Here is a 122,486-nt window from a genome sequence, read left to right as displayed (position 1 = left end):
AAAGACTACATGCACACACATATATTGTCTTTGACTCTCAATTCAGATTTCACATGGATTTGGAAAGCTAAAATGGTGTACTCACATATTAGTGAGAATTAGGAGAATCTGCACAAGTTTATACATTTTCCAAGTGTTTTATTGTTCTATTTTGAAATTTACCTCCCCTAGTTTGCACCCATTGGCAAGCGGACCCTAAATGTATTTGAACAACTTTAAAACTGACTTTTCTGTTTCTCAGCAGTGTTTTGGCCCTTCTAATTTCATTTTTACTTGGACCATGACAATGCAGAAGCTAGATACTGTATGTAAATGTTAAGTCCAAATTTTATCTCATGCCAGATGAAGTCTAGCAGTATTTATATCCATTTGGAACAATAAGTATTGCCTTTTCTTCTTCTTCCCCAAAGATAGTAAAGTATTTTGCAGATTGTAATAAATTAATCATTTACACTGCTGGCATCAGTCCAACTTTATTCAGTGGGGTTTCCCCCACAAAGTTGCAGCCGTGGCCTCTCGCACCAGTAGTAACAGGAGGGCTGGGACAGGTGTTCTGGAGCTGCCAGGCTGAGTAGATTTCAGGGTCTCCTTGGACTTAAGAACTGCGCAAAGGGAGAGTTTCTACAGGTGCTGTTTCCCACATCCCTGCGACATTAATAAAGTTACCTGTTGAAAACCTTCTAAAAACAGCAACAGCACATAACACCTATTCCACATTAATTTTGGCACTCCTAGATTTACTTAAGAGTTGTAAAATACATACATAGTAAACCAAAGTACAACACAAGGATCCTTAAATTGCTTACATAAATGAGGCTCTCATGCTATTTATGTGAACATGTGATTGTTAATGACTCAGTTTTCTTCACAGGTATTGTTTTCATTTGTACATTAAACTCATTGGAGAGTTAGCAAGGGACCTCCTTAGAGAGTTCAACGTTGATATAGGCATCTCAAATATGAGGAAGACACTTAACCTTATCTCACCTACTCAGGTAAGCCACCAGCTAAAGCAGTTCCTGCCTGTGTTAACAGACTGGAGCTGAGGGTGTGACTACACTGTTGAAATAAATTGGGAGGTGTTTTGGGTTTTTAGAAGTCAAGTTAACATCACATGGTCTTTGTGTTGATGTGTGTGGGGCAGCTTTTAGCCCAGTTGTAAGCTGTGGGACTTCAAATCCTTGTGTGTATACAAGAATTGGCACTTTGGTGCTCCAGGTCCCAATCTTAGCTCTGTTCTTTTAAGAATCATCATGTCTAAAACCCATTATTGTTTTTCAGCATGGCCATTGTGTTGTGTTGTGTTCTTCTGTAGAGGATTTTTTATTGCTGGTCTAAATCATCTTTTAAAATATTACATTATATATATATTACTTATTTCATGTTTCTTGTCTCTTTGAAAATCAAGTTGCAATACGGTATTACATTATATTATACATATACATATACATATACATATACATATACATATACATACATACATACATACATACATACATACATACATACATACATATATATATATATGTATATATATGTGTGTGTGTGTGTGTGTATATATATATATATATATATATATATATATATATATATATATATATATATATATATATATATATATATATATATATATATATATATATATATATATATATATATATATATATATATATATATATATATATATATATATATATATATATATATATATATATATATATATATATATATATATATATATATATATATATATATATATAATGTAATATATAATATCATGTAATATATATAATATAATGTAATATTGCAACTTGGTTTTCAAAGAGACAAGAAACATGAAATAAGTAATAATGTCTTGCCAATTTTTTCCTTTTTCTTTTTTAAAATCTATTTTATTATTATTCATACATACAGAACATACAAAACAACAAGGTAAGACATAACAAAAACAACAAAAGACACAAAAACCAAAACATCCATACCACATATATAGATCAGAGATTTCACCATCGACTCTAGGTCATCTGTCAACGGGTTCTTGTAAGTACTGGTTCGCCACGATCATTTCTTCTCCTAAGTTCCTGTCTCTTTCTGGGCCCAATTGTACATCAGCTGCCAGCTTTCCTTTACAAAGTGTCTCGGTTGATCCCATATTACCTCTGAAAGCATATCTAGTTCTGCAATATCCACTAGCTTCTTTAGTAGCTCCTCCACTGTTGGTATTTCTCCATTCTTCCATTTTTGGGCCCAAAGTAACCTGGCTGCTGTGTATATATACAATAGACTATATTTTATTTATTTATTATCAATGATCTCTGGCATTATATTCAATAACAACATTTCAGGTTTCAAACTTAGTTTTTGCTGGACAATTTCTTGTCATACATTTGTCCCTGGATTTTTTTTTAATATTTGGCCTTCCAGACAAATTTCGAAATCAGGCTGCCAAGGTCCTTAAAGTATTTATAATTTAATAAAATTGGTAAGTTTTGAAATAGAAATAGCAATTTTGGTAAAATATTCATCTTTATTATTGAGATTCGTCCCATCATTGAAATTTGTAGCTTCTTCCAATCTTCCAAATCTCTCTGTATTTGTTTCTGGATTGAAAGATAATTTTCTTTAATCAAATTACTTGTCTTTTTTGTAATAATGACTCCTAAATATTTAACCTTTTGTACCTCCCCAAAACCAGTTTTCATTGCCAATTTTTCCACATCCTCTCGATTCATATTTTCAGTCAGAAATTTCATTTTTTGGTAGTTTATTTTAAATCCTGCAACAGCTCCAAACTCTTCTATTGTTCCCAATAGTTCTTCCATGCTGTCCAGGGGATTTTCTAGTATCAATGTTAAGTCACCAGTGTATGCTTGTAACTTATATTCTTCTCCCCTGATTCTAAGGCCTCTAAATCCATTATTTCCTCTTATTTATTCAGAATTTCTAAGGTTAGAATAAATAGCAATGGAGATAGAGGGCAGCCCTGCCTCCTGCCTCGTTTGATTTGGATATCTTCAGTTATTTGACCATTGAGTTTGATCTTAGCCTTCTGTTTGGTGTATATTGCTTTAATTGCTTGTAAAAAATTTCCTTCTGCCCCCATCTTCTTTAATTGCAATAACATAAACTCCCAGTTCACATTATTAAAGGCCTTTTTGCGTCTAGGAAGATCAGCATCATTTGTTTTTCTGGATGTTTTTCATAATATTCAAAATGTCTATTATTGAGCTTATATTTGACATACCATATTTTTCCATGTATAAAATGACACTTTTTCCTTAAATAATTAGACAAAAAATGAGGGTTGTTTTATAACAGAAGGCAGCTACTTTTCCCTGCCTTTTGCGAAGCCACGGGGCTTAGCAAAAAGGGGAAGGCTCCCTTCGGCTAAAGCAGCCATGAAAGAGCTGCATGATGGCAGCCCTGTAATCCTGAAGCCCTTTCATGGCTGCTTTGCCCACTTCCTAAGCCCTGAAGGGCTTGAAAGGGCTTCAAGATCAAAGGGCTGCCATTGTGCAGCCCTTTCATTGCTGCTTTAGCTGAAGGGAGCCTTCCCTTCCTTTTTGCTAAGCCCTGTGGCTTTGCAAAAGGCAGAGAAAAGTAGCTGTCAAAGGGAACCCTTTGATCCCTGCTTTTCCCTTCCTTTTGCTAAGCTCCATGGCTTAGGAAAAGGAAGGGAAAAGCAGGGATCAAATTTTCTAATTTGGGGTTAGAAAAGGGGGAGGTCGTCTTATACATTGGGTCATCTTATAAACAGAAGAATACAGTATGTTTCTGTTTGGGGTTGAAGCTTGTTTGGTCCTTATGTATAATTTCAGTAAGTACCTTCCTTAATCTAGTTGCCCAGATGGTCGCATATATCTTATAATCAACATTCAATTTTTTTTTCATCACTTGGTCAGAAAGAGAAGCACATTGATTGTAATTTGGAAGCTAAGTGGTCTGGCAGGGCACAAGAAGCTAAACCTCCTGCAAGGCAGCTGCCTCCAGTTTCCAGCACTTAAGTGATGCAGTGCTAAAATAGAAACATATGGGGGGAAAGGGAAGAGTTCGGATTGCAGGGTACCCTTCAGTCCAAAACCTGTTGAACGTGACACCACAAATGTGGTTAACCTCACAGAAACAATTTGCTCCAGTATAGGCTATCACACATGCCAAAACAAGTCAACAGAACTGATTCAAAATACACAACCTCCACATGGGTGTTTTTAAAAACATGTTTTGCAGCCCTGCAAAGGAGGTGGCCAATGAGGCAGTAGGGAAAGAAGCAGGGACTTCCATTCTCCAGGGAAGAATGGCACTTCAGCAGTGGCATCCATTCTCTGTCCAGTAACAGAAGAACCCAGTGGTTGATTGTCTGTCAAGAAATACACAATGATGGCAGCTTGGATGCATGCATGCAAAGCTGCTGAAAAGAGTGGCAGTCATGGTGGCCTGTGCAAGGAGGTAATCACAGTTAGGAAGAACAGGATCCCACCATCACCACCACATGCTACTTCCATAAACTGGCTGTAGAACATTGCATGGAGCATGACAACTCTGCAGACAACAGGGACCTTCATAATGGCAGGGTTCACTCTGATTGTTCTTCTGGATGTTTCAGTGATGGGTGAGGGACGTGTCTTCCTCCAGGTGCTAGGATGCAATTCCTATCATCCCTGCACAACATAGCCATTAGTGAAGTAGGATAACAAGTTGCAGTCCACCAACATCTGAAGCGCCAATGTTCCCAACATCTGCATGAAGTTCCCTACGTTTTGGAGGGAGTTGCACTCTTCCAAAAGAACTGGATCCAAAGCTTTGGGTCTAGTGGCATTTCTTGATAAATAGTTCATCTGATCCAAATAGGACTGTGACATTTCAGTGATTGCTGATGCAGTATTTCTAGAAGTGTGACAGAACGACAGAAAGGAGTGTTCTGCTAGAAACCCATGCTGTTATAAAACACCAGGGCAAGCAAGTTTGACCATTATCAGAGATTTGGAATTAACATGGATGGGTCTCGGTATTTCTGATTTTTGCACCATCTTCCTTGTAAAAACAAATGGAATGCTGAAGGAGGTATACACCATTCAGCCCCATCTTATGGAAGTAAGACACACCATATTTAACATATAGGGATATACAGTAGTCCTGGAAGTTCTGTTCTGTCCTGCTGTCCTGCTGGGGAAAGCTGACCAGCCAGTCATTGTACTGACTGGTTTTTCAGCACCAAGCCAGTCCTAGGCAACAGAGTTCTTTACATGCTATTGTCTTGCACAGCCATTGGCACCAATGCAGGTAGTACATAAAATGACATTTGTATGAAAGAGAGAAGAACAAAAGAGAGCACCCATGGAGCGGGTCAAATGGATGCTTGGCATCAAGGAGAATCATAGAACTTAATAATTAAGTTTAAAGGGGACTATAAGGCCATTGAGTCCAACCCCTTGCTCCATGCAGGAATGCAAAACCACAAGGAGATCTGACAGATGGTTGTCCAACTGACCAAAGAAATTGCGGGACACTCCTGGAATTGCTGCTGGAATTTATTTTTATTTATTTATTTATTTGATTTTTACCCCGCCCCTCTAGACCATGTCTACTCGGGGCGGCTTACAAAATAAAACAGAACAGTATAAAAATATATAAAATCATAAAATTACAATTACAATTTCAATTTAAAACAATTAATTTAAAGAGAGGAATTTTTTCCACTTGATTGACATCATTCATGATCAATACATTTTTCTCCTCCAAAAGATAAATGGGGGTCGGGGAGCCCTAGTGCATTCTTTGGGATGGAAAAAATCTTTTGCAGACAGGAGGAGGTGGTTAGTAGGAAAATATTCCAGGCAATTAGGTCTGTTGCCTTAAAAGATAAATAAATATCCCACTCTGTTGGCAAGGGATCAGCTCCATCAGTCAGCAGAAGTACAGCAGGGAGTAATTTAGTTTTGTGGTTGCTCTTCCAGCTCCCCAGGAGAAAAAGAGCAGAACTGACGTGGACCCTATTAGAAGCATAGACAGACACCCTTGTTTCCTTCTTGGGGACCCAGGAGCGGACGCCTGAGGCGCCGGCAGGATTGGGCCTCTCTCCGTTCTTCTCCCTCCTGCCTTCCTCCCCCCCCAACCACCCCCCCCACAACAGCACCCCCCCCCGCCGTTCCCGCCCCGGCTCTGGGTCTGTGGCAATCCGTTCTCAAGAAGCTGGGTGGAGCCCCGCCTGTATAAAACCGCGCCGGAGATTCGCGCCCAGCGGAGTTCCTCGGGGGGCAAGCGGCGTTTCTTAACCCCGAACGAGCCGGCTCGACCCTCGGGCAGCTGGAAGGGAGGGATCCTTGGAACATACTGGCGAGGCAAGGGGTCCGTCGGGGCACCTGAGCACGCGGGGCGGCGGGGCAGGGCAGAAAGGGGGAGCCGGACCTGAGCGTGGAGGGCGAGCGAAGGCACCATGAGGCGCGTCTCCGCTGGCCTGGCCGCCTGGTGGGGGCTGTTCGCGGGGAGCCTCTTCGCCGACGGCGAGGCCGGGAAGGGCGGCGTGCCCCGACTTCGCCTCTCCTATAAAGGTAAGCATTGCCGGTGTGAGCAGCGCTTTCCTGCCTCTTTATTCAGGTGGCGCCGATCCTCCTCTTGTTTAGCCTGGCTGCCCTGCAGCCCCGAGTTGTTCCCATTATACAGATGGGAAACTGAGGCTGAGCGGGTGCCCCCCCACCCCCACCCCGAGGGCGAGCAAGTCTAAGACTGGGATCGGAAGCCTTCCCGCCCTCTCCCCTGCCCGCCCCCCCCCTCAGGCCAGGCTTGAAACTCGCGTGTGAAACTGGTGTTGTTTCCACTCCCCTGTTGCTGAAACCCCTCTATAAGGAGACTGTTAATCTACTCTGGCCAGTGCCTCTCATTTTTGATCCGATGTTGGTTGTTCTCCTTTCTATTGTTCACTGATGATTCACCTATGGCATACATACATAGGTGCAGGAGAAACTCAGATCTATTGGCTTTATTATCGTCCAGGACACCAGCCTAACTCTGTTCACTGAACAGACTCACTCACAGTTGCTGGATCTTATAGATCGCAGCGGTGGCTCATGAACTGAAGGGAAAGGAGGTGCTTCTCACCTTCCACTTTGCGGTGGGGAGGGGGGGCATCCCCTGCTCAACTCGGAGGCTTCCTATGCTAACCCTTTGTACCTGTCACGCTGGGATGTCTTCACTCTCTCTCTCTCTTTTTGTGGTGGCTTGCTGGGTTCGTTGTTGGCCCCCAAATCTGACAGACCAATTGTTGGGATGAAATTCTGAGTTCTTAAGAAAACATTGGTAGCTCCGATTCTGCCTAATTGCCTGAGTTGAGCTAAGAAAAAGCAGAGCAACTGAAATGGTAAAGGAATGACCATGATACTGGGTGGGAAGCAATGCTCCGGAGAATTTTAAGGGTGTGAAGGGACCAAGAGCACAAGTTGTGCAAATGAAGTGGGGATGGAGTGGGGATCCGGCGAGGCGGAGGAGCTGCATGTAGTTTTCACATGTCAGAATTCACATTTTTCATGATGAACTAGCACATTTTTCATGATGCATTAGCACATTTTCCATTATGGGATAATTATAGTCTGATCGCTCTGCGCTAAACCCAAACAATATTTCTTGTATAATTTATTGCAATAACCAAACAATAACTGCTTGTGTTTGATTGATCGATCTGTCGCCATGCTTACAAGAACACATCTGAAGAGTTTGCCTGCAGGGACAAGAGATGTAGAAAGCAGGAGACGTAAGGAGAAAAGCATGTAAAAGCGTATGTAGCCATTTGATGTTTAGAAAATAACCTGAAGCTTTTAAAAAGATGATAGATAGATAAAACGTTATTATGGTGAAAGACCAGCCACTTTAGAACATGGAAAAGAGAGAGCTTGCTTATATCTGGGTGTCAGAAGTCTGTAAAGATATGACCACAGAAAGCAATTTCTAGCAATTCTTGACCTACCTTGAAACCTATGTAAGCATTTCTGGCTGATTTTCATTTGTCTTCTCCCTTTCTCTTGTGCAGCAAGGCTGCAATGGCAGTACTAAAAGTTTACCTTCACTTTTAATGTTACAACATATTGCTCTTAGTCTCAAGACGTTTTAACAACCCCCCCCCCCAATGATTCTGTCAGTTCTTTAGCTCGAGGAGTTGCACTAAACATCAGGCTAGGTCAGGCTTAATGTCAGTACCCCAGAAGCAGTGTTTTGGAAGTTCCTTCTTGGACTACAAATTCCAGAATCCCCCAGCCACCATGAATTCCAGTAGCTGCTGGCCATTCTGACAAGGAAAGTTTGGGGCTTGTGGTTCCCAAAATATAATTTTCTAAGCTCTGCTCAGGAACATGCAGACCCGGTAGTGGCCCTGTGGCTGGCAGTAGCCCCACAGAGGTCCCTTTATGTGGTGCTTCTGTAGAGGGTCTGGCTATCTTTGCAGCTGTTGCTGTTTTGCAACCTTTATTTTGGAAGTACAGGAGAGTGCAATGATCAAGGCATAGGGATGGCTGCACACAGATTTCCAATCTGGGCATGTCGGCATTAGTTTAAAAAAGAAAAGAAAAAAGAAATGAAAAGCCAAACTAAAATAAAGTTCAGATCACATGGCTAAGTTACTTCTGACATAATAGCAACCCTATGAATTAGTCACTTCCAGAAGGAAACGCCTGCTTAGGTCTTGAGAACTAAAGGGTTGGCTTCCTTTACTTCTCCAGTTTACAGTATTTCATATTAGGTCTTCTGCCTTCCCTACTCTTTCAAAGCAAGTGTCTGATAAATCAGATTTGCAAATGAAGTTATGCATATATCCCAGTGATCCATGATGAAACAAAAAACACATAATTATCAGATAAAAGCATTAAAATGTGTTTAAATAAGCAGGCAGTCTTTTAGGTCTTAGAGGATGCCTTTGGCTAATGATAAGTTAACTGTATGTTCTAGTTTAGCCTTCTAAACTAATACATTGGCCAAAATCCTGTTGTTTAGCATAGTAAATCATACTAGGGTACACTTATTAAATCAATGACAATTTAGTAGGTTGATTCCTCCATAGATTTCATTGATTTGAAGGGTCCATTCTAACTGCAATGAAAAATAAACCATAATTAGAGTAGACCCATATGAATCAATGGAACTTGTGAGGTCGATGCACCAAATCCTCACTGATTTAATGGGCCTACTCTAGTGCAATTTACCACACTAAGCAACAGGATTTTGGCCATTGAATTCTTGAGCCGCTGTGCAAAATCTGAGCTCTTTCTACAGTTTTTCATACCATTTTCCCTTCTGTGTAATTTTTTAAGAAGGCCTTCTAGCTGTGGTGCTTCATATTAAGTTGTGATTTTACCAGTTTACTAATTATATGATGTTTCAATTGCTTTTGAAATTTGTAAGCTACCTTGTAATTTATTTATTTCAAATATTTCTATCCTGCATTTCTCCTCAAAGGGACCCACCTTGTAAAGTGTCATCCTGAAAGTTGGGGTAAGAGTAAATATAACTAAAAAATAATAAGAGTCCCCATACAGAAGTTGTCATCTGCACAAGTCGCCCCTTGTCACTAAGAGAGCTTTAAAACCACTCATGGGGAATTAAACCAACAGTTCTGTTACTTAATCTATGGCCAATTTTGGCTGCTGTAATGGTCAATGGTGCTCTCCAAAGCTTTGGACAGGGGTCCTTTCCAGCCCAAAGACCTGAGAAGTTTCTTACCTGGTAATACTAGGAAAGGAACATAAAACCTTCTGTATGCAAACCAGTTGGTGCTCTGAAGTTCAGCCATCTGCCTCACCTCCAGATCTTGTAGGAGTTACTTTTTTGAACTGCAGTTCCCAAAACCCCCTAGCCACCATGGCAACTGGCCAGGTTCCCTGGTGTGGAGGGGGTCACATCTGGGAATTGAAATCAACAACAACAAATGTCTAAGCTTTCCCTTCTCTCCTTTCCTTCACACCTACCTGCATTCCCTCAAGAACAACGTACAATGGTAGTCTGTTTAGTTTTAGAAGTCCGGGGTCTCTTTTATTCTAGTAGCGGGGAGTACATAATATGCTTATTGCAGAACAGGTGGCATGAAGGGGCATAAGAGGAGAAACTCCAGCTATCCAGATAGTTTCAGAGGTCTTTCAAAAGTGGCTCAGCCAGAGTTTGTACTTCCAAGATATGGAATAGATTGCTTTCTTCTCCCTCATAGCCTTATTATGAATAATGAGGTCAGTTCTAACTGTCAGGGCAGCCGAGACCCAGCTGGTGAGTTTAGGAGAGGCTAAGGCAACACACATATTTGGAATGCCTGCTCTGCAATTTTGTGTATTGTTTCCTCAGTATTCCTTCATTGGAATGTTGCATGAATTTGGATGGATTGGATGTTAGACCTATCCTCCCACCTTATCCTTTACCTACTGACTCCATTCCCCAAAATGCTGATTATCCTGCCAGGTCTGTAGTATAGCGGGCTTACAGTACTATGAAGGGTATTGACTAACTGAAACAAGTTGCCTGCCTGCCTAGCTGTAATGAAAATGTTGCATTTTCTGACTTTGGGGTGGATTTTCATTCTGTTTCTTCTACAAGGCAAAGGGCAGGGATATCTGTGAATGGTGATAGGTGCCAACCAAGTGTATCAGCAGGATTCAAAATGCAACTGCACTTTTCAGGTCGGGACATTATATGCTGTGCTGCCATGAGCTCTCCTGCTGATTTTTAGTATTTCACTCTGGAAACTGTCAAACTTTGCTGCTTCCTTTGAGTGGAATAATAGGTGAGGGACGATCTCTAAACACATGTAGAGAACAGGCGTGCCCTCCATTTCTTGAAATCTGTTTTTCATATGTGTAATAATATTGCCGTAGATTTGAAGGGCTGGATTGAATGATCTCAAAGGGTTCCTTCATGCACTTGTTATTAGGAGTGGTGTTTGATCAGAAAAAGTTTAAGGGAATCAGCTTCCTCCCTTTCTCTTCCCCTCACAGCCTCTGCTCCACAAGAAGTCCTTCAAGTTGTATGTTTGAAGAAACAGCAGGGCTTTCTTAGACAAGAGTGAGCTGAAGTAGCAGAGTTGCATTCTTGTTCTGGAAACATCATCTTTGGGATACAGATCTGTACCCCCCACGACATACTTATTTGTCAAAGCGTTAATGTGCTAAATCTTCATTTATAAATACATTCAGATATTGTAGAATGCTGTGTATCCTATCTGAATTATTTTAGAGGAAACCAAAGCCTAGGTAAAACTCTTGGATCGCTTGAGTTTTGTCGCTCGGAGAACTGAGGAGCAAGGGCATAAAAATACGTTACACTTTATATCCATCTTGTGTTTTCAGTTCTACAGTATGTCATGGAATGATGGACTTTAATAACAAAAGGTTTTAATTTTTAATTGTGGATTTGTTACAGTATGCTAAGAATTTCTTAGATTGGGAGAGTGACCAATATGGAAATACTAAAGAAAGGAATAAATAGGGGGGAAATGTTAAAAAGTTTTCCTACGGAAAGCTAGAATACTTTGGCCATGTAATGAGGAAAACAAAATACAGATTATTACAGCTTATCATTCGAGGTAAAATAAATATGGAAAAAATGTTTAAGAAGGAGGAGAACATATTGGTCAAAGACCATGGGAGACTGGTTTGGGTATAATGTCACTGTTCAGCACTGCTGTAGCTAAATAGCTGTGATGAAGCTCCAGGGCAAGAGAAACAATACAAGAGGAGAAATCCATCTTAGACTTTAATTTATTTATTTATGTATTTATTTTATTAGATTTCTACCTCGCCCATCTAAACGAAAGGTTTACTCTGGGTGGCATTACAAATTTAAAAACAGTTAGACCAATAAACATATATATAAATCCAAGATGGCAAAAATATAGAATTTAAAATACAGCAGGAGGGAAAGCCTGCCCAAATAACCAGGTCTTAAGTTTACTCTGGAAGACACCCAGAGAGGGAGCCAAGCACATCTCCACTGGCAAGTCATTCCACAGGCGAGGGGCCACTGCTGAGAAGGCCCAGTTCCTTGTTCTTTCCTTCTGGACCTCCCTTGGCGTTAGGCCCCCTCAGCTGCCCGACCTGGCTGGAATGAGTGACTCTGGCAGAGCTGGGTGGGAGGAGATGCTTTGCCAGATATTGAGGTCCTAAACCATTTAGGGCTTTATATGTTATTGTTAGGACTTTGAAATCAACACGGGAAAATATGGTGGTATCTTTTCACCCCTGTAAGAAATCTTGCTACTGTATTCTGCACTATCTGGAGTTTCCGTGTCAGTTTCAAAGGCAGCCCCATGTAGAGCGCATTACAGTAGTCTAATCTTGAGATTGCAAGCACATGGACCAAAGTGGTGATTGATCCCACATCAAGATAGGGACGCAGCTGGGCAATCCACTGAAGATGGAGGTGTATGGAATGGACCACTGATGCCACCTGAGTTTCCATGGTGAGCGCCGGGGTCCAGATGTACACTCAAACTGTGAACCTTACTCTTGGTGGTAAGAGTCACCCCCCCCAAGAGAGGGAGTTTCCCAGACCACCAGTGTCTTGGCCACCCACCCGAAGGACCTCCGTCTTGCCCGGATTCAGCCTCAGTCCATTCTCCTGCATCCTTTGCTGAACAGCCCCCAGGCAGTGCTCAAGGGATGAAACAGCATCCACTGTTGTTGGAAAAAAGGAGATGTAGAGCTGAGTATCATTAGCGTACTGATGACACAAAGCCCCACACCCCCTGATGACTTCTCCCAGCGGCCTCATAGAGATGTTAAACAGCATTGGAGAGATGATCGAGCCCTGCGGAAGCCCACAATTGAGGCTCCACTGGGCCAAAAAGCTCTCTCCAATCTGCACTCTCTAGGGATGGTCCTTCAAGATGGAACGGAGCCGGGCAAGAGCCAGACCACCAGTTCCCAACTTGGAGAGCCTCTGCAGGAAGATACCGTGGTCGACGGTATCAAAGGCGGCTGAGATATCGAGGAGGACCTGCAGAGACATTTTGCCCCTGTTGGCCTCCCTCAGTAGGTCATCAAACAGGGCGACCAATGCCGTCTCTGTGCCCTGGCGTGGCCTGAAGCCCGACTGGAATGGATCCAGGGCATTTAAGGGTGAGTAGTGTCCTCTGACATCACAAGTAAGAGAGTCCTCTTACGTCTGGGCAGTCTGTGACTGATGGAAATCCCTTGAGCTTAAGAGGCCTCCAGGAGGGCTTTCAGGCTTTCAAAAGACTTGCAGAAGCAGAGTGGTTCCCTTAGTCTTGGGTCCCAATATCTTGAGCTATGATGCCTGGAAGCTCTGCCCATTGACCATGATGGTTAGAGCTTCTGGGAGTTATAGTCCAACAGATACCTATGGAGCCAGATTTTGAAGCTGCTGCCATAGGGTTTTAGTCTCTCGGTTTCCTGAAGGACAAATGGGGAGGTGGTAAGAAAGAAGTACAGAAGGGAAGAACTGGTAGCTGTAACTGGGAAAGTGATACTGTGCTTATCTTGTTGGCTAGCTCCTGCAAAAGCCAGTGGCAGAACACACAGTTGCTATTCATGGGAATAGTTAAAGGAGCCTGTATGTGTGAGCATTGCTGAAGCTAAAGCAGCATCTGCACATGTTTAGACAAAAATTTCACTTTCTGACTGGATAGTCTTCATTGTTGCATGATCCATCTGAATGCAAAATGAGAGTCTGTGGCCAGCAAAGCAAAGTCTCCTTAACCTCAAACAGGCTAAAGGAAATTGGGGAAATTCTGCTTTTAGGAGCAGCTGGAGGCATGCAGGAAATGTGAAACAGAAGAGTTGGGTTTGCTCTGGCTTTAAGTCATGCACACTTTTGCCAAAGGACAGATGTGGTACTGGCTGAAACCCAAGCTGACATGAAGGATGCAGCAAATGAATAAAACTGGGGAAAATAATAAATCTTCAGCAGACTGACATTCTAAGAGGACGCTGTGGTTGTGGCTATTTGCTTTAACATGGAACTGAAGTGAAATGCATCTATAAAACACTCATGTGAGCATTAACTTGCTATAGTCTATATATGACATCTTGGTTTTCTAAAATCTTTTATTAGACAGCATTGGAGTGCCATAAAACAACGAAGGTATAAACCTGAAAATGTTTGAACATACTCAAGCTTAGAAGTTGGAAATAATGAATTATATCTGTGATACTTACTGTAATGATTTAGTTACTGTGAAAGTTACTTTTAAAAGGAATGTTAAGGCAAATTTAGAGGCACTTTTCAAGTTTTATGTCATTTCCAAATGTATCCTATTTTAGAAGCAATGCTCCAAGTAACATAAAAAGGTTTCTTTTTGGTAAGCAAACAAACAAACAAAAAGATTTAGGACAGTGGATTAATTTTTAAAGTAACTTTCCAAGCTCTGTTCTAATCAGAGAACAGAAACTTCTTTTTTTCCACCTCTCAGACAGTTTTTGTGAGTATCTCTAAATTTATGCAGCAACATATTGATGCTCACAAAAACAGTAATAGGAATTATTACAGCACATGAGGCCACAAATTATTCCAATGACAAAACTTGGAGAGTTGCCAAAGAATGTGAATGAGTAGCTGGAGATAACAATGGGCATGGGAATCCTAAGGGGCAGCTCCAGTCCGTTTGTTCGTGCCAGCGCACAAAAGAGCCTTGTGTTTAAGAGGCTGGAAGTCTTCGTAACGGGGATGGAACACACAACCGCAAACTTCCACTCCAGAATAAATCTGCTGGGGTCTGTGGGAATTCCAATGAGAGGAGATTCCATAACAAACAATAGTACCCGCAACTGTACTGGCACTGATTCATGCCCTGCATGTGCTGAAAATGTCATCCAAATAGTCCATGTCTGCATTTCTGGAACAGGAAACAGAGAGGAGGCAGCTACCGGTCACATTGCACCCAGGTGTGCTGTGATATGGGAGAATCTTGCTTCTTCCCCTGCCTGCCCCATTGCTAAAGGATGTTGCTCTGGGACTCAGATCCAAAGGACAGTAAAAATTGCCCGGGTAGTAGCAATTTAAGCTGCAACATGGTACTTTTTACCCTAGAAGATCTTTTAATTTATTTATTCCCCGTCCCACTGATTCCAGAGGGGGTGGTGGCAGAATTAGCTATGTCAGCTCCAAGCTATTGTGGTTGAGGGACCCAGCCGTGAAGCATTTCGGAGGAAGGGAGGAACTTGGGTCCAGCAAACCTGTGGATCTGAAGCTACGTACTTCTACCATGTCTTTGGAACTTTCCCAGGTGTGCCTCCCATTACTGCTTGCTGGGGAATATGAGCTGGAGAGTGCTAATGTGCTGGTGTTGTGCTTGTGGGTTCACATGTTCTCCTTGGTTTAGTCCTATGACTAGTGAATATGTACGTACACTGGTAGCAGTAGATTTATATATGTGAGGATCACTGCGGGCAAGAAGGACCTCCAGGGTGAATATTGTTACTGTTATTGTCATGTGCCTTCAAGGTTCCTCCAATGTATGGTTAGCCTATAAATGAATGGCCTCCAAAATCTCCTATCATAAACAGCTGTGCTCAGCTCTTGCACAATGAAGTCTGTGATTCCTTTATGCCATCTGTCTCACATTTGGTTTTCCTCTCTTCCTGCTGCTTTCTACTTTTTCTAGTATTATTGTCTTTCCCAGTGAGTCTTGTCTTCTCATGATGTCCCCAAAATACAACAGCTTGTGTGCTGTATCTATACTTGTGTTGTGTCTCAGGTTGATTTGGCTGGTTCTTCTTTGTGGCCTCTGTGAATCACACTCTGGATGGTCCACGCATGTGCGGAGCCTTGTCAGAATATTCTAGAGCTTCTGCAATCGGAAAAAATACATTAGTCCAAGTCCCTCCCCCTAGTATACGTACCTTGGTGCCAAGTTTCTCCCTTCAATTTCTTTTCAACTGACTGGTTGAAAGCCTTGCTTGTAGATTTTGTGAGTTTTCTCACCCCACTAAGAAGCCTGGCTGCCGCATTTTGCACCATTTGAAGTTTCCGCATCAATCTCAAAGGCAGCCCTACGTAGAGTGCATTACAGTGGTCTAACCTCAAGATTACGAGCGCATGACCAAGAGTAGTGAGGGCCCCCCCGTCAAGATATGGTCGCAGCTGGGCAATCCGCCATAGATAAAAGTAGGCAGAATGGACCATGGACGCCACCTGGGTTTCCATGGTAAGCACCAGGTCCAGATGTATCCCCAAGCTGCGAACCCCGTTCTTGGCGGTGAGGGTCATGCCCCCAAAAGAAAGGGAGTCACCCAGACTGCTGACGGGAGGACCACCCACCCTCAAGACCTCCGTCTTTTCCAGTTCAGCCTCAACCTATTCGACTGCATCCATTCCAGTACAGTGGGGTCTTGACTTAAGAACGGCTTGAGTTAAGAACATTTTGACTTAAGAACCACTCTCATAGGAAAATATTGACTTGACTTAAGTACTTAGATTTGAGTTAAGAACTGAAAAAACCCACGTGGAAGGCAGGGAAAGTGCAAAATGTGAACTTTTAGTTAACTGTTGGCCAGTGAAAAGGGTGCCTGTCTGCTTCCTCACTCCTCCCAGCGTTTAGAGAGTGGATTGGGAGACAGTCTTCAGACTGCCTGGTACTGCCTGGACTGTCTTTTCCCTGCCTTCCTTGAACCTTTCTTGACCTAAGAAAAAAAGAAACAAAATATCCCCCCTCTAGTGGTCGAAGGCTGAATAGCAGCTTCCCATTAGTTTCTATGGTCGGAAAAGAGCAGATACGGATCAAATGGTTTTCAATGCATTCCTATGGGAAATGCAGATTTGACCTGAGAACTTTTTGACTTGAGAACCGCCTTCCAATACGGATTAAGTTCTCAAGTCAAGACCCCACTGTACAGTCTCCAGGCAGCGCTGGAGGGACAGAACGGCATCCACTGAAGTAGATGAAAAGGAGATGTAGAGCTGCATGTCATCAACATACTGATGGCACGATGCCCCACATCCCCTGCTGACCTCACCCAGCGGCCTCATGTAGATGTTAAACAGCATTGAGGGTCCATGGGGTCGAGACATTCTCGTCGAGCTGTACTCTCTGGGGACGGTCCTCCAAGAAGGATCGGAACCAGGCAAGTGCCAGGCCACTGATTCCTAGCTCAGAGAGCCTCCCCAGGAGGATACCATGGTCGACGGTATCGAAGGCGGCTGAGATGTCAAGGAGGACCAACAAGGACATATTGCCCCCATCGGCCTCCCTCATTAGGTCATCCAACAGCGCGACCAGTGCCGTTTCCATACCATAGTGCGGCCTGAAGCCCGACTGAAACAAGTCCAGGGCACTGGTTTCGTCCAAGAGCGTCTGAAGCTGGTCTGCCACCACCCTCTCCACCACTTTACTAAGGAAGGAAACATTGGCGACAGGTCTGTAATTTCCAATGTCGTCCGCCACCAAGTTTAGTTTCTTCCTAATGGGCCTAATGAGTGTTTCCTTGAGGGCAAGGGGAACCTTGCCCTCTTGGAGAGACCCATTAATTACTGCAGTGGCCAATTCTGTTGTTATTGGCCTGGCTGCTTTGATTAGCCAGGCCGGGCAAGGGTCAAGGGAGGAGGAAATGACCCAACAGTGATCAAGTGCCTTGTCCACCAGATCTGGCGTCACAGGCTGAAGGAGTCGAGAATTACAGGGCAAGGCGGAGCGCTGGACATCTCTGCTCGATCCATTGTGTTTAATAAAGGAGAACGGTCACGGCGGATGGTCTCCACTTTTGATTTTTAAAATGCTGCAAATTGGTCAGGCGATATATTAGTGGGAGGTCTATCTATCATCCAGACCAATTCCAGATAGATCGCGAACTATACGGAAGAGCTCCTCCTGCTGATTAGAAGCTTCGCTTATCCAGTCAGCGAAGTGAGATCATCTAGTAGCCCTTACCTTAGCTAGGTAACGGTTAGTTGCGATCCTGACAGCTATCTTGTTATAACCCGTCGGTTCCTCCCTCCAAATGCACTCTAGCCATCTCCTAATTTGCTTCATTGCTCGTAGGTCCCGGTTATACCAGGGCCCTGGCTGAGCTCTTACCATGGAGGTGCATTTGACACCAACAACTCGTCATCAAGAGTCCTCCCACTCCCAATATCAGAGAGAGCAACCTTTTGAGACTGATGTTGATCGACAGTCGATTGTTCTGCTTCACAGTGCTGATCCTTCTGACCAAGGCTTGAGAGCTCAAACGCCATTGGTGCTCATAATGTCACCTGACTCAGACCTTACAGATCCGGACCCACTGTCTCCGTCTGAGGACTTTCAGACTTATGCCCAGTTAATGGTTCGCATGGCTAAGTCTCTTGAGCTCCAGATTCATAGACCTACTGCTGAACCATCCAACCATCTTTACAATCCAATTTCTAAGGACACGACCACACCAGTCCACATCTCTATGCTTCCCTCTCTTCTTAGCACAGCTAAACATGCTTGGACTAAGCCAGCCTCATCACATGCTATCTCCCCACGTATTGACAACCTCTGTCATGTTCACAATCCCTATGTCATTTTTCTACAAAAACAGCCTGCCGACTATTCTCCAAATGTATGGCCCCTGTAGCAGCATATTTTTGTCGAAGCTTCCTAATCCCGCTCTCCATATCGACAAAACCTGATTCCACCTAACAAGGACAGTCGGTGCATAGACTCAATGGGCTGATGGCTCTATTTCTTGGCTGCCTTTACCGTGAGAGTTGCCAACTATCAAGGGACTATGGGTGCCTACCAATGCTTCTTATGGGACAATATGTCTACCCTGATTGAAGCACTGCTTGATGATAAAAGAGTTCTAGCACGAACCATTCAGCAAGAAGGACTCTCATTGGCTAAACAACAAATGTTGGCAGCACGCCACACTGTCGATGCCACATTAAAGTCAATGAATACCTCTGTAGCACTTGGCTGTTTCTCCTGGCTTAGGACAGCTGGCCTTGCAAAGGTTGCTCGCACCCGTATCGAAGATGATGTCGGCCTTTTCAATGCCAAAACAGATGACATTCTTGAGAATGTACAAAAGAAACGAACAGCTGTCAGGCGCTGCGGAGCTCGCCCCACATACCAGTGGCACCCACAATGCACACAGTGGTGTCATCCCTAAACCTCCAGTCAGAGGTTTCAAGACGAACCTCAAAGGCAAACAACTACTGCTCCTTACTGCAAACAGCAGTATTACTGCACCAAGACATGGTAGCAAACTACACTCATACGCTACGATCGTAAACATCAAATCAGTTGAGACCTTGCTACTCCGTCCCACTCCCCACCCGCCTCCCCCTGCCCGCAAAGCCTTCAGAAACCACCTCTGTAGCAAAATGGTCCTGATAGCCACAGACAATACCATGGCAATGTACTACATCCTCAAGCAGGGTGGGACTCACTCCCCAAGCCTCCTATATCTCACCGTTGACCTGTGGGAGTGGTGCCTCTCTCACCACATTTGTCTCACAGCGGTATATGTAGCTGGCCAAGACAACAACCTCACAGATTTACTCAGCCATGAATGGGAACTAGACCAAATGATTTTCCTGTCCTTCTGCACTTATTTTTTTTTTTTGGGGGGGTCACCCACAATCAACCTGTTTGTGTCCAGAAGGAACAAAAAATGCAAACACTATTGTTCCTACACAGGAGTTGGCGAGAACTCCCTCGGCGACGCCTTCTTCAGATGTTGGCCCAAAACACTGACCTACCTATTTCCACTGTTCCCACTCTTCCACAAAGTGGTTGACCATCTCTGGCAAGACAAACCCAATGCCATTCTGGTAACCCCATGCTGGCCATGACCGCCCTGGTTTCTCACTCTCCGCCAGCTGTCTTCTGAGGATTACCGTCTTCCCCATCACCTTCTCACCCAAAACAGGGCTCAGATCCTCCACCCAGATCTCCCAGTGCTTCATCTTGCAGCATGGAGGATTCTGCCTCCTTGATGAATGTTATTCACCATGCAAAGAAACCCTCGACCAGGCGAGTCTGCATGTATAAATGAAAAAAATTCCAATCCTTCACTTCCTCAACAGCATATTCACCAATTAACCCTTCTCTCCACACTGTTCTACATTTTCTTCTACACCTTACGTGCACAGGATTTTCTCATCAACTGTGCAGCTTATTTTTTTAAAATTTTTGTTGTTGTTCATTTCCAATGGGAATAGGAATTGGGATGGGGGTGCAGGGGGCAGGGGGGGGAATGGGTGAGGATCGTGAAGAGGTAAAATTCCAGAGATCGAAAAAATATTCTTACATCCACTTACACAAATTATGCTAAAAAGATCACAAAAAGAAACAATTCAGCAGTTTTTGCCAGAGTATCTATAGGTATTAATCTCTCCTTTCCCTTGGACCTTCACATTCTTCTTTTATCTATACTTTCCAATTCCAAGACTGTGCAGCTTGTTCATGGCTGTACATGCTGGCTCTTCATTTTGTTGTTTTTGCCTCTAGAAAGAGATTAGGCTTGATTTTATCTAGGATCCACTTGTTTATCTTTCTTGCTGTCTGTGCCATTTGCAAAGCTCTCCTCCAACATCATATTTAAGGCAAATTGGTTCCCCCGTTGGCTATCTTCACTGTCCAGGATAGAGATAGTGCACATGAATATAGCTCTCTTACTGACAGAAGGGCCTGTCCAAACTATCCTAAACTCCATCAGCAGTGTGAATGCTATAACTGAGCATTCAGCATTTTTCTTTTTCTTTTTTCCTAAGAAAGCAGACTCATATAATTATGTAGGAATATTATACCTGCCATTTTGAGGAAAGCCACAAGCAGAGCCATGAGTTCTAAAGTCAAGGTAGTTCATTAGATGCCTGTAAAGAAGGCGAAGTGAGAAGATATCGCCAAGGTTTCTGGGCCTCTTTCTCACTTCATGTGGTGATGAGATTGAATACTGCCTTACATTTGAATGTGTGTGATGTTTACTTTCAGAGAGGTGTTTCAGCTCTCTTGTAGAGCTTTGATAGAAACATATCTGTGACCTATATTCGATGTAACATAGTTGTTGTTCCTTGGATGGTTCTCTGAAGATATCAGAGCTACTCCTTAAGATGAAATAAGCAACATAGGCAGCACCTATCACATGGAGCAAACAATTGCCCAACGAAGGCTGTGCAGAAGTTGAGGGGCATCAGGTCTTGGGCACAAATCCAGCTGAATATTGAATTTCTTCCGTCCTGTGCTATGGGAAATCCTGTGTCTGGAGACTGTGCTTTGTGCACCTCTGTTTATCCTAACTTACATTCAACATCACCTTCCCCCCACCCCAATGTTTACATCAAAGAAACAGGACCAAAATATTCTTTTTGCTCCCTTGACACAGTGAAGTGTCTTGCTTACCTCTCATCCTCTCTGTTTCCTTTTCTTTGTAGTTTTTTTTTAAAACAGTTAGTCCCTTCATACTGTGTTTTGTTTGTCAAGCTGGAGATTCCCACAGTCAGGCTCCCAGGCTGCCAACGCATTCCCTCCCCCCCCCCGCTACCAATAGCCCCAACAAGCTGACACAGGATGCCCAGGCCTGCTGCAGATGTAACCACTGCTTCTTCATATCTCTCTTGCGTGCCCTTAGCTTAGCAATGCAATCTTCCCACATATTGGCAGATTTAAAAACCAACTTGCCTCCCTTCTGATTGTAGGGTTTGAAAGCTTCTGGCCTCTTTAACCACCCTGAGCTTTTCTGGTGTAAAGGAAAACACCATGTTGTACACTATGTTGCAACCTGCAAAGATTCAAAACACAAATACAATGAAAGAATTGTATTAAAACTAATTTTTTTAAAAAAATCTTCAGGTTTGCAAGCTGAGCATTTTACAGTTTGCAGTTCAGTTGTGTCATCTGAGGAGCTGACTCATTATTTTCACACATTCAGGGTTGCCCATCCTTATTCCATAATGGAGTTTTACGTTATCATTTTAATTTTGTGTATGAGTCAGCAGGCATTCCGCAGCAGCTTGAATAGAAAGGGAACCGGGCATAGAGGATATAAATATCTGGTATGTTTTAAGTAAGTGGAAGAGAATTTAAAAATGGGTTAGGAATTCCCTTTTGGGAGGCTGTTAGTGGGTAAGGTAAGAGGGATATAGAATCCAGCCTTCAAGAGAAATAGCTGGCAACATGAAAATTGGAAGAGATGCCAAGTGGGCCGTTATGTGTGAATAAGCAAGAATAACTGGAAACAGGCAAGCTTCTGCCCCACCCTTTGGCATTCATGTGAGCATTTGCAGATATTGTTCTCTGCTTCCAGAAAACAGTTCAGCTGCTTCACAGTTTTATAACTTCCTTCATAGTGTAGGTACACATTAGGGAATTATACATTTATTCGGATAAGGGCAGCTGCTTTTGTGTGGTGGGGATATCTTGATTTGTTTATTTGCACATGGTAAACAAACGCCAGCACGCTGTGCTTGTTGGGAAAAACACTTATCGGCTGAGGGAAATCCTGCTTTAGTTGAAAACTGCTAAAGCGCCATCTTGTTCCGTACTGTTCTTAGAAGGTGGGGATGGACCAGGCAAGTACTGTAGTTAGAGCCAGTCAAATTGTTTCAACACCTGAGGCTGAAATGGCCTGGCTGAATAGCTGATCTGTGGTTTGGCACCCGACCCCTTCCATCAGGCACCGACTTGAAGGCAGCACCCCATCCTGCCTCCTCCAGGCCCTGCCACCAAGTGGGGGGTGCCCATTGGAGGGGGTGAGGTGCTGAACCACAGATCAGCTGTTTGGGTGGGAAATGAACTGTGCTGAAGCACCAAACCAGTGTATCTGGAAGTGGAGTCATGGAAACTGGACTTCTTATTAGGTTGCAACATTTAGCTACTCATTGAAATGTTTCGCTACTCACTGAGAATCTTCACAGATACACCGAAGAAGTGATTTGTGCCCGTCTCTACTCCGAAGCATTCCTGTTCTCCAGCAGTAGACATACAGCAGTAACTGAGTAACTGACACCTGCTATCTGAGGTGGCTAACGGACATCTCACTCTGCCTAATGGTGGAGCCGGCCCTTTCATCTAGTAACAAGGTAGGATGACCTTGTTACTAGATGAAAGGCAAATGGTGTTTTCTCTTTGAATGACTCACACTGATAGCCACAAAGTCAGAGCTGGGACATTTTTTTTATAATCAGCATTAAAATATGGCAAACATACCAGTATGTCTGCAAACAAACATAAAAGAGAGAGAGAGAGAGAGAGAGAAATTTGAAACCAGAGTAGGGCAACTGAAGTAATAAGTATGAGGGGAGGAATTGCCCATTGAGATAAATATATTGAGTACCAGCATGCAGTCTCAAGCTGTCTGGAGAATTCCTGTTTTAAAGCAGATAGAGAGTTGGATTAGGTCTCAGGAGAGATCAGTTCAAATCCTTGTTCAGCCAGAGAAACTCGCTGGGTATGTGTGGCAATGCTGAACAACCCCTGCTTGTAGATTGCATGTACAGTGGTGCCTCGCTTAACGAGCGCACCGTACAATGACGAATCCGCATAGCGATCCCCTTTTCGGGATCGCTAATGCGGAGGCATACTGATCGTTCCAATGGGCAAAACTCGCATAGCGACGATCGGTAAGCGTTTCGCTTACCGATCTTTGCTTTGCGATGCCCGCGGATCAGCTGTTCGGCATTCCTAAAATGGCTGCCGGACGCCCAAAATGGCCACGCGCAGCGTTTTTGCGACCTCCCCTCGCTTACCGAGGGCGCGAAAATGGCTGCCGCTATGGAGGAAACTTCGCTGAACGGTAAGTTTAGGGCCCACTGGAACACATTAAACGATGTTTAATGCGTTCCAATGGGTTTTTATGTTCCGTTTAGCGATATTTTCACATAGTGAGGGTTAATCCGGAACGGATTAACCTCGCTATGAGAGGCACCACTGTATCTTGAAAAACCTATTAGGGTTGCCAAAATTTGGAAGTGGCCTGATGGCACATAACAACAATTAGGCCTATAATTCTGTGAACCCCTTATATTCCTGATTATTTAATGGAAACTTCTGCTTTGGGAGACTACTAGCTACAAGTTGGGAAACTGTCTGGAATCAATTTCCCCTTGTTTTGAAAGCATCTCAGATCACACTGATTTCTATCTTTGCAACATTTATTAGCAGGGCAAGTTAGCATTACGTTTCAGGTGCTTACAAGTTTGCACTTATTTCCCCAATGTTGACAGCGAAGGTGGGAGAAGGGCTGGGACAAGCCCATACAGTCTGTGTGCAAAGCAGCTGAGCATTCCCCCCCCCCAGGGGGATCAAAGTGTGTTCTTTGGCTGGTTGTGAATGTTGTTGTTTAGTCATTAAGTTGTGTCCAACTCTTCATGACCCCATGGACCAGAGCACGCCAGGCCCTCCTGTCTTCCACTGCCTCCCAGAGTTTGGTCAAATTCATGCTGGTCGCTTCGGTGACACTGTCCAACCATCTCATCCTCTGCTGTCCCCTTCTTCTCTTGCCTTCATGCTTTCCTAACATCACGGTCTTTACCAAGGAGTCTTCCCTTCTCATGAGATGGCCAGAGTATTGGAGCCTCAGTTTCAGGATCTGTCCTTCAAGTGAACTCTCAGGGTTGATTTCCTTCAAAATGGATAGGTTTGTTCTCCTTGCAATCCAGGGGACTCTCAAGAGACTCCTCCAACGCCACAATTCAAAAGCATCAGTTTTTCGGCAGTCGGCCGTCTTTATGGTTCAGCTCTCACTTCCATACATTGCTACTGGAAAAACCACAGTTTTGTCTATACGGACCTTTGTCGGCAAGGTGATGTCTCTGCTTTTCAAGAAGCTGTCTAGGTTTGTCATCGCTTTCTTCCCAAGAAGCAGGCAATTTTTAATTTTGTGGCTGCTGTCACCATCTGCAGTGATCATGGAGCCCAAGAAAGTAAAATCTGTCACTGACTCCATATCTTCCCCTTCTATTTGCCAGGAGGTGATGGGACCAGTGGCCATGATCTTTGTTTTTTGATGTTGAGTTTCAGAACATTTTTGGCACTCTCCTCTTTCACCCTCATCAAGAGGTTCCTTAATTCCTGTTCACTTCCTGCCATCACAGTGGTATCATCTGCATATCTGAGGTTGTTGATGTTTCTTCCAGCAATCTTAATTCTGTTTTGGGATTCCTCAAGTCCAGCCTTTCGCTTGATGTATTCTGCATAGAAGTTAAATAAGCTGGGGACAATATACAGCCTTGTCGTACTCCTTTCCAAATTTTGAACCAATCAGTTGTTTCATATCCAGTTCTGTTTCTTCCTGTCTCACATATAGATTTCTCAGGAGATAGATAAGGTGGTCAGACACTCCCATTTCTTTACAGACTTGCCATAGTTTGCTGTGGTCTACACAGTCAAAGGCTTTTGCGTAGTCAATGAAGCAGAAGTAGAACTGGAAGTCTCTGGCTTTCTCCATAATCCAGCGCATATTAGCAATTTGGTCTCTAATTCCTCTGCCCCTTTGAAATCCAGCTTGTACTTCTGGGAGTTCTCGGTCCATATACTGCTGAAGCCTACCTTATAGGATTTTGAGCATAGCCTTGCTAGCATGTGAAATGAATGCAACTGTACGGTAGTTGGAGGATTCTTTGACACTGCCCTTCTTTGGGATTAGGATGTAGACTGATCTTTTCCAATCCTCTGGTCACTGCTGAGTTTTCCAAACTTGCTGGCATATTGAGTGTAGCACCTTAACAGCATCATCTTTTAAGATATTAAATAGTTTGACTGGAATTCCATCACTTCCACTGGTCTTGCTGTTAGCCATGCTTTCTAAGGCCCACTTGACTTCACTCTCCAGGTGTCTGGCTCAAGGTCAGCAACCACACTATATGAATTGTTCGGAATATCCAGGTATTTCTGGTATAATTCCTCTTGCCACCTTTTCTTGATGTCTTCTGCTTGGTCCCATTTTTGTCCTTTATCATGTCCATCTTTGCACAAAATGTTCCTTTCATATATCCAATTTTCTTGAACAGATCTCTGGTTTTTCCATTTCTTTTCTTTTCCTTTATTTCTTTGCACTGTTCATGTAAGACGGCCCTCTTGTCCCTCCTTGCTATTCTTTGGAAGTCTGCATTCAATTTTCTGTAACTTTCCCTATCTCACTTGCATTTTGTTTCCCTTCTCTGCTGTTTGTAAGGCTTTGTTGGACGGCCACTTTGCTTTCTTGCATTTCTTTTTCTTTAGGATGGTTTTTGTTGCTGCCTCCTGTACAATGTTATGAGCCTCCATCCATAGTTCTTCTGGCACTTTGTCCACCAAATCTAGTTCCTTAAATCTGTTCTTCACTTCCACTGTGTATTCATAAGGGATTTGGTTTAGATTATACCTGACTAGCCCAGTGGTTTTTTTCCTTCTCTCTTCAGTTTAAGCTTGAGTTTTGCTATAAGAAGCTGATGATCAGAGCCACAATCAGCTCCAGGTCTTGTTTTTGCTGACTGTATAGAGCTTCTCCATCTTTGGCTGCGGAGAATATAATCAATCTGATTTCGATGTTGCCCATCTGGTGATGTCCATGTGTAGTCGCCTCTTGTGTTGTTGAAAAAAAGTGTTTGTGATGACCAGCTTGTTCTCTTGACAAAACTCTATTAGCCTTTGCCCTGCTTTGTTTTGAACTCCAAGGCCAAATTTACCTGTTCTTCCTTTTATCTCTTGGCTCCCTACTTTAGCATTCCAGTTCCCTATAATGAGAAGAACATCTTTCTTTGGTGTCACTTCTAAAAGGTGTTCTAAGTCTTCATAGAATAGTCAGTTTCAGCCTGTTCCGCATCAGTGGTTGGTGCATACACTTGGATTACAGTGATGTCGAAAGGGCTGCCTTGGATTTGTATTGAAATCATTCTATCATTTTTGAGATTGTATTCCAATACAGCTTTTCCCACTCTTTTGTTGACTATTATGGCTGCTCCATTCCTTCTACGGGATTCTTGCCCACAGTAATAGATATGATAATTGTCTGAATTGAATTCTCCCATTCCCGTCCATTTTAGTCCACTGATGCCCAGGATGTCAATTTTTATTCTTGCCATCTCCTGTTTGACCACCTCCAGCTTCCCAAGGTTCATAGATCTTACATTCCAGATTCCTATGCAGTATTTTTTTTCTTTGCAGCATCGGACTTTCCTTTCACTTCCAGGAGCGTCTGCAGCTGAACGTTCTTCCAGCTTTGGCCCAACCACTTCATTAGCTCTGGAGCTACTTGTACTTGTCCTTCGCTGTTCCTCAGTAGCATGTTGGATGCCTTCTAAACTGAGGGGCTCATCTTCTAGCGTCATATCATTTAGCCTTTTGTTTTTGTCAATGGAGTTTTCTTGGCAAAGATACTGGAGTGGCTTGCCAGTTCCTGCTCCAGGTGGATCGCGTTTAGTCAGAACTCCCCACTATGACCGATTCCATCTTGGGTGTCCCTGCACGGCATAGCCCATAGCTTCTCTGAATTACTCAAGCCCCTTTGCCATGACAAGGCAGTAATCCGTGAAAGGGATGTGGATAGTCCTCTAATAAAAAAAGACAAAAGAAGCGCTGGCACTTAACTGCCATGGAGGAAACAGCTGCTTGCAGCAGGCACTGCCAAGATTTTCCCTGTAGAAAAGGAGAGGCAAACATGACATATGCAAGTTGTCATCACATGTTGGAAACTGAAAATGGGTTTTTCAAAATGTTCTCCCCAAGAGGCTAAAATTAAAAATAGTCTTCTATATGCATTTCTCTACTAATTCTCTTCTGTATGTATTTTAAAATTAATTCTAAACTCCCAAGCTAGAAAAAAAGATACTTCCTTCAAAGGTCTCCTTGGATGACTGCAAATTTAAACATATGTTGTCTGGGTGTACTGAGGTACCTCTTGGGGAGCTGTGGGCACTGTCTTGACCCAGCATGAAAACCATTTGCTGTGAAAACTCTGGGAGGGCACTTGTACAGCCTAGTCTTGATATGACTGCCATGTGCAGTGCCCTCAGAACCCCAAGGCTTATGAAGGATGTAGAGCACAGTGAGCAATTTCTAGAAGTCCAAGGGCCCCACACAGCTGTCCCTAGACTTTGGAGGATGTGGGGTGTTTGTGAGGGACCACAGGGGCGTTGGGGGCTGCTTGTAAGCCTCTGGGAGCCATATCTGTTCTCAGCCTACACTTTATCCACTGATGGATCTTTCCCAGAACTCCTTTTGCTTGAGCCTGATGCATGAATGTCAAACTTCACATGCACACTGGTGTCTAGTGTCTTCTCTTCCACTCTACTACTCACTGCTTTGCTACTGCTTGTAGATTTCTGCTATGATAGTTTGCTAATCCTGATATAAAAATATATCTTAAATATGTGTAGTTGTTTATTTTAAATCTATATAAATGGCAACACCATGCAAGAGGCTCCATGTTTAGTCCATTAGACCTGCATTCTCTATGAGGAACCCTGATTGTTGCTAGTTTGAGGTCTCCTTGTGGGTGAGTATTAGCTTAGACTAGTTAGACTTCTGTTGTTTTCTCCTAATGTGTTGTTCCCAAACTTCCTGTAATTTGGCTTTGATTGTCTGGTTTAAACAATTCTCTTTTCAGGCTGGCTTTTTCCTGTTCATTAAATAAATATAAAACCTTCTTTACAACTTGTGTTTCTGTTCAGCATGGATTGGAGATCTGGTACTAAAATCTACCTTCGGCTCCTTCTCCTGCTACTGAGTTATCTAGTTTTGTGGCAGTTCCACCTTGCCAAGCTGAGTTTAGCTCTGTGATCAAGTTCCTTGAGTTGTTGACTCCAGCTGTGCTGCCAGGCTGGTCCAGATGGCAAGCATAGTTTGGATGGCAATAGCAAGGGAATTTCAGAATCTCTTATGGATCCGACTTAATTTCTATTTGCTCAGGCAATAGAAGAAAGGTTCTTCCTTCCTTCTAGAAAGAAACCACTGGCTGGGGAAACTGGTCTTCCACAGATGTCTCTCCCTGGGTTGTGACAGACACAAATATAAACTAGTGATAACTACATTTGCTAGTTCAGGCAAGAAGGCAACACCTGTTTCTGATCATGTTCAGTTTTATAGGAAGGCACAAGAACAATCTTGAGAAAGTACAGAGACCGACAAAAAGGATCTTGCCGTTTTGCACCAAGGAAGCATAAATATCTGTGTTTCCTTGTTTAACATCCAAGAACAAAGCAAGGCAGGATTTACATCCCTAGGAATAGCTTCTGACCCAGCTAGTTTGCAATAATCCCAATTTGAACTAGGGTTATAAATTTTGCAGGCGTGTAGCTTGCACAGCTTAATTGTTTTGCTCAAGGATGCTTTGATGTTTGCTGGTTTCCTCCCATTTTTTACTTCTCTAAAATTACTTGTTCTCTGCAGTCCAGCTTTAAGTGCTCAATCTGTGCTTCTGCTGCCTGAATCCCTGTACTTTATCTAGCATGTCCATAACTGTGTTCCAGGGTCTGAATGTGTTTCTAGTGATAGAAAGATTACAATGACCTTCTATAAATTGTTGGATTTCAGGCACTGCCAGCACAGTCAGTACATTCACTGAACTTGGAAACATGGCTTTTTTGGACTACAACTTCTAGAATTCCCTAGCTAGCATTAGCCTGGGGATTCTGGAAGTAGTAATCCAAAAGTAACTTCCCAAGCTTTCAAGTTCTCCATCCCTGTTGTTATTATGTGTTGTCAAACTGCCCATGATTCATGGCAAATCTATGAATGAGCGCTCTCCAAAATGTCCCATTGCCAGCCGCCCGCTCAGCAGTTGCAGACTCAAGTCTATGTGCTCTTTTAGTGAGTCAGACTATCTCATATTTGTTCTTCCTCTTTCCCTGCTGTCTTCAACTGTTCCCAACATTATTGTCTCTTTTTTTTGCCTCCATAGTTAGTTCAGGCTTGATTTGATCTTGGACCCATATTGTTTTCTTTCTGGGAATCCACAAAGTTCTGCTCATGAGCCACATTTCAAATGAATCCATTGTTTTCCTGTCAAGTTTCTTAACTGTCTAGTTTTCACACCTGTACATGTTGACTGGAAATACAAGAGTATTTGGTTTTGGTCTCCATTGACACATTGTCAATTATGGGCTTTGGAAAAATATATGGCAGGAAAAAATTAAGATGTTTAAATGGGGAACACAGAAATTGTAAAAAAGCATGAAATCAAAATATATTGTACTATCCAAATATGGTATTAAGGAAATTACCGGTACATCACCTAGATGCTTACAGCTTACAGCTCAGCTAACCTAATTGGTAGGTTACTCCTGGTCCTCATTACCCAAGAACATTGCTTGTCTACGAGAAAGCTAAAGTTCTACATCACATTGTTATGGCTAATACAAAACATCAAAAGATATTTAAACAGAGATTTCTATCATGTTATGGAACATCTCCCAAAGGATACGAACACCTGTTTGTGCAAACGAGAGAAATCTCTGCTTGGAGCTTGGGTGAGAATTACTTGATATGATGTGAATTATTTACTGTGCTTATGCTACAGTATGCTCAGTTTATAAATAATATGTATTGCAATAAAAATTTTTAAGTGGCTTATATGAGAGTTTATCTAATTGATCGATTTTTGTTAAAACAATAGTTTTCTTTATTGTACCCTTTGAATTACTAGAAGTTTTAAATAGCTTAAACAGAAGTTGATACTTTGTTAAAAGTTTTTATAGAAGAGGTGCTTTCTACATATATGAACTAGAAAGTTTTATATTAGAAGATTGAGATTTTTACAATATACATTCAGGTAGTTTTTATATAGATTCCAAGTGTACGTATTTTACATTTTGGGCTCTTATTTACTTAACTGCTTTCTTGTTAAATATTTTTTTAAAAGAAGAAAAGGGTTCATTTTTGAACTTTTAAGTAAAAATACAGAAGGGTATCCAAGAGAAAAGAATTAACTGAATATAAACAAGGTACAATATCTTCTGAGTCTTCCTAACCATTAGAGCAGCACAGCAATAGAACCAGTTATCTTGAGAGATGGTGACTGCTCCAAAACTGGAGGCATTCAAGAGAAATTTAGACAACCACCTGGCAGATATCCGTTGATTTGTATTCCTGCATTGAGCAGGGGGTTGGACTCGATGGCCTTGTAGGCTCCTTTGAACTTCATGATTCTATGATTCTAAATTTCTTGTTGGATGTGTAAAAGGCACAAATCTGTAAGTCTCTCATAGGGAGTCTGTAGATCAGGAGCCCTGTGAGGACATTCAGAAAGTTCTACCTGGATTCTGACAACATCCTTGCACTTGATGATCTTTTCTAATTCTATTTTCCATTACATTTAAAAAAAAACTAAATTAGGAGAGGGGAAATACCTACTCCCAACCCACCAGTTCTGTTTCTTTGTAACCCAGTAACCCAAACCCTGAATGGGTTCATTGTGCTTTTTTTTCTACAATGGCAGTAAACAGAGGGAGAGGCTTCAACTGGTGGAGTACTTGGTTTGGATGGGTTTCCACGCTCTGGCTGTGGTTCTCCAGACCTTGTGGGGCCCTTGTTCTGGCAATCTTCCATACATCATGCTAGCAGCAGAGTGCGGTCAGTTTATAGTCATGTTTCAGATTGGGGGGGGGGGGAAGCTTGTCAAGCAGAGCCAGTTTTCTGTCATTTTCCAAAGCACCATGTTGACATAATAATGTGGCAGAAAGAGAAGCAGCATGAGGCCTTGTCAAAAGCCAGGCAGAGATTTTGCACAGAAGGGTTTTTTTTTAAAAGCATTACCAATGAAATGGAAGAAGCAGCTCAGGTTTTTCTTTAGCTGCTGAGGTAGACACTACTAAGAGGTGGCAGCAGCAGGTTTGGAAGGAGTGGACAAGGGAATATGGTTTGTTAGCATGAAGGAGATGGCGGCACAGATCTGATTGCCTATGAGTAAATTAGGTGATGAAGAAAGGTACCATTATTTTATTTCTCTGTAAACAAGGCAGAACTCAATTTTGAAACCTCAGGCCCTATATGGAAAAGGTAGTTTTTGTACTATGGATCTCTCAGTGTTTAGCCTTACAGTGCTGCTTTATATTTTGTCCTGTGTGCATCTCTGGGCTGAAAGATATGTTATAGATAATCCCTTTCTTGAAGAGTTGATTGTGTGTGATGGTCAGAGCAGGATCTTTTCTCACCTCTTATGATCTGCAAGTCAGCTTGCTTTGATTTGGACTTGGTCTTAGGATGTAACAACAGTTCTTTCTTTGCATTTCCACTTGCAACATGTCTCTTCGGCGCCAATATGATTTCAGCTGGAATGATGGGTTATCCGTAATGTATGATGCTGCCATCAGTTGAGAAGGCTAACACTGCAATGGCCAGGGGATGGTCTACTCTACAGGAAAATACAGCAGGAGAGCAGCCTGTTCTATTGCTGTTCCCCATCTTTGGAGCCATATAGTCAGTAAGACTCCCCCCTTACAGCCCACCCCACCTTCCAATAAATTTGATTTTTTAAAATTTATTGCACCTTTAGACTAATGTTAACCAGAGCTTTCTAAGTAGTTCAGTAATAGAACATATCAGTGATAGAACCCCTGCTCCCAATCCCATTTATTTAAGATCATAGTTAAATTAGCAATGACTTGGAGTGTGGCACTTGTACTGTAGTTATGTTTCCTAGCACTAATGTGATTGATGATGGTTCCAGTAATTAGAAATGACACAGTAAGTTTGAAAGAATATACTGTACCCATTTCATGGATTTTAAGAGGCATCTGAATCAGTTCATCCTGGCAGTGTGGGTGTGAGGAATGTACTGATTTTGAACAGAAGTGTTCAAATGTTAGGATTGTTTTCCTTAATTACGGTATTTATAATATAGTAAATTTATAGACTATTGCTTCTTTTCTCATATAATGTGCTCACAAAGGACTTTCATAAAATATGATGTTGGACAATTGAACTAATAAACTTCATGTTGCAAAATAATGTTGTGGGTGGATTTTGTTTGAAGGAAAGAATTAGAGTACTGAAATAGAGTGCTTAACCCTTTATAATCCCTTTTTTCCTGTTGAAATACCATATTGACATGTTCTATGTCCACCCAACATCTTACATTCCAAAGCACTAGGGAGGAGTCTTTCAACTTCCATGCTGGTGGAAAATATCTCAGTATAGTAAGGGGTGAATTTTTTTTTGTCACATCTTCAAACCAAATATCTCCGCTTCTAAGGTACTGTATTCCTGGAGAGCTTGTAGCTTGCCTTCTGGTAGAAAGCTGGATAAAGTGCAAATTACGGTAATTGCTACACGAAAAGGAGCATAATGTTAGTGAAGGGTGTGACCCTTGTCTTGTGGCTGAATCTATCTACAGATGTAGTCGACAAGCAGTCTTGGGTCAACTCACAGAAGAATTCTTCTAGCAATACAGTAAACATTAAATGGGAATAGAGACAGGAGATGGATAGCCAGGGTGGGGGAATGGAATGAAGAGCAAGAGCGAGAGCGAGAGAGAGTAAACCAGATCAGTTTTTAAAATCATATTCCTCAGCCTGGCTGACATACAGAGATGGTACAAAATGCCTGATATTTCTCTGTTCTCACAGTGCATACCATATCCTGATATAACATGTATGAAGTTCCATGAGGTAACAGTAATTTTCTGCCCATCCCAATCAACAATTCAAAAATAAAATGGGTTGTTATTCTACAATATTTTAAAGATGTTTTATTTTATGTGTTGTCAAGTCAGAACTGACTTATAACAACCTTCATAGGGCTTTCAAGGTAATTAAGACATGGCTCCACATCCCCAGTGAGTTTCCCTAGCTAAGTGGGGATTCAGACCCAGGCCTGCCGAATCCTAGTCAATCCACTACAACATACTAGTTATCTTAAAAACATTTAAATATCAGTTATTGAGAGTTGCAGGACAGTGGTGAGTGTATTCTAATTTGTGACCATTCAGGGCAGTGATTGCTTTGTCCCTTCATTTTATTGTGACCATTGTTGTTGTTTAGTTGTTAAGTCGTGTCCGACTTTTCGGGACCCCATGGACCAGAGCGCGCAAGGCCCTCCTATCTTCCACTGCCTCCAGGAGTTTGGTCAAATTCATGTTGGTAGCTTCGATGACACTGTCCAACCATCTCGTACTCTGTCATCCCCTTCTCCTCTTGCCTTCACGCTTTCCTAACATCAGGGTCTTTTCCAGGGAGTCTTCTCTTCCCCAGGGAATCTTCTCTTCTCATGAGATGGCCAAAGTACTGAAGCCTCAGCTTCAAGTTCTGTCCTTCCAGTGAGCACTCAGGGTTGATTTCCTTTAGAATGGATAGGTTTGTTCTCCTTGCAGTCCAGGGGACTCTCAAGAGACTCCTCCAGCACCACAATTCAAAAGCAACATTTCTTCGGCAGTCAGCCTTCCTTATGGTCCAGCTCTCACTTCCATACATCGCTACTGGAAAAACCATCACTTTAACTTGACACTCGATTGATTTTGTATTGTTGTTTATAATGTTGTGGAATTTGTAAACTGCCCAGAGTGGCCTTAGTAGACAGGTGGGCAGTATAAAAATCAAATCAAATAAATAAATAAAATAAAATCTTTGTCAGCAAGGTGATATCTCTGCTTTTTAAGATGCTGTCTAGGTTTGTCATCTCTTTCCTCCCTTATTCCTTCCTTATTGTGAGCATACTTCCCTTTAAATGTTTATATTTGTATTTCTTACACCCACTGTGATACAAAGGGAAGCAAGGCAGAAGTGGTAATCAATTTGGAAGCAAAATGTGAGAAGATGCATCACAAGATGTTATGATAATGGAAAGATTGACAATAAATATCAGCTAAATGCAACAGGATAAAAAGCGCTCTCTGGATTCCCCCACTGAAGGAAAAGTTAGCTAGTTGGAAAATGGAATTAGAACTTTTCACACCACAGCTGCAACATGCTGTTTACTTTCATTTGCCTTTCCTCTGATCAGGTGGATGTGACATGTCCTGTCTGTAAATTTGTAGAGTTGCTATATTCTGAATATGAATTTCCACAGAAAGAACTATCTTGTCTAGGATTATTACTGATGGACCTGTAGAAGTATAGGAATTTTAACAAACAGTAGCAGACAGTAAAGCTCTTGAGAGGAATCCAAATGTTAGGATTGTTTTCCGTGAAGACTTTGCTGCCCCAGAAGCTGAGGGAATTTTCAGTAACTTGGCAGCAAGGGGATTTAGGCATGACAAGTCCTCTCTGAATGTGACCCAGGCAACGAAGTTCAAGGAGCTCTCAAGAATGCCTTGTTGCGCTGATTATAAATGGATCCCTTTGCTGACGATTGTGTGATAGAAGGGTTACAGCACTCCATGATGTTGCTCAAATCCATCATTCTTTTCCCCTCGGGGAGAATGTATACTGGTGAATTAATCTGACTCTGGAAAAGGGGCCGGGTATGATGCGTGAACCTCACTCTGGCAGTTGACCCTCATCCATTCCTTTATGGCTTTTGCCATTAATCTCTTTCCACAGGGCGACAACACTTGAGCAGGAGGAAAGTCTCTTGCCAGATTAACACAAATATAAAAGCTCCTCTATTCAAGCAGGAATTTTTTGCTAGGGGAAGTTTTCTGAAACAACAAAGGCTGAGAGCTGGTGCCAATGCTATTCTGAGACAGGAAAATATTATTTCTGTGTAATAATAGAAAAATAGATGGCTTCCTTTGAAGTGGCCACTTTTGGACCTTGAATTGCTGAAGGGCTTGGAAGCTAATGGGAGTAAATAGACAGGCAATTGTGTGGGGTGGGGTGGGCAGGCTAGATGAATGTGAGTGCTTAGCTACCCATGTTTCAGTCCAATCCTATGCATTAAAAGGTTTTTCTCAGCAATTGGCACATGTAGTAAATGTGCAATTTTGGAGGGAGCTAAAGTCATTTGCAGGAGTCAGACATTTTCCCCCCTAGCTGGCAGCTCTATGGCACTTTTGAGATCCACTTTCCCAGAATTTAAACCACAGATGTATTTTGTTCGGAAAATCTTATTTTTCCTCTATCCCCTCCCCTTGCCCATATTAACTGCCATTACTAATACCATTTCTAGGGAGCGTCATGTGCAAATATCATAGACAATTGCTGGACAGTGTCTATACAACATAAATGATGGTGACCAGGGACACTACTCTTTTTGTGCCTATCATGCTATTTTGTGACTTTGTGGAAGCTTGAAAATTATTTTGAGGATCAGCTTCCAGACCACATAACAACACAAGCCTTGTACTGTATCTATGACCGGTATCCTTCTCATTGGCAATATTGATTATTTTCTCCATCTTCTTGAGAAACTATAAGGATTGTTTTTTAAAAAAAGCTAAGTATGGAAATCACACCTCTTTAGAAGATAGAGCAACCCTAAAGGAAATCCATCTGTACCTGTGGAATTTGCATTGCCCTTCATTTGGTTGTCTCTACCCCACGCCATCCCATTCAGCTTTACTCAGATTTTTCATGGAGGAGGAATAAAGAGAAGACACTAAGAGGATGATCACAAGATGGCATTGTGGGTATGCCCCCTTATGTAAGTGAATGAAAGATAAACAGTCATTCCACTCTAAAAGCCTAGTGTCAAAGACCTCTGTTATTTTTTTAAGGGTAGTTTGTTATTATTTCATTACATTTTTCAATTACATTTTGCCACTGGTGCAAGATTCCTCCAGTTTGCTCCTGATTTGATATCCAATCAGCATAAAATAAATCTGCTCTGAGGAACAAGCAGTCTTCTGTGTAATAATAATAATAATAATAATAATAATAATAATAATAATAATAATAATAATAATAATAATAATAATAATAATAATAATAATAATAATAATAATAATAATAATAATAATAATAATAATAATAATAATTGCATGTTGTCAAGTTTCTGGGTAGAGAGTAATCAGATGTGCTTCACCATTACTTTTTTCTGGAGGTGCCCTGGAACTGAACAGTTTTCCCAAGGCCACACAAGCTCATTCTTTTCCCAACCTCTGGCTCCACAGCCAGATATCTAAACCACTGAAATATCCAGTCTTCTGCATACTTAGCTTTTTTTAAACAATTCTTAAAGTTTCTCGAGAAGATATATATATATTCTCCATCGTCATATATACAAGGGGTACTGCTGGTGTAACCACTCATTTGCAGCATTAGTTGCCTCCAAAACACTCCCAAATCATTGTCCCTTTAGGTGTTTTTTGAGTTTGGGGAACAGATAATAGTCAGAAGGAGCCAGGTCGGGAGAATAGGGTGGATGGGACTTCACTTGAAAGTCTAAGGACGTCAGTTTTGCCATTGTTTCACCTGCAGTGTGTGACGAGACGTTGTCATGCAACAGGATGACACCTTTGGAGAGTTTTCCTCGATGTTTTACCTCAACTTCGTCAATAAAACACAGTAATATTATGCATTGATGGTTTAACCCTGTTGGAGGTAGTCTACCAGCAGAACTCCCTTCTTATCCCAAAAAACTGTTGCCATTTGCTGCTGCACCGACCCTTGCACTTAGAACTTATTTGGCCTGGGAGAACCACTGTGTCTCCATTCCTTAGACAGCTTCTTTGTCTCAGGAGCATAACAGTAGATCCATGTCTCATCACCAGTTACCAGTTTGCCCAGGAAATCTGACTCATTTCTTGCAAAATGTTCCAAAACAGCCACCAATGACTCCAGACGTTTCCTCTTTTGTTCAGTTGTCAAAAGTTTGGGGATCCACTTTGCTGCCAGCTTTCTCATTTCCAAGTCGTTGTGGATAATGGCGCCAACTCTCTCACATGATATTCTCAGATATATAGCAATACTTTTGGCTGATATTCGGCGGTCCTCTATGATCATGTCATGGATGGCTTTCACATTTGCAGGCACAGAGACAAAAATAGGCCTTCCACTGGGTTTCTCACTTTCAACACCAAAATTGCTTGTTTAAAAATTGACAACCCAAGGTTTAACTGTTGCATATGAAGGGCAACTGTCACCCAGAGTTTGTGACATTTCATCATGGATCTGCTTTGTACCTTTTCCTTGGAGAAACAGGAACTTGATTATTGTCAATGATAAAGTTGTGTAGTTCTTCTAGTCATATTTTTTGTCTGTCAATAAAAGAATAAAATAAAATAGGAGACAATACAAGGGGGCGGGGGGAGAATACTGCTCAGAACTACCTGTATGGAAAAGCCAGCAGCGATGAAGTTTGGGGCAAAGGTATAGCAGTTACCTTTCAAAGGAGAAGGAACAAATATAAAATATTCCAATAAAAAATATTTTCAAACCCATGTTCCGGGAACAGGATGCTTAAGAAAGAATGCTTTCAGGGAAAACAGTATCATGTTTTCCCAAAGAAATTAGGTAATGCTTGTGTGGTAATGCTGAGTGTGTTATATATCCTGTCTGTTCCTATATTTTCCTCTGGTTTGGTGCACAGGCTCATTTCAAGTTCCACATAAATACGACCCACCTTTTGTAATTTTAATGTTCTTCCCCGTATGATGTTGCATTGTTAATTGAGGTTCTTGGAACAGCTGTTCAGGGATATGGCTTGCAAAAACAGTAGCTAAGAAATTCAGATCCTTGGGTGGTTCATGTTTCTCACATTATGCATTTGTGCATCTGTATATTGTGTGGGAATCCGTGGGAAAGAGGAGGAAACAGCTGCAAGACCTCTGTGCTGGTCCACTGCCCTCTAATAATAATCCTTCATATACTGTATGGGTCAATATAACAAGGGCGTCTGGATGCCATCGACATAGTCGAAGTGACTGGGGCCTTGGCCAGGCAGGTGGCAGCTGTTGGCCAGTCATTTTTGCTGGGAATGCCTTTAACCAACCTCTTGTGTATCAAGAAGGGTTACAGCCTTTTCTCTGGGATTTTATTCATGTGTGTGTGACCTGACACTAATGACTGTAATTTCACATTAGAAGTAGTACCCAGCCTACTTGACATGGGTTTCATTTTCGCTACAGAAGGTATCATGTTGATTATCTTTTCATGCATGCTTGAATATCCACTGTTTATGTTAGCATACAGTTAGTACCAAAGCACAGAAAGCAAAGGGTTTTGTATCTTTTTTTGGAAATGGGAATACATATAAAACTGTATGTGGCTGTATAATGACTTGTTTCTGTATGAATCATTTTGTTCTTTTCAATGGGAAATATAATCTGGTTGTTTTAAGCAGTAGTAGAGAGATATTTATGATGTTTTTTTTCAATCTCCACGAACACAGCATTGTTTGTACAGAGGGAAGATGTGCCATAAATAAATTGAGCTGTTAAAAGAACAGAAAAATGATTAAGAAACATGGCAAGAATAGGTAATAAAATGAATGACTTGTATTATCTTTTTTGAGTGATAATTCAGAGTGCTTCCTGTGCATTCATAACTATTACTGTAATCTGGGCATCCTTCAGTCTAGAGAGACTATGGTTACATGCTCTGAATCGAGGAGTGTTCTGTCCAGAGCATGAAGCCCGGGTAAGGTAATATGGAGGATAGGCTGTTACCCAAGCAGCAGATCCCCCCTCTCCACATTGCTGAAATGGTCCAATGGAAAGGCAAGAGCCAATACGACTGGTTCCAGCAATGTCGCAGGAGTTGGCAGAACGACACGAGCTGCCTTCGGGACTCCAGCTCCGGATTTTGCCTCGAGGTTAACTCCTGAAGCCTTTTCCATGAGTGGATATAGCCACAAGGCAGTGGAGGTTTGAAATCGGAGTTTTCCTTCTCTTAGATGGACTTTAAATTTATTTTATTAATTTAATTTAATTTAATTTAATTGTACTTTAAATACTTGTACCTTGCCCTGTTTTGTAAGGTAGGTCAGTTGTGTTGCCTCCATATGGAGAGAGAGAGAGAGAGAGAGAGAGAGAGAATAGATACCTTATCCTTATTATGTTAAGCCTAGAGTAGCAGACATGTTTCTTCTTCCTCTATTATCCTCACATAAACCTTGTTAGGTTGCTTAAGATGGGAGAGCATGACTGGTTGAAGGGCATGAGTGATCTGTCTGGCACAGCAAACATTTGAATCTGCTCTACATTCCTTGTCCAACACTGTAACTTTTGTATTGGACTGTTTCTCAGTTTCCAGGCTGATTGCCAAGTTCTGAGACTTATATTTTGAGATCCATTCTCTGATTCTCCGGATTTGGACCCGAGATCTCAGGGAATGGGATGCTGGTGGCCTCACAGTTCTAATCACAGACCTGAGGCTGAAACACAAGAAGATCTGCCCTTCTCCCTTACCTCCTTGCCCTCCCATTCCTGCCCTGTACAAAAGCAGTTTTTGCTAGTTGCATGTAGACATACCAGCCATGGAAGCTGCTACATAGAAGGTGGGTGGATAGTGGCAACAAAAAAAGAAAAGCAGCTACATGACCAGGTATGGAAGAACATGGTAGGAGAGGCATGATGGCATGGTGAATGAGACATAGGGGCAGACAGCTTTCTTTCACCAAATGCCTGTTCTTCTCAGTGCAACACTCAACATGAAACAGAAGAGCAGGTGGTCCAACTTTAGACATTATTATTTACCTATTATTCACATATAGGGCCTTCACAATGTGGGCCACTGTCCTAGGCTTTTCTGTGATGTTGTGTCTGAGATGCATTATTCACACTTATGAATGGGACAGTTTAGTCCCATCTCTGTTGTCCTTTTGCTAGCAGTCAACCATCGTCTTATTCAGGTAGGCTTTTGTCTTTTAGCAGGCACAGTTGCTGAAGCAGGCTTTAGCTAAAGGGTATGGATCATTATTATTGAGTAACTGATGTGTTTTAATTGTGTTTTTAATTGTGCTTTCTTTGTCATCATTTGTTTGCTTTTATGTTGTAATAGTAATAGGCTTTTTTGTTAGTGTTGGCAGCCTGGAGCAATGTGTTAGTGCAAAGGTAGAATATAAATTTAAGACGTCAATTAAAATTTTCCAAATTGACTTCAACAGACCAGCACAACTAGGCCTTGTTGACAGTGTGTGGAAGCAACTTCTAATTTTATCTGTAGACCAGCCGGGAATAGGGAGGGGGAACTAAGTAATATAGAAAAGAACACAAAATGATGTTGCGAACCAGTAATGTTCTGTGCAGTGCCGTGATGTTCTTGTGAGGGGGAAAGGCAGTAGCCATGAAGACAAAGGGCAAACTGTTCTGCCAAAGACCTTCTTCCAGCTAAGTCACATCTGGAAATAGAACAATAATAATCAGTTAAGTTTCCTGAAACCCATCCCCAGGGTCTGCTAAACAAATATCATAAAACTATGTTACAAAAATATAGGCAGTATGCCCCAATTTTCTTTCTAAAAGAAGCAAAAGTATGTCTATACTGTATAGGTAAGGAGGTAAGAAGGAGGTCCCACATTTTGGGCATGGTTCTTCAGCGAAAGTGATCATATAAAACCAGTTGTTAGCTTTGTATGCACATGTGTGTCTGCACACCTATATGCGTGTGCATGCACACACACACACACATCTACTTAAGGTTGCCAGCTTTTGTTTTCAAAAAGTCTCCAGTTTGAAGCTGCAGGAGCCCATTTTGGAAGCAAGGGAGTAACCTTTCTCAAATGATACACAGGCCAAGTGTCCCCATGCATGTACAGAGTGCCTTTTCTATACAGAAAGCCCTCCATCTATATATGGAGGCTACCCGTACATAGGGCCAAACTGCATGTTACATGGAGTTGAAAGTAACTTACCCTTCAGTATTTTTCAAAAGGAAAAGTATTACCGAAGGAATGTCCCTGCCCTACTGACCATTCTTCCTCTCAGAATTTCCCTCTTCAGGTTACTTTTTCCCCTGCAGGGAAACAGAACTATGGACCTCTTTGTTCAGGACCACAGCAGCCTCCTTGGTGCTGTGGTGGTGGGACGGACAACTTGGGACAGGGCTTTCCGGGGCGGTCATTGGTTCACATGGTGTCAGGTTAATAGGAGTCTTCTGGCTCCTTTTGCTTGGCAGTTGGGCATGGATGTTCAGTCAACATTTTGGCAGTGGGAGCAAAGAGTATGAAAAGACTGCTTGACACCTGGGAATCTGTCTCTGAAATGTGATACCCATCAGAGCTCAGAAAAGTGACAGCTCTTAGTGGAAGTGAGAGGGCTTGTGCTTCCCACCTGAGGACCAATCACAAAACAAAGCATGCTAATTTGCAAATTGTGGGAGGTTTGAAAAGCTCCTGCTGTGGCTATCAGACATTTCAGTCTCTTATACCTCTTGTTAGGGTCTGTAATACATTATTTGGCCTTCAGTTAGTGAGAACTAAAGATCTTTCCTTAAGTGAGTGGGATGCATGTGTTGTATCATTCCGCTTTAGGGAACTCCCTCAGAGAGGTTTGCCCTGGTACCACTTTGATTTTCTAATCTTTTTTTGGTGCTGGGTAAAAACTTTCTTTAAAAAAAGACATTGGTATTTTAGTTTGATTTATTATTTTTGTTTTTCATTGCTTTAAAAATCTGTTGTGATGTTTTATTATAATATTTTAAATGCACAAGGTGCTCTCTGGGGAATCTCCTGCTCTTTATAGCAGTACCTGTTTGCTTACGGCTTAGTTTGCGCACCTAGAGATAAATAAAATATCACACCATGTAAGACTTCAGTGTTTTATCATCTCACTGAAAAGATGCAAACCCCTGGTTGTGCTGCTGTGGGTACTTCTTACCACATAGGTTGAAGAAGAGCAGGTAATAATCATTTCTCTTTCAGGTACTGGTGGGAACGCATGAATATTTTGTTTGGTTTCCCTATTTTCTTCTTCCCCAGGATGACATGCAAATTTGTGAAGCGTTCCATTAAAAAAAATTCAGGACATGATGTCTAGGTCCTAAAATACACCACTGTTGATATTAAAGATAAAGAAATGGATCGCCTATTTTTTGCAGGGGGCTACTAACATATGCTGTATGTTGGAAACTAGAAAAGGGAGAGCTGTTCATTTCAAGCAACTTGTATGCCAGATGGACACACACTTCAATTTAGTCATAACCTCTTGAGATTTACCATCTCATCCCATTTCTGGGAATTGCTTTTATAGCTGCCTTTCCTCCTCCTTCACACGTCTTGTTTATGCTCTGCCTGCTTGCTCTCCCTTCTGTTGACAGGATGCTTGTTGTTGTGATCCCCAGCTGGGTTATAAATGACTTTCAGTGTCTCTAGTCTCTCACAGGATCGGGTGGCTTTGGCCCCTGTCAGAGCCCAGCCAGCTTCTCTTGAGAAATAATTACACATCCCAGTGCAAATAAGCAAAGAGTTGATTGGAAATAAATGACACAGCTAAAGAAAACAACACGGGGATGTGGGGTGGGGAGGATGTTCAGCTTTTAAAATAAACTCCAACAAAAGTGGAGAAGGAGGAAAATGAAGGGGAGGATTTGGGAGGGGATTAAGGAGGCTGATCAGAGAGTGCTGATGGCAACTGGGTTGAAATAAATGGACTAGACTGGGGCTGAGGTAGGGTGGCAGTAGATAGACTTCTCCAATAAGGGTGTTTGGATATTTTGCTAATTTACCTACCCAACGTGGAATTTAAGACTGTGTTGCCTTTACATTTCTTCAGGAGTGTAAAAATCTATCATTAGAAGTATTTAGATTTTCCATCACCTGAGTAGGTTTTTCCCCCTGTTCTGAAGTCAAATGGTATGTTACAGGCAGCACATAATTAGAAACTGAACTCCTTTTAGTGTTTCAGAATTGATTCCAGCAGACTAGCATGACTGAATTGTCATATTGGCAAAGGAAGACTATGGTTACTTTCTGATGACCAAAAATTACAAAACAAAGTAGAATGACTTGCGAACTAGAGGGGATGTTTAATTCATCTTCATAGGTGAATAATCAGATTATTTCAGCAGTTAAGGATTTGTTTCACCTAATATCATGCTCTCTGTAATATATAGTTTGAAACCTTGTTTTGAGTTTAAGCATCTTAATAATAATAATAATAATAATATTAATCTTAGAACTGCAGAGCTGGAAGGGACACTATGGATTATTGAGTCCGGCCCTTGCCAAGAAGGCACAGTGTGGAATCGAACTCCCAACCTATGTTTCCGCAGCCAGAGACCTAAACCATTGAGGTGTCCAGCAGTTAATCTTGGAACAGAACACCCCCCACTTCCCACTCAGCCATACACTCGAAGGAGATGTGTATCGTAGGTGAACACAAATAGAAGGCATGCATCATACTGTAATCCTCATGCCTGACAGTGGCTGCTTTTGTAAGGAAACAGGCAGACTTCCTCAGATGCTATGTTTTTTGGCTCTTCTTTAACTGTGCTCTGCTATACCAAAGAGAGATAAGTGCTGCAAAGATATACATAAGTTTATGAATTGTTGTCTTGGAAATATTTTATCAGTTTCTCAGTTGGCTGACAGTGTGGCACTTGGCATTTAGATGTTAGGTGGCATTGTTTGACAAGAGAGTCAAACAACTGAAAGAGAGTCTTCTTGGTGGCTACCCCCAAGATGATGCAAGGCCCTTCCCTGTGAGATGAGGCCGGCTCTCCCTCTCTCTTGTCCTTTCAGCAGCAAGATAAAGCCTTTCTTTTCAGATAGGTTTTTAACATCTAATCTTAGCATAAGTTAGATTGCTATGATTTCTGCTTTTATATTCTTTTAGATGTTTTTTTAATGTTCTTTAAATGCTTTTAGATGAATGTTTGATATTACTATGTTTAATTGCTTTTTAATGGGTCAGCTTATTCTTTTTTAAATTTCTGTTTGTTTTCACTGTGTCTAAGGCACCATGAGTCTCTTCACGGGGAAAAAGGCAGTGTAAACATGAAACGAAATGAAATAAAATTTTAAAATATTAACTTCTGTGGTAATTTATAAAGGAGCCTTGGGTTTTACAGCAGGTGATAGACACACATGCTTTCCTATTTGACTGTGGGAGGGTAGTGTTTAATCTACTGTAATGTATTGTGGTTTTTAATATAGAAAAGAGGTGATGATGGGGGGGCGGGTTGATAGCCAGGCTTGCAAAGACTCCACTGAGTTGTCACCCATCTGTCTTTTCTACTGTTTTAACATTCTGCCCCCTTATTATATCCTAATTGTAGCTTGACAGCCACGGATAAGAGTAGGGAAGTGTATCTTACAAGATTTGGCAGTAACGCATGAAATAGCTTCCTTTTTATTGGAAATTACAGTGTGGAGACTAACGAAACCCATTCCAGATGTGTGGTGGAGAGGCAACTACACAACTGGAGAGTTCTTAGGGTGAGGGGCCCACATTCAAGCAAATTAACAGAGAAAATTCCAGTGGGTAGAGAGGGAGGGTAGGGCACTTAATGTCTTTGCTTTCTGCCCTAACTTGGACAATTGCATTCAACAAAAATGCAGCCTATGCAGAAGGGAAGCCAAGCAGAGACGCAGGACCAGCTGTTGGAACCGTAGGCTCTGGCATCCATGGAGAACAGTTCATGGAAGGCATGTAAGCCCACACGATGGTGTCTCCGGCTTTACTTCAGTTGGCTTGGAAATTCCATGTGACTGTGGAAGAGCAGAAGACAGGTGGTATTTAAGGTCCATTGATGGAGTCTATCCTGTGTCCTGCTATTCGTACATTGTCACACTTCCATAGTTGAATATAAAATTTCTATCATTTATCCCAAACTAGACAAATAACAGAAAATTCACCACATCTTAAGAATTAGTTTGATTTGTAAAGGATGGTAGTGATTCCATCTGCTATAAACAAATAGCTGTTAATAGCCGCCTAGAGTGGTCGAGTAGACCAGATAGGCGGGGTATAAATCAAATAAATAAATAAAATAAACTATAGCGTGTTCTTGTGGAAATCAATCCTTTTAATTAATCTGTGCTGTGATACGGCTCCCCCCCCCCCGATGACAAGAATAAGTATGATTCTCCTAATAACGCTCCATGTTTACTGATATCAGGAGCTCCTCTCTGCCCAAAGAACAAATGGAGTGCTGGTTTATACAAATGCAATGCTGGTTTTGCTCTGAATAGCATCATTGTAAACGTCTTTGGATCATCTGGTCATTTTACCTTCCGCATTGCTTCCCCCAACGTCTTTATATTATTTTAAAATTCACAAATGCAGAATAACAACACTGCTGTAAAACTGGCTTGGATCCACGGTGAACCCTGAAAGCATCAAACCATGTGCATTTTCAGAGTAAAAAATCTTGCAGGGTAGCCTTTAAAATAGGCTACTTATTCCCTTGTACTTGCTGAGATTTCTTCTGGCCAGATCAGGAGGTAAACAGAGTTACTAAGAGGTGAGCCAAGACGATGAGTGTGAAATTGAATCAACCACAGCTCATTCTGGAATGTGGAGAGGAAGATGTTCGGGTCATGATTTATTGATTTTTTTCCCCTTTGCCTGGCCATCCCATATGTAATTGCACAGCAGTATCTCTCACATGCCATTCTCTTTCCCTTCCTCCCTTCTTCATTGCTTTGATTTATCTTTCTGTTTAATTTGGAAAACCGTACAGTGAAAAGGAATGTTCGCACTGGGAAATAATCAGAATGGATTTGACTGAAATCAAATTGATTGAAATCACAATTTAAATTAAAAATCAGATTCTTTTATGATTTAAATTAAAAATTGATTTTTCTTTTGTTTTAAAATCATGATCCTAAATTGATGTTTTTAAAAAATCATTGATTTTTATTCACCCTAGAAATAATTGATCTTGCAGTGGGGGTGAGTTAAAATGAAGAGTAAAAGCACATACAATAGAGTTGTGCTTTAGCAAATGTAAGTACATAATTGTTACATAAGGTTGTACTGTATTTTTTTTCCCCTTGAGATTCAGTAAGTGCAGAGAATCAGGAAATGGGGAACTTAGGAAATTCACGTAATCAGACTTGGGTAATGATTTTGGGATGTCACTGGAAATGCTTTCAAAAGATATTCCTTGGCCAGGTTTTTACAGTCTAGAGCTGATGTAAGGTATAGAGACTTGATTTTCCTTTATGCAAAGTGATGGCTAGAAATTTATGCTCCACTGTTTCATTTAATAGTTGCAGTCCAGCCAGAAAAATGGGGAAACAGCTGGTGAGTGTGCCTTGGGAACCAACTGCAATGTCCCAAGGACCCTTTCTGGATTGGCATGTTCATTAACAGCTGGGAAACAATTCATAATTACTAGCATCTGGCTCCACCCCTGGATTTAGGATTTTTGCTGTGTTTGCGGGTGAAAGATAAGACTTCTGTATATGTGCCAGACGGACAATCCATTTTGGGATTTATCTTCCCAAGGCTCATATTTTAATCATATGCTATACAGTGGAACAAAATACTTTACAGTGTTGACATGAGCCATCCGACCTGGTTGGGGCCTCCTGTTTATGAGAGATCTTTGTGTGACCTTCAGAACCTTCCTCCCCAGCACATTGGCTTCTTCCCACCAAAGATGTGTCATCAGCTTTCAATTTTTTTCTTATACAATTTATTTACTATTGCAAAGAGGAGTGCAAATACAGGGAAGATTTGGCCTGTCTATTGTTCAGAGGAAGTTTAGAAAACATGGTGGTGCTTAAAACATTAACAATCTACCTAACGATTAGCTATTTAGGTTTAATTCTTGCTCAGGTTGCGTGAATCTCAGATTTTGCGCTAGAAGACACAAACTTTAAAACAAAACTTTCCTAACCAGTTTGGTCATTTTGAACTTCTCTTCAGTCTATTTCAATAGGTTTTCACACAGGTTAAACTCAAATTCTTAGAATTGTATACTTTATACTTGGATTGAGCAGCAGTGATTGATTATCTGAGGAAAACTAAGTTTTCAAATTATTTTATTTATTTATTATTTAAATTTGTATATTGCTCCCCATTAGTGCTGAAGCAGGACTCTGGGCAGTATTAAACAAAACAAAACTAAATAGAATTAAAACTATTTAAAACAAAAATAACAACTAACCAATAAAATCTGATGGCGCTGAAGCTATAGAACAACAAAGTGGAGGACAAATGGAGGTCATTTCCGTATGGAAAGCCTCGCAGAAAAGCTACCTCTCCAGTTGCCTCCTGAATGTCCACAAGGAGGGGACCAGATGAAGCTCCTCCAGAACCTGGTTCCACGAGGTTGAAGCCACGGCGAAGAAGACAGGCCTCGCCTGCAATGACCTAGTCATTAGTAGGTCAGGCAGATGACATAGGGAAAAGATGTTCCAAGAAGTAACACAGCATTTAAATACCAAAGGTGCTATTTATTTTCATATACAGTGGTGCCTTGCTAGACAGTTATACCCCGCATGACAGTTTTTTCGCTAGACATTGACTTTTTGCGAGCGCTATAGCGATTCGCAAAACAGTAATTCCTATGGGGAAATTTTGCTGGACAATGTTTGGTCCCTGCTTCGCAAACCAATTTTTGCTAGACAATGATTTTGACAGCTCCCTCCGCCCTTGCAAAATGGGTGTTTTCGGGACCTAAGCGTCGCAAGACAGCTATTTAAACAGCTGATCGACGGTTTGCAAAGCGGCTTTCCTATGGCCGATCTTTGCTAGACAACGACGATTCTTCCCCATTGGAATGCATTAAACAAGTTTCAATGCATTCCAATGGGGAAATGCTTTTCGCTAGACAATGATTTTGCTAAATAGCTATTTCAGTGCAATGGATTATCATTGTCTAGCTGAGGAACGACTGTACATAAACATGCTCCTGATGTAACTGGCTCAAAATACAAAGAAGTTTCATGTTAGGTAGCACATTAAGACAGAGAGTAGAGAAGCTTTTAATCAGATGCTGGCTAACCAAGGATACACTAGGAATGGATTTTCTTCATTGAAAGGACCTTAGTCTAGAAAATCTTTTGCGTTTCCTTCTAATGATGGTATGAATTCTAGGACTGAGCCCTCCTCCTCCCCTTATTCACTGTCCAGGAGATTTTCTGCCAGGAGGTTTCCTAGTGGTTGAATATGCCAAGATTCCAGAGAAAAAGAGATAAGGGAGTTATCAATCAGTATAATACCTTTATTGTGGGAGGAGGTGGAAAAAGACATTTATTTATATAAAACGTAGGTTTTATTTAGGCAGTTATGCACCGTTCTGCCTGAGATGTGCCTCACCACTCCTTTCAGAAGACAAAAATTACAAGATGAACTATTGGGTTTTGAATTCTCTCCCATCTTGTTCTATTTTCTGAGGGCTTTTCCAGACCAGTGACATACTGGAGTCAGGGTTGAGAGGTAGGTTCCTTGAAGTGGGTTTTAAAACAGAAGAGAAGTTTGGAGTCAAATTCTACAGAAAAGGGAGTGGAGGAAATGTTCTAAGGGCTCATTCAAAATGGCAATAAGAACCGCTGTTGAATTGGATTTTTCTTAAATAAAGTCAGTTTTTAAAAAATCCTGACTACACAACGCAAACAGAAGTGTGGGGGATTTTTTTTGCCCAGGAACCGTGTTGTTGTTTTTTTAATTGGAAGCAAGATATTTTACTGGGCCAGCACAAGGTTTTTTATTCTAACACAGATTTAAATTCAGATTATTTTTCATTAGTTTGGCACATGTGACTGCTTCTGTCAGTATAAATTGTATCTGTTGCCTCAAGCTGCCTGCCTCCCACAGCCATGTGCTGACTGCCTTATGTACGGTGGTGCCTTGCTTTTTGCAAGACGAAAATTTTGCAAGACAGCGCTACTCGCAGAATGAATTACTTGTGTCTTGCGAGGCACCACTGTATTTGTGTTGTCAAGGCACAAGAAGGTGAATCGACATTCAAGTGTGGATCCCCAAACTGATTTTAATTACCAAAAATACATTGAATGCATACCTATTTAAATACCTTGTGACTGTACATCAATATTTAAAAAGTTGGACCTGGAATCTATACAAATTGGCAGTGTGACTGAGCCCTAAGACACCTCCTCCATAGCAGCAAAATCTCCATGTTACTCTACGTGCTGCATGTGGAGAGAGCTGTGAGATTACATCTGGGGGACTTGAAAAATGTGGTCCATGAACTGTTCTCTGACCAGTTTATATGTGACCAATTTATAGAAATTGCACACCGCCCTTCTTTTTAAATTACAGGAGCCGGTGCAGATCTAGTGAAATGTTTTGTTTGATGAAAATTACTGCCAGGTACATATTAAAAGACTTAACCCATTTTAGCAAGTGCATTATTTCTCTTTTTGTAGCTGGTCCTGTTCTTCTGTGAGAGTCTTTTTCAGACATCTGATAAAAGTTACCTTACCCAAATCTTGCATGTGGTTTTTGTTCTACTTCTCTAGCCACATAACTTGACTTGAAGCCTTTTGTTTATGTTTCCTTGGACATGATCCTGAATCAATACATTTTCAGAGCCAATTCTGCAAATTCCTTGAAAGGCTAATACCAAAATGTGTATTTCCCTGAAACTCATTATGTGCAGTTTAGCCTTTAACTGTTATAACCCCTGGCATGTAGGAGCAACAGGGACTAAGAGAAAGAAGCAGCTATTCAGGGCTTAAACTGTAGGTCATGTGTAGGAATGGTGGCAGTTGTAGTTCAACATAACCTGGCTGGGAGGGGAGGGAAGCTTTAAAAGCAAGAAGCTGGTGCCAGGGCCCTCTGAGAGCAACGTTCCTGTCTTCGGGGGAGTTGCTGGTAACATCTGCCGTCCCCAGGCACTGGGTGAGAGACAGTGCCTGGGAGTATTTCTGGCCTGCACTCCCCCACCCTTCAGGACCGGGACCCTGCTGCTGCTGCTGCTGCTTTGAACAAACCCACCCCTTCCTCAACACCAGCCACCTGGCTGGGAGGGGAGGGAAGCTTTAAAAGCAAGAAGCCGGTGCCAGGGCCCTCTGAGAGCAACGTTCCTGTCTTCGGGGGAGTTGCTGGTAACATCTGCCGTCCCCAGGCACTGGGTGAGAGACAGTGCCTGGGAGTATTTCTGGCCTGCACTCCCCTACCCTTCAGGACCGGGACCCTGCTGCTGCTGCTGCTGCTGCTGCTTTGGGCAAACCCACCCCTTCCTCAACACCAGCCACCTGGCTGGAAGGGGAGGGAAGCTTTAAAAGCAAGAAGCTGGTGCCAGGGCTCTCTGAGAGCAACGTTCCTGTCTTCGGGGGAGTTGCTGGTAACATCTGCCGTCCCCAGGCACTGGGTGAGAGACAGTGCCTGGGAGTATTTCTGGCCTGCACTCCCCTACCCTTCAGGACCGGGACCCTGCTGCTGCTGCTGCTGCTGCTGCTGCTTTGGGCAAACCCACCCCTTCCTCAACACCAGCCACCTGGCTGGGAGGGGAGGGAAGCTTTAAAAGCAAGAAGCTGGTGCCAGGGCCCTCTGAGAGCAACGTTCCTGTCTTCGGGGGAGTTGCTGGTAACATCTGCCATCCCCAGGCACTGGGTGAGAGACAGTGCCTGGGAGTATTTCTGGCCTGCACTCCCCTACCCTTCAGGACCGGGACCCTGCTGCTGCTGCTGCTGCTTTGAACAAACCCACCCCTTCCTCAACACCAGCCACCTGGCTGGGAGGGGAGGGAAGCTTTAAAAGCAAGAAGCCGGTGCCAGGGCTCTCTGAGAGTAACGTTCCTGTCTTCGGGGGAGTTGCTGGTAACATCTGCCGTCCCCAGGCACTGGGTGAGAGACAGTGTCTGGGAGTGTTTCTGGCCTGCACTCCCCCTACCCTTCAGGACCGGGACCCTGCTGCTGCTGCTGCTGCTGCTGCTGCTGCTTTGGGCCACGCCACCCCTTCCTTAACACCAGCCACCTGGCTGGGAGGGGAGAAGGGGCATTAGAAGGGGTGTGGGTTTGTTCTTGTTTGTTTTAACTGTTAGTATTATTAATTGCCATCAGGTTGTATAAAGACCCACAGTGGACCTGATGGAACAGGAAGGGGGGAGGGCGTTGGAGGGGGCAGCCATTGAGGTGGTGCTGGGTAGGGGAAGGAATGGCGGTGGGGGTAGAACACGCCCGCGTGGGAGAAGAGAGGTTAGATATCTTACATCTATCCCCTCTTCTAGTCCTACCTCCAACCAAATGGTATCAGGCGACCATATCAGCAAGCCCTCGAGCCACACGGTGCTGTTGATGAACGCCAGGTCAGTACAAAATAAAACTGCCCTCATCCATGATGTAATTCTGGATGAGGGTGCTGACCTGGCGTGCATTACTGAGACCTGGGTGGGAGAGGAAGGTGGTGTCCCCCTCTCCCAGCTGTGTCCTCCTGGGTACTCAGTCCAGCACCAGTGTCGCTCGGAGGGTCGGGGAGGGGGAGTTGCTATAGTCTATAGGAGTTCTATCTCCTTGACCAGGCTTCCTGTCCCTTTGAGAGGAGGTCTTGAGGGCCTGTATTGTGTGTTGGGCTTACGAGACAGATTAGGGATTCTGTTGGTGTACCGCCCACCCTGCTGCGTACCAACGGTCTCCCTACCTGAGCTGACGGAGGTTGTCTCGGACCTGGTGTTGAGGACTCCCAGGCTGTTGGTGCTGGGAGACTTCAACATCCATGCCGAGGCTGCCTTGACTGGGGCGGCTCAGGACTTCATGGCCGCCATGACAACCATGGGGCTGTCTCAATGTGTCATCGGCCCGACACATGAGAAGGGCCATACCTTGGACCTGGTTTTCTCAACGGGACTGGAAGGTGGTGATTTGGATGTGGAGGGGCTGGTTGTGACCCCATTGTCATGGTCAGACCACTTCCTGGTCAAGTTCAGTCTATTAGCTTCTTCTTCCCTCTGCAAGGGTGGGGGATCGATTAAGATGATCCGCCCCCGGAGACTAATGGATCCGGATGGTTTCCTGAATGCTCTGGGGGATTATCCGTCTGATATGGTCGGCGCTCCTGTCGAAGTTCAGGTCACCCTATGGAATAGGGAGATGACCCGGGCGGTTGACACGATTGCGCCTAAGCGCCCTCTCCCTGCTCGCCGAGCCCAGACAGCTCCTTGGTATACTTCTGAACTGCGGGCGATGAAGCGAGAGGGGAGACGGCTAGAGCGCAGGTGGAGAAAGTCCCGCTGGGAATCCGATCGAACACGACTTAGAGCCCATTATCGGGCCTATTTCGTGGCAATACGGCTGGCGAAACGGCAATATTTCTCCAGCCGCATTGCTTCCTCAGAATATCGTCCAGCAGAGCTGTTTCGGGTGGTCCGGGATCTTCTTCAACCGGGAAACCTGGTGGAGGTCCCGGACTGCTCATCAGCTCGCTGTGATGAGTTTGCTATTCATTTTGAGGAAAAAATCGCTCAGATTCGCAGTGGGCTGGACTCCACTGTTACTGCAAAATCGGAAGATGTGTCCAGTGTGCCGTGCTTAGGTCAAACTTTAATGGATGAGTTTCAATTGTTGAGACCTGAGGATGTGGACAGGGTGCTTGGATCTGTCCGTTCTACCACCACGCCGCTCGACCCTTGCCCATCTTGGCTAATTGGAAGATCTGCCAGGGGGGTTCGCACTTGGGTCCAGGAGGCCGTGAACGCCTCTCTGAGAGAGGGAGTGGTCCCTACCGCCTTGAAAGAGGCGGTAATTCGACCACTCCTTAAAAAGCCTAACCTGGACCCAAGGCTGGTGGTCAACTACCGACCAGTGGCGAACCTCCCTTATTTGGGCAAGGTGTTGGAGCGGGTTGTGGCCGGGCAACTCCAGGCGCTGCTGGATGAAACGGATTTTCTGGATCCATTTCAATCGGGTTTCAGGCCGGGTTTTGGTACAGAGACAGCCTTGGTCGCCCTGTATGATGACCTTTGCCGGGAGAGAGACAGGGGGAGTGTGACCCTGTTGATACTCCTGGACCTCTCAGCGGCTTTCGACACCATCGACCATGGTGTCCTTCTGGATAGGCTGGCTGGGTTAGGAGTTGGGGGCACTGTTTTACGGTGGTTCCGCTCCTTCCTAGCTGACCGTGTCCAGAAGGTGGTGCTGGGGGACAGTTGCTCTGCCCCATGGCATTTATGTCATGGGGTTCCTCAGGGCTCGATACTGTCCCCCATGCTGTTTAACATCTACATGAAACCGCTGGGAGAGGTCATCAGGAGGTTTGGGCTGAGGAGTCAGCAATATGCTGACGACACTCAGCTCTACCTCTCGTTTTCCACCAATCCAGGTGAGGCGGTTTCTGTGCTGAACTCGTGTCTGGACCTGATAATGGACTGGATGAGGGTTAATAAATTGAAACTCAATCCAGACAAGACGGAAGTGCTGTTAGTGGGTGCTTCGCCGGACAGGTTGGAGGGCCATTTCCCTGCCCTGAATGGGGTTACACTCCCCCTAAGGGACAGGGTCCGCAGCCTGGGGGTGCTCCTGGACCCCAGTCTAACTTTGGAAGCCCAGGTGGACTCGGTGGCCAGAGGCGCCTTCCTTCAGCTGCGGAAATTATACCAGCTGCGGCCCTACCTGGACGAGCGGAGTCTCATGACAGTTACACACGCACTGGTAACATCTCGTATAGATTATTGCAATGCGCTCTATGTGGGGCTGCCTTTGAAGACGGTCCGGCGACTGCAACTGGTCCAGAATCGAGCTGCGCGGCTGGTGAGTGGTGGAGCCGCTAGAGATCACATCAAGCCAATTCTGTTCAATTTACATTGGTTACCAGTTGCTGCCCGAGCCCAATTCAAAGTGCTTGTTTTGACATATAAAGCCCTAAACGGCTTGGGCCCTGGATACTTGAAGGACCGCCTCCTTCCATATGAGCCTACCCGGCAGTTAAGATCTAGCCAGGGGGCCCTTTTGAAAGAGCCATCCCTCAAAGAGGTAAGAGGGATGGCTTGTAGACAAAGGGCCTTTTCGGCAGCTGCCCCCAGACTATGGAACGCCCTCCCAACTGAAATCCGTCTGGCGCCGACGTTGATGACATTTCGGCGCCAGGTCAAAACCTTCCTGTTCCAGAAGGCTTTTAATTGAAATAACAACTGTGGGTCCTGATGATGGCAATTTTAATTGTATTTTAATTGTATTATAATTGTATTTTAATCATCTTATTGTATTGAATTTTAATTATTGTAAGCCGCCCAGAGACCTCTGGGTAGAGTGGGCGGCATATAAAATAAATAAATAAATAAAAATAAATAAATAACTGGAAGGCGGCACGTTGGGAAAACCAGTTTATGCTGACTCTTTAAATTAAACAATTTGTCTCTTACACGAAGGGCCTAAATTGTTTTTCTCCCCTTTCTAATTGCTTTTCTTTTTATACCTTTTTTAATCTTCATGGTTGCGCACACTGAAATCCACCCCGGCTTTCAGCAGCCACTGATAAAACTGCATTCTACAAATGTCAGGGTGTTATACTTGTCACACTGATAGACTGTTTTATAGGGCATTTATCTTTCAGCCTTTTTCTTTATCGGCAGTAAAGAGCCCTGCTGTCTTCACTCCAAGCTAATGACAGCTCCTTCCACCTTTTCAGGCAGGACATTGAATATTCCTTAGTTCAGAAATTACTTGGTGACCCAGGTCTTTTTGAGTCTGGGTGTAAAATGGTGACCTGTCCATTGACTGACAAATTTAATTTCCAATAGATCAGATTTAATCCCAGCCCCAGTTCTGCAAAGATAGGATGGGTGGGCTAAATAAAAGATGGCCTTTCCAAAAGCTACCTGGTCCTAAATCAGAGGTACACTGTTGTGATACAATTGCAATTATGATACAATGCATGGGGAAGATCTAAGCTCTGATTTAGATCTGTTTTTACAGTGTCTGGTTTCAGTGACTCCCCTTTGGAAAAAGAAAATTTACACATTCACACATTTAAGTTCAGAAGAACTCAGTGTAAGCCAACAGTGGAAAATATCACAGCAAGGAGAGATGGTTTTAGGAGAATCTTCATTCCCTCTACCTCACTCAGCCTGGTATCCAGGTTTGGAACTCAGTGGAGTTTCAACAGGCAGACTTTAGGGCACCTCCCATGTTGGATTGCTTAGTCAAGCTTTATTCAGAAGATCTAAAAACCTTGAATTTGCCCCTTGATTTTTTTTTTCATTCCGTTCACTGTGCATTCCCAGTCTTTTGTTTTCTCTGAGACTGGCTAAACTACTAGTAGTGGCTCATCCATTAGGGCATGTAGGGTAAGTCCCCCCTCACCTTCAAACTACCCTCAGCCAGCCCAGTCCTGCCTGCTTCATAATCCAAGTACAGAACATATAGCTGAGCCTTTTCTTCTTCTTCTGTTTGCAGACAATATGGGGAGGGGGGAATCATCCAGTGGGCTTCTCTTCAGGGGCAATAGACATTTAAACTTTTGACCCACTGGTTCCCGCCATCCCCCATACACTCACACTAAAAGAAGTGGGGAGAGAACTGTGCTGGCAGCAGTGGATTTATTTTTTAAATGGTGAGGGTCATTTAAAGTTACTTCCCCCACACCCACGTTTGGTGAGTATGACCTGAATGCACATTGTGCATTTTATGTTACATATTCAGTACAACACAATCAGCTGACACTATGTATTTAAAGTGGCATATACAATGGTGCCCCGCTTGACTATTACCCCGGTAGATGACGAAAGCACTTAATGATGAGGTTTCTGCGATCGCTATTGCGATCGCAAAATGATATTTCAATGGGGAAAATCCACTTCACGACGATCGGTTCCCTGCTTCGGGAACTGATTTTTCGCTTCACGACGATCTTTACAGCTGATCATTGGGGTTTCAGAATGGCCGCCCGCTGTTTTCCGGACCTATTTCCGGAAGACAGCAATTGAAAATGGCTTCCCCTATGGAGGATCTTTGCTGGACGATGAGGTATTTTGCCCATTGGAACACATTGAACTGGTTTTCAGTGCATTTCAATGGTTTTTTTCTTTTGCTTGATGACGATATCGCTTAACAGCTATTTTAATGGAACGGATTAACGTCGTCAAGTGGGGCACCACTGTAATTTGACTTGATACTGAAAGAAATCAGTATCAATACATAGTCCTATGTATTTAACATATTGTAGTGGTTTATATGTTGTTTCTGTTGACAGCTACTGCTCACTGTAGCTGGTGGTGCAAGAGCTACAGTACTTTGAGTGGGCTGTGCCGAGACAAAAATGAGTATTGTATACCAACACAGAGCTTTACTCACACAAACGCACACAGAAGCAGGCAGGCATTCAAACATACACAGGTTTTCTGGTCAGGCAGGCAAGACTGGAATGGCTGGAGGTAGCTTGAAACCTTGTTTTACTGACAGAAATGGGCTTCATTGTTGGCTCTTACTTTAACCACACCAACAGTTTTCCTTTGTGTTTTGATTTATGTCTTCTAGATCTTTTGGCCACTAACCGCTCACTCCTGTTTCTTGGCCACCGAGGAATTTTAGATTTCCGATCCTTGTACCTTGATGAATATCGTGACCGGTTGTTCATTGGAGGAAAAGATACACTTTACTCTCTCCGGCTGGATCAATCCAACATGGATGCCAAGGAGGTAATGCTTTTGAGAGACTCACAGATCTAACGTTACATTAATGTGCATGTAATAATTTATTTATTGCTGTTTGCTGGATTGTATTTATATAGTATACTTCTTAAGAACTCAAAGCATTCCATGTACATCTCCTTCATGGCAATTACTGAAAAGCAGGCCAGGTTCCCTGCCACATATAACATGGGAAGAGTGCTGCCAAGAGACAGGAGCTTATTTCAGGCCACCCAAGTGAGTTAAGGCTCAGCTGAAGTTCAGACTGAAGACTTCCAGCTCAGATAGTTAAGTATTGCAGTCTGTCACATATGTTAGCTATGTAGTTTTTACACACAGACAGGCTTATATCATCATCATCATCATCATCATCATCATCATCCCTTCATGGGCCTTGTTGAGGCGGAGGGGCTTATATACTTCACTGAGATTGAGAGCTATGCTGAAGGGTGTCCCAAGCCAGACAGGTCTCAGCTGAGAAGCCAGACCAACTGTGTCCACCAACCATCAATTATGATGAGAGGAAATAAACAGAAATTATGAAATGTTATTACGAGACAAACTCAACAACCTGTGGTTTTCAAAAAGAGTGATGGAAATCTGGAGAAGGAAACACCCAAGTAGTGACAAAACTGAACGATTAATAGACTAGAGAAGGTTTATCATCCACACTAAAGTGTTTTTAGAACTGGATTTGCAAGAACTAGAAAAGGTGGCAAAATCAACACAGGACATGACCATAATATGGTAAACAAGTGGAGGGTAGAGGGTAGGCACAATAGTGGAAGGAAACATATCAATAGAGGAACAACTTATGGAACAATCCAGAACTTATGAGTTGACAGAATGGCAAACATCACTGAGGGAAAAAATAGTAACCCATAGTAGTCAGAACACAGAAAGACAAAGGCTCCCCAATTTGTGCCAATTATAAGTTGGCAGAATGGCAAACCTCACTGAGGGGAAGAATAGTGACCCATATTAACCAGAACACAAAAAGGATCCCCAATTTGTGCCAATTACAAAGCAAACCAGTAAAACATGTACTGAATAATGCAAATGTTGTCGTCACAAAAATCCCAACCAACACTCTAAAGGAAATATTAGCAACTTAAAACACTGGAAATATTCAAAATTTAAAAATGAAAAAGTAAAAGCCAGACTATGCAAAATACATTACCTAGAAAGGAAAACAATTGTTGAAACTATGGAAGAATAAAAATAGCAGGTAACAGCTACAGCAAGGAAAATTGAAAGATATGATGGATGCTTGAAACAATATAGAGAAAACACGTAATTTTGAAATACATTTTACAGAGCAAAAGAAATTAGGCCCATGTAAAAATGATGCCCTGAAATTTTGGAAAGAAATGTGGAAAAGCTCAACCAGACATAACAAAAAAGCTTTGTGGATTAAAACATTTGTAAGGAAACTCAAGGAAAACAAACGGATGAGTTTAGTTATTATAATAATAACTGAAATAATTAAGAGGCCAGAAAAGGATGTAAAAAACTGGAGTGCACCTGGTCCAGATGAGCTGCACGGATTTTGGTTACAGCATCTAGCAAGTCTCAATCAATGTATAGCACTGCAATTTAACCACTTACTTCAAAATTCTACAACTGAAGAGTGGATGATAACAAGCCACACACTTCTGATAATAAAAGATCATCAAAAGGGCAATGAACCCAATAATTTTCGACCAATTGCATGCAACAATTTTCAAACTCCTCACAGGAATTCTTGCAAGATCTACAGTATATATAAATACTTAACTGGAAGCTCCCTATATCCAACTGAATAGAAAGGGAACTTTTAAAAGTCAAGAGGCATGAAAGATCAGCTGTTTATTGATAAAATGATCCTGAAGAATGCAAAAAGAGAAAAATCTTAACGTGCCCTGAATCAACTATAAAAAGGCATTTAACTCATTGCCACACAGCTGGATTAACACCTGCCTAAAAAAGTTTGGTATTAGTAAAAACATTCAGGAGTTTCTCAAGAAAAACATGGAAAAATGGGAAAACTGTCTTAACGGCCCATGGTGAAGAAATTGGGGAAGTTAACATCAAAAGAGGAATATTTCAGGGGGATTCTTTACCACCACTGCTTTTTAACATCTCGCTAATCCTTAGGTCAATAATTTAAAATAAAACTGGATTGGGCTACCATATTTTACAACAAGCTGGAAAAATCAATCAGCTCTTATACGTGGATGACCTAAAACTGTCTATACACCATGGCAAGATCAAAAAACTAGATGGACTAGAGTTTAAAAATGGCAGTATTATAAAATCACTCTCAAGTGATGAAAATTCTAAATACACTGGTGCCTTGATTTACGACCATAATCCATTCCAGAAGATGGGCGTAGCTCAAAATGGCCGTAAATTGAAGCACCATTTCCCATAGGAATGCATTGGAACATGATTAATCCATTCCAGCATATACAGTGGTGCCTCGCTTAACGATTGCCTCGTTTAGCGATTAATTCGCATAACGATGTGTTTTTTTAGGAAATAATATGCACCGTATAACGATGTTTCCTATGGGCGATTTTCGCTTAGCGAAGTTTGGGACCATGCTTCGCATAACGAATGCGATTTTAGGTCCCCTGCTTCACTTAACGATGTTTCTTTTTTCAATTAAAAAGGTGTCTTAGAAGGGTCAAAAACGGTTCTAAATGCTTGGATTCGTTAGAGGACCCCCTAAGTCATGTGCAAACCTGATTTGGCTTTGATCTGACTTTTCGTTAATTTATGGTTAATTTTTTTTTCTGGCCCATAGGAACCAATGGACCTGTCAAAATCTGACAGCTCCATGCTTTCCTATGGGGGAGAAAACAATTCGCCATAAATTAACGAAAGTTCAGATCAAAGCCAGATCAGGTTTGCACACGACTTAGGGGGTCCTCTAATGAATCCAAGCATTTAGAACAGTTGTTGTGTCTTCATTAATTTGTTGTGAATTTGTTCTTCCCCCATAGGAAATAATGGAGCTGTCAGATTTTGACAGCTGTCAAAAGTTGGGGAAAAAAAAATCACCATTAATTAACGAAAAGTCATATCAAAGCCAAATTAACTTTTGCATCCGTTTTAGAGGGTGCAGAAGCTAATCCAAGCATTTAAAACCATTTTTGACCCTTTTATGACACACTTAATTTTGCAAAAATTGACTTCGCAAAGCCATTGAAATGTATTGAGTCAGCTACAATACATTCCAATGGAGGAAACATTGTATCGTTTAACGATGTTTCCTATGGGTTTTTTCGCTTAAGGACGGCAATCCGTGCCTATTGGAACGGATTAACCGGTTTCCAGTGCATTCCTATGGAAAATGGTGTTTTGCATAACGATGTTTCACATAACGTTTTTTTTTGGAACCAATTAAAATCGTTATGCAAGGCACCACTGTATAAAAAAATGCCCAGCTGGAATAATAAATTGCACTCAACACCAACTAGAAGAATTGGATCGAAAAACTAATGAACATGCATCACACACTACATCCAAAAAGCGATGTGGAGAGATTATATTTACCACAAAAAATCTGAGGCCGTGGATTACTGCAAATACAGCGGGTAGTTAGTTAATTTATTATTTATGGTCATAGACCCGAAAATAAAAAAAATAAGCACATTATATAAGATATACAGGATAAGTAAGTTGTTAAAACATATCAGCAGTATAAAACATGAGTCATGTAGTTGTCTTAATATAACATTTTATGAATTCTTAAAACTGTGAATAAAAACTTAGCTATCGATTGTGTTATTAATTGGTTCTCTCCGGACAGCAAAAACTTCAGGTAGTCTGTGGGAGGTATACGAGTACATTTATTCATTATTGGGTAGAGGTAACGGTTACGTTCAGACCTATATAAGCTACATTATAATATGATGTATGCCAAGGACTCAACTGTTTGTTCCCCACAGGGGCATATCCTTTCTCTATAAGGAATGTTATTAAAGCGCCTTTTTAACAAGGCTGAGGGAAAGCAATTAAACCTAGCCCTTGAGAAGAGAAAACGATACCTTGGTACTGTGATTTGATATAGATAATTTGCTAACTTGGGGAAGTTAAAATTTAAACCAAAGTACATTGGTGAGCAGATCCTGTCTGCACAAGCTAGTGAATACTGGAGATCTAAGGCTTTAATGCGTTGTACAATCATTGACTTGGTACTATCAAATCTGAGGCCGTGGATTATTGCAAATACAGCAGGTAGTAGAGGAGGATAAAAAAAGCCTAAATGATTATATCAGTACAAGCAGGAAAAATTACTGAAAGCAATGAAAATGGAGAATATTTTGAAAACGGAAACAAAGGTTCATTATAAGAAACAACAACTTGAAAATAAATTAAACAGCTGAAAAAATAAAGCACCTGAGTCATTGGGGCTTTGGGAACAGTATCAAGAAATTTGATGCAGTACTATAAGCAGTTGCAGATCTCTCAAAATCACACCATGAGAGCTACAAAAATTGGCAATATTAGGAACAACATACATCCTATATCGATATATAACAGATACTTAGGTTTTTGGTTAAAACTTGCATCTGTAATATAATACCAGTCAATGTTTTTATAATTTTGACTGTGCCTGGAGTTTTTGAATACTACTGCTACTGCTGCTGCTGCTGCTGCTGCTGCTGCTGCTGCTGCTGCTGCTGCTGCTGCTAACAACAACAACAACAACAACAACAACAACAACAACAACAACAACAACAACAACAACAATAATAATAATAATAATAATAATAATAATAATAATAATAATAATAATAATAATAATAATAATAATAATAATAATAATGTAGAGGAGCATTCTCTGTAAACTAGAGAGTGCTTCATTAGAGACTTAATTTCTGTAGTACTGAAACAATCTCATTCTCACATCTGTAGCTTTTTCTCACCTCTTATAGGTTACAAATTAACATGCTTTGTTTTTTAGACTGATCTTCTAGATATACACAATGGCTTTGTCTGCAAGTCTGCCAGAAAGCCTCTGGAACACTCATGTGATTTCAGCCTCTCATGATGTATTTATTATCCATCATGTATAGTTTGGCCCACTGTCTGGAGAGCTTGATGGTTTAGGCATCTGGCTGCAGAGAACCCCACGATTTTTGTTGCCTGGCAGTTACTGGCATCACTGTGGAAGTGGCTGATGTTAAAGGGATATCCATCTGGATGTTCCACATGACAGGTGTAACATTCAAATGCCCTACTCTCTACATCGGTCATACTGTATATGTCTAATGTTTGTAATTTTGCAGCATAAGCCCCTCACAATTGGACTGGTGAGCGGGTCTGCTGTGGGTAACTCCTCTGAAGCATTATGCATGTGCTCAATAGCACAAGCCAGCATTTCTCAGTGGCCTCTGTAAAGATACTGAAATCACCCCTTGGAGGAACTTGTCCTCGCTTGAAGCTGAAACTTGAGATGATCAGAAGAAGCTTAATAAAGTGAGGCCTTAAATGACTTTAGAGCCCAGGGCAGAAAACTTGATTAAATAGAAGCCAGAAATGAGTGGGAGGTGGGTGGGAATTTTGTATAAGGAGGTTTCCAGCCCAAAAGAGATTATATTGCAATTAAATGTAATTGGAAGCGTGGGAAGTCTAGACTTGTGATCAGGTTATGAGCAATCAATATAAGTTTCCAAAAGGATCTGTCTGTCATATATGTCAACGGCTGGGCCAAAGCCTAGCGAAGTTTGACAGGAAATGAGACGTTTGACAGGATGGATGTGTCCTGTATTATTTAGTGTGTAAATCATTTTGCACTAATCATTCCATTCCTACTTCTTGTACTTTTGTAAGTTAGGTTACTAGCAGTATCAATTTAATTATGGAGAACAAAGGCTGTGAAAATGAGCAGACAGGCGAGCTATAAGCCTATCTAGAAACGTCTTAGCCAGTGGAGAGCTCCAGATCTTTTCCTCAGTGCTTGCCCGACACTGCCTGCACTGGGTCATACATATTGAAATAAACTGTGTACCTCACTCAAGCAGGTGGATCCTGTTTAAATTTACAGGGAGCGAGGTCCCACCGACTAGTTTAGTGGGGTGCATTTCTAAGTGCATGGAATTTTAACATGATTCATTTTGAATTTCATTCCTTGCATTCCTTGTGAGATTACAGCTGAAGCACAGAATCTGACCTCTGGTGCAGCTGGCATGGGGGCCACACGGCTGCCCAAATGTTATTTGGCTGCCGTTCCCATCTTAGCTAAATACTACTTTGCAGGCTAGGTCTGAGGGGATTTGCAGGCCAATGACATGTGGAGGGCCACACCTTCCCCCTCTCTTGCCCTCAAAGGGAAATAAAGTGTAAAAGGTGTTCAGTAAGGCATGGGTGGGGAAGGTGTCAGCCTTATATGTTGGTGGATTACAGCTGCTACCAATCCTCACCACTACTTCGTTGGCTTCTCCTGATGGGAATTTTTAAGTCTTGCACCATCTGGAGGTCCAGACATTTCTCATCCCTGATATGTTGTATACGTAACTGGCTTCTCCATGTAAAATGGAAGTCCCACAGTAGACAGTCAATAACAAGAGGAACGCCTTATAGATGTTGAGCTGCATGTCATTAGATCCCTTTCTGTTTCCAGAGGAAAACATGTACTTGTTACATACAGCACTGATGTTACCTGTCTGTCATGGGTTGGAGGGAAAGTTCCATCCTATGGGGAGTGGAAGGCGGGACATCAGGAGGAGGGGCTGTACTGTATATATATGTGGAGCCTGTGTGGAGAAGCTGGAAGGAGAAGCTGGGAAGAAGAAGCTGGTGTGGGAGTCTGTGTGTCAGACAGGGTACTACTGTGTGTCAGTCAGTACCAACCTGATAGGTTCAGGTGTCTTTATGGGTAGCCAGAACTGATAGGTTCAGGGTCTGTGCTTTATTTAAAGGTGTTCTGTGTGAACCAAACTAGTGTATGTATGATTGAGACTAAGCCACGTTACTGTATCTTATTCACTTGATCATTTTATTTTCCCTCTGTGTTATTTAAATAAACCTTATTCCTTTGTTTGTTAAAAATCCATTCCTGGTCTGTGTGACTCCTTACAGGGAATGGTTGGTGGCAGCTTAGTGAAACTGTGGCATATCCCAGTAGGTCTGGGGTTGTCACATTGATTGGTGTCCAGCGTGTGGGATACGACTGGTCCAGTTGTCCAGTGGTCCAGCAAAGCCTTGGCAAGTGTGCCCAGAGCAAGGGGGGTCTAGTCAGGGACAATCTGAGAGCGCGTAGGTAATCTTCTAGGCTTACCTTACGGGGAGGTACGCTAGTGGAAGAACGTGCCAACTCAGATTGGGGACTAGATTAGGGAGCTCTGAGGCAACCTGTTTTGGCAGGAAAAGGGCTGAGGCAAAACTGTGTAAAGTAGCAGTAATCTAGCCTGTCTGCTGAGAGGCCTAGCAGAGGGGGGTGGACTCTGGCTGGCAACAGTTGCAAGTTAGTGCTGAAGAACAGCAGCAATCTATAGAAGGCTGGTTCTGAGGCAAAAGAGGAAAAAAAAAGTGGTCCCTTTATTTTGAGGCTTGACTTTTGAAAGCAGCCTGTTCTGGGGGGGATTATGCCCTTGACTCGAAGCCAAATGGCAGAAATGGGTGAAGCGAGGGAACCCCAGGTAGACCAAGGTTCTGAGGATGAATTTGGCTCAGTGCAGGAGGAGAGCACGGGAGAACAGAACCCAGAACTCAGAAAAATGCTCCTAGCCCAACAGCATGAACTGAGGGTGAGGGAAATGGAGGAAAGAGAGAAACAAAGACAATTTGAATTAGAGAGAGAAAGAATGCAGGAAAGGGAGAGGCAAAGACAATTTGAAATGGAATTGGAGAGAGAGAAAATGGCATTTGAGTTAAGAAAATTGGAACTGATGAATCAGAACAATAATAACAATAGAGATTCTGAGGTGGGCCAATTGTCTAAAACTGACCTGAAGAAATTCCCTGTATACCACAAGGGGGATTGTCCTGAGGTGTTCTTTTCCCTAGTGGAAAGAGCGTTTGTGGACTTCTCAGTGAGGGAAACTGAGAAGATGACCATTATGCGATCTTTAATCAGTGGCAGCCTGGCAGAAGTCTATGCAGAGATGCCAGAGGAACTGCTAAAAGATTTCGCAGAGTTTAAAAAACTGGTGTTTGCCAGACATGGGATAAATGCGGAACAGCTGAGGCAAAGATTCAGGTCACTCACAAAGAAACCAGAGCAGACTTTTACCCAAGTGGGGGCCCAACTGGTGAGGCTGCTAGAGAAATGGCTATCTCAGGAGGGAACAGAGACCTTTCAGCAGCTCAAAGACCTGATAGCGCTGGAACAGTTTTATTCAGTCCTGCATGGGGAACTGAAGTTCCAGGTGAGGGAGAGGAAACCGAAATCTGTGGCGGAAGCAGCAGAGATCGCAGATTTTATTTCCCAAATAAGAAAGCCCTTAGGTGAGGGGAAATCGATAGGTAAACCTAAAGAAACCTACAGAAAGTACTCTCAAGGACCAGGGAAAAACCAGCAAGTGGGAGGGGCCCATGGTGAAGGGAAGCCCTCAGACACGAAACCAAGACCTCAGATTTTGGAGGGAAAACCAAAACCAGATGAGAAAGACTCCAAGTACAGCAGAAAATGTTATTCCTGTCAAGGAAAGGGCCATCTAATCTCAGAGTGTGAGAAATTAAAGCAGCTAAAAGGAAATGTGCCTCATGATTTGAGTGGAACCAAGCCAAAAGCTGTGTTCTGTGTCCAGAAAGAGCAAAGCTCCTTGCCACTGAGGGAGCCTGTTGCCATGGCTACTCAATCTGGAACAGATACATCTGCTGATCAGGCTGAGGAAAATGGTCCTCTTGTGGAGGTCAAGCGCTGCTTGCTCGTGAGAACAGATTCACAGTTGTTTGAAACCGCAGGGGTGGACATAGGAATACTTGACCATCAGTATAGGGGGCTAAGGGATACTTGTTCCCAGGTGACCCTGTGCCATCCAGATATTATTCCTAGGGAGTATATAATCCCGAATGAGAGCCTAAAGGTGGCAGGGATTGAGGGACAGGTGATCTCGCTGCCAGTAGCTGAGGTACCTGTGAACTTTCAAGGCTGGAGGGGAGTTTGGCGGCTAGCGATTTCATCGACTCTGCCAGCAGCCGTGCTCGTGGGAAATGACCTGGCTGAACATGTGAAACAGGTGCTAGTGATTACACGCTCACAAGCCACCACGGGGACAGTTCAGGGGGGTACTGATGAGCCCGAGACGGAAGCAGAGGGGAGTTCCGAAGCTGTGGTGGAAACCTTAACCACAGACAGCCGATTTGGCCAAGAGCAAAAGGCAGACGCCACTCTCCAAAAGTGTTTTGAACAGGTGACAGACGCCCAGCTAACACCTGAAATAATCACAGATTTGGGCGCATCGTTTACATCGAAGCTCATGAAACGGTTATGGCAAATCTGTGGAATTAAACACAAGGAAACCACTGCCTATCACCCTGAAAGTAATGGGTTAACAGAGAAGTTCAATGGGACTCTGATGCGCATGATTAGGGCTTACTTGGCAGAGAATCCAAACAATTGGGACCAGAAGCTGCAATCCCTTTTGTTTGCTTATCGATCAGTGCCACAAGCCAGTACCGGGTTCAGTCCGTTTGAACTTTTGTTTGGGAGAAGGGTGAAAGGGCCACTTGATTTGATCAAACAAAACTGGGGGCAGATCACCCAGGATGATCCACAAGACGTTGTGACATATATAGACACCTTGATGAACGACCTAAAGAGAAACCTAGAGCTAGCAGCAAAGACCCTGCAAGCTCAAAAGGTCAGAAAGAAAGCTTGGGATGACCAGAAAGCCAGGGGGAGGCACTTTAACCCAGGGGAGGAAGTGCTTTGGCCTAGGCTCTGCAAAGAGAACAAACTGCAGCTGGGTAGCCCAGAAATAAAATACTTGGGTCACATAGTAGGGGGAGGAGTGATCAAACCCCTAGAGGCCAAGATAGAAGCCGTTCGTGATTGGCCCAGGCCCAACACCAAGAAAAAAGTCAAATCATTTCTTGGGTTGGTGGGCTACTACAGAAAATTCATCCCGAGGTTTAGCGAGATAGCGACTCCGCTGACCGATCTGACGCGGAAGAAGACTGATGACCGCATCCCGTGGACCAGCGACTGTGAGGAGGCGTTCCAGAGGTTGAAGGAGGCCCTCATCAACTATCCAGTGCTGCGTGCTCCAGACTTCGACCGGGAGTTCATCATCTACACCGATGCGTCTAACAGCGGGGTAGGAGCAGTTCTTTGCCAGGAGGATGAAAATGGTGACCAGCATCCAGTGTCCTACCTGAGTAGGAAACTCCAGAAAGGTGAGAGACATTTGGCAACCGTGGAAAAGGAGTGCCTGGCCATAGTCTACGCCAGTGGTTCTTAACGTGAGCGATAATGCCCCCCAGGAGGCGATTTCATTTTTCAGGGGGGCAGTAGAACGAAAAGGGGTGGTGTGGGGGCGCTGGAGCAGAAGGGGGGCAGTAGGGGGGCGCTGGAGCAAGCCAAACTGTGAAGATGGCTGCAGCCTTTTTACAGTGTGCATGAATATATATTTTCCTCCAATCTTAATTTAGTTTCAGAGTTTTCGTCTTGAAATTTTTAGTTTCTGCATTGCAGTTTGTTTTTATGCCCTTTTAAAATTTCTTTTTGCGTCTTAAAATTCGCTTGCAACTAAATCATTAAATGTTACTTTTGGGGGCATTTCATTTTCTTGGAATTAAATTTTGTTTTCAGGGGTCATTGGATTTAAGTATCTTAAATAAATAAATAAATAAATAAATAAATAAATAAATAAATAAATAAATAAATAAATAAATAAATAAATAAATAAATAAATAAATAAATAAATAAATAAATAAATAAATAAGATATCATCACCGCGGGGAGGGGGGGCGATGATAACTTCCTCAATGGCTCAAGGGGGCATTTCTTTCAAAAAGGTTAAGAACCACTGGTCTACGCGATCCAGAAGGCCAAGCCTTACATCTGGGGAAGACATTTTGTTCTGTGCACTGACCATTCACCACTGCAATGGTTAAAGACAATGAAAACCCACAATAGTAAACTTATGAGGTGGGCTTTAAACCTGCAAGACTATGACTTTGAAGTGAAGGTGGTCAGAGGGTCAGTGAACTGTGTTGCTGACGCCTTGTCAAGAAGACCCGAAGAATGAAGACGGTGAAAGAAACATGGACTATGTATATATTTTGGTGACCAAAAGGTTAAATGTACTTGGTTATTAAACATGCTTGGTTTGTATGAATAAAGGTAACTTGATGTATTGTAAATGGTAAATGTTTAAATGCCTAATTGAAATGTTTATCCTAGAGTAAGTATGATATTGTATGTTATTGTATAACTGTTTTTGTATGTTTTGGATCCAGGTTGTTTTTTGGAGAAAAGCACTTTAGCGTTCCCCCTACAAAACAACTTATAAAGAGGGGAGGTGTTACATACAGCACTGATGTTACCTGTCTGTCATGGGTTGGAGGGAAAGTTCCATCCTATGGGGAGTGGAAGGCGGGACATCAGGAGGAGGGGCTGTACTGTATATATATGTGGAGCCTGTGTGGAGAAGCTGGAAGGAGAAGCTGGGAAGAAGAAGCTGGTGTGGGAGTCTGTGTGTCAGACAGGGTACTACTGTGTGTCAGTCAGTACCAACCTGATAGGTTCAGGTGTCTTTATGGGTAGCCAGAACTGATAGGTTCAGGGTCTGTGCTTTATTTAAAGGTGTTCTGTGTGAACCAAACTAGTGTATGTATGATTGAGACTAAGCCACATTACTGTATCTTATTCACTTGATCATTTTATTTTCCCTGTGTGTTATTTAAATAAACCTTATTCCTTTGTTTGTTAAAAATCCATTCCTGGTCTGTGTGACTCCTTACAGGGAATGGTTGGTGGCAGCTTAGTGAAAGGGTGACATATCCCAGTAGGTCTGTTGAGCTGCATGTCATTAGATCCCTTTCTGTTTCCAGAGGAAAACATGTACTGTACATCAGAGATTGTGTGTGCCGTCCTCTGTTGCCTTGCACCAGTGCACTGAAGGGATATATGAAAGAGTTTGGGATCCAGAGCAGGAGGGATGGGGACTGATCCTAAGGTCCAGTGTGTCCTGCTTGTTTATTTAAAGATGGCTACATCAGCTTTTAAAAATGGAACTGGAGAGGCACAGTGTTGCTTCTGTTTTCAGATGTTCTTTGGGCTTTTTTGTGACACCTTAAGGCAAGGGTCTCAAACTCAGTTTACCTGGGGGCCGCATCAGATTTTCCGCCAAGTGGAGCAAGAACCTGAGGAAACTGCCCAGGAGTTTCCTTAGCCTGGCTGGGGCTCCGAGGACGAGGAGGAGGAGGAAGCACCGCTGGGTGCTGAGGCAGCCGCTGGCCGAGCTGGTGCTGGGGGTGCTGAGAGAGAAAGAGAGCCAGACAGCCACTTCCCTGGAAGAGGTGGCTGCTGCTGCTGCTGCTGCTGCTGTTTGTGGCGCTCTTGGAGGCGCTCTTTGAGGACAGGCTGGGAACGAACTCCACTCTCAGGCATCATATGGTGGTAGCTCAGGTGCTTAGGGAAAAGGGCTGTCAGTGCGCCTCACTCACTGGCTTTCCCCAAGACAGCGCCTCTTGCACTCTTCATCCGGAATTGCAGCCTGCCAGCCAGCAGACAGGCGGGCTGGCTGGCAGGCTGCAGTTCCGGATGGAGGGTGCAAAAGGCACTGCCTTGGGAGAGAGCCGGCGAGCGAGGCGAGGCTTTTTTTGACTCTTGATAGCAGAGGATGTGTGGGCGTTTCAGGGGGGCAGGCAAGGAGGGGGCCACAAACTATCATCCGGCGGGCTGCAAATGGCCCCCGGGCCGCATGTTTGAGACCCCTGCCTTAAGGAGTAGCAACATTTATGTGGCATAATTCTCCATGGACTATAACTTGCTTTTTGCATCTGAATTGGTGGGTTATCATCCATAAAAACTTACAACAAATAGAACTTGTTAGTCTTTAAAAAGTCACATAGATTCCTCACTGTCTTTTCTACAATGGACTAATACAGCTAAAATGTCAGGTTTTGGATTCTCTGATCCTGTTGTACCAAGATACTCTCATCCATCCTGATCTCTTCTCAGTGGAACATGCCAAGGCAGGCCTACGGACCAGTCTGTGAGACGAGAAAATATTTATTATAATTAATAATGTATTTTTTCTACTTAAATCCATTTTTGGAAGGAGGATTTTGAGCATTACTGAATTTAACTGACATTTTAGCCAGCTGTTAAGTTTTAGCTTTCATTTGGAAGGATCAAGAAGATCAAACTGTATGTGCATTGCTGTGTCCTTGAGTGTGTGAGACCACACAAAAGGGAAATGGCAGGTCAAAGGAGACACTTTTCCTTTACTTCTTAAAAAAATGCTTCTCCAGAATTCTCTGCCAGCACAATAGCCTGTAAAATAAACTTTATAAATCAGTCCTTCACTTGCATAAACAGTTGCTAGAGTTATGGATAAAGCACAAAGCTGTAAGGCCAGGTTAGGGTTAACCAGATGTCCCTTATTGAAAAGGATCACTCTATATTTTCTCCTAATTTATGAAATGGCAACACAGTATAGTATAATGAATGCATTTTTGTATCAGATAAAACAACCAAGGGACCCTTTTATTTCTGAAATTGAAATGAAATAATGTTTCATATTCCTTTTACCAGAATAAATGAAGTGAAACATGCATTACAGGCAACAGCATAAGATTTAGTTTCATTGCCTACAGAAGTATTTACTTTCTTTTTTACTTTCACGTTGTTGTCCTCTTGGGTGATTTTAAAATTCATTACACTCTAGCCGCTAATCCATCTCCTTGATATTCGTCTTTTCTTACAATGATTTTGTTTTTGTATTTTTTACTCACCTTGTTGGAAATATGCTTCACTTTATTATTATTTAGCTGTATTCTAGGTAGCAAGTGTGGTATAGGCCAGGACGCGGGAAACGTGGGTTGAAATCCCCACTTGACCATGGAAACTCACTGTGGGAGTGGAACTGGTAAAACCATCCTTTAAATATCTAACTCGCCTTGAAAGCCCTGTAGTGCTGCCATCAGACAGGGGAATGGCTCACATTTGGGGCTGCGTGTGCTGCACTCTAGAGCGAGCTATTTCCAGGGAGTCACATAACACATAGGCAAGAGGAATCCAGCCTGACCCGAATCCATGCTGAGACTGGAATTTTTTGGTTCAGTGGCAGGACTACTCTACATCTACTCTGTAGATGGGCAGAGGAGTCACTTTAAGGCAGTGGTTCCCAAACTTTTTTCCATTACTTATTAGCCACTGGCTGCAGCTTCCCAGTCCTAGCCATATCCATGGGATCAATACCTGCAGTTTCACTTATCCACTGCTTAGAGAAAAAAAGAAAGAACCCATGAATACACCTTCCCAGGGTGTATTACCAGAACTGGCTAGTAGATGGAACCAATGACTCTGCTATAGACAGATAGCTTAAGGGAAAAGTCCTCATGGCCAGACTTCTTTGAGAGAAGCAGCTTCCAGAAAAATGAAGAAGCTGCATTTTATTGTGGGAGTGGGCCCTGGCAGGGAAGGCTTCCTGTAAACAGGAGGGCAGGAAACCCAGTCCTGGGCGAAGGTTCCCTCTCTTCACCTTGCACAGACATCAGAGAAATTGCAAGCAAGTGCTGTACAACAGGGGTCCCCAACCCCTGGTCTGCGGCCCAGTGCCGGTCCGTGGGCTTCCTGGAACTGGGCCGCGGAGACAGATATCTGCCTCCCTGCATGCATGCATGGTGGGCGTGTCTCCCTTGTGGAGGGGCATGTCGTGCTTGTGGGTGGGCGTGTTGCACTCTCTGTGCGCAAGCGTGACATGCCCCTCCGCAAACGTGACACTCCCACCTGCGAGCACTGCGATGCCCCCTCATGCATGGAGCCCGTAGAACCTTTTTGGGGCCGGTCCGCTGTCCCAAAAAGGTTGGGGATCGCTGCTGTACAAGATTTTGGGTGGAGGGGGGGAGAAGGGAGGGAGAAGGATGACAGAATTCTGTGGCGCCCCCCAAGTGGATTTCCCAGTGCCTCATGAAACCATGGTGCACAGTTGGGAAACACCGCTTGAAGGTTTCTAGCGCAGTCAGATGTGACCATTTCTCATTGTCTGATCCTTGGTCAGTTCCAACTTGACAAAAGATCACACCCACACAGATTTGTACTTGTTGTATCTGTTTAGTCCCCTTTCCTGTGCCTGATCACTTTCTTGTTTATTCTTTCTTTCTTTACATCCTCCTCTTCTTTTCTGAAGACAATTAGAACTGTCAATCAATTGATTGCCACATTGTTTTTCTGTGAACCCCTAGTTTGTCTTGTTCCTCCAATTCTGCTGCTTTTTTTGGCTCTTATTTTTTCTTAATGAAGCCTTGATCAGTTTGCTCCACCTCTTCCGTCTGTTCTTGCTGAAGTTTCCCTCTTCAACCCTAACATTTAATCTATCCTTTTATTCCCTAACTTCAAGAGTTTTCTTCCATTTATGCTCAGCCATAGTTGTATGTCAGGTACCCTTCCTGTTTTGTATTCTGTTTTCCATTTTATTTGCTTGATTTTCTGCAGTAATCAAGCTATTTATCTGTTTAGAAAAATAGCTGCACAAGGGAAAAGGAGTGCAACAGAACTTAGAATAGAATAGTCGGATTCAGTGCTTGCCTGCCCAGCCCTCTCCATTCATTAGTATTGATTCATAACTGTGGTTAGCTAACATTCTCTCTGAGGAAAGTATAAAACCCTACAATTAAAATGTTTCCAAAGCATTAACGAGAAAGCAGATTCTGAAATCCTTGATTTTTCTATACTAGGCATTTTATTATCAACCTTAAAAAGTCCATTCCCCAATACCCTATCCTCAGAATGTCTGACACTCGTGTTTCTTCCTTATGTTTCAGATTTACTGGCCACCTCTCCCTGGGCAGAAAGAAGAATGTTTTCAAAAAGGAAAAGACCCAGTGGTAAGTCACCCCATTTCTGCTGGTAAAGTATATCCTGATGGATGTATTGTGATGTTTCATCTCCTGTTATAATGGCATTTGAAATTAACTTGCAGTTGCCTTAGAAGGGTAGATTGTATCCTTTCCTGAAATCTTCCTACTTTGCTTTTGAGTAATACATCCCTTCCTTCTGTTACACAGAGTTCTTGTTATCCATTTTACAAACTGGTCTGTCAGTCATCACCTCATCCCAAGCAATCCTGCAATTTATAATTCCAAGAGAAAGATTAGGGATAGTAGTTGATTGAGGCTCCTTAATATCTCACAAGATATCAGGTCTAATATTCTCTGTGGATTGCCAGGGCAATTATTGTATAACATTGAGATAAATTGATAGCTGAATGCCTACTACAACTTCATGAAAATGTCACTGGTGATTAGCAGTTATAACCTTGGAAAGGGAGTAGAGAACTCATAAAGTATGAGACAGGTCCAGTGCCATCATTTTGCAATGATTAAGGGTGCAACTACATTGACAATTTATGTGATAAATGCTCAGGGATTGGGATGGTCTAATTTGAATTATTTTCCATTGACAATGTGATGTAAAAGTCAATGAGAATAAGCCCAGAATTCCCACACACACACATCTGTAGTTTTTTTTATCACCACTGCTGGAGCTTCCACATTTTTGGAATCAAATGTGTTTGCATCAATTCTGGTGGTGTGATTGCTTGAGCCGACTTGGAGGGGTTTGTAGCCATTGCATTTAAAGTCATTCCAGCTAGCTGCAGCAGCAGTGAGATGGGCAGTGAAGAAACTGGCTGCCTGGATATACTCCGGTGCAGACCTGGTGCCTGGATATAAGTGTTTTCCTCTTCTCTTCCCTTCCTTTCCCTTCTCCCCTGCCTTCCTTCCAAAAGCTTGCTGTCCTAGTACTAGAGCATCTGGCTGAACAAAGGAAAGAAAAGAGCATGGGATCAGAAGGGGGCAGGGAGAAGAGTTTTAAGGCAGTTCTGTGGCCATCCAGATTAGCAGGAAGTATGGGCTCCTGTGTGGTTGGCTGAAGCAAATTTACCTGGGGAAACCTGACTTCCTGCATACAACTTCACACTCAAAGTTTCGTACCGTGTGGTTGCACCTTTAGTTAAATTAAAATATTTCAGTGACTATAGATAGGAACCCAGTTCTTCATCATTATGTTCCTGATGTCCCCAGGCACAGAGACCACATTTTTACAGACTGAAGCGCCTCACTTCAGCCAACTACACAGGAGCCAGCCAAGAGAGAAAATCACCTTGTTTGCAGCTTATAAACAATTTGAATCCTCTCCTCCCCACACCTGGTTCCAGGGATTGCTGGTTAACTTCTCCCTCCCAGTTCTGAATATTTATTTATTTTGTTTTTCTGTTTAGAGGCTTGCTGCCCTGGTTCTCTGGCATCTGGCCAGAGCGAAGAATCAGCAGAAAGAGAGGAAGAGGTTTTAAGGTAGTTCTGCTCTAATCATGCTTCTTGCAAATCTGGACTGTGAAAGCAGAGCTACCTTAAAACTTTGTCCCCTTTCTTCAATGCCTCACTCTTTTGGTGGGCCAGCTGCTCCAAGATCCTTAATTCCATTATTACTTTGCATAAGGGAATATTATGTGAAATTATGTGCATTTTTTAGTTTGAGAAAAGTAATGAGGAATTTGTTTCTTCCAACCCACCCACCCCCTTATAACATTGATCTGAAAGTATATTTATTTACTTGAAGCATTTATACCATATACTGTAAACTCTTTTAACTAAAAAGTTCCCAGAATACCTTGTAAAGGCAGCATGACATTTATTGTCTGTGTGTAGTTTTATAGTTTTCCTGATTATCATTACTTAGAGTTTTTATGCAGTTCTTTTTTTCCTGGAAATGGTATAGGTTATGTGGACTAAATAAACCCAGTGCAGTTCATGACACACAAGGAATGAGGACATGGGGAAGGAGAATGGGAAAGGAAGTTCAGTTTTCTATTCTAATGACATTTAATTGGAATGAAGGTTTTTCAGATAGCCACCCCGGAATGGCTGTGGTATGGGGAAGTTGATCTTTATTGCATTTATAATGTGAAAACAAATTAACAGACAAAAATTAATCAACACTATAATGGCATGTGTCATCCTCTTCTAGTTATAGATTGATCCATATAACTGCTTTATTATTAGTATTAGCATTAAAAATACCAGGTGCTGTCAATCAAAATTATAAAAACATTGACTGATTTTATATAGCAGATAACAAAAAACTTAAGTATCTTAAATATTGACATAGTATATATGCTGTTCCTAATATTGTACTTTTTAATAGCTCTGATGATATTATTTCTGGAATTTGCAACTGCTTATAATACTATGTGAAATGTCTTCGTATTGTTCCCAAATCCCCAATGCCTATAGGAAACCCAGAAGTATGCTTCATCCACAAGTGAGATATTTCAATTGCTCGGTCTCTGTATTTTGTTTTTCCAATTCTTTATCTTCAGCTCTGGCATCTCATGGAATTGCAATGTCAGTTTTCCAAACATTCCTTCGTTATGTTACTACTTAATTTTGCTCCGTTTAGATCTGGAAATCCCACAAGATCTTGATTTCCTCATTTTCTGACACCTTCTCTACCTGATGTTCCCACAGGTTTTTGGAGGCTAGCAAGTTATATATATATATTGCATAATGTATATAATATATTGCATAATGACCGGTGCACTAACTTTGCCACATTATCATGTCTAACTTTGTAATCTGTTTGTACAGTGTATTCGCGAAGGCTTTCACGGCCGGGATCTAATGGTTGTTGTGGGTTTTTTGGGCTCTTTGGCCGTGTTCTGAAGGTTGTTCTTCCTAATGTTTCTCCAGTCTCTGTGGCTGGCATCTTCAGAGGACAGCAGTCTGTGCTCTGGTATAGTTGGCTTGGGAGTGCTCCCAAGCCAACTACACCAGAGCACAGAGTGCTGTCCTCTGAAGATGCCGGCCACAGAGACTGACGAAACCTTAGGAAGAACAACCTTCAGAACATGACCAAAGAGCCTGAAAAACCCACAACAACCATGTTTGTAAAGTCTTTGGACATTCCCAGATGAGGTGTGACACGGTTTCATCTTTTTCTTGGCAGAGTTGACATTTGCTGTTAACACTAATTTCTTGGATCTTAGCATTCATCACATTGGTTTGGAGTGCTTGTTCTTGTGCAGCAAAAATCAAGCCTTCATTTTCTTTCTTAAGGGTCCCAAGTTTTAGCCATACCTATATTGAATTATGATCATTTTCCATCAGTATTTCTCAGGTGCTCTCCATGTAGTGGTTTATTTATTCCAGCTGTTTAATTTATTTTCAAGTTGTTTCTTATATTGAACCTCTGTTTCTGTCATTTTCAAAATATTCTCCATTTTCACTGCTTTCAGTAATTTTTACTTCTTGTACTGAAATAATTATTTAGGCTTCTTTCTTCCTCCTCTACTACCTGCTGTATTTGCAATAATCCACAACCTCCTATTTTTTTGTGGTAAATATAATCTATCCACATCGCTTTTTGGATGTAGTGTGTGATGCATGTTCATTCATTTTTCGATCCAATTCCTCTAGTTGGTTTTGAGTCCAATCTATTATTCCAGCTGGGTATCTAATTACTGCAACAGTGCATGTGCTTATGACTTTGATTGTATTAACCCCATTTAATTTTGATCTTAAGATTTTCTGCAGTCTTTTGATGTATTCCCCTTCTGTCCGCTCTTTAACTTTTGTGTGCCCAATGTTGTCTGCTTCTAGTATTCCAAGGTATTTAGAATTGTCATCACTCCAGAGTGATTTTATAATGCCATTTTTAGACTCTAGTCCATCTAGTTTTTGGATCTTGCCACGGTGTAGAGACAGAGCTGCACATTTGTCAATTCCAAATTTCATTTGGATATCTTCACTAAATATTTGCATTGTGTTTAGCAGTGATTCTATCTCTGTGGAACTTTTTACATATAGTTTTAGGTCATCCATGTATAAGAGCTGATTGATTTTTACAACTTGTTGTAAAATATGGTAGCCCAATCCAGTTTTATTTTAAATTATTGACCTAAGGATTAGCGAGATGTTAAACAGCAGTGGTGGTAAAGAATCCCCCTGAAATATTCCTCTTTTGATGTTAACTTCCCCAATTTCTTCACCATGGGCTGTTAAGACAGTTTTCCCATTTTTCCTTGTTTTTCTTGAGAAACTCCTGAATGTTTTTAGTAATACCAAATTTTTTTAGGCAGGTGTTAATCCAGCTGTGTCACGAGTCAAATGACTTTTTATAGTCGATTCAGGCCACGTTAAGGTTTGTTTTTCATCTTTTTGCATTCTTCAGGATCATTTTATCAGTAAGCAGCTGATCTTTCGTGCCTCTTGACTTTTTAAAGTTCCCTTTCTGTTCAGTTGGATATAGGGTGTTTTCAGTTAAGTATTTATATATACAGTACTGTATTTTTCCAGCTATAAGATGATATTTTTGCCTAAAGTATTTAGATTAAAAATTTAGGGTTGTCTTTCCTCTCCATTTTTTTTGCGAGGAAAGTGGTGGGGAAAGCACTTTCCTTGCAAGAAAGTGCTTTCTTGCGAGGAAAGTGCTTTACTCCTCCACTTTCTTCTGAAGAACTTTCCTGCAATGAAGTGCTTTCTTGAGAGGAGGTGAAGGGGAAAAGCAGTTTCTTGAAAAGAAAGTGGAGAGGGGAATCAGGAATCGCTTTGATTAATCGCTTTGATGATTCCTGCTCTCCCCCTCCACTTTCTTCTGAAGAAAGAAAGTCTGGGTTAGAAAAGTGGGGGGCGTCTTATACGTGGGGGCATATTATACATGGAAAAATATGTTAGATCTTGCAAGTACTCCTGTGATGATCTTCTATTATCAGAAATCTGCAGCCTGTTCTCATCCATTCTTCAGTTGTAGAATTTTGAAGTAAGTGATTAAATTGCAGTGCTATACATTGATTGAGACTTGCTAGATGCTGTAACCAAAATCCATGCAGCTCATCTGGACCAGGGGCACTCCAGTTTTTCACATCCTTTTCAGGCCTCTTAATCATTTCAGTTATTATTATAATAACTAAACTCATCCTTTTGTTTTCCTTGAGTTTATTTACAAATGTTTTAATCCATAAGGCATTTTTGTTATGTCCGGTTAGGCTTTCCCACATTTCTTTCCAAAACTTTAGAGCATAATCTTTACATGGGCCTAATTTCTTTTGTTCTGCACTTTCTCTTAGTGACGTATAATCATTGGTTATTTCAAAACTGCATGTTTGCTCTATATTGTTTCAAGCATCCATCATATCTTTCAATTTTCTTTGCTATAGCTATTACTTGCTATTTTGATTCTGCCATAGTTTCAACAGCTGTTTTCCTTTCTAGGTCATATATTTTGCTTAGTCTGGCTTTTATTTTTATTTTTAAGTTTTGAATCTTACAAGTGTAATGTCTGCACCTATTTTTTATTTTTCTTTCAAGCTGAGCTTTCCATTTTGGGTTGCCATGAGTTTTCTGGGGTTTTTATAGATTGTAACCAAGTTCCATGGTTACTATGGTAGCTGTGCTATCCATGAGCTCATTTGTTTCCTTTAGCGCGTGGGTCTGGATTTTTCTGATGACATTTGCATCATTCAGATCTTTTACTGGTTTACTTTGTAATTGGCACGAATTGTGGAGCCTTTGTCTTTCTGTGTTCTGACTAATATGGGTTACTATTTTTTCCCTTAATGATGTTTGCCGTTCTGTCAACTCATAATTTCTGGGTTGTTCCATAAGTTATTCCTCTATTGAGATGTTTCCTTCCACTATTGTGTCTACCTCTACCCTCTATTTTTCTACCATATTATGGTCATTGTCCTGTGTTGATTTTGACACCTTTTCTAGTTCTTACAATTCCAGTTCTAAAAACACTTTATTCTGGATGATAAACCTTCTCTGGTCTATTAATCGTTGTTCAGTTATGTCACTATATTACTTGGGTGTTTCCTTTTCCAAATTTCTATCATTCTTTTTTAAAACCATGGGCTGCTGGGTTTTCCTCGTAATAATATTTCATAATGATTTTCTGTGACAGTCCAAGTTTTGTGTTTACCTTGTTCCATTAGCTTTGCAGCACCCAGTCCTGGTCCCTCAACAGGATCTGCTGAGCCCTATAGCCCATTTGTCACCAGATGCCCTGGAACTATAGCATCTGACGCAGTCCTTGTCGACCCGGGCGATGACTGATCCAGTATGGATTTCTGTTTATTTCCTCTCATCATAATCTATGGTTGGTGGACACAGTTGGCCTGGCTTCTCAGCTGAGACCTGTCTGGCTTGGGAGACCCTTCAGCATAGCTCTTAATCTCACTGAAGCTCTCAAACCCCTCCACCTCAACAAAGCCTGTGCCCATGGAGGAAAACAACAACAACAACAACAACAACAACAACAACAACAACAACAACAACAACAACAACAACAACAACAACAACAACAACAACAACAACAACAACAACAACAACAACAACAACAGCTATAGAGTTAGCTTCCATGTGGACAGGCTTGATTTTTGAGACATGAGCACATGAAGGATTTCTAAGGCAAGGGGGAAAAACAGCCATATAAAGATTTCCTGCATTTGAAGGGGCCAAACTTGAGGACATGGAGCTCCTGAAGTTCAGCAAGGGATTTAACACACTTTCCTAGCAAAGAAGCAAGTTATGTATCTTTGAAGCTGTCATCAGTTGATAATTGACTGCAAAATAGTCGGTTCTCTTAAAAACAGTAGAAAAAAAGTACCCAGATGCTGAGACCATCAGTGCTATAATAGGTTGTTAAAGAGCTTCCGGAATTCTCTGAGAGTCAGGCAGGTTCATATATATGATATTAAGTTAAGTAATTCGCCAGTGTGTTCTTGGGAGAAATTGGTTTCCCCTCAAGCAATAGTATGACAGAGATAATTACACAAGAAGAGGTGTGATGAACAAGACCCTAAATCCATCTGTGCCAGCATCCTGTTTCCCCCACTGACTGGCAGACAGATGCTCCAGTATGGCTGAAGAAAGTACAGCCAGCCCTGGGAGAAGCTCTGTGTTTAGCAGCCCTGTGATGAGGGTTGTCATTGTCTTGAGAGGGATCCCCTGGACTTCTTTGAAAAACCGTGTTGTGGTGCTGAGTGTTCCTAATCTGCTTTTGGCTACAGTTTCCTTTGGGTACTGGCTGAATACCTTATTTGGGTGGTAGATCTACATGTGTGCACACGTGCATACACGCACACACGCGCACGCACACACACAGAGAGACGGGGAATAATTTTGTTTTTCCACATAGTTGCAGTGCTTTCCAGTCTTTACATTTTCCCTCCTCCTCACTTATTTGTGGGATTATTATTCATTCTCTAATGAAAGACAGTGAGTTGTGGAAAGTGATCCATTTTGCTTCTTGCCTAGCCCAGAATCTGCTCCCAACTTCCCCTGCTCTCTGACTAATTAGAGTAACAGATCACCAACAACAAAGCAAGAGAAAATACTGATGGAGGCTTTTGCTGCGGAATTTTGCTTCCCAGCCATGTGCCACCAGTTCTTTTGCTATTCCTTTGCTGTTCACCCCTGGAAGAAGTTATTTCAAAACATAAGCTTAGACAATGGGGAAATGGGGAGGGGGAGACTGAGAGGGGATTCAACCCCCTTGCTGACAGTCCATCCCAAAGTAATTGCTCCCAAGAGTAGCCGTCACTCACAGTTCAGTCTCCACATGTTTATTTTGCAATCTGTCACCAGTGGCTGCAGGCTTTGGGGTAGCCTTTTAAAATTCCCATTCCTTGCTGTTTTAGAGGGTAGGTTTTGCAAAGGCAAAGCAGAGAATCCATGAAGCCGACCACTGAGCTACATGGAAGGCTAGTACAGTATTCCTGCTTTTCAGCAAGATCAATGGGAACCTCACCAATGTCATTGTACAGAGCAATAGACACTGTTATAGTGGCTTCCAGGAATATGTGGATCACTTAAAGGTTTGTTGATCTAAGGAAAATAAAATGAGTTTGTCTGCCTCCATCATCCCACCTGCTAATTAAAAGAACTTTTTTAAAAACACACACACAGAATATCTACTGGAATGTCCTGATTTCACTGGATTTGTGTTCTGTGGGTTATGGTGATACTAAAGGTCAAACTATATCTTTAAAATAATTATCATTAGAGGCTGAAATCCATTGGTTTGATGATTTCCAGAGATCTTTATGGCTAAACAATCATATCTGTAAACAAAGCCTTGTTTTCTCTCTGATGACTAAAGCAAAGCAGGCTAATTTGCAAACTTTTGGTGATGTTATGACCATCAAATGTTCTCAGTGCTTCAGGAATTCCCTCTTACAATGCTGAGCAGCTTACTTAAGCCTATGAACACATTAGTAACCATTTGCAAGCTTTAAGATGCAAAGTACATCAGGCTGTATAATATATTTGATTTAGGTTTTGAGACAACAATAGGTGGATGCAGTGACCGATAGAGGAGGGCTCAACTTCACCCAGTCCCAGTGATTTTGAGGGCAAGGAGAGGAAAGTTGATAATATCCTTTGGTATGAATCTGCTCATAATTTGAGATCTTTGGTGGGAGCACATGCCCTGCCAACTGAAGACCTGAGTTGGTGGTGGTTACATGGAACATGTAAACTTTTCTGTGGCAGAACTTTGCTTGCACAGTTCCCTCTTGCGGGCCATTAGACCAGCGCCATATTTTCTGAGTTTTCGATTTGAAGTCAAAACTAATATTCCATTAAACCTTTTCTTACAAGTATTTTTGGATATTTTAAAACAAAAAAGTAACAAATATTAGAATACATTTTAAATAAATATTTAAAAATCCAAATCATTTTGTTATTTTTAATAAAGTTAAAGTCTTTCCTTATTTTGCATTGTGATTTTATTGGGTATTGCCGTGGGGGACTTGATGGACAGTAAAACAATGTATAAAAACTTTTCATAAATAAATGGAACGCTGCCTCCTCCTTGCAGTTATGCCACATTCTGCCACTTTCATCTTTTTTAAAGCTTGTGACTCAATAAGGTGCCACAAGTGGCTGTTGCCTAACAAGGAGAGGGAGAAAATGGGAACAGGAAGATAGGTGTCAGAATCAGTGTTGTTAGCTTTCCTGTGATGCTGTTGGGGTTTCCTCCATTTAAACGTGGTGCCCCCCCCCGCCTTGCCTGAGAAAAAACAGTTATGTTTGCAAGACCAGGGGTACTGGATGGCTTCTTTAAATGCCATAATTCAGCTAAATGGAAACAGAGATTAATCATGCTTGACAGGATTAAATAGACTTATTAGGCTAGAAAAACAGACGTGGCAATTGCTAAAGAAATGGAAGCAAGAGCTGTAGAGCCAACTTTCTTGTTATTAGAGGAAGAGAAATAGTGTATGAAAGCAATTAGATTATCAGTAGCATACTTTAGTTGCTTATCTGGACTAAGGATCTAGGTAATTTGAAGCCAAACTCCTCTGTTTCACTTTTAACAGAGCAGTAGGCTTATCAGAATATTGTTGGAATATTGTTCTGTCTTGGCCAGTTTAAAAATTTCAGTCTGTATATATTTATGTACCTTTCTTACAAATCAATTTCCAGATCCAACATTATAAAGTAGGGGCATTAACTTTTCTTTTTTTCAATATTTTAAATTTTATTGTTATTTCTTCCACTATGTTAGAACAGACAGTAATTGAAAAAACAAGTAGGCATGTGAAAAATTAATTATTCCTTAATTTTTGTATAAAAGGTTTACTGTCAAAATACTGCAGGATGTTAAATCTAGCATATTAGGTCTGCAAACTTTTGCTAAATCATGCTTCATAACATTTTATGATTTTGAAAAGCAGACCGTTAGGTGGCAAAGATTTCAGTATTTGGCAAAATGAAATAAAAGTTGGAGCCATTTTTTCTGTTTTTTGTTTAAAAATCTAAGGAAAATCAGTCTGTTACTAAAAGAACCGTTTTGCGAAGCGCGGACCCAGCTGTCAAAATCGTTGTCTTGAGAAAAACCGTCCTAAAAAACCCATCTTGCCAAGTACGGACTGAAACATCGTCTAGCGAAAATCGCCCATAGGGAAAACCGTTTTGCGAAGCGCTATAGCAGTCACAAAAACCCATCATTTTGCGAGGTAATTGTCTAGCGAGGCACCACTGTATATATAGGATAAAAATGGATTTAGACCTCACTTTTGGTGGAGGTATTCTGAGAAAAGCTGGATTTCCTTTATGTGTATTAAGATTCTTTTGAGTACTTTAGGATGTAAATTTAAGATGAAGTGGTGGTTGTACAGCATGCACCTATTTTTTGTGATGATAGGTTTTGTGATATGTGACATCTCCTTGCTTTGAATCAGAGTTACCCATTGCTTCGTATTAATACTTGTATAGTCTTAAGCAGTACCAACTCTGACCTGGCTTTGAACCCTGGTGCTAAAAGCAAAGGGTTATATAACTCATTATTCAGTCTCTTCTGTGCATACAATTAATAAAAAAAGAAAGTGATGCAGCTGACTGGAGACTGGGGTTAAGAGATTGCATGTACTATCTGAAGAGGTGATGCAGAAAGAGAAATGGAAGCAAGAACACCGGGGTAAAGAGTGGGAGTCCCTGAGAGCCTGTTTTTTTGCAGCAAGACGCAAACTTCTTTTTGTATGTTGTGAGATGGATAGATCTTTAGAGGCCATTGGAATCTGGAGGTGCCTCCAACAGCCTCCCCGACTTCTCTGTGCTTATCTGCCAGTGATCGCTGCTCCGGAAAAGGGAGCAATTAATCCAGGTCAAACTCCTAAATGGCCATTTGTCATCTTGATGTGTAACTAGCTACATTTCCTTTTTCAGTGACCACTTAGTCCAGATCATGGTTATGTGTTTCCTTCATTTCCTGCCATTGTCCCTCCCTCCGCATTTTCCCCCTGCACCTTTCTTAGAAGTGGAGGACAGCTGAAAGTAGGCCCTTGTTGATGCTGAGGCTTTACTTTTTATTCTATGGAGAGAAGGCAAATGAAGATGAGAAGCATGTCTTTGGGAGCTGTTCAGATGAGACGTCTGAAGAGTTATAGAGTTTTGTTCATATGATGTGGCCATCTCATGAGAAGAAAAGAGTCCTTGGAAAAAACCTTGATGTTAGGAAGGTGTGATGGCAAGAGGAGAAGGGGACGACCGAGGATGAGATGGCTGGACAGTGTCTGCGAAGCAACCAACATGAACCTGACACAACTCCGGGAGGCAGTAGAAGACAGGAGGGCCTGGCGTGCTCTGGTCCATGGGGTCACGAAGAGTCGGACACGACTAAACGACTAAACACACACACACACATCACATTTTACCATATTGAGTGTGAAGTACCATGTGAGGCTACAACTCCATGGTCAAATACTGCGAGATTTACTGTGGATGTAAAATGGGTGAATTTGTTTTTGTTTTACTGATCACATGACATAAAGGCCAATTTGAATCAGTTTGGCTATTTTTGCTCTTAATAGTTCTGCCCCCGCCCCACCCTCGCTGCTGAAGGCTTCTTTTTTCAGCTGTAGCAATTCAAATTGAATTTTCCCCATATGATCAATTTTTCACTCTCCAAAAGAATGAAAAATGTTGACTGTATGTGGTGGTATTCTGATGATGTACTAAACTGGGCATGATGTTTTGGACATTGGGAAATACCGCCCCATGATCTTTCTCCCTAGTCACCTTAAAGTATATATTTTATTTTACATCTACTAAGTGTAGTATATCATTACACTGATATGCTAGGTTAGTACCAGACTACCTCCACACAGACAAAAAAGGATTAAAATTGATACAAAAGAGAAACAACTTTGACAAACTAGAGCAGACTACATGTTTCCGTAATATATTTGTATGTGTTTGTATCTTACAGAGAATTTTGGAAAACTTTCCCTTGTCCCTAGTGATATCTTGCCTAGTAAACATTTACTGGCAGGGCTTTGTTGAGTTTTCCGTTCTGTAGCTTGATTTCCAAGCTATAATCTTTCAGCAGTTAGTGAACTCCCCAAATCCTGTTTGGAATCACAGGAAAGACTTGTGGATTGAGCAGATGTGATGTTTTCACCCAGATTTTTGGGAAATCCCACCTCCCCAGGTCCCTAATCTGCTCCTTTTTGAGATGTTAGCACAGGATTTAAGGACTGTTGTTTCATGAAATTGAAAAGGATAACACAGTATATTTTAACAGCCTGTAACTTGTGGTTTATATGAGCCTATTTGGTGCAGTACTTAAAGCATTGAATATTCAGTGGTGAGACTCATATTCAAATGCCCACTCAGCTGTAATTGTAAAGTTTGATTTAGTTACACTCTGTCAAACAAATCTACCTTGCAAGGTGGTTGTGAGGATAAGAGCCAAGCAGGAAACCAGGTATATATACTTCTTTGGACATTTCAGTGGGAGGATGGGCTATGAATGCAATGAATGTGCAACCTGTCTTCCTCATGTTTTAATCATCTATGAAAGTAGAGGATAATGGGCCAAATTCATTTGTCAGTCCTTCCTGTTGAAAAAAGTGGGATTTGTTACTCATAAATAACTTGTCCCATTGATTTCAATCTGTTTACTCCTACTAGGGCTAAGGTCGGTTATTAAAACTAACATTAAAGGTAAAGGTAAAGGTTCCCCCTGACATTTAGTTCAGTTGTGTCCGACTCTAGGGGGTGGTGCTCATCCCCATTTTCAAACCGTAGAGCCAGTATTTTGTCCAAAGACAGTTTCCGTTGTCATGTGGCCAGCGTGACTAGACACGGAATGCCGTTTTACCTTCTCACCGAGGTAGTACCTATTTATCTACTCACATTTGCAAGCTTTCGAACTGCTAGGTTGGCAATGAGCTGGGACAAGCGATGGGAGCTCATTCCCTCGCGTGGATTCGATCTTACAATTGCTGGTCTTCTGAACCTGCAGTGCAGAGGCTTCTGTGGTTTAACCCGCAGCGCCACGTCCCATTACTTGGATTAAAATTGAGGACTTTCTGCATATTTAACAATGATTATCAAGCTGCTCTTTTTGAAGATTTTGGTCAATAGTTTTGTATTCTTACAGTTTTAAGAAACTAATAATTGTTTAGTTAATTTTTAATTATTAGCAATGTAGTATTTATATATTTTTTTAAAAAATAGGTTTGCCAATGCATTGACCATGATCCCGAAAGAATGTAAAGCCAGTCAGAGAACTAAAGAGTGGAAAAGCAAGGTGTTTTTTTAAAATCTAAGATTCTTAGAAAATCTCAAGATTTTGGCAGAAGACGAAACTAATTATTATTTAGGATGTAGCATTGTTGAACCAGATTCTTGGAATTTCTAAATAAAGGTGTTGTTTTTAGCCCTATTGTTATTGTTACTTCCTCTTTTCTGCTGACCTAACCCAGCACTGTGGTGTTGCACATATCTGGGCTAATACAGGAAATGACTGGATGGGCCAATACAGAGGCCTTCCTTCCTGGCCTGAGATGAAAATACAATGGGATTGAGACAGGGAGACATGTACAGTCTGGTGAAAAGAACGACTTATACTGGATATAGCATGAGTGACAAGAAATAAGGGGTATGTGCCAAAAATCCTAGAAGGGTATAGGAATTTGCTGCTTGTTTCTACAGTAGCAAAGAGAACCTGCTGCCTGATTGGAGGTAGTATGAAGAGAACTGGGTGAATAACTTTGAAGACAAGCAGGAATTGTCTGGTTGAAGAAAACCATAAAGGGATATGTCTATTGGTCAATATAACTGTGTATAGAATTGGAGTCCGTGAATGATGTCAGCCTCTGGAGAGTAAGAAAACCCCAGTAGTTTACCCCAGTACATGTTGTTGTTGTTTAGTCATTAAGTCATGCCCGACTCTTTATGACCCCATGGACCTGAGCATGCCAGGCCCTCCTGTCTTCCACTGCCTGTCGGAGTTGGGTCAAATTCATGTTGGTAGCTTCACTGACACTGTGCAACCATCTCATCCTCTGTTGTCCCCTTCTCCTCTTGCCTTCACACTTTCCCAACATCAGGGTCTTTTCCAGGGAGTCTTCTCTTCTCATGAGATGGCCAAAGTATTGGAGCCTCAGTTCCAGGATCTGTCCTTCCAGTGAGCACTCGGGGTTGATTTCCTTCAGAATGGATAGGTTTGTTCTCCTTGCAGTCCAGGGGGCTCTCAAGAGTCTCCTCCAGCACCACAATTCAAAAGCATCAATTCTTCGGAGGTCAGCCTTCTTTATGGTCCAGCTCTCACTTCCATACATCGTTACTGGAAAAACCATAGCTTTGACTATGCGGACCTTTGTCGGCAAGGTGATGTCTCTGCTTTTTAAGATGTTGTCTAGGTTTCTCATTGCTTTCCTTCCAAGAAGCAGGAGTCTTTTAATTTCGTGGCTGCTGTCACCATCTGCAGTGATCATAGAGCCCAAGATCTGTCACTGCCTCCATAGCTTCCCCTTCTATTTGCCAGGACTGTGCATCTCCAGGAGTCTTCTGTGTGTGTTTGTGTGGGTGGGGGAATTGGACTACAGACCCATTTCCTTTTGTATCACAATATACACTGACCTAGATGGCTGCCTTTTCCTTCTCCTGCCATCCTTCCCTTGTAGTCCTACAAAGAAAGGAACATAAAGACGGTGTTAAGCCTTCTTTAAATGTTGTTTTCTGAAGTGAAAATAAAGCATCATCACTCTTTCTTTTCCAGACGGAATGTGCCAACTATATCAGAGTCCTTTACCCTTTGAATCGGACACACCTCTTTGCCTGTGGAACTGGAGCTTTCCACCCCATCTGTGTCCTCATCTATGTAGGACACCGAGGAGAGGTAAGAAAGGATGCATAGAAGTTCTGAGGTATTAACAAAGAGCAATTATAAATTCCGTTTTAGTTTACAATGAGATGTCATGCTCCACACTGAAGGATCAGACCTTTTCAGTGTAATGCATGAAGCCATAGAATTTTCCATAACAGCATTAATAGGTATCATCTCCCACAATACTCTCTAAGTGGTGTCAAATATTTTTCTGTTAAAAGAGATATGGATATTTGAGTCAGCCTGTCTGTTTAATATAGCACAATGAAAGGAGAACGAAGGAAGATTTGATGGTGAGGATATACAAAGTTAAATAGTTCAGAGCCATTTCTTATAGGCAGTTTTATTGTTTATCCTTTGATAGTAGCTGCATTATAAGCCCAAGCCTAGTTTCTCCAGGACTTGCATAAACCTCTTCTTTCCTCTTGCCAAAGCGGCTGTGAGATTGGGGACTTCTATTTTTAGATTACCCTATTTTTCTGTGTATAAAATGATATTTTTCCTTAAATAATTAGACAAAAAAATTTATACACAGAAGGCAGCCACTTTTCCCTGCCTTTTGCGAAGTCACAGGGCTTATCAAAAAGGAAGGGAAGGCTCCTTTTAGGTAAAGCAGCCGTGAAAGGGCTGCACGATCACAGCTCTTTGATCTTGAAGCCCTTTCATGGCTGCTTCAGGAGGAAAGGGCTGCGATCATGCAGCCCATTCACGGCTGCATTGCCCACTTCCTAAGCCCAGTGGGCCATGAAAGGGCTTCAGGATCATTTCACAGCTGTGTTACCCTCGGGGCTTAGGAAGCGGGTAACACAGCCGTGAAAGGGCTGCACAATCGCAGCCCTTTGATCCTGAAGCAGCCATGGAAGGGCTTCAAGATCAAAGGGCTGCGATTGTGCAGTCTTTACCCAAAGGGAGCCTTCTCTTCCTTTTTTGCTAAGGAAAAGGCTTAGCAAAAGGAAGGGAAAAGCAGGGATCAAATTTTCTACTTTGGGGTTAGAAAAGGGGGTGTGTGTCTTATACATTGCGTCGCCTTATAAACGGAAAAATACGGCAATCCTGGTTGAACATGTCATCCATTCCTTAAACGTGATAGTATGTTTATTTAATTTTGAGTAGTTGTTCTGTTTATATAATTATGATTTAATGTTTCTTCTTTTTGTTGTGAACCGCCCAATAGTGGCCTGGGTAGCACTATATAAATTGAATAATAAATAAAATAAATCAAACTGTGGGGAATTATAGTTGAAAACAAGCCAATGTCATAAACAAAGGATTGAAGCTGGCTTGTTTCCACAAATTGGTAGTTAAAGTGAACTGGATATTGTGGATGGAAGTAAACAAGCTGTGGTTAATCAAAAATTGAAACAAATTTTTCCACATTCATCACCCTATTGAAGGAAGGGAGAGTGTGTGAGCCTGGAAATGACTAGGCTCGTTTTCATAATGCTAAAGTGCACTTAAGTGTTCAATCCAAGCCAGCCTGCTTTATCAAAAAAGGTTAAATAAACTACTACAAAGAAGCACTGAAAACATGAATGCTGCTAGATTATACCCTAGATGATATTATCCAGTATCTTCTTTCCCACAGTGGCCAGTGAAGCAGGATATTGAAATACATAGCCCTCTGGTTTGATTTAGAATTTTTTTAAAAATGTTTTTATATATCATAGTCCAACTCATTCAATAAATGCTCTGTCACAGGTTGAAAGATAAGAGTTTCTGCCAACGAGGACCATAGGAACTACTTAGCTTTGCATTTTCTCAACATAAAATCTTCCCTCATCATACATTTATAGTGTCATGCGAAATTCAGAGAGGCTAGTTTAAGTGCTTCTTTCTTAAATTGGAAAAAAGAGAGCTCTTTGTAGTTCAATAAACTAGTTTTTAAGGTGCACTGCACTTAGTCTTCTTGTTGGTACAAGTCAAGATGGCTGGCCTTGTGGAATTTGTCCAAACTCACAAGCATCTAAGAAAGAAATGAATTTTGGAGCTATTAAGCTGTCAGGCTAAATGATATATTGTTCCACTGCCTATCTGCCCCAGCCAGTATCAGTTATTCTTTCTCCTTTCTTTCATTTTTTTTTTTTAAAGAAAAGGCCTTTTGGATATGCATTCTAAGCATAAGCTGTCAGCCCCAGGTGGTACTGAAGGGAAGGGGGAGTGAAAAGGCTGCACAAAGAAAATAAAGCTTAAAATGGAATGGAGTCCAAAAAGAAGAGAAGAGACCAATGAAATTGAGACCTAAACATTGTCTAGATTAGTATTAAATCCATTGGTCTCTTCGCTTCTTTTTGGATACCATTCCATTTTAAGGTTTATTTTCTTTATGCAGCCTTTTCACTCCTCCTTCCCTTGTCCTTTTTGCAGTTGCAGGGGGAGATACATCAATATCAGCTACATTCTTTTAAAACATAGCTCAGCTGTCTTATGTATGAGCTTATAAACACAGGAGACTAACTTCATACCAGTCTAGAAGATGCCTGTTTTCACCTGTATATCACCTGACAGATAGTGATGTGAATGATTAAATGGAACAGTCAATCTTCTTTCGAGCAAAAAAGGCCCATGAGTACCTTATCTGGTATGGATCTTATTTGTTAACCAAATCCTCGTGACTGTTTTCTGGATTAATCCCTGAAGTCCTGCAAACCTGCTTTTTTACTTTGTGTGTGTGTGGGGGGGGGGCATAGTGAGTGGCATTATAAAAAACAGTTTTATAATGCCACTCGCTGTGGGTAAAACCATTTCTAGGCAGTGTCTGCAAAAATAAATAAATACATCCATACATTTAAAAAAAATAAAAATGAAAAGACTTTAGTATGATAAAACATTAATAAATGTTAGCATTGGAGCAAACACTCGAAATTTCCAGCCCAAATACACTAAAAACAAAGATACATTTAACTATCAGTTAAAACCAATTTAAAGTAGTCTACGCACCCACGCATGTTAAAAAAGCCACGGTAAACAAACAGATAACTACAGAATCTGTGGGTGGCATTTCTTGTTCTGCTGAACCATTTGCTTTCCCTTGGAGTCACTCTCATAAATCAAGCTGGCCTTAGCAGAAAGGTCATCGAACTTCACCTTGTAACCCCACTTACTTTGGCAGATTCAGAAGCTTTTTATTGAGTCTACGAGAGAAAAGGCCTTTTCAGCACAACTGTTTATCGTGAGCAAAAAGGATGACCAAGCTGTCCCCACCACCACCACTTGCATCATAACCATATCTGACACTGTGTCTCTCCACCCCACCCCACCCAAAAACTCATCCCGATTTAACTGTGGTATTGACATGTGAAGAAAAGCACAATCAAGGTCCTGCATTGGTCTTGCAACTTCCTAGTAATTTAACATGGCCTCAGTTAGGACCGGGTGTAGATGAAAAGTTGCAAGCTTGGTGAAGGCCTATAATGAGACAGCTTGAAGCGATTGCTTTGTCTGGCCAAGTGGATAACTGGCAGTGAGGCAAGCAGATGGTTAGAGACTAAACATGTGGTATCAATATGACAAAGAAAGGCTGTGGAGAGGGGGAGAATACATACTCCTAGCACCTTTAGGTCTACAAAGTTACATACATCCCTTTTGATATGGGTTTTGTTTTCCATCACTGGCAGAACCCCTGTTGTGCAGTTATGCAAAAGGTGTGCGTTTTTAGTGGCAAAATGCCATTGGGTAAGAAATCCCCTTAGGCATTATCTGTGACTCACTATATAACAGAAAATGCCTACAGAGATTTCTTAACTGACAGCAATTCACCACTAAAATGCATGCCTTTCATGTAACTGAGCAACAGGATTTTGGCCACTGTGTCCTCTGAAGCATAATCAGAGGTAGATGTTTCTTTTTCTCTTATAATGCTAAAAGCCAAGGTGATGAATGAAACCAAAGGGTGAAAGATTTAGAGCTGATCAAAAGAAGGACTTCCTCACATGGAGCATAGATAACACTGTGATGTTCCTTCCTGGGTGATGTGGTGATGATCACCAGTTTAGACCGTTTATAGTGTTTGTAAACAAAACCCAACCAAAACCAAACCCTGACCTGCAGGTTGGTGTGGCAAGGAAGGAGCTCTTTTTTCAGTTGAAATCTAGGGCAAAAGTAGCAATTTTCAGGAGTCCTGGCCCTTCTTTTCTGCTCCTGATCTCACTTGGGGTGTATCATTGAGTTTCTTGAAACTCTGAAGAATCAGTCAGCAGGGGTGTCAAAGTTTCCCATCTGTTGAGGTCCATTCCTAAGGCCTTCAGATCCCACTTTCAAATATCCTTGTATCACAGCTGTGGTCTCCCTCTGGGGTGCTTTCCCTGCACTAATTCTCCATACAGGAGATCTTTTGGAATCCGACCATCAGCCATTCTCACGACATGCCCAAGCCAACATAGACGTTGCTGTTTCAGTAACGTATACATGCTAAAAAATCCAGCTCATTCTAGGACTACTCTATTTGGAACTTTGTCCTTCCAGGTGATACTAAAAATGTGTCGGAGACAATGCATATGGAAGGTGTTTAGCTTCCTCTCCTGCCGTGCACAAAGGGTCCAGGACTCACTGCAGTATAGGAGTGTGCTCAGGACACAGGGTCTATGGATATGCCATCAACTTCTTATTAAGCCACACTCTTCTTTGTGAGTCTAAAGAACATGGGAGCTGCTTTGCTGATTCATTTATCCAGCTCAACATCTAGGGAAAGGGTGTCAGAGATTGTTGAGCCAAGGTACATAAAGTCATGAACAACCTCCAATTCTTGTGTGGAGATGGTAAAGAGGGAGGTGAGTCCATGCCCTGGCCCATGACTTGTGTTTCCTTCAGGCTGATTGTTAATTCAAAGTCTTGCCAGGCCTTGCCAGAATGATCCATGAGTTGTTGGCGGTCTTCAGCAGAATGGGGAACAACAGCTGCATCATCAGTGAACAGGAAGTCCCGCATGCATTTCATTTGGATTTTGGTCTTCGCTCTCAATCTAGAGAGATTAAAGAGCTTTCCATCTGATCTAGACCAGAGATAAGACCTTTTGTTGCAGTCCCAAAGGTGTGCTTCAGCATGACAACAACAAAAAGATCCCAAAAAGGGTTGGCGCAAGGACAGAGCCCTGTTTCACTCTGCTTTGGATGTCAAAGTGATCTGATGTCGAGCCATCAAAAACTACAGTGCCCTTCATTTCCTCATGAAAGGACCTGATGATGTTAAGGAGTCAAGGTGGACATCCAACCTTGGGTAGTATTTTAAAAAGGCCGTCCCTGCTAACCAAATCAAAGGCCTTTATAAGATCTATGAAGGACACAAAGAGTGGCTGTTGTTGTTCCCTGCATTTCTCCTGCAACTGTCTGAGGGAAAATACCATGTCAGTGGTGGATCAGTTAGCTCAAAATCCACACTGTGATTCAGGATAGACTCTGTCTGCAAGCACCTGGAGTCTCTTCATCACAACACGGACAAGCAGCTTCCCTACAACCCTGAGAAGAGAGATGCCATGGTAGTTACTGCAGTTGCCCCTGTCGCTTTATTTCTTGTACAATGTGATGATGTTTGCATCCTTCATATCCTGTGGTACTCCATCTTCCCTCCAGCAAAGACAAAAAATTTCATACAGCTTGGTGGTGATGATCTCTCTACAGCACTTCAGCACTTCAGCTGAAGGGATGTTCCTCACATATCTGCATTATTTGAATGTTACTTTATTATTATCCCCCCCCATCATTTCCAAATCTGAGACTGCCCATGCCTTCATAGTTCTGTTAGCTCTGTTTTGTCACTTCATTTAAAATCTTTGCTCTCTCTCTTTTCCCAGCATGTGTTCAGCTTGGACCCAACAAGCATAGAAAGTGGCCGAGGCAGATGTCCGCATGAGCCCAACAGGGCTTTTGCAAGCACTTTCATTGGTAAGTGTCAAATAGATTGACAGAGGTCTTGCGCTGTAATAGTAGAGCAACGGCCAATTACTTATTTCTTTGTTGCTGCAGTTACTTTTTTGGTATTTGTTGTTGTTGGCCAAGGCATCCAAAACATTTTATGATTTAAAATACTAAACTGAACAAGCTTATCAAAACAGCTATCTGGCCAGAGCTGCTTGGTGGTAGTTCTCCTTCGGGGCTAGCTGTCCCCATCTGTCCAGTAGTGTTGAGGGATAGCTGGAAGGAATCACCCCTTGGATTAATCAGGGTTGGCATGGCTACAGAAGTGATAGTCACCAGCCATCAGTCAAGAAGAAGCCCTAGTCAGGCTTTCTTGACCTGTTCAGAACGAATTCCTTCCTGATGCTCAATGAAATACAAGGAAGGAAAAGAAGAAAGGCAGGATCCGCAGACCTAGAGCAGCGCAAGCATCTGCATTCCCATTTCTCCATCACTAGCACTCAGTACTGCTCAGAAACCTGCAAAAGGGAGGGGTGAGCTTGTGAGAAGGGCAGGCAAGGTATCTTGCCCAGTGGCAGCTTGGACCGGAGTTGCCTGCCTGTTTTTTCGTAGCTTTTTCATGTCCATGTGACAGCTTCATGTGCTAGCTAGGCTGTATGCTCATTAATAATAATGATCATGTGCCATCCAGTTTTCCAGGTACTCAGAAATCATTTACCATTTCCTTCTGGGGGCGCCCTGGGACTGTGCAGCTTGCCCTAGTTACACAGGCTGGCTCTACTCATAGTAGGCACTGTGGGGGATTAAACTCCCAACCTCTAGCTCTTCAGCCAGATATGTAAACCATTGAGCTCTTCAGCCATATCATATGCTCATTAGATGTATGAAATCACGTACAAAATGAGAAGAAAATGAGAGGCTGACTACATGACAGTTTAGCCCACTGTTTCATGGGCTGATTCATTCTTAAAGACAGTGATCAGATGTCATCTTTGCTAGAGAACACCTTTCTGAGCCCCTATATACTTGAATTTTGGTACACGATTTTGGATTGCTCTGGTGTGGATGGATTCCAGTGTGTGTGATCACTGCAAGCAAGCCAAAGCAAGCCTTCTGGTTTGAATTTGCCAACATCGTGAAGTGGCCTAATAAGTGAGCCACTTCAGGATATTGGCACTTCCTCTGCTCTTTGGCAGAGGGGCAGGGGAAGTGATTTCTAAAGACGGTGTAATCGAAAATTGTTTAAAAGACCAGTTGAGAATCTGCCTCAATCGAGTCTGCTGCAGCAGATTCAGCTGCTGGCAGTTTCTTGACTGGCTCTTTAAGACAAGGCAAAGAAAAGTGCTTTATAGGTTTTTTTAAAAGGTGTAACTGATACAATGCATTAGTTAAGGCCTACTACACAGTCCTGGAAGAAAATTCCCTTCCTCTGGCTCTCTGCTGAAAGAAGTGTTTGATTTGCCAATACTCTGAAGTGCCTTGCTTATTAAGCTACTTCACAATGTCAGAAATTGAAGGAGCCAGACCAGATAGGGTCGCTTGAGTTCCATCTATGCTATCTGGATGTGAGAATTGCACCATATGATGTTATCACACCAACCCCCAACCCTGAGTGACCTTATTTAGCCTGCACCAACTCGCTCCAAAAAAAAAAAAAAAAAAAAAAGCCTGTGCCGTCTCCTGGCATCTTAAAGACTAAGACATTTCTTATGACTATAAGCATGTCTAGTCATGAACCAGAGTCCACTTGCATGTTGAATTTTGCCATAATAAATATGTTAGCCTTTAGTGTTCTACTACAGTGGTTCTTAACCTTTGTTACTCGGATGTTTTTGAACTGCAACTCCCAGAAACCCCAGCCAGCACAGTTGGTGGTGAAGGCTTCTGGGAGTTGCAGTCCAAAACCCCTGAGTAACCCAAGATTAAGAACCAGTGTTCTACTAGATACTGCAGTTTTCTTGCAACTGGAAATTCTCAGAAAACATGGCGCCGTTCTGAAACCTTTCAGGACTGCTGTGTTGATGAGTCCTCTCATATGACAGCAAGTCTTCTGAATTCTTGTATAGTTGCATCAAGTAAGTACCTGATTTTTCGTTGTAGATTTGCAGCTGCACAGTTCCCATGTTTTACGAGAACTGGTATAGTAGCCAAAAACATGAGCTGGGAGCTGAGTAGGTCCCAAGTTCCATTCTTGCTGCTGCTACTAATTAACTAGGTCACATTAGGCAGACCATTGTTTCCAAGCCTCACCCTTTGCTCTACAAATCCTGACTTGTAATAAGACAATAACGATATGCAGAAAGTATTTTTGAATACAGAAATATACTTCGTAGTGCTAAGCATAATTCTTAATACTCTCATAAACACAGCCATTTTGCATGTGAGATTTTATTGTTTCTGTGGGATTTTCTTTTCTAGGTGGAGATTTGTACACTGGACTAACTGCAGATTTCTTGGGCAGGGATTCTGTGATCTTCCGAACCATGGGGCACCGCTCCTCTCTGCGCACTGAGATGGACCAGAGGCTGCTTAACGGTAGGAGAAATTTAGGTAACTTCACCCAGCCAAAGAGCACATGGCTCTGTGGTTGTTGTTACATGTCCTGTTGGGAAGAAGGAAAATGCCTTCATTTGGGAGCAGCAACTCTAAGTATTTGGGGAACTCGGTCATGACAAACATTTAAGGAAAGTCTGGTGCAAATGGAAAGGAGGAGGTCAGGGTAAAGTTTATCGAGCACAACAGTCAATGCAAAAGGGAAGGTTAATGAGTGAAAGGAAGAATGGGAGGTATGATAGAGGCCAGGACTATAAGGAATTTGTGCTTGAAAATTAAGAGTGATGCTGGGATGTGTTTATACAACTAAGCGCCTTTTAGTATGTGCTTCTTGATAGGAAGAAACTCTATATGCAGCCTCTCTTGGCAGTGGTCTCTACTAGCTCTGCCTAGACTGAATCTGCAAAGATTTGCATCTTCTGGGGCACAGCTGGAGAACATCTGGCCCATCAGATGTTGTTGGGCTCAGTTTGCCCTCAACCCAAGCCAAGAGCTGAAGGATGATAGGAGTTGTACTTCAATAATATCTGGAGAGCCACAGATTCTTCCCCCCTCCCCATTTTATGGTCCTTGCCAAACTTCAAAATGCTTCTGTTGTTCTCTTTTCTAACATGCCCTACCTACGACCCGTCACACAGCACCCAAGTTTGTTGCTGCTTATTTGATCCCAGACAATGATGATCGGGACAATGACAAAGTTTACTTCTTCTTCACTGAGAAATCAGCCGAGTCTGACGGCAAAGGACGTGCCATCTTTAGCCGTGTAGGGCGGATCTGTGTGGTGAGTCTGTGGGGCTATTTTTGTGATCAGCCTTGTACTGGGAACTGAATGTATGGGTCACATTTAGATTTCCTTAGAAATTTCCCTGGAGACTTAGCTCATAAGTGAAAAAGACATATTCTATAGCATGAATTAAAGTCTCTTTGAAAAGCATGCACTTTGGAGTTAAAAGCAGAACAAACATGTAATCCGAGATATCAGAGATATCAGAGCCCAGTCAGGTCTGCTGCCCTTTGGAGGGCTCAGAACTCAGAAACAATGGCCTAGATTTATAAGTGTTAAACATTAAGCTCATAATAAAATCACGAACTAATATATCCAATGAAGAGTGTTTTGAAAGTAACATTTTCACGTGCCTTCTAAAATATCATTTCAAAAAAATATTAGATGCATTCATCTTGTCATACACAAAAGGAACAATTTTAATATTATCACATGAAATCTGTTGTGTTGGTCTTGGGTGGGCTTAAGATAGGGTGGAGACCAATCTCCAGGGAATGTTTTAAAAATAAAATCAAATTTAAAAAGCGCTTTCAAGGAGGAAAATGTGTTTGTTTCAAAAAAAAAAACAGCCCTCCTCTACTCCGCCCCCCCCCCCCCCCGTTCAGTTGGCTGTAGCTTCATAATAGCCCTCCTCCTTCTTTTTAGTAACAATCAAGCTGTTACACAGCCAGCTGGATTTGGGGATGTGACAAGGTCCTTATTACTAGAAAAATTGATCAGAATAACAACAAAAAAAATAGTGGGCGGGGTGGTGGGGAACACTGGAGTGGGATTGTTTGGTGCAAAGTACTCTCTCTGAAATGATCCCCAGCCTTCTGTGGTCATTGTGTCCTGCCTGAATGTTAAAAAACAAACAAACCCAAGAACTTCCTGCTCAGCCTCTGCAGCTTATTTATTTATTTATTTACTAGTTCTGAACATCATCAAACCAAGAGGGTTTATTTTACGGGAGATGGGGTGGTGGTGAGGGGATTGCATGTTTACAAATTCCTAAACCAGGGCCAAAACGATGTTGGATCAGCTCTGGTGTCTATTGCACTGAACTCTGAAACCAGAGCCGTTCCTCCATTGCCTTTGGTTCCTGATGCACAGCATTGTGCGGAGTAGGAAGTCTGTTTGGCACATAGAGCGTCTTTAAAGCACTTCAATCAGGACCTCATCATCTGTAGTGCTTGGCTTATGAGGGCTGTATAAATCTCTCACAACTGTGGTTGTTTGTTTTGCAGCCAAAGCGAGGAGCATGGTTTTCTTCTTTCTCATGATTCTCTTTAATGTGGTTGGCAATAGGAGGGATGAGTCTCTTGAAGCCTTTGAATTCTTCACTCTTTCATCCAAGTGGAAATTCTCCAGATATCCATTCAATTCTCTTTTGATTTCCGTTTTCCCCCTAGATTTCTCTCTCCGCTCCACTGCTATTTCAAGAGCAAAACACACACATATCACCCACTTAAAAATGCCAGCAAAGTTCCTTGACATCAGGTCCATTTCTCTCTCCTAGATTCCAGTCCATCAGCTGCATTGCTGAATTGAGCTAATGATTTAGTTTTAACGATCTAGCTGGACAAATAATGAAGGAGATGATGCTGATGACAAGGGACGATTTTCCTTTCTCCATAGCTCCGATATGTTCATTAATGCTGATGAAGTATTAATGTATTAGTATCAGATGGATCACTTTCCAGATTACAGTTTTATGTCGAAAATATGTTATTCTGTGCTGTCAAGTTGCTTTTGGCTTATGGTGATCTTGTGAGTTATTGACATCCAAAAAGACCTGTCAATAATGGCCCTGCTCAGCTCTCACAAACTCAAGGTTGTGGTTGCCTTTATTAAATCAATACACCTTTTATTTGGTGTTCCTTTTTTTCTGCCACCTCCAACTCTGTGAATAATCATGGCACCATTTCCCTCTCCTTTATTTATCTAAGATGAATGGAACCCCTTAAATATTCACATATCTCAGAAAACCTACCAGGGTGTCTATACTTCAGAAACAACTTGATGGCAGGTAGCACATTAATACGTATGCCGTAGATGGCTCGTGACTAGACTGAAGGTGCTCTGCTCCTGGAATTTGGGGGTAACAATGCTCCTGCTTGATCTATGAGCAGGCCTTAACTTCTGTCATATATTTTCATCATCATGTTTTTACTATGTAGGTTTTGAGTTTTTTAAAAAGATGAAAGTAATAGAAGCATACCATTTGCAAAGTTACCCACAACAGCAGTAAAGCTCATTGACTAAAATTGAAAAAAAAAAAATAGAAGTATCATTTTCACAGTTGATACAACCTTCTTGTTTTCTAAGTCTTGGAGCAGAGACATATTGGAGTAGGTACCCCTTGAACAAGAACTCCAGAGACATGTTGCTGTAACCAAGAAAGCTGTGGTCCGTATTACTGCCTAATTAGATCTGTATTGATGGTAGATGGTGGAAGAGAGAGGTTGCTTTCGAAGAAAGAGCTGGAGAAGAAACACTAGGTAGCCACCCAAGTATACACATAAAATTTTGATTCTTGTTGAGAGAGGCTCCTTGTCCATAAATGTGTATTGGATGCGCATCACAGCACATCATATACTTGGAATGTTGATCAGAATCTCTACCATATGGAGACTGTGCAGGTCTGCTCCCTAATTTTTTCTTCTTCTTCTCTTAGAGTACCATTTGGCTGATATTGCTCTACTAATGTTGGCTAAGAGATCTCTAAAACATGCTCTTTCATTCCTCTTCTTCTTTTTTGTCTGCTGGGGTCCTCCAGCTGTTGTTCTCACTGTGGGAGGGACATGACCAGATCAACACCGAGATGAATTAGCTTCACTTTTGCATGTCACGAAGCCTCATAGTTAGTGATGTTCCATTGCTATGCTGATGGCCAAAAATGTTAATGTAAACCACCTAGGTTTGTCCTTCGTGTGCATATGTGTTAGTAAGAAGTCACTATCTACAAAGCTAAAGCTGTTTGAATGTGAAATCCCATTTCTCATACTTCTCAGCAACTTTTCTTTTGGGTGACTTCTTTTTGTTAATTCATTGCCCCTCTCTTTGCCATTTGGGGATGCTTTGCAAAATATGCTAAAGAGAGTTAATCCACCCCCGAAATTCTTCCAAAAATACGTATCATTGTCCATTTTCCCCCTTTAGCTTTTCACAATACAGCTTTTATAAATTCTACCCAAATTTCATTGAACCTATTAATCTTTAGTTCTCCTTTTTTTAACTTAATTTCTGAAATCAATTAATCATTAACTGCTGTATTCCATACTTCATTGCACCACTCTTGCAGCTGAAAATCCCAATTCTGCTTCCAATTTTTTCACTTGAAATTGAGCTGCATTTATCAAATTCATCACCATTTCTTTTTTTTAAATTGTTCACATCACAATTTTCTATCATCAATAGCAATGCTTTTTTGGACCCATTTCAATGTTAACTTCCAGTTATCTTTTATTACAATAACTGGATATTGCAGTCTGGTAGAATCTGAATGAGGTTTCTCTTGCACAATGTGCTTGACTGGGAAAAGAGTATACTTCAATCTATAGCTTTCCAGCTGGGTTGCACTGAGCCAAAATAACCATGCCCCCAGAATTAGGTTATATTGTGTTAATCTCTTAAAACTGCCTCTTTTTTGTGAAAGCAGTGTGCAAACAAAGCCAGTTGTTTCCCTGCAAACAGATGAAAACACAGGGCTAAGGGCTTCTGTTTTTTGGCAGGATGCGGTGTGCTCCTAAGTATCCCACTGTGTGGCCTATACGGATGGCTAGTTCGCACCCAAATGGAGCTTTGGCAGCATATTTTCCATAACTGGTGCAGCACAATTCTAATACCTGGCTAGGTTGATACCTTGTTCTTTTGATAAGCCACTTACTTTAATTAACAACAGTAAAAAAGAGGAAAGCCACTGTGACCAGCTGAACGATGGCTGCAAAAAAAAGATGTGGAAATGTCGACTCCATGGGCTCTGTCCATGCAAAGCAGTTCAACCCCAGTAGAGCCCCCACTGAGGAGAAATGCAGAGGAAAGTGCGAAGGGGTTACCTCAACTTTCTTCCCAGTGTTTTCCCTTAACACCAGTATTACCTCCATAAGCTTGCCCCTCTGTGGCTGTCCTCTGCTGTTGCCTCTTTACTTGACAGCAAAATTGGGGAAACTTACTTGTGTGTAAACCTTACTGATGGTTACACTGGGTTCACATACACCCCAGTAAACAAGTGATTCAAAGATTTGTGTGGACCCTTCTCACAGGAGAATAAGCATCTCAAGGATCACTCAAGTAACTGGGAGGAGGTTACAAGTGGGGTACCCCAAGGCTAAGTCCTGAGCCCGGTGCTCATCAATATTTGTATCAATGACTTGGATGAGGGACTAGAGGGAATGCTTGTCGAATTTGCAGATGATACAAAATTGGGCGGAGTAGCTAATACCCTAGAACAGTGGTCCCCAACCTTGGGCCTCCAGATGTTCTTGGACTTCAATTCCCAGAAATCCTGGCCAGCAGAGGTGGTGATGAAGGCTTCTGGGAGTTGTAGTCTAAGAACATCTGGAGGCCCAAGGTTGAGGACCACTGCCCTAGAAGACAGAAACAAAATTCAAAATGACCTTGATAGGATGGAGCACAGGGCTGAAAGCAACAGAATGAAATTCAACAGGAATAAGTGTGAAGTCCTGCACTTCAGAAAAAGATACCAACAGCACAGTTACAAGATGAGGGATAGCTGACTCAGGAAAACTACAAGTGAGAAGGATCTTGGAATTGTTGTAGATCACAAGCTAAATATGAGCCAACAGTGTGATGTGGCTACAAAAAAGGCAAATGCTATTTTAGGCTGCATTAATAGAAGCATAGTTTCCAAATCCCACAAGGTGCTAGTCCCCCTCTATTCAGCACTGGTTAGGCCTCACCTTGAGTATTGTGTCCAGTTCTGGACACCCCACTTCAAGAAGGATGCTAACAAATTGGAACAAGTTTAGAGGAGGGCAAGAAGGATGATCAGGGGGCTGGAAACGAAGCCTTATGAGGAAAAGCTGAAAGAATAGGGCATGTTTAGCCTTGAGAAAAGAAGGCTGAGTGGTAATACGATAGCACTCTTCAAACATTTGAAAGGCTGTCATACAGAGGAGGGGCAGGATCTGTTCTCGACCATCCCAGACTGCAGGACATGCAACAATGGGCTCAAGTTACAGGAAGCCAGATTTCAGTTAATATCAAGAAAACACTTCCCAACTGTTAGAGCAGTATGACAGTGGAACCAGTTACCTCAGGAGTTGGTGAGTGCTCCAACATTGGAGGCATTCAAGAAAAACTGAGATAATCACCTGGCAGATATGCTTTGATTGTATTCCTGCACTGAGCAGGGGGTTGGACTTGATGGCCTTGTAGGCCCCTTCCAACTTTACTTTTCTGTGATCCTATAATTCTATAAAATAAAAAAGACCACACTTAAGATAAGAACATTTTAAGTGTGAACTAGACTGTTCCAAATTCTCCCCCTCCCCTATCTGGAGGGGCCCTCGGTGAGGTTCTCATTTTTTCATTATGGCCCTCAGAAAGAAAGAGATGCACCAACAAGGGTACCTTGTACCTTCTCTCTCTTAAGGGTTATAGCTTAGCAATGGGAGTTAGAGAAAGTCAAAGCTGGCACCTCAGGAGCTCTCACTGGTGGTTCCAGTCAAGTGTCCCTTGTACATGGGATGCAGCAAGTGGCAGAGAGGAAAACCCTTTGTGATAACAAGAATCCTAGAAGAACTGATGGATTGTACTGACTCCAGTCAGGACTTGTAGTGTTCCCATCCTGTCCTGTGCTGTGGCTGCAGTAGAAATTGGGGGGGGAGAGATTGGGAAACACAACAACAACAACAACTAGGTTTCTCATATAAGCCGGCCAGTGACACTGTAGCTCAGGATTACTCCAACCTTCCCCCCTCCCCCTCGGAGACCCTGAAATGTATACTGTTCCATCGACTCTGGTAGTGAACATATGGACAAAGGTATGTGCATGGCGCAGAAGATAGCATGAGTATGTAGTGCTAGCCTAGTATATAGTGTGCAGCTGCTGAAATACATGTTGACTTATTAATAACATGTTTTAGAGCAGCTGCTTATTTGAAAGATATGTTTAACTAAATGTGTAACTACCCTGTTGGCTCTTAAATCAAGGGACGATAGAGCGTTGCAGAACCAGCCAATATCCAGAACAGCAGGCAGCAAAGAGACTTCAGGAATGCGTGATGGGACGGGAACTCAGCCAGTGGTCTTAAGTGTGGAGTGTTCCAACTATGTCCCTGTGCTCCGCTGTAAAATGCTGGATGGAGTGCTTTCTTGTACTGCGCATATCGGTGATGAAATCAGAAAACCCTGTCAAATGATCCAAGGCAAGGCAGTTGCACACTAAAAATGTCTGCACACACCCAGAATTAGTATTTCAGAGACCCACGAGAAGGGGTGACATTCCAAAATGGCATCCAGTGAGCCAAAAACCCACAAAATGAAGGTGGAATCCGAATGGTAGTCATTAAACAGGAGCAGAGACTGGACTTGGGTCTCTGGTAAGCCCAAGAGCAAGATTCCCATCTCTTGAAAGACGGAAAGGAAAATCTCCTGGGCTGCAGAGTCATTGGAAAGAAGCATTTGTCAGCTTGAAATTATTGGGGTGGCGCCTGCCTGCAATAATTCAGCGTCTCTGGAACAAGCACCAAGTCCTACGCACCAGGCAGGGGTTGGAGAGGAGGAGATGGCAGCTTTCCATACAAACAGAACTGTTCTTTTGGCTGTGAATTCCTTGCTCTCCCCCTAATCCTAGAAATAAACATTAAGACACTGAAATGAAGCTCTTATTTATTGGATTAATCAATCCTTGGACAGAGAGGATGATTCTATATTTGTTTGAGAGGTGGGGATGGGGCTGCAGTCTTGGCTTCCAATGATGGCGGGTTGCCAGATGAGTCAAAGGAGATCCGCTGCTGCCTGTAGCCAAGACAATCTGGTGTTTCATCTTCTCCAGTATTGTTGGCAGGCACAACACACACACAACAAACAGGTTAAGCTGTTGCACCCACCCTTTAAATCTCTCAGTAGTCTTACCATGTACCATACATAACCTTGTGCCTGGGAGATTCAGGGCTCAATTTAACAGCTGTGTTTAGCTTGCAATTCTTGCCCTTTGTCTTTAAAAAAAAGGAACATCTTCCTGTGACACAATTCTTCCAATCCTTGGATTATCACTGTTAATGGAACCTGCTGGATTGTGATTGTGGAAATACAGGTCAACCATGTTTGGGTCCATTCTGACAAGGGAGATGTGAAAAGGAAGGTTTTCATAGTGTAGACTCGGAAGAAGCTTTACGCAACCAAAGGTGGTGGGTAGCAAATGTAAAAAAGATACTCTTATTTGGATACTTGTGAGGCATTTTTTATTTCTTACCCATGCCACATAATTAGGCATGCAAGCAGCAATTTGTTAATTAACAATAATTTGCTGTTGTGATTTTTGCAACTGCTCATGCACAACAATAAAGCAAAGCAAAGCGTGCTGCTTAGGATTATGGCCAACAATAGGATTATGGCCAACATATGAGTACAGTGGTGCCCCGTGTAGCTACGATAATCCATTCCGGATAAACCGTCACTATCCGGAAATGTCGCTATACGGGGCAAAAAACCCCATAGGAATGCATCGAAACCCCCTCTCGCTAAGCGGAAATCCTCCATACGGCCACCATTTTCTCTGCCTCGGTAAGCGAGGAAACCGCAAGAAAATGCTGCGGGCGGCCATTTTTTCTTCCGGCGGCCATTTTGGAACCGCCAATCAGCTGTTTTAAAACATCGCAATGCGATCGCTTTTGCGATCGCAAAATCCACATCGCTATGCGGGTTGTCGTTAAACGGGGCACTCGTTATGCGAGGCACCACTGTATTAGCAGCTACTTTTAAAAGAAATTACAAAGGGTTGAATTTTAACAATGTATTTGAAAGTCAAGAAACCATGATCATGATGGACATTTGGGGACAGAATCCCCAAAATATATTCAGTAGTATAGCAAATTCTGATTTTCCTCCCCATTGTATTCCACTTGTCTTTTAAAAAAAGAGAAGAAGGTTCTGCTCCATTGCTAACAACTGCGAGTTTACTTTGAAAATCTGGCAGGATAAAATGTCAAGGTAAAATGAAATAAATAATAAACGAGAGCTAAAATAATATTCTAAGGCAAGGTGGCTAGAATATCATCAGATAACTGTGAGATAACTGTGGCGTAAAGAAGCAGGGAAAAAGGCTTATCCTTTACTCCATTAAAACTACATGTAGTGGGAGTATAAAAATACTGCCTCTTGTTAGGAGTCTGAAATTTTAACTTAGGGTGGGCCCATAAAAATAGTCTTAAACAGAAGTAGCATAAATCCCAACAGCCTCTTTCAAAGAAATGAAGCTTCTATGTTTGGAATTTTCCATTTGATTCTGTAGTTAAGTGATACCCCAACTGTATGTTCCAACTCATTTTTGAGGCAGGGGGAGATATAAAACATATGTTGTGGGATAATTTAAAAATGCTTTAACTTCCAGACATAAATAGTACAGAGGTAAAAGCTGAAAATTAAAATATATGGGAGAAGAGGCACCTCCCCATCCTCCAAAGAATAACAGACTGAACTGCTATCCTAATGTACGAGGGGGGGGGGAGAAGAGAATGTGTGGGCCTCCAGATGTTGTGAGACTTTTGCCTCCGATCATCTCTAGTTAGGGGCAATAGAATTTTTGTGCAACAACATCTGGACAGCTACAAGTTCTCTACTCTTGCTCAAATATAAGGCCATTGTTGATGAATTGTGAGAATTAAAAATAGAAATCTTTGCTCAAATAAATTTTCAGTTGCCTTCCAAAAGCTGACACAATATGGATTAAGGGAGAAAGCTCATAAAGAGGGTGTTTTATAGATGGGGATATGCAATTGAACAAATCCTACTTCTACTCCTGCACCGAGGGTCTCATGTAGTAGACTAAAAGGTACAGGGAATAAGACTGCCTCAAAAGGAAGGAGAGAAAAAGATGCAACATCTAACTGTATCTTTGCTACTAATATTGTGAGTAAGGATTCATTTGCATGATGTGACTCCCTAGTGATCTTTGGGAGCTTGTAATGGAAAGAGTTAGACCAGCAGTTTGCACATTTATTGACATTGCACCCCGTTTTAGACTTCTGAGGAACCCTTTCATATCTCCACCTCTTGTTTACCGTAATCCAACACTGTTTTAACAACAACAAAAGGAATTTAAATTTTAAAACACAAAAACTTAATCATTGTTTTAAATTAAAAATACGGGCAAATAGTTTCCCTGAGAAATAATAAATTCTAATAATGATGTCCATCATAAATTTTTAAGTTGGTCATAATCTTTTTCTTTATGACATTCTCATAATCTTGCACTTCCTCCCCGTTCTTCACACACCTCTCACCTTGGAAACCAGTTAAGTCTTAAAACACACACACACAGAGCTTCATGATGCTATTGGTTTATCATACCACTACAACACAATGAATCCATCCATATATATCTTAACAAATAAATACATCTAGGATTACTGGGGTAGGGAGGAGAAGTGCTCCTGCCCACAGGTACCCATATCTCTATCCCTTCTTGGCAATTAAACACTTAAAGAATGATATTCTAAGGAACAGAAATTAAAATAGAATCAGTAGCTGTCCTTTTCTGGTTCCCTAAATATACAGTAAAATTCCTCAGAGAGAGGGTGTGTGTAATTTATAAATATCACTTACGAATATGAAACCTGTTTATCCGAAGCATCAGCTGCCTCCATTTCTGAGTCGCGTTTACTTCCTTTCCATCCAGAATGACGCTGGGGGGCAACGAGTGCTAGTCAACAAGTGGAGTACTTTCAATAAAGCCCGGCTGGTATGCTCTGTCCCAGGACCGGATGGTATCGACACATATTTCGATGAACTAGGTAAGAGAGATGGTTTTCCTGTGTTTGGGGATTCTGCCTTTTATTGCAAGACTCCCCATTTGTCAGCTAAAACTTAAGCCCTGAGGGACCAGTTTCCCTGAACGATATGGGGAGAAGGTCAATGAGTGTGAAACATTCAGTGTTAAAAAGTATGTGCTGAAACAAGGCAAGTATGGATCTGATTACGACCTCAGATTGAATGAGGAAGCCTCATTCAAGAGTAAGTGATGAAGACAAATACTTGTGTTAGGAAGTCACTACATAAGATAGATCCTTACATGGGTGGACTTACATAAGAACTTAGAAGTCCAGGAAGTTGCCTTATACTGGGCCAGATTGTTGGCCAGTCTATCCCAGTATTGTCAACCCTGACTGGCAGCAACTTTTTAGGTTTTCAGGCAGGTTTCTTTAGGATTCTTTCCTAGTTCTACCTGGAGGCTTCAGGTATTCCTCGATGGTCTCTCAGCCATATTTACTAGGTACATCTCTTTTAGACAAGACAGGTGTGTTCAGAATGTTAGGTTGAGGCCTACTAACGTGTTACAACCTGCAGGTGTTTCCTGGGTGGGCTTCCACATTGGCAAGAGTTGAGTGTTGGGAGAAGCACAGAAAAAAAAGATCACAATAAATGCCTTCAGCAGAATATTTGGAGCTCAGTATAGCAAAGCCAAAAGGTTTTCCCTTATCATTTCATTGGTTGTATCTTTGGTTCCAGAGCTCATTGGCTTAACGGCTTACATGCCTTTAGCCAAGGGTAATTTTTCTATGAACCCATGTCTTAGAAGATGAAGAAATGTAAGGGGTTGGAATTGACTTTTAGGTCCTTGAGATGTCTATCTTGATAGGCAAAAATCAGAGTCTATTAAACGCTGTGAACCAAACCTCTTTTATACAGAGGATGTCTTTCTTCTGAGGACTAAAGACGGGAAGAGTCCTGAGGTCTATGCACTGTTTAGCACCATCAGGTGAGGTTCATGCTTTTGTTGTTTCATGTGGTCTTCTGTGGTTACAGGAATAGAGGATGCACTAGCCCTCAGGGATCTTTTGGGGAGGATGATGGAGTGACTGAGCCAAGAGAAAAATGGTTTGGTCTCATGGACCTTGAAGGTTTCTCCACCTTGTTCATCAGTGTTCCTTCTGAACTTCCTCTGCTGTCCTACGTGAGGTGTTTGAGGCAGAAGAGTGTGGGAGTGAGTTTGTGCCCACCTCTCTTGAGCCCTGGTGCTATAATTCATGTTTGCCTTGGATATTCTAGTCCTTGCATTGTGGTGGTTTTGGGCGGAGATAGTGTCTTGTTGGGCATCCCTGAATCCTCAACACTACCAAGTAGGGAATGTGTGTGAGAGAGACCTATCGCTCCTCCACTAGGCCCTTGAATCATCAGAAGGAAGCAGGTACCTGTTTCCTTTGCTTCCCTTCAGACACCTTGTCTTCAAGATTTGGTAGCCTAGGACTATGCTGCAGCCTTGTCTCTGCTGCCATAGAGTTTCCAGAGTACCAGAGGTCAGTTTGCAGGTGTAAGTCTTCCCCTGCGGTTGTTTGCAGGCGGCTGCTTTGTGCAAGAGAAAAGAGTCAGAAGAACCCCTGCTATTTTTCAGGAAACCTTTGCGCTCTTGTGTTTGTACATGAGAGACTGCTCACCCTTTTTTCTATCCCTTTGTAAAAAAAAAAAAAAGGCATAGGAAGCTTAGTGCCTAGGGCAAGATAGCCTTGTGAAGTTATCTCTGGCCACCAGGAGGTGCTAGAAGGATGATGCCTCTGCAGTTGCCCAGCTCTGGCTGTGCGAGGCAGTTGCTTCTCTCTGCCTCACCCTAAGACCCACCCTCATGTTGGGTTGAATAATCTGGCCTATATTCCATAGAAACATGACAGTTTAATAAACATTTGGAGTGTGCCTGACCTCTTCTGATATCTTCTGATACTGCTGGATAAGTCAGTGGTTCAGGCATCTGGCTGCAGAGCCAGAGGTTGGGAGTTCGATTCCCCCTGTGCCTCCTTGACAGGGGCTGGACTCAGTGATCTCTAGGGTCCCTTCCAGCTCTGCAGTTTGAAGATGATGATGCTGGTTGTTATTGTTGTTTCGTTAGTCAAGGGAGAATTATGACCGTTCTTCCAAATTTGTATTATTACTTTGTGGGATTCAGAAGATACACTGGGATTTGAGGTTTGAATATTGGGTGATGGAAACTCCTTCATGATGCTTGAGAAATTACGTTTGCAGCATTTGAAGCTTGAAATGTCACTTTATCATATGCATGTGATTTGAATAGATATTCCAGTATATATGAAAACAATGTGAGGGAGGCCTGGGGGTGGGTCCTTTGTTTCCCCCAACAGGCTCTTACTGTGGCTCAACCTTTCTCATTACAGCAATGTGTTCCAGGGTTTTGCCGTCTGTGTATATCGTATGGCAGATATCTGGGAGGTTTTTAATGGACCGTTTGCTCATAAAAATGGCCCGGACCATCAGTGGTCGGCCTATGAGGGCAAGGTGCCTTACCCAAGGCCAGGAGTTGTAAGTAATTCATATCTGTATTGTGAAAAATATTTGTAAGTGGCTGGAGAATATACATTATGATGTTTACTAGAAGACATTGATGTTTTCAGAATAAATTTGGAACAAGATACTGTACTTTTGATAATCTCATCTACTGCTATCTTCATCATTTTAAATTTGAATGCTGTAGGCTCTCAAATCAGTGATGACCTTGGAGAGTTAGAATTTCCTTCAGACCATTTCTTACCCACTTCCATCAAAAACCCCACTGTATATAACACAAAATTGGAGGTGGAGGGCTATTTTCATGTGGCATTGACAATGTGATTAGCAAACACATCTGGATGCTTAAAAATTGAATGCCAATGTGGAGGTGTGCTTCCACAGTTCAAGCCTTCCCTCCCAAGCTGTTTTCCTAACACAACTTGTCACATAGAAGGGGAACAAGTTTAATCAAGATCATGACTAGGGGAAGAGAACATCCAAATTTCCTTTTTCCATTTGCACTTGCACTTTAATTCTTTTTAAGAAAACAAACTGATTTCATGTAACCTCATGAATGCTACATGTAGTTACCAACACATACTCTATTAGCTTATCTGTCTCCTTTAGGTACTGTATCAGTACAGCCGGCATTATGTTCATTTTAAATAGGATGGAAGCCCAGTATTACTTAACATGTAGCTTTGGATCAAGGTGTCCTTTGGCATTGTAAACCATGTGTTCATGGGCATCCTCAAAGCATTCTACTGATGAGCTGCTCGGTGGTTTGCGTCTAGCGCAAGGTGAACTGGAAATTAAACACAAAACAAATGGATTGATTTACTGGGGGGGAGGAGGGGGAATGCACTGCAGATTTACAGGCATGTAAATATAACATTATCGTTTTTGTGGTTTTTCAAAAAAACAAAATTAGCATATGCAAACTGGTTATTTCTTTTGATGAAGTAGCATCAGGGCTCATGCCAAGTGGAAAAGCTGCAAGCGATTATATTTTCAGAGTCTCAACATTCTGGTCAGGAAGCAGACAATTCTAATGTATAATCCTAAACATCTACATTGTTTCAAATGATCAAAATGCCTCTCCCTTTCCACCTCGGAAAGACATTTCACATTATAAACTGGTGGTTTCTGCGCAGACCAAGTTCCAAGAACAACCAAGGTGTGGAGCACATGTTTTTTCCAGGTTTAATCTCTGGCACCTCCCAGTAGAGCTGGGAAGACCTCTTGCCAGAAAACCCCAGAGATCTCCTGCCAGTCAGCGTAGGCTGTACTGAGCAGGGTGGGCCAGTTTTCTAATTTGGTACAAGACAACTTTCCAAACCTTAAACATAGGATTTTATCTGTTAATACAGACATCAAAACCTAGCATGGTAGATCAGATCGCTGCAGTTGTATCCAGTTGAAACTATTAAGTCTTGTAACATCTATTATTATTATTAGTAGTAGTAGCAGCAATAGCCGTAGTTTAATTTATATGCCGCATTTCTCCCTAGAGAGGTCAATTGACCAGATGGGCAGGATATAAATACAATGAATGAATGAATGGATGGATGGATGGATGGATGGATGGATGGATGGATGGATGAATGGATGAATGAATGAATGAATGAATGAATGAATGAATGAATGAATGAATGAATGAATAAGTGGGACCCAAAGTGGCTCACAACATTAAAAACACAATAAGTTAAATATTAAAAAATAAATTTAAAAATATATAATTTAAAGTACAATTAAAAGATGAAAACATGAAAAAGATTTAAATTATCTGCTAAATTGGGGTTCAGTTATAATTGTTATTGTCATTTGGAGGACCGATGTACATAAAGGAGATGGGTCTTTAGCTTTTTTTTGGAAGGATGACAGGGAAGGGGCCATCCTGATCTCCCGAGGGAGAGCGTTCCATAGCCTGGGAGCTGCCCCAGAGAAGGCCCTCTCCCGTATCCCCATCAGCTGTGCTTGTGCTGGCAATGGGACCGAGAGGAGGGCCTCCTCTGCTGATCTTAATCTCCGAGAAGGCGCATATAGGGAGATACGGTCCTTCAGGTAGCCTGGACCCAAGCTGCATAGGGCTTTATAGTTAATGACTGGCACTTTGAATTGGACTGGTAGCCAGTGCAGATCTTGTAACAGGTGCGGTATATGCTCCCTGTAGCTGGCCCCAGTCAGTAGTCTGGCTGCAGAGTTTTGCACCAGCTGAAGTTTCCAAACCGTCTTCAAAGGCAGCTCCACATAGAGTATGTTACAGTAATCCAAACAGGCTGTAACTAAGGCAGGTGTCACTGTAGCCATATCTGACGTCTCAAGGAATGGGCGCAGCTGGTGCACCAGCTTTAGCTGTGCAAATGCACTCCTGGCCATCGCCAAAACCTGGGAATCCAAGCTTAGGGATGAATCCAGGAGTACACCCAAGCTGCGGACCTGACTTTTTGGGGGGAGTGTAACCCCTTCCAGCACAGGTAGCAAAGTCCAAAATAAATAAATAAATAGATAAAGTAGCATCCCTATTCCCTCATTCTGCCTTCCCACTAACCTGGAGCACCTCTGCATTGTCTGGATTAAGTTTCAGTTTGTTTACTCTCCTCCAGCCCATTACTGACGCCATATATTAGATATATTTTTTTAGGATTTAAGACAGAAATTGACCTTCTTGGGAGTTTTTATCTAGATGCAGACAAAGCAGCTCAACCCGTGTTTAGTCCACCAAAGCATTCCATGCATTTACAAGCACTCTAGTTGGAATTAGTTTTGTCAAGCTTGGTTCATACTGTCAAGCATGGCCCCAAAGGCTCCCTCTCCTGTATAAATAAGCAGCATGCACAGGGCTACTTTTGTTGCTGAATGGTGTCCTTTCCTCCGCTTGACAGTGCCCCAGCAAAACCACCAACCAGCCGCGTCGGCAGTACTCCTCCACTAAGGACTACCCTGATGAAGTTCTACAGTTTGCCCGTGCCCATCCACTGATGAGCAAATCGGTATATCCGCTACACCGTCGACCTGTGCTAGTGAAAACCAACTTGCAGCACCGTCTGCGACAGATAGTGGTGGACCGTGTGGAAGCTGAGGATGGGCAGTATGATGTCATGTTCATTGGCACAGGTACAGTGCCAAATACGGATCATGAAGAGCATCGCACATTAGCACTGCCAGGGGAGATGCAGCTTTGCAACTCAGACCTTTCTCCCTCTGATCTCCTGCAGGTGGCGGGGAGGGCTGGTTGTCAAGGTGGAAAGGAACGCTGCTTGTGCCTACAAGCAATCTCTTGGATTTTCCAGTATTCCAAGACTGAGCCATGACATGGAAAAGAAGCACATGGCTTAGTGCTGATGAGCCCGGGCCCCGTTAAACCTGTAGTTGGAACCCCAATGGCCTCAGCAAAGACTTCAGTTCTTCAGGAGCAGCTTTTCAGCTGTTTTCGCTTCTTAATTCCTTCTTGTTGAATTGTCCAGTTCCACCGAAAGTTTCCCTTTCTAGTTTCCTCCAAGTATGATAATTCTTTTAGGTTTTCTTTTCAGCTTTTCTCTCATCTTGGCTCTGTCCAAGTCCATCTTTAGGAATTTAGGTTACTTCTGAAGATGGAGTGAGTCAAAGTGCTTATTAAGGTGTAATAGAAGTGGGAGAATGTTTTTATTGGCTAAGGTTAGAGAAAGAGACGGCATATATATGAAGAGATGCTTTTCTTTCACTTTGTCCCCATTAACTGGTGAAAGCTGGAAGAACAGTCGCTTGTCTCCTGAAAAGCTAATTTTCCTTATGTAGCCTAAGGAACTAATTTTTCTTTACGTTAACATAGATGTTTGGCCAAATAGTATATAAACTAAAAAAAAGAATAAAAAGGATGCTCATGATCCTGCATGGAGTCAGAGATATGAAATAAGATTCAAATAGCAGGTCACTTGACTTGCAAGAATGCTGTCTCTGTTCCAATTGTGCTGACTAAAAGGGGGGGGGGAATGGTTCCCAGGAATACACATTATTTACAGGTTTCTCTCCATGGCTGAGTGAAGCAGGCTTTTGCTGTTGGTGGGGTGACAGATGACTTTGCAGACCTGGCTTGTTTTAGCCTGCGTTTTCTATTCTCCCTGCCTTCCAGATGCTGGCTCAGTACTGAAAGTCATAGCCCTTCAGAGAGGGAACTTTGCTGCAGCTGAAGAAGTTATTCTGGAAGAGCTTCAGGTGTTTAAGGTGAAGTATGAAAGCTACCTGTGTACACATTGATGGACCTTGCTTATATAGAACAGCAAAGTGAAACAATTGTGCGGTGTGGGTTATCATGAGTGACTTGCCCATACACCTGTAATTGGGTTGGTCGTCTTTTTATGGTTGCCTGTGTGTATTCCAGATTCTACATCCTTGCAGCATGGCTATATATTGGGGAACTGATGGATGATCACAATTCAAATGTGTATTTATGTTACAGAGGAAGTATATTTGTTACTGCCTAGTTGCCCCACTGCTTTGTGTGATATGTCATAAACACAAGTGCTTTTAACACTGGCAACTGCTGGATAAATTTTTAAGATGTTAACCAAAATAACGATCATGGTCAGCATATGCAGGGCACGCGCTACCTCTATGGTCATAGACAGATTATATACACAACCATATATCACCTTCTTGTTTATATATGCTTGTGGTCAGGAGGTGCCTATGCCAACAGCTTCCTGGCCTTACATCAGTCTTTGGTAGATTTACATGGATGTGTGAGAAGGCGTAAGAGGTGAAGGATGATAAGAGCTGATTGCCTTTACTGAGACCATTGATCCCTCTAACCCAATGTTTCTCAGTCATAGACACCCCACCCCAACAGGGCTCACTGAATCCCTCACATGAAGGTAGCTTAGACTAAACGTGGAGTGTCTCTCATGGAAAGCAGGAGTTCTACAAGTAAGCTTTGGCCCTTCCCTGTGTACATCTATAATTAGGGTGCTTCTGCAGTGGAATCTGGGCAGCTGTGGGATGCTGACCTTGGGTATACAATACCAAGGCAAGAGCCTGCTCTGTTTTAGCACCCCATTGGAAGGACACCCCATGGAGGTGCAGTTGTTGCTGACCCAATCATTTCAGCCCCAGATCACAATCTTCTCTGTTTATCCTTGCAACGTTCACCCTCATGCCCCCTTGCTTGATCGTCAAAACTCAGAGCACACGAAGGCAAACAGCCCCCTCTTTTACACTGCTGCCACCAGATGATCACTAAATCACCCTTACTTCAGGAAGAGGAAGATTCAGGTCCACACTTCAAGGTCTTTTAAATAGAACTTTTGTTTATTGATTACTGAAATTGATATTGATTCATTAATATCTTCTTTAGGTAAATTTATTATGAACAACAACCTTCTATTTGATAATACACTCCTAACTCTAATCACACCTCAGAATTCCCCAAACTCGACACTCTGTCTCCTTCTCTCTCACACACTCCACTCCAACTCCCTGACTCTTACTGACTGACTCTGCCTCTTATAGCATCTCTGTCAGCTCCACCTCTCAACAACGTGAATATACATGAACAATTGCATAACAAAACATGAACCATTGACCTAATAAAGGGGAAAGCTACAATCCTGTTCCCTCTTATAGGGTATTGCCTTTTATTTTTGTTGTTGTCATCGTTGTATTGACTAAAACATTAAAAATGTGTCCTTCCCCATTACAGATAGTAGGACATTGTAAAAATATCACTAAAACGATATAAATAGAAGAAATATGCCATCCTAATCCAGCAGCCAGAGTCAGCCAGGGCAAGTGACTTGGCAAGCAGCAGGGTTGTGGCTTGTGCCCAAACAGGTCCACTGGCTGTGCCTCCCTAGGGAGGTCCTTATCGTGGGGGCACCACAACTAAGGAAGTTCTCTCCCAATGCTGTATGTTATTGTTCTTGTTACATAGCTGTACTTCAGCAATATATCTTCTGAGCAGTCTATAGACTTCCAAATCTGTACCTAGCTTTTGTGTTTCAGCCTCCCATGAGTTGACCACTGTATCCATTTGTTCCACAGGTCTCATAATAGAAACCTAATTATGAGAATACAACTATGATTTGTGGTGAGGAGGGGTTGAGTTTCAGCATTATTGAAATCGTAAACCTGACAAAAGGCCTTTACCCAGTTGTATTTTTGTTCCTATGAGTGTGCCTTTGGTTTTGCATAGAGATCATTGGGAGCTCCTAAACTTACGTGGCTGTAAGAAAATACAGGTCTGAAATATATGGCAGTGGGACAGGATCAGGGCTCTCCTTTGTGACATACTTAAGAGGCTTTTTCCCCTCCCCCCTTTCAGGTGCCAATTCCCATTACTGAGTTGGAAATCTCCGTCAAACGGGTGAGTAATAAATGATTCCTTTATGGAGCAATTTGGAATCACAGCGTAGAAGTCCAAAAAAACTGTCCAGTCCACAGACTTCTGTGGGCTGCTGAGAGAAAGCCCCACCCAAAACTAATTGAGAAGGACAGGTCTTGCTTCTCTGATTCTTTTACAGTCTCTGATCTACAAAGCCTCTTCAAAATTTTGGATATCCAAATTAGGACTGATACTTGTTTGCCAGGAGAAGCCAGTGTCATAGTTCACATAACATATATGAAAAATATACAGATAATCTCATGACCTGTAACACTCCTTTTATCCATGTGCAGCTCTGTTGATGTAATTCTGTTGTAAGAGACCCCTCCTTGATTCCACCAGATTTTTTTGTTGCCTAGAACTGTCAGCATTGTTTCACCTTGGCTGTTCAGAGTGGAACTCAAACTCCTGCATTAATAAGGCGGTATATTAAATAGATAGATAGACTGGCTGACTGACTGATTAACTGGGGAATGCCAAGCCGATTCTGCTGGAGACCAAAATTACATGCAAAAAAACTTCTGGAGCCAATTTTTGGGGAAGTGTGAGGGGGCTGTGGGGGCCGGTGCTGATTGACGTCATTTCTCCTGGGAATGCCACTTGAAAATGCTGGTTGGTGGCTCAAGACTCAACTTCTCTAAGTCATCCTGCTCTCTCTTGTTTTCTCAGCAAATGCTTTACGTGGGCTCCCGAGTGGGAGTGGCTCAAGTGAAACTGCACCAATGTGAGACATATGGGACAGCCTGTGCAGAGTGCTGCCTGGCGCGGGACCCTTACTGTGCCTGGGATGGCTTGACCTGTACCCGGTATCAACCGTCCAGCAAGCGCCGTTTTCGCCGTCAGGACATCCGGAATGGGAACCCCATGCACCAGTGTCTGGATCAAAACTTGACGGGTGAGTAAGCTTGGTGATAAAGCACTAAGGCTAATGTCTGTGGACCAGAACTCAGAAACATCCCTCTGTTAGGATGTTTTTTTCTAGAATCTTTCAGTTGGTTTGGCCACTGGGAGCAGGAGACATGCTGCCTGGAGGCTCTGGGAGTTGTAGTCTAAAAAAGTGACTTTTCTGAGCTCTGTTATGGACTGCAGAGAAGGAGCAGCAGCATATAAGGGGAGCTGTCATATGCCAGATATCAAGTTCTTGAAAACATGAGGGGGAAGAAGATGACAATTGTGTGGGCTGTGGCCATGATCAAGTGTAGTATAGCTCAATCTTCAGATGTGTTGCCAGAGATTTGTCACAGGGAACCTCCATATTCATTGTTGAAATCATTCCTGTAGGTTTCTCAGGTACTTTTCCAGTGGACAGCAAAAATCTAAAGACAGAATGCTGTATTTAGGAGGAGAGGAATAATGTGCTTTATTGTAGTGTGTTCTGGAAGTTGTTTCACCACCTGTTTTAGATTATGAATTATGTTTGGAATAGGTTTTTTTTGTTTATATTATAATATATTCACATTTAATTTGTTGTTTACCACCCAGAATAGCAGTTTGCTAGATGGGTGGTATATAAATTGCTTGACCGACCGACCGACCGACCGACCGACCGAATGAATGAATGAATGAATGAATGAATGAATGAATGAATGAATTTTAAGCGGGTATGCAGGGAGACAGACAGGAAGTATTTGATCTGCTAACCTCGGTTGCCATTTGAATTTTGATCTCAGTCTCTTTCAGGGGCAAGAAAAAAAAGATCTCTCTGTGTTATAGAGGTACCAGGCAAGCCCCTGGCTGGTCAAGGATTTCAACGAGGTCTCTTATTTTCAGCAACAATGTTGAGCCAGGCTGTTTGATAAGGAAGCGGGCAGTTTCTGCTGAGCTGTTGGCCTCTTGATAAAGACACTCTCTTATTTCCACAGTGGACGACTTTGACAGAACAGAGGAAAAAGTAGTGTATGGGACAGAGCACAACAGCACCTTCTTAGAATGCATCCCCAAGTCACCCCAGGCTGCAGTGCAGTGGTTTGTACACCGGTCCCCTGAGGAGCTAAGAGATGAGGTGAGGCTGTTTCCTTTTCCTCCATGTTCTCCATTCTGTTACTTATTTTTCAATAAGAAGTGTTTAAAATCTTTTCCCATTTAACAGTAGATCTGTTGCTGACTTTGTTAGGAGCTTTTGCTTGCCTTTGGAGCATAGCCACTAGCGTGCATCTTTTGGCCTTAGTAAAACTGTGTTGCACTGTGCTGATCTCCTTTTCTTGGTCTTCTGCCAGGGACTTCCCCACCCGAGCTAAGTAACATAACTGCTTATAGAAGAATGGTTTTCTTGACAGTTGGTTATAGGTGCTGCTTATTTAGGTTGCTACCTCTTTGTTTTCTTGGCACGGGCCCTGCCCCTATCTATAAGACAGCTGTGGATTCTGGCATTAAAGCTTTGTACATTCTTGTTGAGAATGGACAGAGTTTCAGTGCTGAGTTTCAGCTATGAAACGCATAGAAGCCCTGCTACTCTTAAGGCTTGGTCTCATCTCCTGTGCTCTCCAGGAGGTCTCTGTCCAGGATTGTCCGGAGACAAACAGTTAGGAAATCTAGAAAGGCATACTAAAAATTCTGACATCTGTGATCTGGCTTGAGCTGAGTGGTTATGTCAAGGGTGGTGGTGGTGGTGGTACAAAATCACAGAATAATTAAGTTGGAAGGGGTCGATAAAGCCATTGACTCTGACCCCTGCTCAATGCAGGAATCCAAATCAAAGCAGTTCTGACAAATGGTGGTCCAATTTTCTCTTGAATGCCTCCAGCGTTGGAGCCCTCACCACCTCCCAAGGTAATTGGTTCCATTGTCGTGCCGCTTCAACAGTTGAGAGGTTTTTCTTGCAGTGGGTTGTGGGGCAGCATTGGTCTTAGAACCTCTAATGGTGCTCTCCACAAACTAAGGAAAACACTTGAGGAAGAGAAGAAAGGTGGTTCAACTGGTCATGCATAGTGCAGGTGATCTTGGAGAGCCATCTGGAGTGCCCCCAAGATGTATTAGAGCAGGCTTGTCCAACCTGTGGCCCGAGGGCTGCATGCGGCCCAGGTCGGCTCATAATGCGGCCCAGTGCAATTTTTTATTTTTAAAGAAATTCCAAAGTTTCAAGTTACACTGCCAGCGCTTGCGGCTGGAATGTGGCCGGGGCATGTCACAACGGTAGGGGAGGAGAGAGGGAAGGAAGGAAGGAGCGGGAGGGGAGGGGACAGGGGGGCTGCGTGACTGCATTGCGCAGTCCCCGTCAATAGGTGGATCCCCTCCTGGCCCCATAAAGCCACCGGAGTCAAAGCTGGCAGTCTCTGCTGTCTGAGATCCCAGCTGCCGGTAATCGCGCTTGGAGCGGGGCTGCGGAGAACGGCTAGGGCTGCCCCCCCCATGCGGCCCAAACCAAATTTATGTGCGTCCCAAACCAAATTTTCATCTTCTAATGTGGCCCAGGGAAAGTGAAAAGTTGGACACCCCTGTATTAGAGTCTGTGTGATGTTCAGTTGACACAGCTGGGTCTTGTCTAGTTGTTTACAGAACCCGTAAGGGCCTTTGGTTTGTACTTGACTTTGGCCTCTATTGCCGTGTGTACTTTTGCCCTGCTAGATTACCTTTTTCTTTTGTTTGGTTTCTTACTCTTGCCTCCTCCATGGAACTCCATTGGGAATTATTGAATTGAACTGAAAACAGGGAGGCCCACGCTCTTGCTGTGTGAGGTCGCACCTTCTCTTCCCATAGTTAGCCGTGCACGGCAGTTCCCAGGAAGCTGGGCTGAGAAAGGAGGGATAATCCTGTCAGGTTTTCAGGGGAATTCCCTGGAGCAAAAGAAGTATAGAAGGTGGGACAGACCAGTAAACACAGCTGGTAAGTTCCTGTCAGTTGTTAATAAGGAGAGGGTTGCTGTCATAGAGAGAGAGCAGAGTGGTGTCAAACATCTCCCTTAAACCCCCATCGCTTTTGAAAAGACCACACAGAGCAATGGAATGTGTCGTTCCTGCTGGGTTCCTTGTTCTGAATGTCAGACAAATAAATACAAGTCACTCATCAGAAAGAAAGAAGAATCAATTAAAGGGATTCTTGTGCGGTTCCACCCTCTTCTCCTTAGACTTTGGGCGCAGTAGCTTTCCATCAGGAGCTGAGGTGTGTGTCAGAGGACCTGATGGGGCTGGATTTTTCCAGGTGAAAGATGTCAGCAGAGGAACAAAAGCCTCCCTCAAGACTGAGCCTGCTGTGCTGTTCCTTTGTACAGGTTTTTAAACAAAACAAAACAAAAAAGCCTGAAGTCGTCTTATTCATCTAGCATTTTGAGTGGCTCTCCTGGGTTAGAGCAGGAAGCATAGTCAAGAGCTGTGTTCCTGGAAAGATTCTTCATGAGTAGTGGAGAATGTTAGGTGCAAAACATGTGAGCATATAAGTAGGAGTGAGGAACCCAGAGAAGATCAGCCTCTGACTACAAAGAGGATTTGGGAATGTTACAGAAAGGGAGAGCTTTAAATAAGCTTGTTTCTTTACATAAAAAAACTAAAGAACCCGTTTCTTTACATAAAAAGCTAAAGGCCCCAAATCTGTTTCCATTAAATCAGTCGTGCCAAGGGGTCTGACAACTCCAGGCTTGTGCAGACAGGAGGGAAAGACTGGGGCTTTGGTTGTTTAAAATGGGACTATCAAGCCTCCTTCATGTCATTCAGGCAGTGTGATCTGATGCTTCATTTAAATGAATTAAATGAACTGAAACTCAAGCTCAGTGGACTTTACTCCTCAGGATTTCATTCATTGTCTGAACATTCCTCTTTTTTGGTTCAGTCCTCTGCAGTGACTCCTGCATCTAGGAATGTGTGACCTTTTGATGAAAACCTCACAGCTAGTATCTTGCTCAGTATTTATGCACTTGATGCCAAAGTGCCAACTACAGAGTGCCACAGTGATCTGATAGGGTGCCTTCACATGCCACCAGGCACACGACCAACACTTCGTCAGATCGCTGCTAAAGCTTCTGCATTTCTAATTCCTTGCATTTAAATCCTTAATGGGACACTGGCCTGTGGCTTGTATAAATTATTCTGAATGATTTATTATATCTCTTCTAGTCATGCAGAGGGCAAAGACGTACTGCTGATGGCTAGAAACACGCACAGCCTCCTAAATCTTTAGGAAGAACTGTCTGTGTAATGTTAATCATATCTTCAAAGCTGTCAGAGTTACATTGATCCTAATTTCTCCAGGGTGCTGCATTTCTAAATGAATCACAACAAATTCTGCTTCTGTGGGGTATTTGCAGTCTCCCCAGTGTCTCCCCATAACAAATTAGCAAGCCATTGTCTTGACTTTCTGTGATGTCTTAAGAAAGTTCTTGTGCACCACTAGAAATGTGGTCCTGCTGAGCATCCTATTTCCTTTCTTTCCTTCCCGATTTCCCTTTTGCCAGGTGAAAACAGATGATCGGATCATGAAGACGGAGCAAGGACTGCTGTTCCGTAAGCTGTTCCGTCAGGATGCGGGAACGTATTACTGCAAGGCTCATGAGCACGGCTTCTCTCAGACGGTCACAAAAATCGTGTTGGAAGTGATCGAGAGTGAGCAACTGGAGCAGGTCTTCCAGCGGGAACAGGAGGAGGAGCTGCCGCGCCCGCCTTGCCGAGGTCCCGATCCCCGACTCCTTCACGGGCAAAGGATGTGGTTCAAAGACATCATGCACCTTATTGGCTATGCCAACCTGCAGAAGGTGGAGGAGTACTGTGAGCGAGTGTGGTGCGGAGACCGCCAACTGAGGCACAAAGGCCGCCCCCTCAAGAGCAAGAACATGCTGGATGGCGGCAGAAAGGGCAAGGGCAAGCAGCACAGCGAGAGGAACCGGGTGCCTAGGCAAGCGGCGGCCACCTAAGAGCAGAGGGAGCCAGCCAGCCGAAAGGACGGAAGGAGAACATGAAAGGTGAAAGAAATACCACTATGGACTGAGCATCCTCCTCCTGAATGAAACCAACCCTTCTAGGAATTGTCCTCCTGATAGGGCTGGTCCGGGCGGAAGGGACCAACGTTGCCGATCAGCTGCACCTAGAGGTGCCCCATCTCCGAAAGCAGGCCTTCTGCCGCCAGGATTCAAAAGGACACAACAAAAATCACCTTCTGTCCCAGCTTGGTGTCTTTCACTCACGCCTCGTGGGGGAGTGGGGTTGACAGGCTGGAAGATACTAGGGAAACATGCAGTCCAGCCAGCCCCAGCCCTAGATCTCAACAACTTTCGTTTGATCTACCTGAGTGCGTATTTATTTCCTGGCAGATGTGGAGCCAATTATATGGACTGGACACAATGCATTTACAAGTATTTACACACTGGCCACCCTTGTTACCATCCAAGCCACCCTAGCTCAAAATACATGGCTGCAGACTTGGGGAGAGGAATGGCATTGGATCTAGAATGGCACGGGATGGTCTTTATCTCCCAGTTCAGTTATATATATATCTCCAGGGCTACCCATATGAGTACAATGTCCAGTATGATGGATCCCTATGAGGCAGAGAAGGAAGCATAATTATCTAACCATGTGGCTGGCTGAACGATGATCTGCTAATGGCCTGCAATGGAAATAGTGGGTGGGAGGGTTG

At 42.4% G+C, this 122,486-nt stretch overlaps 1 protein-coding gene across 1 annotated transcript; it reads left to right on the top strand.

Annotated features, from left to right (window-relative positions):
* The first annotated feature begins 6,295 nt into the window (after window positions 1-6,295).
* On the top strand, window positions 6,296-122,217 carry SEMA3G (semaphorin 3G). The gene is made up of 16 exons (XM_020803886.3): window positions 6,296-6,548; window positions 57,005-57,165; window positions 73,087-73,149; window positions 87,833-87,952; window positions 93,726-93,816; window positions 96,208-96,324; window positions 96,981-97,123; window positions 106,971-107,085; window positions 107,981-108,050; window positions 109,456-109,600; window positions 112,453-112,684; window positions 113,679-113,770; window positions 115,866-115,907; window positions 116,595-116,820; window positions 117,788-117,927; window positions 121,309-122,217. Exons 1-16 carry the CDS (start codon window positions 6,434-6,436, stop codon window positions 121,762-121,764), a joined length of 2,328 nt encoding a protein of 775 aa, XP_020659545.3. The 5' UTR covers window positions 6,296-6,433; the 3' UTR covers window positions 121,765-122,217.
* The last annotated feature ends 269 nt before the right edge of the window (window positions 122,218-122,486 follow it).

Source organism: Pogona vitticeps, chromosome 2 (assembly GCF_051106095.1).
Source record: "Pogona vitticeps strain Pit_001003342236 chromosome 2, PviZW2.1, whole genome shotgun sequence".
NCBI lineage: Eukaryota > Metazoa > Chordata > Lepidosauria > Squamata > Agamidae > Pogona > Pogona vitticeps.
The sequence above is the reverse complement of the archived record's forward strand: the minus strand, read 5'-3'. Positions and strand labels throughout refer to the sequence as shown.

Coding starts and splice junctions, on each gene's coding strand:
- SEMA3G (XM_020803886.3), top strand. CDS start 6,434: ATGAGGCGCGTCTCCGCTGGCCTGGCCGCCTGGTGGGGGCTGTTCGCG. Junction 57,166..73,086: donor CCAACATGGATGCCAAGGAG/GTAATGCTTTTG, acceptor CTTATGTTTCAG/ATTTACTGGCCACCTCTCCC. Junction 109,601..112,452: donor CTTACCCAAGGCCAGGAGTT/GTAAGTAATTCA, acceptor TCCGCTTGACAG/TGCCCCAGCAAAACCACCAA.